Source organism: Amblyraja radiata, chromosome 3 (assembly GCF_010909765.2).
Source record: "Amblyraja radiata isolate CabotCenter1 chromosome 3, sAmbRad1.1.pri, whole genome shotgun sequence".
NCBI lineage: Eukaryota > Metazoa > Chordata > Chondrichthyes > Rajiformes > Rajidae > Amblyraja > Amblyraja radiata.
In genome coordinates, this window is record NC_045958.1 from 112,121,192 (window position 1) to 112,265,370 (window position 144,179).

Below are 144,179 nucleotides of genomic sequence, written 5' to 3' on the forward strand. Positions count from 1 at the left end.
TTACAATGTGTTCTTTCAGTGAATGTGTCTTTAATACTGTAGAAAGTTTACTCACTAGCCAATTGTACCGATTTATAAGAATAACTAACAAGGTGGTGGAGGAACACAGTGGGTCAGGCAGCACCCGAGGAGAGAATAGTTCAAGTTCAAGTGAATTTATTGTCATGTGTCCCTGTATAGGACAATGAAATTCTTGCTTTGCTTCAGCACACAGAACATAGAGGCATTTACTACAAAACAGATAAGTGTGTCCATATACCATAATATAAATATATACACACATGAATAAATAAACTGATAAAGTGCAAATAACAGAAAATGGGTTATTAATAATCAGAGTTTTGTCCGAGTCAGATTTAATAGCCTGATGGCTGTGGGAAAGTAGCTATTCCTGAACCTGATTGTTGCAGTCTTCAGGCTCCTGTACCTTCTACCTGAAGGTCACAGGGAGATGAGTGTGTGGCCAGGATGGTGTGGGTCTTTGATGATACTGCCAGCCTTTTTGAGGCAGCGACTGCGATAAATCCCCTCAATGGAAGGAAGGTCAGAGCCGATGATGGACTGGGCAGTGTTTACTACTTTTTGTAGTCTTTTCCTCTCCAGGGCGCTCAAATTGCCGAACCAAGCCATGATGCAACCGGTCAGCATGCTCTCTGGTTAGACAGTTAGCAATAGACAGACAACGATATGGATTGGGACCCTAATTCAGACGGGTTACAGACGGATACATATATTTGAAATTAGTGGTATTGCTGTGAATGATTTGTTAGAATAGAAGGAATAATGGGGCTAAGAAATCTTAATTTATAATTCAATGATTAAAATGTGAACTAATCATTATTATCATTAAGCGGAATATTACTTGCCTTAACCTGTAGTATTATGCAATTTGATTGTAAAAATAAGTATTCATTGCAAATAAAATGGATTTATTGAAATCTCTTTGGTTTTCTGTTTCTTTTTAACGAATGGGATTCTTATCATGTTGAATTTATACTTGTCTTTTATTTCCAGTTCGAGCATATAACAAGAGGTAGTTGTATGAGGTGAAATGTTTGTTGGATAATTGGTCTTCCTTTGCTTGTCCATGTTTCCCTGTAAAATGCTTAATTGAGAAGTTATTTAGTTTTCATTTCGTCTCCACTCATACTAGCTCTCCTTGGCTAATTATAACTGTTCAAGTGACCTTAACTTTACACGCGTGGAAATGCAGATTGCTTAATCTTTCTATATTTGATCCAATCTGCGAAAATAATATAAATTAGACCATGTTATATCTTGCACTGAAGTTATCCTTTACTTGTGCACTAGACGGCTTGTGTGTATTCATGTATAGTCTTTTCGCTGACTGGATAGCACGCAAACAAACACTTTTCACTGTGGCAAGGAACTGCAGATGCTGCTTTATAGCGAAGATAGATCCAGAATGGTGGAGCATCTCAGTGGGACAGGCAGCATCTCTGGAGAGAATGAAAGGGTGACGTTTCGAGTCGAGACCCTTCTTCAGACTGAGAGTCAAGAGAAAGGGAGACTAGAGATATGAAAGGGTAAGCTGTGAAAACAGCAGCTCAAAGCAAACGATGATCAAGGAAATGTAGAATGGTTCATTGTTAGCTGAGGGGAAGGTGACAATGAGGCATATAATCAGTAAAATTAATCTGGTGTACAGTGAAACTAGTTGGAGAACTAGGGTGGGGGAGGGATGTGGAGAGGGAAAGCAAGGGTTACTTGGAGTTACAGAAATCAATATTTTTTACCACTGGGTTGTAAGCTGCCCAAGCAAAATATAAGGAGAGGCCCAACGCAGTTTGTAGGGAACAGCACCTCACATTTCACCAACATGTCCCATCTACATCAGTCCCACCTGCCCGCTCTTGGCTCATATCCCTCTAAACGTGTCCTATCCATGTACCTGGCTAAAACATTGCAATGGTACCTGCCTCAACTACCTCCTCCGGCAGCTCATTCCATACACCCACCACCTTTTGTGTAAAAATATACCCTCAGGTTCCTATTAAATCTTTCCCCCCTCACCTTAGACCTATAACCTCTGGTTCTCGACTCCCCTACTCTGGGCAAGAGACCGTGTATTTACCTGATCTACTCCTCTCATGATTTTATACACCTCTGTAAGATTACTCCGTATCTCCCTGCACCCTGAGGAATAGAGTCCTAGCCTGCTCAACCTCTCCCAATAGCTCAGCCCTCGAATCCTGGCAACATCCTCAAATCTTCTCTTTACTCTTTCCAGCTTGACAACATCTTTCCTGTAACAAGGTGCCCACAACTGAACACAATATTCTATTGATACTGCTCTTTTTCCACCTTAGTCCAAATGTTCAGAACATACACTCTGGTCCCCACTGAGTTTTCCTGGAGGAGAATCTTAACTACACTGATCTGATTCAGACGATATAGTCATTCTGTCCAAAGAGACACTTACTGCTGCATGTGAACTGAATATTTACAGACAATTTAATCGCCATCATATTGGTGCCATCAAAAAATCTTTACCTCTCACTATTAAGTCAGGTCGGCACAGTGGCCCAACGGTAGAGTTGTTGCCTTGCAGCGCCAGAAAACCAAGTTTAATCCTGACTACAGGTGCTTGTCTGTACGTTCTCCCTGCGGCCTGCATGGGTTTTCTCCGGAAGCTGCGGTTTCTTCCCACACTCCAAAGACGTACAGGTTTGTCGGCTAATTGACTTGGTAAAACTGTCCCCAATGTGTGTAGGATAGTGTTAGTGTGCTGGTTGGCGCAGACTCAGTGGGCTGAAGGGCCTGTTTCCGCACTGTATCTCTAAACTAAACTAAACTAAACAGAGACTAACTCACATGTTATGAGTTCAGATGATAGAAAACTGCTTTTAATCTGAAACTTGTGACTTTCTTAACAGCAGACTTCATACCACTTCCACCATAGAAACCGTTAGCCCATGGCAGTATTGTGTAATACAAACAGATAACAGTGCAAACCACATTATTGCGAACATTCTCTATCATAACTTTCCACATTCCTGTTTGTTTGGTGTTTATTTCCGATTGAACTATCTGAGACTTGAGTACTCCTTCCCAGACTGATTTCGCTGGTATTATCCAGAATTAAGTATACAGCTGGCAGCACCACAATCTCTCATACAGCCTGTAGATGACATGTGCATGTACCTTTAATATAGTGACCTCACCACTACTAACCACTCCCCATATCAGAAGTATAATTGCAACCTCCCCACCCATTGATCGCTCTCTAGCTCCTGTGACAGACCACGTACAGCTAGGGCAGCAACGTTTGTGTATTATCAATAAATAGTAGTAAAGACACAGTGTGTTTATGACTCCTCTTTACATGGTGTCACAATCGTACCTCTGCGCCTCCTGTTTGTCGGGTTTTATTTACTTTTGACCCAGTTCCCTATCCCTTGTTCTATCTCCCGTGCCATGGCTACCTCTTGCCGCAAGCCCGATGTGCTTGTCTTCGACTCAGACATTGCCCATCGGTGGGGTGTCTTTAGACGCGATTTCCAGCACTACATGACGATCACCCATCCTGCTGCCACCGCTGAAATGCGGGCTTCTCTGCTCCTCAACCTGGCTGATCCCGATGCCCTGGAACGATCTGAGTCGTTTGTCTATGGTGCCGATGAAGATGCTCGAGACCCGGTATGTCTTATGGCTAAGTTTACCGCGATGTGCGACATCCCCGACTGCGGAAGTTCATCCCCGACCTCAGCGAGCTGAGTGCGCCCCTGAGGGAGCTAATCAAGAAGGACACTGCCTGGGCCTGGTTCCCGCATCACCAAAAAGCTTTTGACGTCCTGAAGTCTAGACTGGTCAGTACCCCCACTCTTAAATTCTTCGATCTACAGCGTCCCATCGTTCTCACCTGCGACGCTTCCAAATTCGGTCTTGGTGCCGCCTGCCTGCAAGCTCCACGATGGCCTGCAGCTGCCCATTTCCTATGCGTCCCGCACCATGACCCCTGCCGAGCAGCGCTACGCTCAGATTGAGAAGGAACTGCTTGCCGTGGTATTTGCTTGCTCCAAGTTCAAGGACTACATTCTGGGCAACAACTTCACGATCGAGACCGACCACCAGCCGTTGGTCACCATCCTAAACAAGCCAATCCACGTTGCCTCTTCCCGGTTGCAGCGCATGATGCTGCAGCTCCAGCGCTTCACTTTTTAAATTGTGTATCGCAAGGGCAAGGACATGTTCGTGGCCGACACGCTGTCCCACGCGCCACTATCGTCCACTGATCGCCACCCATACGAATCGTCTGACCTGATGGTGCTTAACGTTAACATTGTGCCTTCACAGCAGATGCAGTCCCTGGTCAAGCACACTGCCAAGGATCCTGCCCTGCAGCAGCTTGCCAACGTCATCCGGCAGGGCTGGCCAGACCGACGTTCATCCTTGCCGGCCGGTGCCGTGCCCTACTTCCTGGTCCGTGACGAGCTCGTGCTGCACGACGGCGTGATGGTGAAAGGACACAAGGTGGTTGTGCCCACTGCGCTGCGGGACCACTATTTTCAGTCCGCCCACCGCGGTCATCCTGGGGCCGAGGCCACTCTGTCCCACGCCCAGAGTCAGTTCTACTGGCCCGGCATGGCCCAAGACATCCGGGAGAGGGTCTCCGCCTGCTCTACCCGCTCCCCATCAGCAACGCCAGCTGCTTCTGCAACAGCCTGCCCCTGAACTGCCCTGGATGGCGGTCGCCACTGACATTTTCGAGTGGCGTGGCAAGCACTTCCTGGTCCTCGTTGACTCTTATTCTAGCTGGTTCGAGGTCGACCAGCTGCACTCCCTCACCTCTTCGGCCGTCATCGGGAAGCTGCGCCACCACTTCGCCACTTTCGGCTCCCCGGCGAGCCTCCAATCTGACAACGGCAACCAGTTCACCAGTGCCGAGTTTCGGGGTTCGCTGCCAGCTGGAACGTCCGACACTACACCAGCAGTCCAGAGTACCCGCAGAGCAACGGCCTGGCGGAGCGCGCTGTCCGCAGTGCTAAGGACTTGCTGGAGCATTGCAGACTGTCCAACTCCGACTTTTACCTGGCCCTCGTCAATCTTCGAAACATCTCCCGCGACCCTGCCTTGGGCTCGCCAGCACAGCGGCTGATGGCTCGCACTACGAGACCTCCACTCCCTGTGACCCAGCGGTCCCTCGTGCCCTCTGTTCTCCAGCCCGCTGCTGTCCAGGAGCGCTTTGCCCTCAAGCACGAAGTGCAAAAGCGCTCCCATGACAAGTCCTGCCGTCCCCTACCGCGTCTGTTCCCCGGTCAAGTCGTCCGGATGCAGTCCCCCTCCGGTCACTCCAAGCTTGCCACCGTCGTCGGTAATGCTGGTTCGCCGCGGTCCTACCTGGTCGACCACGACGGTACCATCTACCGCCGGTCCCGCCAACATCTGCGGCTTGTCAACGAGCCCCCACCACCGTCTGCCGACCCTTTCTCCCCTCCATTGTCCGCCACACTGCCTGCCGCCCCACGCATGCCTCGGACCCTGCCATCTCAACTCTTCCAGCCCCGCTCTCCACCAGCCAGCCCTCGTTCGCCTGCCCGTCCACCCGCTGCTGCGCCTGGATCCCCTCCTCGGCCTCTGCCTCTTCTTTCTCCTCCAGGGTCCCCGGTTCGGTCACCCGCTCCCGCTCCGGCCCCTGCTCTTCCTGCAGAGGGGAGAGATGGCGAGCTGCGTACCCGGTCCGGGCGGCTGGTTAAGCCGCCTGTCCGCTATGGTGAATTTGCTTAGCTGCTTGCTCAACTGTTTGTTTAACTGTTTGCTTACCTGCTCGTAGCGTATGAGACGTGGTCGCCCCATCACTACTGTATTGCTTTTCGTTTCCAAGGGGAAGGATGTAGATGACATGTGCATGTACCTTTAATATAGTGATCTCACCACTACTAACCACTCCCCATATCAGAAGTATAATTGCAACCTCCCCACCCATTGATCTCTCTCTAGCTCCTGTGACAGACCACGTACAGCTAGGGCAACAACGTTTGTGTATTATCAATAAATAGTAGTAAAGACACAGTGTGTTTATGACTCCTCTTTACACAGCCTATGATAGAACTTTATTTATCCCAGGAGGGAAATGTTCACATAAACTAGGAGAAGGGGCTGCATTTCCTGGCCATACTAAATTGTTCTGAGAATGTGGCCAGCTTTCTTTCCTCCAAACACCATTTTCTTCCAAATACTTTTCCACTGCAGTCTTCACAGCTTACTTCCGAGAACACTCCTGACTGGTCTGGGCTTTCAATAATAAAAAAATAATAATAATAAACTTAATTTCGGACTCAAGGTCCAGACAAGGGGCAACATTACATAAAATTACACTGCATATAAAAACACCATAAAATACATATAAAATCTTAGTTTATCACTTATAAAAGCATCATAAATCATGTATTAAAAAAAACACAATGCATGATTTAAAATCCAGAAAGAAAGATCAGTGTCCTACAATGAGACAGTGATACCAGAGTCTACACAACTGGGATTCGTAGCATTTAGTGCTAAACCTTATGTTTGACAAAGCCACGATAATTAAATTTTTAGAGTAATTTATCCTGCAAATGAATTTATACATATGATTTCTTTGGATAGCTTCTAAAGTACTGACTCCTGCAGCCACAAACATGTTACTAACACTACACCATCTAGGTCATGGCATCATCATAGGCCACCTTTAGTCTCTCCAAACTTGTCTTTCCGTAGTTCGACCAGAGGCGCGCAGTATAGAGTGGTGTGCAATATGCTCTAAACAATGACATCTTCACCACATCTGTACACACACCAAACTTACGCAAGAGAATATTCGCCTGTACATACGTCGTTGCCTTTATTCAATTTTGGAAAACGCTTCTGATATCTCTCATAGGCAAATAAATGCCATAAAGATGATCTTCCTTCCACAAATCCTGTACTTATTTCAATCAATACCGATTTATCTTCCTAAATAATTTGTTAACGACTCTATGATCACAAACTTTATTTGGGATTATAAAACACACAGAATCCATAAACGACATCTATGTAAACCCAAAGAAATTGGCGGATTGGCTCTCCCCAATTTTTTGTATTATTACTGGGCAACGAATATTAAAAACGTAATCTATTGGATGGACAACACATGCCAACAGGTAAACTGGTTATTAATGGAGAGAGAGGACCTTTCGTCTTTTAATATAGGCGCGATTCTTCTCTCTCCAATAAATTTGAAGAAAACACTATATGAGAAAAATCCGATTATCCACAGTACCCTACGAATCTGGAAACAAGTGGTCAGCCCTTAAACTGAGAAATCTATCTCTTCTCTCACCAATTGCCAGCAACCCTTCGTTAAAGCCGTTTATTCTAGACAAGACGTTCACACACTGGGAAAGATTAGGAATTAAAAAACAGGGAGATCTTTACGAGATGGGAACTCTTCTCTCATTTCAAGAATTACAGTTGAAATATCATCTGAAAGGTAGCCAATACTTTAGATACCTTCAAATACGAGACTATCTGAAATCATATATCCAAGTCTATCAATATATGTTTCCAGACACACCAGACGAATGTATGAATAGAAACTCGGATTCAACCAAGTTAATATCATACCTGTATAATACCCTTTTTGGCAAATGTACAAGAGTAGAACAACCGGCATATAAAATTATACAGTTATTGTACAGCTTCAATTTTGACTTTTTAGCTTTGACTTAGAAGAAAAGAAAAAGAACAAGAAAGAGAAAAAGTGAGATGTGCAAAGATAGGTCCCCTAGACTAGCAAAGTCGTGTAGCCAAAGAGTGGGTAAAATAATTCAATGTTTATGCCACTAGGGTGCAGACTGCCCAAGCGGAATATGAGGTGCTATTCCTCCACTTTCCGGTGGTGCTCACTCTGGCCATGGAGGAGGTCCAACATTGAATTCACCAATTTCCGGTAGCCCTTGCTATCTCCTCCCCTTCTCAGATCTCCCTCAGCCCTCGGCTCTTCCTCTTCCTTTTTCCTTTCTTCTCCCCATCCCCCCCCATCCTACATCAGTCTGCAGTAAAGATCCTATAGCATTATAGGTAGGTATGTTACAAAACTTACCTTCAGCGGCGCTGCAGATCTGTCGCTGCCCGTGTGCGCGACTTTGGCGCCTTTGAGAGGCGGGGCAGGTTTAAAATGCCTTGTTTCTCCAGCCTATTCAAATCGATGTCTGTCAGGCTGTTTAGCTGCTAAAGAATAATCGCTTCGACTGCTGTTTTATTAAATTTCTTTTAAACTGCACTGGATATTTTATGAACAGGAGTAAATTAAAAATAATCTTCTAAAGCCGTCAACGCCGACAACGGGGACGGATTTCATGTACGGGACAGGTAAAGGAAAGCCGTATATTTTATATATAAACTTGCTTCTAAGGAAGCCTTTAATCAAAATTTCACGTTGCGAAAATGTCATTATGTCAATATACGAACCGGCAGTATTTTTCCTGCCGATATGAGGTATAAATTCACAGCAAACCGCAACGTTCCAAACCAGCGCGTTCCACAAAAACCCACTCGCAAGATGATTTAAATGGCCATTAATTTACGGGAATTAAACACTAAATTCCTTCCATTTGGCCTATAAATTAATGACAATGAGATTTTAAAATGTTATTGTGAATTATTGTGTGAACACAAGCTATTTAAAAATGTTAACTTTTTCTTAAGAAATGCATAGATGTTTAGATCTAGTAATTGAATTTTGTAATTAGTTATAATTAGGTAACTAACTAATTATATGCTTTAATTTCAGGTCATCCAAGTAAGATTGTTTCATATTGGTTTCAGAATGCTTCAATCTATAATAACTGAAAATGTCATTCAGTTCTCTTAATTTTTAAGAAAGTTATGGGCTTTTGACTGTCGTTGATCACAGCTTTTGAGTTAAGTCAATGGAAAAGCAATAGGGAACAAGGTGCAATTTCAGAGAATGAAAATGGCCATAACATTTTTAATACTGAAGATATGAAAATGTGAATTAGGTGTCAAATTAAACTTCTTTTTTTGCTTTATCTGATGGGATAAATTGCAGACTTGATTTTTAAAATCTCAAAATTTTGTAACATTGCTACATATATCCAAGACTATCAATCTATGTTGCCAGACACACTAGACATATGTATGAATAGAAACTCAGATTCAAACAAGTTAATATCATACCTGTATAATACCCTTTTAAATATACAAACCCCATCATCAGAAGTAATTAGAAGAGCTTGGGAAGATGAACTTGGCCTAACAATTTTAAAAGACAGATGGGAGGAAAGCCTTCTATACATTCACAACTGTGCGCGCTTGTGTGTGTGTGTGTGTGTGTGTGAGAGCCCGCCCACGTGACCGCTCCCACATGATCATCCTCTTCTTCTTCTATGTAGTTTTTTTTAGCGGTTGGCAAACAACCTTTTAGTGCATTACCGCCACCAACTGGTATGGAGTGTGGATCAAAAAACATTATAACTTATATACTAATAACCTATATCTTTCCGAACAAATTGGTTACCCTGAGAAAAAGCAATAGGATTTGATAGCACTTATATGAATTATTTTGTAAAATATCTATTAAATCAAATTGTACTTTCTTTTCTGAATCGTTCACTAATTTGTCTTCTTTCTTCCTCATACCTCTCACAATGTATAATGACATGCTCTATTGTCTCTTCTTGCCCACAGTATTCACATCTGCCTGTATTATGCTTGCCTATTATAAAAAGTGTATTGCTCAGACCAGTGTGTCCAAATCTGATTCTTGAAATTACTGTCTCCTCTTTTCTGTTTTTTCCTGCACATCTCATTTCTCCCACTTTCCTCTGGACTCTGTAGAACCACCGTCCTTTCCGCTCTTCCTCCCATTGCTTTTGCCGTCTTTCCTTCAGTCTTTGCTTAATAATGTCTTTGATTTCAGTTTTACCTATGTTAATACTTAAATCAATCTTATTTCTTTTTGTTACCTCTTTTGCCACCTTATCTGCCATTTTGTTTCCTCTAATGCCAATGTGTGCTGGTACCCATAAAAATATGACTGTAAGCCCCATCATTTGTTTGTTGTATTTCAATCAAAATGTCTGGTCTACTGTCTGAATGGTTGTGCTGTAAACTCTTTATTGCTAAACTTGAATCTGAACAAATAACTGTCCTTAAAGGCCTGGTATCCTCGACCCACTGTACCGCTAACAATATTGCAATCATTTTACCTGTGTATACTGAGACCTCATTATTGATCCTCTTCCCCACATGATCATCTTTGCACGTGAATGAACGGCCGTTATCGGGGGCGCGTGGCCGCTCCCACGTGACCGCGGCTCGAGGCTAAACTGCCGTTATCCCGGGCCCGGCCGGGCCGAGCGTTCATTCACGTGGGAGCGGTCACGTGCAAAGATCTTATAGCAATGTCAATTACCCTGCAAGTCAGGTCGGTTCCGGTTACTACAAAAATCAACTCAAACACTGCTTGTGAGCCATTTAAAAATAAATGATTTAAAAAACATTAAAACAGACAATTACCAGAGTCAAATTTTATTCTTGACAAGAAGTATGAACTGACAGATTTATGAATCTAACCCACACAAACTGTTGCCCCGCAACGTTGATTACACTGCGAGTCGGGTCGGGTCAGGTAGGCTCAGGTTACTAAAATGGGCGGGGGAAAATGCCCAGGATCCCCTCCATAGCGTACTGCACGTCAGCCCATTGCATTTCGCAGGAGTAGCCCATCTTGCTCCGCTATAAGATCTTTGGTCACGTGTCCGAACGCCGGGGTCGCGCGCTGAGTTCCGGACGCTGTGCGCGGGCCCGCGCTCACTGACAGCCGGTGGCGATGATGAAGCGGCTGCAGCCGGCGATCCCGCTCCTTTGCTTTCATCTCCTGCTCTCCGCCGCCCGCGGCTCCCAGCCCCCCCACATCGTCTTCATTTTGGCCGATGACTACGGCTGGAACGACGTCGGCTACCACGGCTCGGTGATCCGGACCCCGGTGCTGGACAAGTTGTCGGCCCAGGGGGTCCGACTGGAGAACTACTATGTGCAGCCCCTGTGCACGCCGTCCCGCAGCCAACTCCTGACCGGCAGGTACCAGGTAGGGCCAGTGTTCACAGTACTAGAGTCACACTGTGTGCAAACCATCCCACTCTCTCCAACATACACTAATCCCACCTGCCGGCGTTTGGACCATATCCCTCTAAACCTGTCCTATCCATGTACCTGGACGCAAAACGCTGGAGTAACTCAGCGGAACGGGCAGCATCTATTCCAGCATTTTGTGTCTACTTTCGATTTAAACCAGCATCTGCAGTTCTTTCCTATACATTTCTATCCATGTACCTGTCTGATCGTTTCTTAAACGTTGCGATAGTCCCTGCCTCAACTACGTCCTCCGGCAGCTCGTTCCATGCACCCGCCACCCGGCAGCCACTGACACAGTACTTGCACTTAAACGCATAGGCTGCAGCAAAATGACCTGTTGCTTCAGGTGTGCTAAGAGTTAGGGATAATGTTGCAGCTGCATAGATTTATTTGGGGTTATTGTGCGCAGTTCTGGTCGTCCCATTGCATGAAAGATGTGGCTTAGGAGAGGGTGTAGAGGAGGTTTATCAGAATGCTTAGGAAAGAACTGCAGATGCTGGTTCAAGTCGAAGGTAGACACAAAATGCTGGAGTAACTCAGCGGGACAGGCAGCATCTCTGGAGAGAAGGAATGGGTGACGTTTCGGGTCGAGACCCTTGAGAATCAGTCTGAAGAAGGGTCTCGACCCGAAATGTCACCATTCCTTCTCTCCAGAGATGTTGCCTGTCCTGCTGAGTTTCTCCAGCATTTTGTGTCTACCTTTATCAGAATGTTGCTTGGATTACAGGGTTTAGCTACAGGGGGAGATTGGATGAACTTGGATTGTTTTCCCTGGTACATTAGAGGTCGAGGGGAGACTTGATAGAAGTATATAAAACTACGAGAGGCACAAAATAGGGTAGACAGTCAGAACCTTCTTCCCACAGTGGAACTGTTCAACCTTAACAGACAAAGCTGTACAGTGAGAGGGGCAAAGTTTAAAGGAGATGTGTGGGGCAAGGGTTTTACACAGAGCGTGGTGGGTGCCTGGAATGCATTGCCAGGGCTAGTGGTGATTAGGAGGCTTTTAGATGGGCACATGGAAACTCCATAGGAGCAGAATTAGGCCATTTGGCCCAGGACGGCACGGTGGCGCAGTGGTAGAGTTGCTGCCTTGCAGTCCTTGCAACGCCAGAGACCCGGGTTCGATCCCGACTACGGGTGCTGTCTGTACGGAGATTGCACGTTCTCCCCATGACCGTGTAGGTTTTCTCAGAGATCTTTGGTTTCCTCCCACGCTCCAAATGTGTACAGGTTTGTAGGTTAATTGGCTTGGTATATAAGTGTAAATTGTCCCTAGTGTGTGTAGGATAGTGTTAATGTGCGGGGATCGCTGGCCAGTTGTTTCCGCGCTCTATCCCTAAACTAAACTAAGTCTACTCTGCTGTTCAATCATGGTTGATCTATCTTTCCCTCTTAACCCCATTCTCCTGCCTTCTCCCCATAACCCTTGACACTTGTACTAATCAAGAAACTATCTATCTCTTCTTTGAGATATCCACTGTCTTGGCCTCCACAGCCTTCTGTGGTACTGAATTCCACAGATTTGCAACCCTGAAGTGCAGGGAATTGAGGGATATGGATGAAGTACAGTTGCGGTCAGTTTCATTTGGCATCATGTTCAGCACAAACAATGTGGGCTGATAGGCCTGTTCATGTGCTGTTATGTTCTACGTCAGGGAACGATGACCCAATTCTGTCTCAATTTTCTTGAAAAGGCTGAGGATTTTAACATTATGAAGGTTTTGATACAGTGGATACAGAGAAAATACTTCTGCCTGGAGTTGTGTATCATTTGAATATGTATATATTAATATAATTGTATATTAATGATTTGGACAAGGGGATTGAAGGCTTTGTGGCCAAGTTTGTGGATGATACGAAAATAGGTGGAACGGCAGGTATTGTAGAGAAAGCAGGGACTCTGCAGAAGGACTCAGACAGGTAGGGAGAGTGGGCAGCGAAGTGGCAGATGGAATATAGTGTAGCAAAGTTTGGAGTCATGCATTTTGTTAGTTGGAATAAAGGCATAGACTATTTTCTAAATGGCGAGTGAATCCAGAAATCGGATGTGCAAAGGGACTTGGGAGTGTTGGTGCAGGATTTCCAAAAAGTTGGGAATCTAGGTGCCAGCGTTCGTTGGTGGGTCGGTGGTGAAGAGAGATAGCAGCCTCAAATTAACGGCCGTTAGTATCTTAGCTGACGTGTCCTGGGCCCAATACATGGATGGAATCATAAAGACCAGCATCTCTACTTTCTTGGACATTATAAAGAGATTTGACATGCCACCAAATACTCTTTAAAAATAAACTTGTGCAAATGCATTGTTGAATGCATCCTGACTACATGCATCATGTCCTTGTATAGCACCTCCAACCCAAGAGGTTGCAGAAAGTGGTGGATTCCGACCGGTCCATCACAGGTAAAGTTCTCCCCACCATTAAAAATATCAACATGAGTTGCTTCCTCAAGGATATGGCATCTTTCATCAAGGGTCCCCACCATCCAGACAATGCCATCTTCTTGCTGCTACCATCTCAGAAGCATCCACCATGTCACACTCCATCTGGTTCAGGAACAGCTACTTTCCTACAACCTTCCGATCCTGTCACTGACCTGCACAACCCTAGTCCTACCTCAGCTACAGAACACTGTGAACCATATCTTGCACTAACATGGACTTGCTTTTTTCTAATTGTTTTGCACTAATGTCTTTTTTTTTTGGACAGTTTTTATTATTTTTATTTTGCAGCAATAATACTTTTTTTGTGTGTTGTCTGGGTCTAATGGCCTGAGATGCTGCTGCAAGCAAGATTTAATTATACCTGTACCTACCTGTACTTGTCCACATGACAATAACCTTGACTTGAGGTGATTATGTATTTAAGGCCCTACTATTATTCTGGAGGAGAGGAAAATGCAACCTGCATCCTCATTAGGGTAAAGTTCAAATGTTGAAAGTGAGAAAATTAAAAGGAATAATGGGTTCATAAATTAGAGGAACAGAATTAGACCATTCGGTCCATCAGGTCTCCGCCATTCAAACATGGCTGATCTATCTCTCCCTCTCAACTCCATTCTCCTGCCTTCTCCCCATAACCCCTGACATCGTACTAATGACTAATCTGCCAATCTCTGTCTTGACGTGGCCTTCATAGCCATCTGTGGCAATGAGTTCCACGATACACCACCCTCTGGCAAGATAAATTCTTCCTCATCTCCTTTCTAAAGGTACATCCTTACTCTGAGACTATGGCCTCTGGTCCTAAAGTCCCACTAGTGGAAACATCCTCTCCACATCCACTTTTTCCAGGCGTATACAGGTATCCTGGAGATAGAAGGCAATTGAATGTTGATGACATAATGATGTGGTGTAGGATTTCGTTATTTTGAAATACTTATTGTGTAGCAGTTTGTGCAATATTTTGCAGAAGTTAATGCAAAGAGTTTCAGATTTGGGGACTGACCGGTTAAAGGAACATTAAGTTGGGGGGGGGGGGTAATTCTCAAAGTTGCAGTTGTAGGACTGAGAATTCTGTAGCATGGCATGGCAAAGAAGCTAGAGAAGGAAAAACAAGGCTTCAGCCTACAAACAGCTTCCAATGGCCTGTTTCCTTTATTGTCGTTACTTTTTTGCATATCTTTCATTCATTGTTCTTTATCTCTCCACATCACCATCTATAGCTCTCGTTTCCCTTATCCCTAACCAGTCTGAAGAAGGGTCTCGACTCGAAACGTCACCCATTCCATCTCTCCAGAGATGCTGCCTGTCCCGCTGAGTTACTCCAGCTTTTTGTGTCTTATCTTCGGTTTAAGCCAGTATCTGCAGTTCCTTCTTGCACAAATATATTTTAACGTTGTGCTGACAAATTTTACAAGTTGAGTACTTAAAGGACTGGAAGCTGTTGGGAGACAGTACAGTGGCGCAACGGTAGAGTGCTTTACTGCGCCAGAAACCCAGATTTGATCCTGATAAACAGATGGTGTCTGTACAGAGATTGTGACTGCTAGGGTTTTCTCCGGGTGCTCTGGTTTCCTCCCACACTCCAAAGGACTACAGTTTAATTGGGTTAATTGACTTTGGTTAAATTGTCCCTAATGTGTGTAGGATTGTGTTAGTTTGTGGGGATCACTGATCGGCACTGACTCGGTGGGCCAAAGGGCCGGTGTCTGTGCTGTATCTCTAAAACAAAAAACTAAAACTAAATTGTGGGTGACTGGGTCTTTAGAATGTAGACTTGCAACAAGCTGCAGTTTGTAGGGAGGAAGCAATTTATTTAATTGAAAAATACAACATGGAAACATGCCCTTCAGCCCACCGAGTCCATGCTGACCATCGATCACTGTTCACACTAGTTCTGTGTTAGCCCATTTACTCATCCACTCCCTACACACTAGGGTCAATGTCCAATTAACCTGCAAACCCGCACATCTTTAGGATGTGAGAGGGAGCGATGGGCCGCACGGCCTGAAGACAGGAATGGCCAAGCCGAGAACCAGAGATGTGGATGGCGGGAGCCAGCTATGATGGACGTAAGAGCCAGGACGTAAAGGGCTGGTCAGAGAATGAACCGGGGTCTTTCTCAGGTTGGCTGCGGGAATTGGGTGGCACTCCAGAAGACCGAGCACGTAGACTGACTAGACTGAAAATGGCACTCAAACTTGGTGACTTTTGCGGGTGGTCTCAGTAGACTATTTCTGTACTCTTTGTACTAATCGGGGATTGTGCTTGGCAATACTTTACTACTTCTCATGATTTTATAAACCTCTAAAGTCGCCTTCAGCCTCCAATGCTTCAGAAAAAGAGACCCTGACTATCCAGCCTCTGGCTATAATTCAAGCCCTCCAGACCTGGAGGGCTTGAATTATAGTAAATCTCTTTTGGACCTTGGATTTAGATTTGGGTTTATTATTGTCACGTGTACCAAGGTACAGTGAAAAATACAATCAAGTTAAATTCGAGCACAATTGGTAGAGAAAAGTGCAAGATACAGAGTGCAGAATATAGTTCTCAGCATTGAAGTGCAACAATTCCGTAGATCAATGTCCGTCATGAGTGAGAGGTGAATTAAACAGCATCCTAGATTATTTAAGGACTGTTCAGAATACTGATAATAGAGTTTGATAAATTTGAAGTGAAAATTGTGCTGGATAAAAATATTGTCTTCAGTCTTGAGTGAGACAGGATAACTGTTCAGAGGGCTTCACATCAGTTTCAGTTTAGTTTATTGTCACATGTACCAAGGTACAGTGAAAAGCTGCTGTTGTGTGCCAATCCGTCAGCAGAAAGACAATACAATACAATCGATCAATTTACAGTGTGTAGATACATTGAAAACATAGAAAATAGGTGCAGGAGGAGGCCATTTGGCCTTTCGAGCCAGCATTCATTGTGATCATGGCTGATCATCCATAACCCGATAAGGGAATAACGTTTAGTGCAAGGTAACGCCAGCAAAATCAGATCAAGGATAATCCGAGGGTCATCAAAGAGGTAGATGGTAGTTCAGCACTGCTCCCTGGTTGTGGTAGGATGTTTCAGTGGCCTGTGACAGCTGGGAGAAACTGTCCCTGAATCTGGTGGTGTGCATTTTCTCACTTCTGTACCTTTTACCTGATGGGAGAGGGGAAAAGAGGGAGCGACCAGGGTGCGACTCATCCTTGATCATGCTGCTGGCCTGGCCCAGGGAACGTGATGTATAAATGGAGTTAAAATAAGGGGGGTTTGGATTTGTGTGATGGCCTTGGCTACGTCCACCACAATACGCTGCAATTTCTTGTGGTTTATGGATGGAGCTGTTCCCAATTCAAGCTGTGATGCATCCTGATAAAATGGTTTCTATGGTGCATCTGGTGAGAGTTGTAGGGGACATGCTAAACTTCCTAAGCCTTTTAAGGAAGTAGAGGAGCTGGTGTGCTTTCTTGATCAATATGAGTGGTGCAGGAGAAGTTGGTGGCGATATCGACACCTAGGAATTTGAGGTTGTCAACCATCTCTATTTCAGCACCGTCAATGCAAACTGGGGTACATGTACCGCTTTGCTTCCTGAAGTCGATCACTATTTCCTTTGTCTATAATATCATTCTCTATAATATCATTCTCAATAACATAGTAAAGACAAATGCTGGAGTAAATCTGCAGGTCATGCAGCATTCCAGGAGAATATGGTAGGGGACGTTTCAGGTTTGGATGCTTCTCCAGTCTGAAGAAGGGTCTTGACCTGAAACATCACCTTTCCTTGTTCTCTGGGGATGCTGCCTGACCTGCTGAGAACTCCAGCATTTTGTGTCATTCACTGGTAAACCAGCATCTGCAGTCCCTTGATTCTACTTCTCTATTATATTTCTGCACTATCAACCCCATTTCTCTTTATCAAGTGACCAAGAAAATCCCCGTGCTACATTAATAGCACGTGGTGGTGTAATTAATTCCAGATGGGGCGATCTAACTTTTCTTTCTGTAACAATGGCAGGATTAACAAAAAAATACTTCCCACTAGATGGTGCTGCTACTCCACAGTTCAACAGTGCATTGGATGTATTTTTGTGTGCTTTTCTGAGGTTAGCTGTAGCATGAAGTAAAGGCCACAAAAAATGTATTGTACTTCAAGTAGGCACCACGTTCTCAAATTACAGCCATAGCTCCAGGAGCTCAGACACCGTGACCGAGGAACCAAATGGTGCAAACATTATTGATGTTGGATTTAGCATGGCACAGTGGCGCAGCTGGTAGTGCTGCTCTCTCACAGCACTAGAGCCATGGGTTCAATCCTGACTTCTGCTGCCCGCATAGAGTTTGAATGTTTTCCCTTTTACGTTATAGGTTTCCTCCATATCCCAGAGATATGCAAGATTGTAGGTTAATTTAACTATAAAAATGGCCTCTAATGTGTAGTAGAGAATGTGGGAAAACATAGAACTAGTGTGAATGAGTGATCAATGGTTTAGACTCAGTGGATTGAAGAGTCTGTTTCTATGCTGTAAGTTTTGGTTTATTATTTCCATATGTACCAAGGTACAGTGGAAAGCTTTGTTTTGCATGCTATCTAAACATAGTGTTTTGAATCTAAACTAGATTGGAGTTGATGACAAATGAAAAGACAACAATGGTACCTATGTGACAGTTAATACCATTGCCTCACTGCTCCAGGGCTGCTCACGCTGCTCCTGACCTCAGTGCTGTCCATGTGGAGTATACACATAATTCCTTTGGTTTCCTCTGGGTGCTCTGGTTCCTTCCCACAACCATAAGTCATGCTGGCAGATAAATTAGCGACTAGAAATGACCCTGTTGTGAAGGTAGGTGGCAAAAGAATCAAAGAGGAGTTGCTGGGGATGTGAGAGAGAGTAAGAGTGGGAATGGAGTTGGTGGGAATGAGCGAGAGAATAAGAGTAGGAAGAATGGGTGCGATGAAATTCTTTATTCATGGGAAGCTTGCAGAGTAATCCGTATACATACCGTAATGATAAATACAATGTCAAGGAGAGCAGAATGGTGCAACAGAGTCATGAATTTGGATGAATATTGCAAAAATATTAAGGTGTAATAATGGAATGGGATAAAGTTAAGAGTAAGAGTACATGGCTGCATCTGCAGGGTATGAAAAGTGGTTGGTGCAGGAGTCTGACATAACTGGGAAAACTTTGTACACTGTGGATGGCTTGATTGTACTTTTGACTGAATAGAATGCAAACAAAAAGCTTTTCGCTGTATCTCGGTACATGTGACAATAATAAACCAGACTGGAAAGGGTTCCGAGAAGATTTACGAGGATGTTGCCAGGACTCGAGGGTCTGAGCTGTAGGGAGAGGTTGAGCAGGCTGGGTCGCTATTCCTTGGAGCGCAGGAAGATGAGGACTGATCTTATAGAGGTGTACAAAATCATGAGAGGAATAGATCGGGTAGATGCAGTCTCTTGCCCAGAGTTGGGGAATCGAGAACCAGAAGAGATGGGTTTAAGGTGAAGGGGGAAAGATTTAATAGGAATCTAAGGGGTAACATTTTCACACAAAGGGTGGTGGGTGTATGGAACAAGCTGCAAGAGGAGGTTGTTGTGGCAGGTAGTATTCAAATGTTTAAGAAACGGTTAGACAAATACATGGATAGGACATGTTTGGAGGGATATGAGCCAAACATTGGCAGGTGGAACTAGTGTAGCTGGGACATGTTGGTCTGTGTGGGCAAGTTGAGCCGAAGGGCCTGTTTCCACCCTGTAGGCTGTTCATAAATCTGGATGTCTTGGCTTTCAAGCTCCTGTATCATCTTCCAGAAGAAAGGAGAGAGAAAAGGGAATGGACAGGGTGGCAGACATCCTTGATGACACTTCCACTCTCCCAGATGCAAATCGAGTGAAGATGCACTCGCTTACTTAGGTCAACAACCAACTCTTTCAACTTGCTGATGTTAAGGGCTGGGTTTAGAGATACAGCAGGAAGACGGGCCCTTCAGCCCACCGAGCCCATGCTGACCATCAATCTCCAGATCACACTAGTTCTATATTATCCCACTTTCACACTCTCTATGGATTTGGGGAAATTTACAGGAGCCATTTAACATACAAACTCGCACGTCTTTGGGTTGTGGGAGGAAACGGGAGCACCCGGAATGCTGTCTCAGTGAGAACGTACAAACTTTGCACAGACAGCACCCAGGGTCAGGATTGAACACGGTTCTCTGGTGCTGTTAGGAAGCATCTCTACCAATTGCCATCCTGACACCATCACACAAGCAGAAGAAGGTCATTGCCATTGTGAATCTGTCTGCCCTTGTTCCCATTCTTTATCATGAGCACCTTAAAATAAATTAGTAATATGATAATTGTTTTTTAAGTCTCAACAAATTCAAATTTCATAAAATTATTTTCTTTTGATAAGGTACAAAGATGTGGCACGGTGGCGCAGCTGTAGAGTTGCTGCTTTACCATGCCTGTGACTCTGGTTCGATCCCAACTACGGGTGCTGTCTACAGAGTTGATCTCCCCGTGACCTGCATGGGTTTTCTCCAGGTGCTCCGGTTTCCTCCTATGCTCCAAAGACGTACAGGTTTGTCGGCTAATTGGCTTAGTAAAATTGTAAATTGTCCCTGGTTGTCCCTGGTTTGTTAGGATAGTGTTAGTGTGTGGGGATCGCTGATTGGTACAGTGGACCTCTAAACTAAACTAAGGTAAAAAGATGTTGAAGGTAAAAAAATGTAAACGTAGTCTCAATTTCAAACTGAGATAATATAGTTGCTCCTATCAAAGCAAAGATAAGGATTGTTGTTAGATGCAGGCTGCCAACTGAAGAAACCAGCATCCTTTTGAAATCGACAAAAGATAGGGGGGCATACTTGTAAGTTCCATGGGGGCAAGTGTGTATGTCACGTTACTTGGCTTTTTTAATTCCAAATTCTACGGTAGAAAGAGTTTTTTTAAATGATTGGGAACAAAAGCAACATTGAGCTTTTGGGAGAGCAAGATCTCGACCATGCTTATTTCCCGCAGGATCAACAAAAGTCCTGGCTGGTGTAGGGCACGATACACTTGCTGAACTCAAACCAGGTAAACATTGCTGCTGGCTTGTAATGAAGAGGCTTTATAAGGCACTGATGAGACCATACTTGGAATATTGTGTACAGTTTTGGGCCCCACATCTGAGGAAGGATGTGCTGGCGTTGGAGAGGGTCCAGGGGAGGTTTATGAGAATGATCTTGGGTATGATGGGGTCAACAAATGAGCATTTGACGGCACTGGGCCTGTACTCGCTGGAGTTTAGAAGGATGAGGGGGGTGATCCGAATATTGAAAGACCTTGATAGAGTGAATGTGGAGAGGATGTTTAATGGTAGTGTTGCAAACCAGAGGGTGCAGCCTCAGAATAAACGGACTAACCTTTCGAATGGGGATGAGGAGGAATTTCTTTAGCCAGAGGGAGGTGAATCTGTGGAATTCATTGCTACAGCAGGCTGTGGAGACCAAGACACTGGGTATTTTTAAAGCGGAGATTGATAGATTTTTGATTAAGGGTGTCAAAAGTGTCAGGGAGAAGGCAGGAGATTGGCGTTGAGGGGGCAAAAGCAGATCAGCAATGATCGAATGACAGCGTATACTTGAGGGACTGAGTGGCCTAATTCTGCTCCTATATCTCAAGGTCTGTGAATGCTCTCATTGTTGTGATGGATAATGTAACTTAATATTTGTTTCAGTGCCGTAAGTTTTGTTTTTAATTGTATTAAATTTATGGGTAAATAAAACTCTATTCTTGTAACCATATTCGTGTCAGATTAAGTCACTGAATGCATTAAAACGCAGCCAGCATCATCAGAGGCCCACACCACCCTGGCCACACACTTGTATCACTCCTGTCCTCTTGATGATGCTATAGGAGCCTGAAATTGTAACATCCAGGTTCAGGAACAGCTTCTTCCCTACAGCCTTCAGGCAATTAAACACTACGACCTCCAAATAAGCTCAAAGCTACATAGACTAGGGTGCATTGGTTTTGTCGTTTTTGTAATATTATTGTTTGTTTGTTTCATGTGCATGTTTAGTTTAGAGATACAGCGTGGAAACAGGCCCTTCAGCCCACGGACCAGTATTCCTTACACACTAACACGATCCTATATACTTGGGACATTTTACAATTATACCAAGCCAATTAGCCTACACGTCTATGGTGTGTGGGAAAAATACAGATATCCCGGAGAATACCCACGCAGGTCATGAGGAGAACGTAAAAACTTTGTACAGATAAGCATCATTGTCAGAGTCAAACCCGGGTCTCTGGCACTGTAAGGCAGCAACTCTATCGCTATGTCGCCCATGTATGTATGTATATGCGCGCGCGTGTGTGTGTATATATATACATACATTTTATGTGTGTATTTACTGAACTTTTTTATTAATTATATAATTTACAGAGTACTGTACTATGTCTACATATTCAGTTGTGCTGTTGCAAGTAAGAATTTCAGTGTTCCGTTTGGGACATATGACAATAAAACACTCTTGACTCTCGATCTTATCAGAAATCTCTTGCGGTGTGTTCTACAGTACCTTACCCTGCTGAGCTCTAGGTATTTGACACGGTAAATTGAGTAAATAGGTAAAATTTGGAAAAGATAGCTGCAGGAATGATATTGCCAGGAAGTAAACTGCTGCTTACTTGTAGTTCTGGTCTGCTTATCGGAGCGGTTTATCAAGGGGCACTGTTGGATCATCCTTATCAGTCTCAAGGGGCCTCTTGTAATGTTTACAACAATTCCTTTGTGTGGTGATAGTCAACACATTTTTGTGCCTGTTCTGAGTTATGTCTAACGAGTTTATGGTTTGCACAGGCTTTTAATAATTTAAGGGAAGTGCAAGAGGTCTGGATGGTCAAAGGATAGTCAGCCATATTGAAGTCAGAGGAGGCCTGTGGGAATGCTATACTTTTTAAGGTGTCCCATAAGCTATGTTTGAAAGTGTGATGGGTCCATCACTTAATTACTGTGTGCTGCTTCCAAAGAAGTATTAAAACATTTGCAGTAACTTGATAGAACAGAAAGAAACCAGTTTGCACGGTAGAAGGCACTCAATTGCAACCTTTCCCAACTCTTCAGAGGTTTTCAGGTTTCAGAACAGTCAATTCCAACCAGCCAGAAACTGTACCTAATTCAGTACACCTTTAACACCATTTACTATGCCAGCAGCATTGTTTGTTTTGTTTCCTTCACCCCCAACAGCTAATGCAGTCTCCTGTGGATTGCATGAGAGGTTACTGAAAGTACGATGTACAGAAATGCTCTCTAGGAACGCACAATATTGTAGGATCAAGACCTTCGTACTGCAAGATATGTTAGATAACAAAAAAAGTAAATTGCCAGGGACCTGACTCGTTAACTTTAATGTAAAATAATTCACCAAAAGAAAATAGTCTTGAGGCAGACAGGCAAGGCAAAATATTTAAATGGGATACAAAGCATCAACACGACCTGCAAAAAGGTAATATGATTAACAAGAAACTGCCGATGCTGGTTTATGCCAAAGAAAGACACAAAATGGAGTAACTCAACGGGTCAAGCAACATCCCTGGAGAACATGGATAGGCGACCTTTCGAGTCTGAATCCGTCTTCAGATTCAACAAGGAAAAAGTACCTTTTAAAAGGAACTTGGTTAAAAAATAAATTGTGAAAATACTGCCATTTTTTAATTTCGTTGGAGTGTTACACATTTTGAGCAGCTCATTTCTGAGGCATTTAAATAGTCTCAAAACACGTTAATGTAGACTCTTTAATGTAGACTCGAGTGTTTGATAACAGCAGTGGGAGAGATGTTGACGAACACTAACGATGCAGAACATTTATTCGTAGTTATCGGGGGAGGGGTGGTGGTGGTGGTGTGTGCGGGGAGAGAAACTGGCTGGGATGTGGTATTAAATCAGAGATTTTTCAACAAGCTAGAACTGTGTGCCAAACGGTACCTCTGTGCTTCGGATCACACATTGGGGAAAGTTTACCAAGAATTACAGGGTGTAGCCTAGACATACAGTGCCCTCCATCATGTTTGGGACAAAGAACCATCATTTATTTATTTGCCTCTGTACTCCACAATTTGAGATTTGTAATAGAAAAAAATCACATGTGGTTAAAGTGCACATTATCAGATTTTAATAAAGGCCATTTTTATACATTTTGGTTTCAGCATGTAGAAATTACAGCAGTGTTTATACATAGTTCCCCCATTTCAGGGCACCATACTGTTTGGGACACAGCAAAGTTATGTAAATGAAAGTAGTCATGTTTAGTATTTTGTTGCATATTCTTTGCATGCAATGACTGCTTGAAGTCTGCGATTCATGGACATCATCAGTTGCTGGGTGTCTTCTCTGATGACGCTCTGCCAGGCCTGTATTGCAGCTATCTTCAGCTTATGCTTGTTTTGGCAGCTAGTCTCCTTTAGTTTTCTCTTCAGCATGTAAAAAGCATGCTCAATTGAGTTCAGATCAGGTGATTGACTTGGCCACTCAAGAATTGACTATTTTTTAGCTTTGAAAAACTCCTTTGTTGCTTTAGCAGTATGTTTGGAATCATTGTCTTGCTGTAGAATGAACCGCCGGCCAATGTTTTGAGGCATTTGTTTGAACTTGAGCAGATACGATGTGTCTATACACTTCAAAATTAATTCCGCTACTACCATCAGCAGTTGTATCATCAATCAAGATAAGTGAGCCAGTACTTTCAGCAGCCATACATGCCCAGGCCATAACACCCCCACCACTGTGTTTCACAGATGAGGTGGTATGCTTTGGATCTTGGGCAGTTCCTTCTCTCCTCCATACTTTCCTCTTGCCATCACTCTGATATAAGTTAATCTGCGTCTCATCTGTCCACAAGACCTTTTTCCAGAACTGTGATTGCTCAGTCTCTTTGCTATTAGTAAGCTCACCAGTGCCCTCTTTCTTCTTAATGATGTTCCAAACAGTTGATTTTAGTAAGCCTAAGGCTTGGCTGATGTCTCTAACAGTTTTATTCTTGTTTCTCAGTCTCATAATGGCTTCTTTGACTTTCAGTGGCACAACTTTGGTCCTCACGTTGATAAACAGCAATAAATGTTTCCAAAGATGATGGAAAGACTGGTGGAATGACTAGGTGCTGAGAGCTCTCTTATACCTGCATTAAAAAGGCAATTAAACACATCTGAGCAATTACAGACTCCTGTGAAGCCATGTGTCCCAAACATTATGGTGCCCTGAAATGTGGGGACTATGTATAAACACAGTTGTAATTTCTACATGGTGAAACCAAAATGTATGAAATAAAATCTGACAATGTGACAATGACAATGTAATAAAATCTGACAATGTGCACTTTAAGCATTTTTTTCTATTATAAATCTCAAATTGTGGAGTACAGAGGCAAATAAATAAATGATGGGTCTTTGTCCCAAACATTAGGGAGGGCACTATAAATATATACATTTTCTTTTAAATGGGCCACAAAGATCTGTAGATGCTGGAATTTATTTATTGAGGGAAAGATACAACATGGAAACGGGCCCTTTAGTCCACTGATTCCACGCTGAATGTAATACTATTTCTGTTGTTCCGCTTTCTCATCCACTCCATACACACTGGGGGCAATTTACAGTGGCCAATTGACCTGTAAACCCACACGTCATTGGGGAAACGAGAGTACCCAGAAGAAATCCACACGGTCACAGGGAGAAGGTGCAAACTCCACACAGATATCACCCAACATCAGGATCAAGCTCGGGTCTCTGGTGCGATGAGGCAACAGCGCTATCAGCTGCGCCACGGTGCCACTCTTAAGCAAAACACAAAGTGCTAGAGTAACTCAGCAGGTCAGTCAGCATCTCTGGAGAAGGGGAATAAATGACGTTTCGGATCGTGGCTTCTTCAGACATGGAGTGATTGAATAGGTGACGTTCTTGGTTGGGACTCATCTTCAGATCCTTCCCATCTTTTTAATATTTATATATACTTGTATATATATACACAACTCAGAAAATTGAAGGATAATGAAGGTCCAAGAAGGTTCTGAAATGGGTATATCAAATTATTTTCTGCTGGAGCCACCGAGTCAAAGGAGTTTGGCATTGGCAAGAATAATGGATGAGCTAGACAAATATATATATATGGTGGAGTTCAGAGCAGGTCAGAGCTTTACGAAGCACAGTTTAGGTGACAGGAGACGGGCACCCAGCAGAGTCATCTATAGAGATGACTCCAGCAGATGAAATACGACAAGCGATTCTGGAGTATTGGGCACATAATATGATTTGGGCTTGGTGATGACTAGACCATGGGGTTGGAAGCTTGTTCTTGGCTCATTCGGAGGAAGACAGAACTATGGTATAGTTTTTGCTTAAGTAACTGAGTAACGGTTTGGAAGAAACTGAATAATATATTTTTACTTTTTATTGTCCAAACAGTATCTTTGTGATTCCCTAGATTTTGGTCTTCATGAGTTGTATCTAAGTCACGTTGCCTTTCTTATCTTTGTTTGTACATTTGCCTAAAACTTCAATTATTATTCTCGGATTTAAGATGTTCCATCCTAGTCATACAGCACAGAAACTAGCCCTTCGGCCCAACTCGTCCATGCCGACCAAGATGGTCCATATGCACTGATTCCATATGCACTGATCCCACCTGCCGCGTTTGGCCCATATCCCTCTAAACCAGTGGTTCTTAACCTGGGGGTCAGGAAGTTGTTTGGGGCTTTACCGGGGGACATGAAGTGGTCATAAATAACATATCCATTTGTTGAGCCCATTTTTAGGAACCCAACAAAGGTACATACCACATACAGTATTTTGTTCGCGTATGCATGTACTTATGCCAAAAAGGTTAAGAACCACTGCTCTAAACTTTTCCTATCCATGTAAACCTTTCCTATCCATGCTGTTTAAATGTATGATTGAGAGTATAAAACCCTAGTGGACCAGTCCCACCAGGCGATTTTTTTCGGCGACTGCTGCCGCCTGTCTTAGTTGTAGCAGTCTACCTCCTAGTTGACGTCCAGCTACGGTAAGCTACCGACAACTGGTGACCCATTAGGAAGTCCACCTATGACCACACCTATGACAACCTACGTCCACCCGTGACAAGCTACAACAAGGTAAGACAATTCAGCCAGTTGACGTAGGTATTCGGCAATGGAATTCACCGGTGAGCCCCTGGCGACAACCTACGACAGCACCTACGTCAGGAGAAGTCAAGCTACGCTCATTGGCCTCAAGCCAACTCGCCGACTGTCTCCGAAAAGTTTTAAACATTTCAAAATCCAGCAGTGACCAGAAAAACACTACGATTCTTTGGGCGACTGAGGAGACTACTCACGACCATACAGGCGACACCCCGGCGACCATGTGGCGGCAGCCTAGTCGCCTGCAGTCGCCTAAAAAATCGCCTAAGTGGGACAAGGGCATAAGGCATGATATGTCCATGCCTCTGAGCCCGTGTAACTGTCCAGGTGTCTTTTAAATGTTGCGATTGTACCTGCCTCACCTACCATCTCTGGCAGCTCGTTCCTTATACCCACCACCATCTGTGTGGAAAAAGTTGCTCCTCGGTTCCCATTAAATCTTTCCCCTCCCACATTAAACCTGTGTCCTCTGGTTCTTGATTATCCCCTACTCTGGATGAATCGGTGAAGCTTGGAGCAGGAATCCCCATGGATGCAGATCGCATGCCAACAAATACTTCCAAAGTGTTAATAATGGTTTATTACTGTCATTTGTTGCATGGCAACTGTTTCTGCAGAAAGCCACCGACTGCTTGGTTATTCTTGATTTCTCTTCAGATTCACACAGGTTTCCAGCATGAGATCATCTGGCCCTGTCAACCACACTGTCTCCCGCTGGATGAAAAGCTGCTGCCTCAGCTGCTCAAGGAGGCTGGTTACAGCACTCACATGGTGGGCAAATGGCACCTTGGCATGTACAAGAAAGAATGCCTCCCGACACGAAGAGGATTTGATTCCTACTTTGGTAACTACCTTCTTTTGGTTCATTGCCATTTAATTGAATTTACACTCTTTAAGCTTAAATTAGAGGTACACTATGTTAACAGCTCCATCGGCCCACTGACCAGTCATCAGCTGTACACTAGTTCTATCCTAAACACCAGGCTTTAATTTACACAACTCAATTAACCTACAAATCTGCACGTCTTTGCAGTATGGGAGGAATCCGGAGCATCCGGGAAAAAACCAACGCAGTCACAGGGAGAACAAAGAAACTGTACCCACAGCACCCATAGACGGGATCGAACCCGGGTCTATGGCGTAATGAGGCAGCAAATCTACCATTCATTACTGCCGCTTTCATTACTTTATGAGTGAAATTGGTTCAGTTTTATATCATTGCAAATGCATCTTTTGCCATGATGTGGCTATCAAGAAGTGACATGAAACATAAAGGCAGTACAGCACAAGAAAAGGCCTTTCAGCCCACAATGTTTGTGCTGAACATGATGTCCTCCACTGCCTGCATGTGATCCAGATCCCTCCATTCACTGCACAGTGGCGCAGCCGTAGAGTTGCTACCTTGCAGTCCCAGAGACCTGAGTTCAATCCTGACATTTTGTCTGTTTGGAGTTTGCACATTCTTCCTGTGACCATGTGGGTTTCCTCCGGGTGCTCTAGTTTTCTCCCACATCCCAAAGGTGTGCAGGGTTGTAAGTTAATTAGCCTCTGCAATTGCATCTAGGGCATGGGAAGCAAAACTGGGATAACAGAACTAGTGTGAACGGGTGATCGAAGGTCAGCATGAGCTCAGTGTTGCAAACGGTCTGTTTCCATGCTATATCTCTACATATATCCATATGTTTATCCAAAAGCCTCTTAAATACCACTATCTTGCTTGCATTATATGCCTCAAAGGCCCCATCTGATGTCATCTATATTACTAAAAGTAAAATCTTGAACACTTCCTGTTTTCTGTTTCATGATTTTTGAAAAAACGCTGCCACTTTCGGGTGTGATTTTTGGCCATCTTACTCAGAGTCCCCCTCGGCTGCGCAGGACAAGAGGATTTTTCCCATCGATGAAAAATCAAAGAGTTATTAATGTTTTAAAAATGTTGAGATTCTCTCTGTTGCCCCTGCAGGGGGGAGGGACTATAAAACCTGGAAGTGTTGCGTCTCACTCAGTCTCTGCAAGATGGAGGGAACGAGAGGGTCACGTCTCTCTGAGCTGTGAATAACACTGAACACATGTCAACTCAACTGTGAGTGCCCTTAATGTGGTTTGAAAATGAAAATGTGGTTGCTTTGAAATGCTGTTGTTTGTTGGTGGTGGTAACTGCTTTGAAATGCTGCACTGCAAAAATGGTTGTTGTTGTTGTTGGTGGTAACTGCTTTGAAATGCTGCACTGCAAAAATGGTTGTTGGTGGAAACTTGACAACTTCCTGTTTGTACTGTATATTGATTTTAGATAAATCGCTACCACTTACGGTTGTGATTTTTGGCCATCTTACTCAGTCCCCCGACGCTCATCAGGTGCAGAGGATTCTTCCCATCAATGAAAAATAAAAGTGTTATTAGTGTGTAAAAAAATGTTGAGAATCTCTCTCCTGTCAATCACGCCATGAAGGCCACGCCCCTTCTGGTTGGAGGAGGATGGATTATAAAACCTGGAAGCGTGGGTGTGGCTCAGTCTCTGCAAGATGGGGGAGGGAGAGGTCACGACTGTCTGAGCTGTGAATCAACTGAACACACTGAATGTTTACTGAACTGTGAGTGTGGTGTTGATGTGGTGTTTTGTGTGGTTTTATAGTGGTTTTAGGGTGGTTTCACCCTGCTTGAAATGGTATGAAACTGCATTTGAATGTAGTGGCCTGGCACCCTGCGTGAAATGGTATGAAACTGCACTTGAATTTGGTGGCCTTGCACCCTGCTTGAAATGCTATGAAACTGCACTTCAATTTGGTTGTCTTGCACCCTGCTTGAAGTGGTATGAAATTGCACTTGAATTAGGTGGCCTTGCACCCTGCTTGAAATGGCATGAAACAGCACTAGCATTTGGTGGCCTTGCAACCTGCTTGGTGGCATGAAACTGCACTTGAATTTGGTGGGCCTTGCACCCTGCTTGAAGTGGCATGAAAATGCACGTGAATTTGGTGGCATTGCATCCTGCTTGAAGTGGCATGAAACTGCACTTGAGTTTGGTGGCCTTGCACCCTGCTTGAAGTGGTAGGAAACCGCACTTAAATTCGGTGGCCTTGCACCCTGCTTGAAGTGGTCGGAAACTGCACTTGAATTTGGTTGCCTTGCACCCTGCTTGAAATGGAATTTCAAGGAATAGCCGTGAGTCAACTGCTAGCCCACCAGCCGTGAGTGAGCTGCCAGCACATCAGGCTTGAGTGACTGAGCTGCCACCCCAAGAATCCATTTGGCCCACAATGTCCATACTTGCCCTCTGGAAACCAGTCCCTTTAGCCCACAATACCCATGATCAAGAGACAATAGGTGCAGGAATAGGCCATTAAGCCCTTTGAGCCAGCACCGCCATTCAATGTGATCATGGCTGATCATCCCCAATCAGTACCCCGTTCCTGCCTTCTCCCCATATCCCCTGACTCTGCTATTTTTAAGAGCCCTATCTAGCTCTCTCTTGAAAGCATCCAGAGAACCTGCCTCCACTGCCCTCTGAGGCAGAGAATTCCACAGACTTACCACTCTCTGTGAGAAAAAGTGTTTCCTCGTCTCCGTTCTAAATGGCTTACTCCTTATTCTTAAACTGTGGCCCCTGGTTCTGGACTCCCCAACATCGGGACCATGTTTCCTGCCTCTAGCGTGTCCAAGCCCTTAACAATCTTATATGTTTCAATGAGATATCCTCTCATCCTTCTAAACTCCAGGGTGTACAAGCCCAGCTGCTCCATTCTCTCAGCATATGACAGTCCCGCCATCCCGGGAATTAACCTTGTAAACCTACGCTGCACTCCCTCAATAGCAAGAATGTCCTTCCTCAAATTAGGGGACCAAAACTGCACACAATACTCCAGGTGTGGTCTCACTAGGGCTCTGTACAACACATTGAATGGTGGTGCTGGCTCGAAGGGCCGAATGGCCTACTCCTGCACCTATTGTCTATTGTCTGTTGTCTAAAGCCCATGTTAGAAATCTAATTCTCAAAATTTATCAGGAATCTTGCTTTAGTTTTTCCTCAAAGAAACAGGCTCTTCTGACTTGGCTAACAAGTCTCTACCCATTTACCTTTGGATAGCAGGTTCAGTGTGCTGTTGTGAGTTTTTAAACATTTTGTTTACCCTTCATGCAGGTCTGAAATATGATCTCAACTCGAATCATCCCCTATTCCCTTTTCTCCAGAGATGCTGCCTGACCCGCTGAGTTACTCCAGCATTTTGTGTCTATCTTCGATGTTACCCAGCATCTGCAGTTCCTACCTATACATAGAATATCTACATGTTACATTTGGTGTAACCAAGGCAACGGTTCGGTTTCACTCAGTCTTGCTATCATCAGTTACCCACATTCATGAATTCTTTCGTAGACAGTGGGGCAATTTGTGAATGTTATCTTTCCACCCTCGTTTTTCTATCCCCCACCCCTTTCCCGCGCTATCACCTGAACTTTCTGCCTTTCACCTTGGGTGTCATGGAAGTCCCTGTGGCTAAGATTAGCGGACATGACACAGGGCAGGGACTGCAACTAATGTTTTTCCTCTTGTACTGCGGTTTATGCTAGTTATTCTTTCAGCCCTTGTACATTGCTGGAGGCAGCACACTGTAGAAATGGGTGGTGTATTCACTGGACCATATAGTGCACAATGAGGTCTTTCAGCCTGGTGAGCTTCAAAAGGGTTACCCACTTTACTGCCCCTTTCTTCTCTATAACTCACACATGAATCCTCTAATGATTTAATTAACTCGGATGCCACCAAACCTCCACCTGGCTCTCTGCAGATTTTTATTTTTTTCCTAAATTTTCTGGCCAGTTACTGCAAAAATTGTAGTGTCGTTTAGAGTTACAATGCGGAAACGGGCCCTTCAGACCACCGACCAGCGAACCTTGTGCACTAGCACTATCCTATATACTAGAGGCAATTTACAATTTTCCCCAAAGCCAGCTAACCTACAAATCTGTACGTCTTTGGAGTGTGAGAGGAGACCGAAGCACCCAGAGAAAACTCACGTGGTCACAGGGAGAACATACAAACTCTGTACAGACAGCACCCGTAGTCAGGATTGAACCCGGGTCTCTGGAGTTGTAAGGCAGCAACTCTACCGCTGCGTCACTGTGCCACGTTTGTAATCTTTCATTCTATCGATGTAAAATCTGTTTATCTTTGATGGAACTGTCAAATATAGTGTGTTATCCTTTTTGGAACTTTTGATAAATCAAAGACATTTTGATCAATTAAATATCTTCAGAGACCCACACCACAGTAACCACTCTCTTATTTCACCCCTTCCATCGGGAAGAAGGCATAGGAGTCCAAAAACTGGCCAAAAGATTCATAAAGAGTTTCTTCCCAACACCTCTTGAACACTGCACAACATTTTCCTCAACTGTGAACTTCTATGGACTGTTTTTGGTTGCACCAAGGACCTTTTTTTTGTTGCACTTGTATTGTGGTCATTAATTTATTTAATTTTGTTATATATTATCTACGTGTACTGTGTTTTTAGGCATGATATGCTGCTGCAAGTAAGAATATCATGGTCCTGCAGTTGGTGCATCTGACAATTAAACACTCGACACAGGAATCTAATGTGCTGTCATTTTCTTTGTTACTTCTTTAACATTTCAGGTTACCTGTTGGGCAGTGAGAATTATTATACACACGAGCGGTGTTATCACATTGCACCATTAAACATCACTCGCTGTGCACTGGACTTACGAGATGGAGAGGAAGTTGCCACTGGGTTCACCGGCATATATTCGGGCCATTTGTTTCCACAGAGAGCCGTCGACCTTCTATCCAAGCATAACCCAGCACGGGTAGGTACACAACATAGAACACTAAATAAGCCTTTTTTGTCAAAGCATAGATACAAAACGCTGGAGTAACTCAGTGGGTCAGGCAGCATTTCTGGAGAAAAGGAATAGGTGACATTTCGGGTCGAGGCCTTCATTAGGCCCTGACTTCAAACCCAGACCCTGAAATCAAGACTTCATCAGCTGTCTTGCCAAAGCATAGTAGACACAAAATGTTGGAGTAACTCAGCGGGCCAGACAGCATCTCTGGAGAGAAGGAATGGGTGACGTTTTGGGTCGAAAACCCTTCTTCAGACTGATGTCGGGGTGGGCGGTTCAGAGATAGAATGTAGTCGGAGATTGTAAGACTGGTGGAAGAACAGGGATTATTATTTTAAGTATGTCTTAAATGTATGTTTTAATGTTTCTTGTATGTTTTATGTTGGGGGGGGGTGAACGACCGGGGGAAAAACATTTTCAGTCACTTACCTCGACGGAGAAGCGATTTTTCTCCGTGTCTCCATCTCCACCCCCCTCCCCCCGTTGCGGTCTACAACGTGGACTGGTGCGGCCTTTCCTGGAGACCGGCCCGGAGCTTCAAGCTGCGGGTGCGGCGCGGACTTACCATTGCGGAGCGGGCGATCCTTTGCCGAGGAACGCCAGCGAAAGTGCTCCGACCGCTGGGCCTGTGGACTTTAACACCATGAAGCTGCGGTCTCTGGTAAGAAGAGGCCGACTCGGGAGCTCCATGCCATGGAGTGTTCCGATCAGTCCCGACACCGGAGTTTCTGTGTGTATTGTTGCTTTTCACGTAGTATGGTAACTCAAATTTCACTGTACCTTAATTGGTTAAGTGACAATAAACGCGGACTTGAACTTGATGTGAAGAAAGTGGTAATCAAAGAAAATGATATGCCCAGTGATCAAAGGTGCCATTTAGCAATTTGACAGGAGGAAGCTCTGTTATAAAAATGGAGAAGGAAGGATCGGAAACAAGTGTGGCGGGCTAGATCTAAGATGATGACGGTGCAGAAAGGAATGATACTGATGATCAGTCTGAAGAAGGGTCTTGACCGGAAACGTCGCCCATTCCTTCTCTCCAGAGATGCTGCCTGTCCTGCTGAGTTACTCCAGCATTTTGTGTCTATCTAATGATCCTGGTGAGTTGATATTGAAGTTGGGGAAACTGAATGGAACAATGAAACAAATGACTTCATAGGCGAGCTCAACGACAACCATTAGCTGTTTGGTTTTTTTTCTCTCTTTTTTAAATTTGTGGATTCAAAGCTGCAACATGGAAACTGGCCCTTTGGCCCACCATGTCCATGCTGACCATCGATCACCCAGTCACACTGGTTCTATGTTATCCCACTTTCACATCCAATTCCCAACACACTAAGGGTAATCACAGAGACCAATTAACCTACAAACCTGCACATCTTTGGGATGTGGGAGGAAATCTGAGTACCTGGAGGAAACCCTCGTGGACACAGGGAGAACGTGCAAACTCCAAGCAGAGACCACCCAAAGTCAGAATTGAACCATGGTGTCTGTTGCAACAACTCTGCCATCTACGCCATTGTGCCGCCTTCTAAATAAACATGACACAGACAAATGTGATCTCTACAAACTCTGAAATTGTAATGGGTTCATGAGCCAAATTTCTACAGTAGGTGAACATGAACATTGTTCATTTGGGTGCATCTGTATAATATGTGCCCATGGTGCTGTTAATAAAGTAATGCTGACCTAGAATGTTTTTAACTAAAAGTGCCAAAATGACCTGATTTAATAGCCCAAGAAAGAATCCAATTATCTGCACACTGTATACTAATTTGCATTTCTTTAATGAGCATTATTGGAAGCTAAAAAACCGAGACTAATTATATTTATTATATTACTAGAGCAAGTGCGGACCCGTTGGGTCCTGTTCCCGCAACGCAATCTATTATAGCAAAAAACTAATCTTGGATCTTTACTTGTGGGTTTGCTTGCTTGCCTGCTTGAACTTTTTCTTTGATTCACATCTCCTCGAAAACCCGACGTGGTAATGGTGACATTTTTACATATTATGGTAGAGATTGACCTCGAGATCTCAAAAATCCCCTCGTCTAAAAATTGGATTTATTATTTCCTGAGTTTTTAACTAAAATTGTTCACCAATCTGACATTTTTAACGAGCTGGATGACGTCACAATGACTCCTCTCGCACACAGTCGACCGGCCTGCCGTCCGCAGCGCTCCGCCCAGCCCGAGGCCCAGCTGTTTCTAAATCAGGCTGTAATGCATCCTGATATCCAGACAGTCAAAAATAAAACAAGCTTGATAAAAGATAAAGGGTATAACATTTAGTATGAGATTTAATATTGAAGTCTGATTAAAAACGGAAAAGGAACGAGACAGTCTGTTGGCGAGGCCGCCATTACACCTGTCCCTTTACCTCCCTCCTCGACTCCTTAGATGAAGGACCCCGACAGTCTTTTCAGGTGAGGCAGAGGTTCATTTGCACCTCCTCAAACCTCACCTACTGTATTCGCTATTCCAAGTGTCAACTTCTGTGCATCGACAAGATCAAGCGCAGGCTCGGCAATCGTTTCGCTGAACACCTCAGCTCAGTCGTACCTGATCTCCCGGTTGCTCAGTACTTTAACTCCCCCTCCCATTCCCAATCTGACCTTTCTGTCCTGGGCCTCCTCCGTTGTCAGAGTGAGGCCCAGCGCAAATTGGAGGAACAGCACCTCATATTTCATTTGGGTATTTCACATAACAGCACCCCAGCAGTATGATCATTGACTTCTCCAACTTCAAATAGCCCTTGCTTTCCCTCACTCTCCATCCCCTCCCCCTTCCCAGTTCTCCCACCAGTCTGACTGACCCCTTGGTTTTATCTCTTATTTGCTTTGTTGTCACCCTCTCTTAATGATCTATTTTGCACTTTCCTTGAGCCACATCTCTTTTGATGTCTCGTTTTCACACCTTACCCTTCCTTATCTCCGTCTCTCCCTCTTCCCTGACTCTCAGTCTGAAGATGGGCCCCGATCCAAAACGTCATCCATTCCTTCTATCCAGAGATGCTGCCTGTCCCGCTGAGTTACTCCAGCATTTTGTGTCTATCCTAAATCTGGAGCTGTGTGTTTTCAAACTTTTTGTACCTCTTTCCAGATGGGAGAGGGGAGAAGAGGTAGTGACAGGAGTGAGACTGGTCCTTGATTATGCTGGTGATCTTGCCGAGGCAAAGTGAAATATCGATGGAGTCAGTGGAAGGGAGGTTGTTTTGCCTGATGGTCTGGGCGACGTCGACAACTCTGCAATTTCTCGCGGTATTAGATGCTGTTCCCAAACAGGCTGTGATGCATCCTGATAACCAGACATTCAAAAATAAAACAAGGTTTCCAATGTGTGCCCTCTTTGCAGCCTCTGTTTCTCTACTTGGCTCTTCAGTCAGTTCATGAGCCCCTTCAGGTGCCCGAGGAATACATGGAGCCATACAATTTTATCCATGATGTGGATCGGCGCCACTATGCGGGAATGGTGTCAGTGATGGATGAGGCTGTCGGGAACATCACTGATGCCCTGCAAAGATATGGATTCTGGAACAATACTGTCCTGATCTTCTCCACAGGTAGGCCAAGAGATGAGGGTAACTTTATTATTTTCTGTGGAAGGCAGAAAGAGTTGGGAATGGGAAGATATGATTGGAGGTGGGATCACTTCAAAAGTAGTGATGGAATAGAAGCTTTGTTTTATTTTCGGGGCAGCACGATGGCGCAGCGATAGAGTTACTGCCTTACAGCGCCAGATACCCAGGCTCAACCTTGACTACGGGTGCTGTCTGTACGGAGTTTGGACGTTCTCCCCGTGACCGCGTAGATTTTCTCCAGGTGCTCCGGTTTCCTCCCAAACTCCAAAGACGTACAGGTTTGTAAGTTAATTTGGCTTCGGTAAAAATTGTAAATTGTCCCAGTGTGTAGGATAGTGTACGGGGATTGCTGATCGGCACGGACTCAGTGAGCCGAAGGGACTGTTTCTGCGCTGTAACGCTAAACTCTAAATTAAACTCTAGTGGAAATGTTGGAGAATGATGTGTTGAATGCTGTGGTTGGTGGGGTGAAAGGTGAGGAGCAAGAAAACTCTATGCTTGTTCCATCTGGCGAGAAGGGGATTGAGAGCAGACATGAGTTAGAGATCCATCTATGACCTTAGGCATGTCAGACATCTATGACAAAAACCACATTTGCTAATGAAAGAGAACGTTGCGAATGTCTTAGAATGGAAAGCCTTATCTTGGGTCAAGATGCTACAGAGACAGAGAAATTGAGGGTAGGGGATAGCGTCTTTACAGGAGGCATGGTGGGAGGAGTCTAGATAACTGTGGGAGTCCATGAGTTTGCAGTTACATCAGTTGGTGGTCTTTCTACGATGGAGAAATAAAGATCAAGTAATGGGTTAGAGATAGTCTAATTTGAGAGAAGGGTGGAAGTCACTGGTAAAGATAATGAAATTAATGAGTTCTGTCAGGTGCAGAAGCTGCCTCGATGTAGTCATCGATGTGGCAGAGAAAGAGTTAGTGGATGGTGTCAGTATACGTTTGGAACAAAGACTGGTTGACGTATCCACCAAAATGGCAGGCATAGCTACATGGCTACACCTTTAACTTGAAGAAAGTGAGAGTTGCCAAAAGAGAAGTTGTTACCCAAACCACCCCCTCCCCTGGTACTTTCACTTGCAACCGCAGGAAATGCTACACTTGTCGTCTTACCTCCCCCCTTGACTCCATCCAAGGACCCAAGCAGTCTTTCCAGGTGAGGCAGAGGTTCACCTGCACCTCCTCCAAACTCATCTATTGCATCCGCTGCTCTAGGTGTCAGCTGCTCTACATCGGTGAGAGCAAGAGTAGGCTTGGCGATCGCTTCGCCCAACACCTCCGCTCAGTTCGCATTAACCAACCTGATCTCCCCATGGCTCAGCACTTCAGCTCCCCCTCCCATTCTGAATCCGACCTTTCTGTCCTGGGCCTCCTCCATGGCCAGAGTGAGTCCCATCGCAAATCGGAGGAGCAGCACCTCATATTTCGACTGGGTAGTTTACACCCCAGCGAACATTGACCTCCAATTTCAGGTAGTCCTGGCTTTCTCCCTCCTTCCCCTCCCCTTCCCAGCTCTCCCACTGCCTACTGTATTCGCTTCCTTATCTTCTTCTTCCTGCCTCCCCACCCCACCCCCACATCATTCTGAAGAAGGGTCTCGACTCGAAACGTCACCCATTCCTTCGCTCCATAGATGCTGCCTCACCCGCTGAGTTTCTCCAGCATTTTTGTCTACGTTCGATTTTTCCAGCATCTGCAGTTCCTTCTTAAACATTTTGTCTACCTTGTTATGGGTGAGGATAAGTTCCACCGGACTGTGAGTGGAGGGATGATCTGGACAGACTCTTGGTAATGTTAATGCCAAGGATGATTCAACGATACTTTATTGTCACATGTATCTAGGTACAGTGAAATGCTTTGTTTTGCAAACAACCCAGTAGAATCATACATCAGATCTCACCTGGGCGGTACACATGAGTTGCCATGTTACTGGCACCGACAAAGTTTCATAAAGTTAATCGGTTTTACCTTCTTATCGGAGGCCTGCTGCTGCACGTCCCCCCCCCCCCCCCCCCCCCCCCCCCCTCTGGGTCCCCCTTTGTTCCCGGCGGCACTGCTCGCTCTGGGCAGCCCACTTGCTCTCAGAAGTGCTCTCGACCCTCTCAACCATTTTGTAAATGCTGCAGCCATCACTCCAGCCGTTGAGTTCTGTGGTTTGTGTGCATGGGGAAGGCCTATAGCTTCTGGTGTACATAACTGCAGCACCATGGTCTGTAATCTATTATGTAACCCTGGCTGCAGACAATTATAGCAACAATGGTGTACAGTGCTCTTAAATGGCTGGTGTAAACCACTCAAACAATTGCTATTTTCCTAACTGCATAATAAGTGCACAGTTGAAAGTTAATTGAAAAAAAGTATAAGTGATGGAGCATTATATCTTTTCATGGCAGTGAGCTGTTATGCACTTCACATTAACTCGAGAAGGAGAATTGCCTGTGCAATTGGCAAAAAGAAAATGTTCTGAGCTGTGAGGAAATATTGGGAAATGGATCGGTGTTGATGCTGGTGCAGTTATCTTAGTGACTGCCTTCTCTGCCTTGTAAATCTATGATCGAGAGTATAAAATCTTCTCATGTAATGTCCATGCCGACCAAAATGTCCCATCTAAGCTAGTCTCATTTGGCCCATGTCCCTCTGAACCCATGTACCTGTCCAAGTGTTTTTTTAAGTGGCCGAATGACCTAATTCTGCTCATAGAAATTATAATAATAATAAATACTATTATTGTACTTGCCTCAACTACCTCCTCTGGCAGCTTGTTCCATATACCCACAGCCTCTTAATAAAAATCACCCTTCAGGTTTCTATTAAATCTTTCCTCTCCCACCTTAAACCTATGTCCTCTGGTTGTTGATTCCCCTACCCCGGGTAAAAGACTGTGCATTCACCCTATCTTCGGTGGGCGGCGCGACTTTCGTCAGCAGCGGCCTCTGCAGTCCGTCTGCGTTTTTATTATTTTATGTCTTATGTTTTTATGTAGTTTTTGTTATTTTTGTTGGGGTATGTGTGTGGGGGGGTGGGGGTGGTGTGGGGGGGAGGGGGTAACTTTTAAATCTCTCCCTGCACGGGAGACCCGACCTTTTCTTTGTCGGGTCTCCGTTGTCGTTGGGGCTGCAACGAGGAGCGGCCTCCAACAGGAAGACCGGGGGCTGTGGTGCCGACTACTCACCTCACCGTCGCGGAGCTGGCCGAGTCCAGAGCGGGTGGAGCTGTGGTGGACGCTGCTGCGACCCGACCCCCGGAGATTCGGTGGCTGCAACTGCGGGTTTGGCGGGCGGCACCGGGAGCCCGCGGGTCCCTGGAGGGAGACCGCTTTTCAGGGCTTCCACAACGGCGACTTCTCCCGCCCGAGTTGCGGGGTTGAAGAGCACCTGAGCGGGGCCTTACAGCACCGCCCCGCGCGGCTTGGAATGGCTGCGGGACTGCGAGCGCGCGCCGGGGGCTCTAACACCAAGACCTGGTGTGCGACCTTGCATCACCCGGCGTGGCTTTAATGGCCGCGGGACAATTCGCCATCGCCAGCCGGGGGCTTTGACTTTGACTCTGACATCGGGGGGGAGAGTGCAGTGGAGAGATAAGTTTTTTTGGCCTTCCATCACAGCAATGTGATGGATGTTTATGTAAATTATGTTGTGTCTTGGGTCTATTTGTTTGTAATGTATGGCTGCAGAAACGACATTTTGTTTGGACCTCAAGGGGTCCAAATGACAATAAATTGAATTGTATTGTATTTGTATTGTATTGTATCAATTCCCCTTATGATATTATACACATACGACTATTGATGGGTGGCGCTGTGGGCCGGCAGCCTCGCCAGCAGCTGTATGTCCTTTCCAATATAGTTTTTGTTTTTAATATGTCTAGAAGTGTATTTTAGTGTGTGTGTGTGGGTGGGGGGGGGGAATGGGGGGTGGGGCGGGAATTGGGGGAAACTTTTTTTAGTCACTTACCTCGGTGGAATGCGACTTTTCTCCTAGTCGTATTTTCGCCCTCCCTCGCGGCCTCACAGCTTGGATTGATGCAGCCTCTCTTGGAGTCAGGGCCTAGAGCTTCAGCAATGGGCGCAGCGCAGACTTTCCATCGTGGAGCCGGGCGATCCCTTGCTGGGGGTCGCCAGAAGAAGTGCTCCGATCGCTGGCCTGCGGACTACCACATCCTGAAGCCGCGGTCTGCGGAGCTTCTAGCCGCGGGTGCGGCATGGACTTTCCATCGCGGAGTCTGGGATCCTTTGCCGGGGATCGCCGCAGAAGAGCTCCGACCGCCGGCCTGCGGCCTATAACATCGTGAAGCCCTGGTCTACGGTAGGAAGTGGCCGATTCGGGACCTCCAGGCCACGGAGTGTCCATCCGTCCCGACGTCGGAGTTTCGAGCATCCCGACGTGAGGGCCTGTACATCGGGCCGTCCCTAGCACATCTTCAGGGTCGCAGGGGGAAAGCGTAAGGAAGATATGCAGGTAGGTTTAATTCCCACAGAGTGGTTGGTGCCTGGAACACACTGCTAGGGATGCTGGAAGAAGCAGATACAATAGTGGATTTTAAGAGGCTTTTAGATAGGCACATAATAATAAGGGAATAGAGATTAAGATCAAGTGCGGGCAGAGGAGACTAATTCTAGAGACTAATTTGCCATTGTGTTCGACATGGACATTGTTAGTTGAAGGGCCCGTTCCTGTGCTGTCCTGTTCGATGTTCTATTTAAATACAAAGTGGGATGACAATAGATGTCTAAAATACAGCAGTAGAATTTTTTTTCCAACAATCTTCCTGTTTAAGGAATCCTGAACTTTTAATCCCCTGTTTATATAGTTAGCATTCCCACATTGGCAGGAGTCCTAGACAGCAGAGGGTTTTTATTGGGTAAACACTTTGTTATTCTAGAGACCAGAAGCTGTCTGCCATTCTGTCTGTGCACTCTTCCTGTACTCTGTGCTGTTTTTCTGCTGAAGCTATTGTTCGTATGTCCTTTCTTAAAATCTTTCCCATCTGCATCCTGAGCTGAAAGTTGCCTGTTGGCTTTTTTTGTGTGCACGTACTTTTCACTCAAGGGAAGCCTTGACCAGTGTCTATGTTGCATAGTGTCATTGCATAGCTACCAAGATTGAGTTAGATGGACAACATTTACCTGATGAACACTCAAGAGGTTTCACTGCATTGTGACACAGATGTATTAAGCAGGTTCTTGCATAGCACAGGGCAGTGGGTCACAATCCTGGGTACAGTACAAGAACAGAAGGCTAAATCCACCAGAATACAAAAATGGACACAAAATGCTGGAGTAACTCAGCAGGTCAGGCAACGTCTCTGGAGATCATGGATAGGTGACATTTCGGGTCAGGACCCACCATCGGTCTGAAGAAGGGCCCCGATCCAAATTGTCACCTATTCCGGTTTTCCAGAGATGCTGCCTGACCTGCTGGGTTACTCCAGCACTGTGTTTTTTTTTGTAAGCCACCACATGCAGTTCTTTGTTTCCACTAGAATGCAGCTTGTTTTATTGAAACTTCACCTGGTCCTCGCCATCTTTGCTGACGTATGGTGGCTAAGATTGAAAACAATACCCCAGCTGAGTCTTGACCAAACCTTGATAAAGTTTTAATCCAATTTCATTGCTTTTATACTCTCTTCCTCCATTAATAATATCAAGGATTCAATGTTTAAAAAACAAACAAACCTTGTAATCTTGTCCTGCTATTGTCAAACACATGCACGTGCACACACACACAGCTGGTGTAGTGACTCGGTCATTGCTTCTCCCCAATCTCCCTACTAATATGTATTCATTCACATTTTAATTTTATTTATAAAATGCTACCCAATTAATCAATTAATGCACAATATAAATTGACACATTTCACAAATAAATGCCTGATTTCTAATCATTTATTTGGCTTAGCAAATGTCTAACAAGTTTTTTATCAATCAACAGTGATTGTTTGTTGACAGTAACTACTTTTCTACTTTCTGCAGTCGGTGTTTAAAATCTTAGCTATATCAAATGATTTTTTTTAAATGGGGTGGTGGTGAAATGTGATATCAGATGCATGAGAGAGATGGATTGTAGGGCAATGTGTGGGAATGGAACTGATGAGATTGCTCTCAGTGGGCTGAATGGAAAGAGATACTGCTAAGTGATTTTTATTTAACATTTACATTTCATCTAATAGAGAACTTCATGTACACTAACAATGTCCAGCTCTTTCTTACAAGAAGGCATAACTTTAAGGTGAGAGGGGAAAAGTTTAAAGGAAATGTGTGCGTAAGTATTTTTATACAGTAGTAGGTGCCTGGAACACACTGCCAGGGGTGGTGGTGGAGACAGATACCATAGCGACATTTCAGAGGCTTTTAGATGGGCACCAGACTAAGTGTGACCTGTTGGGTCCCAGTCACACGGGAGGCCTGGTCCCCCAACTCAACCTATTCCCCAACGCAATATTCCACCACTCATCCGTTCCCCAACGCAACCTGTTCCCCAAAGCAATATTCCACCACTCACCCATAGCCCCTAACTGCGCAGGCGTGGGCGGGAGGGTGTGGGCGAGGGGGGTTGTGGGGGGAGAGGGGTGTGAGAGGGAGGAGAGGGGGGAGAGAATTCGGAGAAAAGACGGGGGAAGAGCCATGGGGGAGAGGGGGGTATTACTGGGGAGGGGGGCAGGAGCCAGCGAGGGGGACCAGAGGGGAAGGGGTTGGAGTTGGCGGTGCGATGTGGACTCACAGCGGGTGCGGATCGCTGGTCATTCTCCTCCGCCGGGATCAGTCTCCACTTTCCGTATGGCGACATCTCCGACTCCGCGGTGGGCTGGGCCGCTTCCGGCTCCTCCGAAATTGTGTCCGGTTCGAGACCTCCACCGGCCATCCAGAGCGTCCCTTAGCTCCAGTAAAGACGCGATGGTGCAGGAAGGGGCGGACCGTCCCGGGGAGTGACAGGAGAAGAGACTAATCTGACTGTGGCTCTGACTGGCAGGAGAGGAGGTCGATCTGCGCACACGCAGTTTTTAAGATTTTTAAACCTTGCTAACTTTTGCAATAGACCATTGACCGGCACAAAACTTTGTGCACTCGCAGCACAGGAAAACGGTGAGTGAGTTGGCGAAAAATAGCGCTATCGCGTACCGTTTTTGCGCAAATAGAAAAAACGCGCAAACCGGAAGATAACAGATCAGAGTTTTAGTTATGTATAGATAGAAGATAGATGTGGATATGCAGGGAATAGAAGGATATGGATCATATGCACGGAGGCAAGATCAGTTTAACTTGACATCATGTTAGGCACAGATATTGTAGGCCGATGTGACTGTTGCCGAGCTTTACTGTTCTATGTTAATATTAATGATCTGGATGAGGGAATTGAAGGCAATATCTCCAAGTTTGCGGATGACACTAAGCTGGGGGGCAGTGTTAGCTGTGAGGAGGATGCTAGGAGACTGCAAGGTGACTTGGATAGGCTGGGTGAGTGGGCAAATGTTTGGCAGATGCAGTATAATGTGGATAAATGTGAGGTTATCCATTTTGGTGGAAAGCAGACTATTATCTAAATGGTGGCCGACTAGGAAAAGGGGAGATGCAGCGAGACCTGGGTGTCATGGTACACCAGTCAGTGAAAGTAGGCATGCAGGTGCAGCAGGCAGTGAAGAAAGCGAATGGTATGTTAGCTTTCATAGCAAAAGGATTTGAGTATAGGAGCAGGTTGGTACACCAGTCATTGAAAGTAGGCATGCAGGTGCAGCAGGCAGTGAAGAAAGCGAATGGTATGTTAGCTTTCATAGCAAAAGGATTTGAGTATAGGAGCAGGGAGGTTCTACTGCAGTTGTACAGGGTCTTTGTGAGACCACACCTGGAGTATTGCGTACAGTTTTGGTCTCCAAATCTGAGGAAGGACATTATTGCCATAGAGGGAGTGCAGAGAAGGTTCACCAGACTGATTCCTGGGATGTCAGGACTGTCTTATGAAGAAAGACTGGATAGACTTGGTTTATACTCTCTAGAATTTAGGAGATTGAGAGGGGATCTTATAGAAACTTACAAAATTCTTAAGGGGTTGGACAGGCTAGATGCAGGAAGATTGCTCCCTATGTTGGGGAAGTCCAGGACAAGGGGTCACAGCTTAAGGATAAGGGGGAAATCCTTTAAAACCGAGATGAGAAGAACTTTTTTCACACAGAGAGTGGTGATTCTCTGGAACTTTCTGCCACAGAGGGTAGTCGAGGCCAGTTCATTGGCTATATTTAAGAGGGTTAGATGTGGCCCTTGTGGCTAAGGGGATCAGAGGGTATGGAGAGAAGGCAGGTACGGGATACTGAGTTTGATGATCAGCCATGATCATATTGAATGGCGGTGCAGGCTCGAAAGGTCGAATGGCCTACTCCTGCACCTAATTTCTATGTTTCTATGTTCTTGGACATTTCAGAGTTGGCCACATTGCTAAGAATTTAGAATCAAAGTCAGTAGATTTCCTACCATGTGGACATTGTTGAATCAGATGGGGTTTTATGATTGTTCTGTAGTTTTGTGGCCACCATTACTAACCACAGATTTAGTTTGGTTTAATTTAGAGATACAGTGCGGAAACAGGCCCTTCGGTCCACCGAGTCCGCGCCGACCACCAACCCTGCACATTAACACTATCCTGCACACACGATGAACAATTTATGAATTTACCAAGCAAGTTAACCTTTAAACCTGTAGGTCTTGGTCGGTGGGAGGAGACCGGACATCCCAGGGAAAACCCTCGCAGTCACTGGGAGAACGTACAAACTCTGTACAGACAGCACCCGTAGTCGGGATCGAACCCGGGACTATGGCACTCTAAGGCAGCAACTCTACCGCTGTGCTAACATGCCACCCGTATCTTGAAAGGTTTAATCATGCAGATTATTCACCTTAATTTCTTTCCAGAGATGCTGCCTGCCCCGTTGAGTTACTCCAGCATTTAGTGTCGATTTTTGGTGTAAACCAGCATCTGCAGATCGTTCCTACACATTCACTCCTCTTATGGTTTCTCTCGGGTAGCATTGCTTGATCATGCCACTGATGTTTTCAAGGTGGAAAGTAACAATGGAAAATATTACCGCACCAAACCCCAAAGATTTTTATCATCCTGTGCGTAAAGGGCCCTAATTACACTTCAGTGAGGGCAGTTTATATCTTGAGACTTTTAATCCAGTTTGTTCTTCCTGTGCAGTAATTTTTAATTCATAAAATGGAACTTGCTTGCGTTAATCATTATGAAATAATTTGCTGATAACTAATAGCAGACCTGAAGCATGAATGGTGATGAAACTTGTGCTTATAGTACAAGGAGTGTTCAGTAATTAGTACACCTGAATTATGAAGCATCGTCTAGACTTTTGCCATGGAATGTAAAAGAAGTCCTTTAGCCCTGAAGAAATGAATCAAAAATATTTTTCTTCATGTTGATCTCATTTTTTTTTTTTGAACCTCACCCTATAAAATTTGTTCAAACAAAGTACCTAAAATACCTTGATGAGTCATTTCTTCTTGTTCACAGCATTCAAAGTATTGGGATAAATATATTTGTGAAATAGAATTGGTACTGTCGCAACATTTTAAAGGTATATAGACAGGTTCATGGATACGAAAGGTTTAGAGGGATATGGGCCAAACACAGGCAGGTAGGACATCTTGGTCAGCATGGGCTAGTGATTGAAAATTGGATGATTTATATGGTTTGGTTGGTCACAAGAAAATCTATTCAATAGAGAATCATAGTCATACAGCGCATAGTCATCCCGAGTGGTGGCGCCATTGAGTGTGGCAGCCTCGTCTGCAGCTGTTTGTTCTTCACCCTTTTTTTATTTTTAGTTTGTCAAAATGTTTTGTTCTGGAGGCCTTTTAGTCTTTTTATGGGGGGGAAGGGGGAAGCCGTTTTTACCAGACACTACCTGATCAAGATTGCGTCCTTCCTCCGAGCCGCATTTTCGCCCCCCTCCTCACGGCCTACCATCTGGATTGGCGTGGCCTTTCCTGTCGGAGACCGGCCAGAGCCTCGAGCTGCAGCTTCAGCGGCTGCGCAGCACTGAGGTACCATCGCGGAGCGGGCGATACCTTGCCTGGGTCGCTGTGTGGAGCTCCGGAGTGCTGCGACTGCCAACTTCAACATCGTGGAGGTGTGGTCTGCGGATCTTCCAGCCGCGGCGGCGCTGACTTTATCATTGTGGAGCCTGGGATCTTTCGCCGAGGTCGCCAGTGTTGGAGCTCCGCCCAGCGCAGCCTGTGGACTTCGGGAGCCGCGGTCTCCGGGAGGAAGCGCCCGTTTCGGAACTCCCAGCCGCTGAGAGCTTTCTACCGACGCCGGAGTTCCATCATTCCGGCGAGAGGGCCTGAAACATCGGGCCACCGTAGCGGCGACAGCGAAGGCCTCAATAGGCCCCAACCCCGGGTGAACATAGAGGAAGTGGACTGAACTTTGCTGCCTTCCCTCACAGTGGGAAACATTGATCACGCTGTAGGGGGATGTTTTTTATGTGTAATGTTAAATTCTACAATGTTGTGTTTATCTTATTTGTGTGCTGCAATGGCAACTCAAATTTCACTGCACCAATTGGTGTGTGTGACAATAAATGTCCTTTGGAAATAGGCCCTTCGCCCCAACTTTTGCCCATGCTGACCAACATGCACCATCTATACTGGTCCCACCTGCCTGCATTTGGCGCATATCCCTCCGATCCCGTCCTAAGCATGTACCTGTCGAAATGTTTCTTAAGCATTGCAATAAAACCTGCCTTCTCTGGCATCTCGTTCCATACACCCACCGCCCTTTGTGTAAAAATAAAGTTACTCATCAGGTTCCGATCAAATCTTTCTCCCCTTCTCTTAAACGCATGTCCTCGGGTTCTCGATTCTTCTACTATGGGCAAAAGACTCCGTATGTTTACCTGATCTATTCCTCTCGGGTTTCCTCTCAATGTTTAACCATCAGCCCTTATTTCATTTTGGAATTAAGTTTAATTTTTTTAATTATAAGAAGAGGTGAGTATCAATGTAGCTATATCACTCCCATTACTTTTGTCACCAATGTTAGCAAAATACAACCTTAACAATTTTAATGATACATTCCTGGCACAGTACCCATTAAATACCAGGAAATGTCCTGAGCGTGCTACGAAGGTGTTTGACTGTACAAATAACAATTGTCCGTGTGCACGCATAACGTCTGGTGCCATAGAGTGGTATTCTGCAACATCTCCATTGTTAGTCTGTGCACATTCTTCAAGAAACTGTGGATGTTGGAAGCTTGAGTAAAACACAAAGTGCTGGAGTAACTCAACAGGTCAGGCAGCAAACGTGAAAGCAATGAAGAGCTGACGTCAGACTGAAGAGTTCCCAACCAAAAACATTGCATATCAATTCCTTCCGCAGATAATGCGTGATGCACAGGGTTACTCCAACACTTTGTAAGAAGTGAAATGCGTTGAGTTACTCCAGCAAATTTTGCCAGGACGAGGGTCTGAGCTATAATAGGGAGAGGTTGGACAGGCTAGGACTCTATTCCTTGGAGGCCGAGGGGTGATCTTAGAGGTGTATAAAATCATGAGAGGAATTGATAAGGTGAATGAGCAATGTCTTTTACCCAGAGTAAGGTAATCAAAAAACAGAGGACATTAGTTTAAGGTGAGAGTGGAAATATTTAATAGGAACCTGAGGGGTAACTTTTTCCATACAAAGGGTGGTGGTATATGGATTGTGTTACCAAAGGAGGTATTTGAGGCAGGTACTATAACAACATTTAAAAAACATTTGGAGAGGTACATGAATAAGAAAGGTTGAAAGGAATATTAGCCATGTGCGAGCAGGTGGGACTAGCATAGATGGGGCATCTTTGTCGGCATGGGCAAGTTGGGCAGAACGGCCTGTTTCCTTGATCTACAACTGTATGGTTCTGAGTCCCAACTGGAAACGTCGCCTCTCTATTCCCTCCACAGATGCTGCCTGACCCACTGAGTTACTCCAGCACTTTGTGATTTGCTCAAATCAGTCAGATCAGTGTTCCTGTTTTTGGACACCAAGGGCTTTTGCATGGGTTGCAAAATGCTCCTGGGATTTAGTTTTGGCCAGCACTGATATAATTTTATGGTTACTGGCCCATTGCTAAGCTTTATGACACAACAATTATAGCCGCATCATTTTACTAACTGGCAAGTCATGATAGATCGGGGGCCTGGGGGTTTCTCTGTGGTTTCTGTGCAATTGCAGATTGTAATGCTGCTTCTACAAAAGCTGTACTGTACTTGTTCAAACTCTCTGCACCGCACTGTCTGCATCTGTTGCCAGCAGCGAGTTGGTGGCTAAACACAAATGCATTGTGTGGTGAGAGGATGGCAATGTCTTCAAAGATCCTGCAACAAAAGTCGAATATCACAAGACATTCAAGCCCTCTGCACTTACTCATACTGCTTCAATTATAACATTTAGAGTCATAGAGTCTTACAGCGTGGAAACAGGCCCTTCAGCCCATTTGCCCACATGGCCCAGCATGTAAATACACTGTAAATACACTGTAAATGGCTCGATTGTAATCATGTATTGTCTTTCCGCTGACTGGATAGCACGCAACAAAATCTTTTCACTGTACCTCAGTACAAGTGACAGTAAACTAAACTGAACTGATAATAATAATAATAATAATAAATTTTATTTATGGGCGCCTTTCAAGAGTCTCAAGGACACCTTACAAATATTTAGCAGGTAGAGGAAAAACATGTAAGGGGAATGAAATAAATAGTAGAGACATGACTAGAACACAAAGTAAAGACAGAATTCAATACAAAACACAATATGAGGCAATTAATGCACAGATGAAAAGGGAGGGGGACGTGGGGCTAAGGATAGGCAGAGGTGAAGAGATGGGTCTTGAGGCGGGACTGGAAGATGGTGAGGGACACGGAATTGCGGATCAGTTGGGGGAGGGAGTTCCAGAGCCTGGGAGCTGCCCTGGAGAAGGCTCTGTCCCCAAAACTGCGGAGGTTGGATGTGGATGGAGAGGAGACCGGCTGATGTGGATCTGAGGGACCGTGAGGGTTGGTAGGGGGAGAGGAGGTCAGTGAGATATGGGGGGGGCCAGATGGTGGAGGGCTTTGTAGGTGAGGATCAGGATTTTGTAGTTGATCCGGTGGGAGATGGGAAGCCAGTGAAGTTGTTTGAGGACTGGAGTGATGTGATGCCAGGATTTGGTGTGGGTGATGAGTCGGGCGGCTGCGTTCTGGACCAGTTGGAGTCGGTTGATGTAGGTGGAGCTGATGCCAAGGAGAAGTGAGTTGCAGTAGTCCAGTCGGGAGGAGATGAAGGCATGGATGAGTCTTTCAGCAGCGGGAGGTGTGAGAGAGGGTCTGAGTTTGGCGATGTTGCGGAGATGAAAGAAGGAGGTTTTAATGACATGGCGGATGTGAGGCTCAAGGGAGAGGGTGGAATCAAAGATCACGCCAAGGTTGCGGGCCTGGGGAGATGCGGAGACAGTGGTGCCGTCGATGGTGAGAGTGGGGTTATTGATTTTGCTGAGTGTGGCTTTGGAGCCTATGAGGAGGAATTCTGTCTTATCGCTGTTGAGTTTGGGAAAATTATGTTGCATCCAGGTTTTTATAGCTGACAAACAGGAGTTAATATGGGAGAGGGGGGGGGGGGGGGGGTTGGGGGGGGATTTGGTGCCGAGGTAGATCTGGGTGTCATCAGCGTAACAGTGGAAGTCCAGGTTGAAGTGGTGGAGTATCTGACCAAGGGGGAGGATGTAGATGATAAAGAGGAGGGGGCCGAGTACGGAGCCTTGGGGAACGCCTTGAGTGACTGTGGCTGTAGCAGAGGTGTGGTTGTGGAGAGAGATGAAGTGGGATCTGTTGGAAAGGTAGGAACGGAGCCAGCTGAGTGCAGAGCCTTCAATGCCGAGGTCTTTGAGTCTGGTGAGCAGGATGTTATGGTTCACTGTATCGAAGGCTGCGCTCAGGTCGAGGAGGATGAGGATGTTGAGGGAACCAGTGTCAGCAGAGGTGAGGAGGTCGTTGAGGACTTTGAGGAGAGCAGTTTCTGTGCTATGGAGGGGGCGAAAGCCAGATTGGAGGGGTTCAAGTAGGTTATACGCAAGGAGGTGGGAATGAAGTTGTGACGCAACGATACGCTCCAGGGTTTTTGAAAGAAAGGGGAGGTTTGAGATTGGGCGGTAGTTAATGAGAGAGGAGGGATCAAGACCAGGTTTCTTTAAGATTGGTGTAACAGCAGCAGTTTTGAAAGTGGAGGGGACAATTCCTTGGGACAATGAGGAGTTGAAGAGATTAGTGAGGTAGGGGCAGAGAACGGGGAGGCAGGACTTCAGCAGGGGAGTGGGGAGAGGGTCGAGGGAGCAGGTAGTGGGTTTGGAAGAGCTGATGAGTTTGGAGATTTCAATAGGGGTGACCAGGTCAAACTAGGAGAGGAAGCAGTGCGGAGGAGGGGTAAGGATGTCAGTGGAGATGTTGAAAGGAGGGGCCTTGGTAGGTGGTGGAGTAGGTCCTTAGTTTGACAGACATCATGCTTCTCTTCTTGAAAGAGATTCCTCGTCTCCTTGCAGCCTTTGGGTTAAGAGAGAGTGTTAATTTTTGAGGGACTTATAAGGAAGAATTGTAGTGTGAGAGATCGAGGGAAAATAGGGTGAATGCATTGTGTCTTTTACCCAGACTAGGGGAATCAGGGCACAGGTTTAAGGTGAGAGGGGAACATTTTGAGTTTAGTTTTTGAGTTTGAGTTGTGTTTAAGTTTAGTTTAATTTAATAGGAACCTGAGGGGCTATTATTTCCACACCGGGTTGTAGATATATGCAAAGTGATGCCAGAGGAGGTAGTCGGGGCAGGTACAATAACAACATTTAAAAGATATTTGGACAGGTACATGGATAGAAAAGGTTTAAGAGGATATGGGCCAATTACGGGCGGATGGGACAAGTGGCGGGGACATCTTGGTTGGTGTGGGCAAGTTGGGCTGAAGGGCATGTTTCCTTGCTGTAGGACACTAATAGTTTTGGTTAGTATTAATAAACTGAACTAAACTATTAGAGTCACAGAGTCATACAGCAACGAAACAGGCCCTTCGGCCCAACTTGTCCACGCATAATCATAATATCGCAGAATTTTATGTAAAGATTGAAAGTAACGTAGTTCAATCTAAACAAAAATAAACAAGGAAGGCATGAGTTATCCACGGTGAATCGGGAAACAACATAAATGGATAAGATAGAATTTTGAGAATTATTTAAGATTTATGGCAAATATATATTCCTTTTAAGATATAAAACTAAACATGACAAGTGGTCCAGCTGAACCTGAAGAGACATTAAAGATAATATTGGATCCAAGGAAAAGACTTGTAATGTTTGCAACAAGAGTAGTTAGGCTGAGGATATGGAAAATTTCAAATTTCAACTTAGCACGACAAGAATAATCTAGTGAGAAAAGTGAAAACAGACTGCAAATGACTGTAACAGACTGAATATTGAATTCTCCAATTTTCAGTAATCTTCCCCCCCACCTCTGCTGTGTCATCACCTTAGTGAGCACACATTCTCCCACCACCATGTCCCTCACTTTCCACCCCCCTTTCCCCCAGCGCGCCCCTCCCCCTCCCCCTCCCCCTCCCAATGTCTCCTTCCACCTAACTCCCTCCCTCTGGTTTTACTTTTCATTCCTCCTCAATCATTATCTAACATACTTATTTTGTCTCCATTTCACCTCTAGCCTTAGTCACTCACTCCACCCATCTGCCAATCAACCTCCTCCTCGCCTGTATCCACCTATCACTCGCCAGGCTTTGACCTGTCCCTCCTCTTTTCCAGCTGGTCTCTTCCCTACTACAATCAGTCTGAGGAAGGGTCCTGATCCGAAATGTTAACTGTCCATATCCGTCACAAATACTGCTGACCCGCTGAGTTGCTCCATCACTTTGTGTTTTGCTCAAGATTCCAGTCTCTGCAATTGCTTGCCTCTGAACGATTCTACAAGTTTGAACAAACCTTAACGATTGATAGAGTGGGACAGGAATTGTAGTGAAATTAAACAAATATTTTGTGCTCGAGGGCATGAGCTAGAGAGAGAGGTTGAGCAGGCTAGTACTCTATTCCTTGGAATTCAGGAGGATGAGGGGTGTTCTTATAGAGCTGTACAAAATCATGAGAGGCATCGACCGGGTAGACACACAGTCTCGTGCCCAGAGTAGGGGAATCAAAAGCCAGAGGACATAGGTTTAAGGCGAGGGGGAAAAAGTTTTAATAGGAATGTGAGGGATAACTTTTTCACACAAAGAGTGGTGTGTGTATGGAATGAGCTGCCGGAGGAGGTCGTTGAGACAGGTACTATTGCAACGTTTAAGAAACATTTAGACAGGTACATGGATAGGTTTAGAGGGATATGGCCCAAACATAGCCAGGTGGAATTGGTGTAGATGGGGCATGTTGGTCAAGTTACTCCACCATTTTGTGTCTATCTAATTTTGTAAGTGAGTGAGTTTAGTTTTTGTTGCACACTAACCAGTCACCGGAAAGATAATACAGGATTACAATTGAACATTCCCACATTCCCAGTTCACATGAAGGGCCTTTGACCTGAAGTATTAACACCTGACCTACTGGGTGTTTCCATCATATTCTGTTAATATTTTAAGGGATTTGACTGGGTAGGTGTGGGGATCATGCTTCCTTGCCTGCAGTTAGCCAGGGATCAACTATTTAACACCAAGATGAGGTTCAGTTTATTTTAGTTCCCACCAGCCAGTGATCCCCATACAGTAGCACTACCCTACTCACTAGGGATAATTTATAATTTTTACCAAAGCCAAATTAACCTACTTTGGAGCGTGGGAGAAACTGCAGCATCCGTGGAAAACCCACGCGGTCACGGGGAGAACGTACAAACTCCGTACAGAAAGCACCCATACCCACAGTTAGGATTCTGACTAGGTCTCTGGTCTGTAAGGCAGCAACTCTTCTGCTGCACCACTGTGCCACCACACTGAATCTTTGGAATTCTCCCAAGCAGGCTGTGGAGGTTCAGTTGCTGGGTATGCTCAAGGTAGTGACTGACAGATTTTAAGATATTAAAATATCCATTGACGGTAATGAATTCCACAAATTCACCACCCACTGACTGAAGATATTCCTCCTCATCTCCTTTCTAAAGGTACGTATTTTTATTCCAAGGCTATGGCCTCTGGTCTTAGAATCTCCCACTAGTGGAAACGTCCTCTCCACATCCATTCTATCCAGGCCTTTCACTAGTTGGTAAATTTCAATGAGGTCACCCCCCCTAGATAATCTTCAATATCTTTAGTATTTCTCCCTGCTCATGAACAACAATGGTGCTCTTTCTGTGCTTATCTCCATCCCTCCCATACAAGAGGAACAAAACGCCCTTTAAATCATGGCCACACACTTGAACAATGAAATACTGCATTCAAGGTCTCCGAGTCATGCATCTCTGCCGGCTCCGCACTTGCCCTCTGTCTGCAATCAAGCAAAATGTCCAAACGTTTCTCAAAAATAATCCTGGAACAAAGGATATTAAAAGCACACATTTGTCCAACTCAGCTGCCAATCTAAACACAATCCTTTGAAAGGATCCCTTGGGATGTCAATCATGGAAGACTGTGAATTGATGGAGTGACTAGACTCATTAATCCTTCTGAGCACTCTGAGAGGTCTGTGGTTACAGGGCCGTTCACCTCTCTGGTTAGTGGTGTGAGACTGTCACATAGGCCAGAATAGAACCAAAGCCCTGCACTTAACAGGTAGTTCCATGTTAATCCCCTTTTTCCCCGAACGGGAACCGAGTTCAATCACATTAATGCATCTGACAAATCAGACCATTGATACTTTGACAAATTGGCTCGCCGTGTTAGATAAATACTTCACTCTAACCCATAGGCTGTGACCAGCGAGCAGAATAAATCTTTTTATGGCCAAGATTGCTTCAATTTTCACGCGATTCTCATGGTACTGACTGTAACTCAATCCATTGTAACGGTGTTAGTAAGCCCAGACCTGCAATTACTCTGGCAGGCCAATTTTATGATCTGCAGTAGGTTGTAACAGACGGTCTTGAAACCAGAGAAGGGGCACAGCATGGGAAAGCTATAGAATCTCACAAAAGGAATATAATTAGCAATTGTTTTGTTCTGCAAAATGAAGCAAGTCCTAGTTCTCGTCGCTCGGGTAAGTGTCAAGTGGTATTTAGCCACACGGGTGGGCGGTTCTCTGTTTGTCTCGAGCTTCTGCTGTCAACCCAAACCACAGGGGACACACTAGCATAGCAATTAAGTTACTGTGCCAGGCTGCTCTCAGGGCTGAGGATGGTTAGCTTCCACTGAGGAGTGGAAGGTGCCTATGTACCACTTCTATTTATGTGGGATAGCCTTTGCATACCCGTTACCACACAGGCCTGATGGAGCAAAGTACTAATCCAGTGGCTTCTTCTTCTTCTTGCAAATGGCGTGCACAGCCTAAAGTTGTCAGACAACTTGTTCTGTTTGATCTTCTATTTGTGCACGCCAGGTTGATTGCATTCATCGAAACAAGGTGGACCAAGTGAGGGTTGCAATCTACCACCCCATCCAGTGGCAAGGAGGTCCAAATCAGTTAGACATACGTGCACGCACATGCATGCATGCAAATCTCACTCACCCGCCCAATGCCGCTCCCTCTCCCCACCCCACTTACTCACCCTGCCCAGTCCTATCAACAACGAGAGAGCAGTCCTCATCTTTCTTATTGGAGATTCTCGGACTATCTTTAATTGGACTTACTGAAGTTTATTTTGCAATAAACGTTATTCCCTTCATCCGGTATCTGTACACTGTGGATGACTGTAATCGTGTATGGTCTTTCTACTGACTAGTTAGCGTGCAACAAAAGCTTTTCAATGTACCTCGGTACACATGACAATAAACCACACTAAGCCTTTCCTTTCACTTTTTAGACAATGGCGGGCAGACCTTAGGGGGCGGAAACAACTGGCCCCTGCGAGGAAGGAAATGGACGCTGTGGGAAGGTGGTGTCCGAGGTGTGGGCTTTGTCACCAGCCCACTGCTCAAGCAAAAGGGCAGAGTTAATCGAGAATTCATTCACATCTCCGACTGGCTCCCGACTTTAGTGCATTTGGCCGAAGGATCCACTAAAGGCACCAAACCACTGGATGGCTTTGACGTGTGGAAGACTATCAGGTACTGTGCATCTAGTATCACTGCAAATAAACTGTTTGGTTGAAACATTGTGCACCACTTTGAAGTAAGATTGTAGAAGCACATTCTGCACCTTGCTGGGTCAGGCAACAGCCCTGGAGAACATGGATAGGTGACGTTTCCTAGCTATGTTCTCCAAAGATGCTGCATGACCCACCAAGTTATTCCAGCACCTTGTGTCCATCGTTGTAAGCCTGAATCTGCTGTTCCTTGTTTCTACATTCTACACTTTGCTATTGTGCATTGACGTACAGGTATAGCAGCCTTGATAGTAGGTTTCCAGTTGAGGGGATCCTTCAGAATTTATTTCTACTGACGCTGTGGTCTACTCCTAGTGTAGGGATAGTATTTGGGATGGTATACAATACAATATTTATTCAATGTCATTTGAACCTCAGTGAGGCTCAAACAAAACTCTGTTTCTACAGCCATACAAACAAAACAAATCCTACAAGACACACAAACAATTCAATTCACACAAACATACATCACAGTGAATCTCCTCCTCACTGTGATGGAAGGCAAAGTCTTTCCTCTCCCCTGTGCACCATTTTTCTCCCGATGTTGAAGCCCCAGGCGGGCGATGGTAAGTCCCACGGCCATTAAGGCCGCGCCGGGCAATGTACAGCCCCGCTCCAGGGCTAAATGTCGCAAAGTTGGAGTCCCCGGCGGGCGTTGGAATGTCCCGCGGCCATTAAAGCCGCGCCGGGCGATGTACAGCCCCGCTCCGGGTCGTTCCAGCCCTGCGACACGGGCTGGAGAAGTTGTGTTGCGGGAGCTCCGGAAAGCGGTCTCCCACCAGGGACCCGCGAGCTCCCGATGTCCCGTCCACCGGACCTGCGGCTGGGGCCTCCGAGCTCCGGAGTCGGGCCGCAGCAGCGAGCTACCACTGCTCCCCACGCTCCGAGGCCGGCCAGCCCCACGAAGGTAAGTCCGCAGCTCCGCAGGCTCCGCGACTGGAGCCCCCAGGACAACGGAGACCCGACAGGGAAAAGGTCGGGTCTCCCGTGCAGGGAAGAGATTTTAAAAGTTCCCACCCCGCCCCCCACATATACACAGCCAAAAACAGTATAAAAAAACACAACAACTACATTTAACTAGACAAACAAAATATAAAAAATACAGGCAGGCTGCAGGGGCCACTGCAACGTGAGTCGCGCCATCAACCGGGAACAACCGATGGTATTGAGAACTTTGACATGTATTAGCAGCACAAGAGCGTAAATGGTTGAAGGTGTGCAGCACCTCACAAACTACTGACTCTTTAGACTTTACTTTGGACTTTAGAGATACAGCGTGGAAACAGGCCCTTCAGCTCACAGTCCGCGCCGACCAGCGATCACAACACTATCCTACATTCGAGGCACAATTTACAATTTTTATCGAAGCCAATTAATCTACAAACCTGTATGTCTTTGGAGTGTGTGAGGAAACCGGAACACCCGGAGAAAACCCACGCGGTCACAAGGAGAACGTACAAATTCCATACAGCCAACAGCCGTAGTCTGGATAGAACCTGGGTCTCTGGTGCTGTAAGGCAGCAACTCTACTGCAGCCCCACTGTACAGCCCACCTACCCTGTGTCAACCAGAAAATTGTTGCCAATTTTATTATAATCTGAGCCTTTTAAGTTGAGAAATTGTCAAAAAACACTTCTGATCTAGTTTATTCAAAAGCAATGCCGGCCTTGGATATGTAGAAGGATTTTAAATATGGGTTGAAGTCGACAAACTTCATTTTAGATAGTTAGTGATGTAATCTAGAGTCAGGTGCTAACATCTGTCTTTCAGATGTGGACCACCTACAGTGCAACAACTCACCAGGGTTCTCCAATAGCATCTCCCAAACCTATGACCTCTATAATAAAATGGTCTAAGACATCACCCAAAGATTTCTTGTCCAAGGTCAGTAATAGGGATGTTCGCTGAATATTTGTGACTCCTCAGACAATGAAGTAGTCCACACAATCAGCAATATCTGGACAATTAAAGCCGCGCCGGGCGATGTAGGGCCCCGCTCCAGGTCGTTCCAACCCTGCGACACGGGCTGGAGAAGTTGTGTTGCGGGAGCTCCGGAAAGCGGTCTCCCACCAGGGACCCGCGAGCTCCCGATGTCCCGTCCACCGGACCTGCGGCTGGGGCCTCCGAGCTCCGGAGTCGGGCCGCAGCAGCGAGCTACCACCGCTCCCCACGCTCCGAGGCCGGCCAGCCCCACGAAGGTAAGTCCGCAGCTCCGCAGGCTCCGCGACTGGAGCCCCCAGGACAACGGAGACCCGACAGGGAAAAGGTCGGGTCTCCCGTGCAGGGAAGAGATTTTAAAAGTTCCCACCCCGCCCCCCACATATACACAGCCAAAAACAGTATAAAAAAACACAACAACTACATTTAACTAGACAAACAAAATATAAAAAAGACAGACAGGCTGCAGGGGCCGCTGCAACGTGAGTCGCGCCATCAACCGGGAACAACCGATGGTATTGAGAACTTTGACATGTATTAGCAGCACAAGAGTGTAAATGGTTGAAGGTGTGCAGCACCTCACAAACTACTGACTCTTTAGACTTTACTTTGGACTTTAGAGATACAGCGTGGAAACAGGCCCTTCAGCTCACTGAGTCCGCGCCGACCAGCGATCACAACACTATCCTACATTCGAGGCACAATTTACAATTTTTATCGAAGCCAATTAATCTACAAACCTGTATGTCTTTGGAGTGTGTGAGGAAATCGGAACACCCGGAGAAAACCCACGCGGTCACAAGGAGAACGTACAAATTCCATACAGCCATCAGCCGTAGTCTGGATAGAACCTGGGTCTCTGGTGCTGTAAGGCAGCAACTCTACTGCAGCCCCACTGTACAGCCCACCTATCCTGCGTCAACCAGAAAATTGTTGCCAATTTTATTATAATCTGAGCCTTTTAAGTTGAGAAATTGTCAAAAAACACTTCTGATCTAGTTTATTCAAAAGCAATGCCGGCCTTGGATATGTAGAAGGATTTTAAATATGGGTTGAAGTCGACAAACTTCATTTTAGATAGTTAGTGATGTAATCTAGAGTCAGGTGCTAACATCTGTCTTTCAGATGTGGACCACCTACAGTGCAACAACTCACCAGGGTTCTCCAATAGCATCTCCCAAACCTATGACCTCTATTATAAAATGGTCTAAGACATCACCCAAAGATTTCTTGTCCAAGGTCAGTAATAGGGATGTTCGCTGAATATTTGTGACTCCTCAGACAATGAAGTAGTCCACATCCACAATCAGCAATATCTGGACAATATCCAGAATTGGAGTGAAATGTGGCAAATACAGTGCCCTCCATAATGTTTGGGCCAAAGATCCATCATTTATGTATTTGCCTCTGTACTCCACAATTTTAGATTTGTAATATAAAAAAATCACATGTGGTTAAAGTGCACATTGTCAACTTTTAATAAAGGCCTTTTTTTAAATACATTTTGGTTTCACCATGTAGAAATTACAGCAGTGTTTATACATAGTCCCACCTCTCCCATTTCTTGGCACCATAATGTTTGGGACACAGCAATGTGACAGTGCATTCAGAGAGTATTCAGACCCCTTCACTTTCCACATTTTGTTACGTTACAGCCGTATTTTTAAATTGATTAAATTCTTTTTTTTTCTATCATCAATCTACAAACAATACCCCAGCATGAAGATGTGAAAAGAGGTGTTTAGAAATTTTTGCAAAGTAATTAAAAAGAAATAACTGAAATATCACATTTACATAAGTAGTCAGACCCTTTGCTATGACACTCAAAATTGGGCTTAGGTTCATCCTGTTTCCATTGATTATCCTTGAGATGTTTCTACAATTTGATTGTAGTCCGCCAGTGCTAAATTAAATTGATTGGACATGATTTGGAAAGGCACACACCTGTCTATATAACATCCCACAGTTGAAATTGCATGTCAGAGCAAAAACCAAGCCACGAAGACGAAGGAATTGGTCGTCGACTTCCGAGACAGGATTGTGTCGAGACACAGATCTGGGTAAGGGTATAAAACAATTTCTGCAGCATTGCAGTTCCCGAAGAGCACAGTGGCCTCCGTCATGCTTAGATGGAAGAACCTTGGAACCACCAGGATTCTTTATAGAACTGGCCGCCCAGCCAAACTGAGCAATCGGGGGAGAAGGACCTTGGTCAGAGAGGTGACCAAGAACTCGATGGTCACTCTGACAGAGCTCCAGAGTTCCTCTGTGGAGATGGGAGAACCTGCCAGAAGGACAACTATATCTGCAGCACTCCACCAATCAGGCCTTTATGGTAGAGTGGCCAGACGGAAGCCACGCCTCAGTAAAAGACACATGACGGCCCGCTTGGTTTGCCAAAAGGCACCTGAAGGACTCTCAGACCATGAGAAACAAGATTCTCTGGTCTGATGAAAGCAAGATTGAACTCTTAGACCTGAATGCCAAGCATCACGTCTGGAGGAAACCAGGCTCCGCTCATCACAGTGAAGCATGGTGGTGGCAGCATCATTTTTTTCAGCGGCAGGAACTGGAAAACTAGTCAAGATCGAGGGAAAGATGAACAGAGCAAAGTACAGAGAGATCCTTGATGAAAACCTGCTCCAGAGCGTTCTGGGCCTCAGACTGGGGCAGAGGTTCACCTTCCAACAGGACAACGACCCCAAGCACATAGCCAAGACAACGCAGGAGTGACTTCGTGACAAGTCTGTGAATGCCCTTGAGTGGCCCAGCCAGAGCTCTAACTTGAACCCGATCGAGCATCTCTGGAGGGACCTGAAAATAGCTGTGAATCGACGCTCTCCATCCAACCTAACAGAGCTTGAGAGGATCTGCAGAGAAGAATGGGAGAAATTACCCAAATACAGGTGTGCCAAGCTTGTAGCGTCATACCCAAGAAGACTTGAGGTAGTAATTGCTGCCAAAGGTGCCTCAACAAAGTATTGAGTAAAGGGTCTGAATACTTATGTAAATGTGATATTTCAGTCATTTCTTTTTAATTACTTTGCAAAAATTTCTAAACACCTGTTTTCGCTTTTTTATTATGGGGTATTGTGTGTAGATTGATGATAAAAAAAATGAATTTCATCCATTTTAGAATGCTGCAACGTAACAAAATGTGGAAAAAGTGAAGGAGGCTGAATACTTTCTGAATGCACTGTAAATGAAAGTAGTCATGTTTAGTATTTTGTTACATATCCTTTGCATGCAATGACAGCTTGAAGTCTGTGATTCATGGACATCACCAGTTGCTGGGTGTCTTCTCTGGTCATGCAATGCGAGGCTTATATTGCAGCCATCTTTAGCTTATGCTTGTTTTGGGGGCTAGTCCCCTTCAGCATATAAAAGGCCTGATCAATTGGGTTCAGATCGGGTGATTGACTTGGACACTCAAGAATTGACCATTTTTTAGCTTTGAAAAACTCCTTTGTTGCTTTAGCAGTATGTTTGGGATCATTGTCTTGCTTTAGATTGAACTGCCGGCCAATGAGTTTTGAGGCATTTGTTTGAACAGGATGTGTCTATACACTTCAGAATTCATTATGCTAATACCATCAGCAGTTGTATTATTAATGAAGATAAGTGAGCCAGTACTTTCAGCAGCCATACATGCCCAGGACATAACACCCCGAGCACTGTGTTTCACAGATGAGGTGGTATGCTTTGGATCTTGGGCAGTTTCTTCTCTCCTCCATACTTTGCTCTTCACTCTGATACGTTAATATTTGTCTCATCTGTCCACAAGACCTTTTTCCAGAACTGTGGTTGCTCTTTTAAGTATTTCTTGGCAAACTGTAACCTGGCCATCCTATTTTTGTGGCTAACCAGTGGTTGCATCTTGCAGTGTAGCCTCTGTATTTCTGTTCGTGAAGTCTTCTGCGGACAGTAGTCATTGACAAATCCACACCTGTCTCCTGAAGAGTGTTTCTGATCTATCAGACAGGTGTTTGGGGATTTATCTTTATTATACAGAGAATTCTTCTGTCATCATCTGTGGAGGTCTTCCTTGGCCTGCCAGTCCCTTTGCGATTAGTAAGCTCACCAGTGCTCTCTTTCTTCTTAATGATGTTCCAAACAGTTGATTTTGGTAAGCCTAAGGCTTGGCTGATGTCTCTAACAGTTTTATTCTTGTTTCTCAGTCCAATAATGACATTTGACTTTCATTGGCACAACTTTGGTCCTCATGTTGATAAACAGCAATAAAAGTTTCCAAACATGATGGAAAGTCTGGAGGAAAGACTAGGTGCTGAGAGCTCTCTTGTACCTGCATTAAGGAGGCAATTAAACACCCTGAGCAATTACAAATGCCTGTGAAGCCATGTGTCCCAAACATTATGGTGCCCTCAAATTGGGGGACTATGTATAAACACAGCTGTAATTTCTACATGATGAAACCAAAATGTATAAAAATGGCCATGAATAAAATCTGACAATGTGCACTTTAACCACATGTGATTTTTTTTTCTATTACAAATCTTGAATTGTTCCGGTGGCGCCATGGAGTAGGAAGCAGGTGTCCGCTTTAGCTCCGCTCTTGAAATGTGCAAAAAAGCCTGAAAGAAAAACGGGACCGATTTTAAAACATTATGGGGGGCGCTGTAAAGGGCCTGTTCCACTTGGTGATTTTTCCGGTGTCATCTCAGTGTCGCCAAAAGATTCTGAACATTTCAAAATACAGCAGCGACAAAAAAAATGTTGCGACACTTGAAAAAACACCGCTCGTCATACGTCATCACGCCGCGTCACCACCGCATCATACGTCATCACGCCACGTATTGTTCGGTGACCGGATACGTCAGTCAATGATACCGGCAGTCGCTGAAAAAATCGCCAAGTGGGACAGGCCCTTAACATTCGCACTACCAAAGTGGCGGACAATGATTATAACCAAAGAGAAAATCCAGCTATCACCTAACATTCAACGACATTACCATCATGGGATCCCTGGGGAGGGTTCCCATTGACTAGAAATTGAGCTGGAGCAGCCATTAGTGAGACCACACCTGGAACATTGTGAGCATTCTGGTCAAGGATGTGATTAAGCTGAAAAGAGTCATAAGGTTTTTGCCAGGACTGGAGCGCTTGAGTTATAAGGACAATATGGAGAGGATATTTCAATTTGTGGGAGAGTCCAGGACCGGAGGCCATGGCCTTAGAATAAAAGGACATACCTTTAGAAAGGAGATGAGGTGGAATTTCTTTATTCAGAGGGTGGCTAATCTGTGGAATTCATTGCCACAGACTGTTGTGGAGGCTCAGCCAATTGATATTTTTAAGGCAGTGATTGACAGATTCGCGATGAGTAAAAGCTGAGTCTCACGTTGCGAGTTGACACAAGAGGTACCCCGAGTGAAAGACTCGTGGTTGTGTACGAGATTGCAAGTGTATGATCAAGAGTTTAACCGAGTTTCCACGGGTATGACAAGTTTGCCGTTTACTTGTCATTTCTGCGATGTTCCAAGTTCGTCTCACGAGTTACTCTTGAGCCAATCCTGATTGAAGGTTTGTTTTAATAAGCAACAGTGTTATGTTTTAATAAGCAACAGTGTTAAAGAAGACCTCTCCATCCTCTGGCTTTGTTTTAAAGATAGAATTCAGCACGGCCGTATCTATTGATGTGACCTACAAAGGGAAAATGTGCACCATCCAGTGCCAGAGCAGTTATACTTATGATTTGTTTGAAACACACAGGTTTGATGTGTTTTAATTGAACATTGGGAGGGGGGGGGGGTGTGATGGGAGTCAGTGGGCACGCCGGCTCTTGACTATTTTCTGCATTTCATCGTAAAATGTTCCTGTTATTAAAAAATAGTAATGTCTATCCTGTCATGAGTAATGTGTGAGCCCTTCACCCCGTAGGGGCAGAAGCTGATGGTGTGCAAGGTACGTCTTGTTCTTGGGGTGGCGGATGAGGGGGTACAGCTCGGGCTGTGGGCGAACTGCCACTTGTCGCCGTAGCGGCCCATCGGGGAGCGGGTTCCTCTGGAGTTGGAGCGGGGCTGGGCTGGGCTGGAGTTACTGCTGGCTGTGGGTCTCTGGGTTCTCCGTGCTTGCAGTAGGCCTGGTGGGCCTGGGGGTCGGTGTCCCATTGGTCCTGACGTCTCCGGCCACCCCCCTGGACAAGAGCTGAGAGTGGGAACTGTACCACCCATTACCCCCCCACCTTTCCCTCCCAACTCCAGCCCGTCCCGACCCCCTGGGAAACTGAAGGGAGCGACTGTCCCGGGGCGACTGGCACTGACCTGCTGGCATCGCCGACGTGAAGACAGTGCAAAGCCCCCGCGCCCGGTGCAATGGAGAGGGGAGGGAAGGGGTCACACACGTGGCCGGGAAGCAGAGGGGTGTAGGTGGGGGTGGTGACAGATAGGGCCAACAATGAGTGGAGAAAGACAGAAACACCGACGTGCAAAGGAGACCTACAACAGTGCATGATCTCTCTCGCGTTATGGCAGGTGATTGTCGCTGGGAAACTGAACGGAGCGACAATCTGCTGCTGCCTGCCCGCTGAGTTAAAGAGTTCCCACGGTAGACTCACGATACACTAAGGTAAATGCACGGGCCACTACGTTCTTACAACGAGTTAAAATGTTTCAATTCTTAACCACAAGAGTAAAATTGACTTGTGGAAAATTTTAAACATGTTTGATTTTTTGCAAGAGTTGACAAGTTTCACAAGTACCTGCCGTTAGCGGCACGAGTCTCTAAGTTGCGTCCACGAGTTCCGTACGTTAATCGTACGTTATTACCACGAGTTTTAACTCTGGGTACCTCTTGTGCCAACTCGCAACGTGAGACTCAGCTATCAGGGTGTCGGGTTATGTGATATGATAGAACTTTATTTATCCCAGGAGGGAAATTAGTTTGCCAACAGTCATAAAAAACACAAAATACATGAAACATGAAAATAAAGTGACGAGTGGTAAGGCTTTGGGGATGTGCAAAGATTGAGGATGTGGGTGGGGGGTGGCGGGTCAGTCTCAGTCTCAGTCTACCCCACGATAGAAGGGGGAGGAGTTGTACAGTTTGATAGCCACAGGGAAGAAAGATCTCCTGTGGCGTCCTGTCCTGCATCTTGGTGGAACCAGTCTGTTGCTGAACTCCTCAGGTTGACCAGTGTGTCATGGAGGGGGTGAGCTGCATTGTCCAGGATGGGGACAGTTTTAGTTATCAGCAAATGATGACATAGGAATTAGAGGCAAAGCCACAAGTCAGGTAGAAGGGAAAAGTGGGCAAGGAATTAGAAGCAGACTTGCTCCCTTACAGCGCCAGGGACCCAGGTTTGATCCTGATCGGGGTGCTGTCCGTATGGAGTTTGTACGTTTTCCCCGTGACCTGCGTGGTTTATTCCCGGGAGCTCCGGTTTCTTCCCGCACTCCAAAGCCATACAGGTCTGTAGGTTAATTGTCTGTGGTAAAATTGTAAATTGTCCTTAGTGTGTGTAGGTTAGTGTTAATGTGTGGGGATCGCTGGTCGGCACGGACTCGGTGGGCCGAAGAGCCCGTTTCCTCGCTGTATCTCGAAACTAAACTAGAGAGTAACTCAACTAGACGGTGAGGAGCTGGAAATAAATTTATAAAGAAAAAATACTTATGAAATGGGGAAAAAAATAAAGGCTGACATCCCCTCAATATGTTATTGTAGCAGATTAGAATTTGGAGGCTGTAGAGATAGGGGAGGCAGTGTCTTTGATCTTGTCCAATTCCCTAATTTCCAGAAAAGCTCTCTCCAATGAAAGGTAGCAAATGTAATGAGCTGTTCATGTAAGGAGAGAGAGGGACAAAAGACATTTAGCTTAATATTTAGCCCTAGGGAAATACTAGAGTATCATTAAGGATATGACAATAGTGCACTTGGGAACATAATTAATTGGACAACGTTAGGTGAATTTTATGAAAGAAAGATTGTGTTTGACAAATTGTAATCTCTGGAGAATGCATTTGGTGTTGGATCAGAGAAACCAGCGGATGTATTATATTTGTGTTTCCAAAGACCTTCAATAAGATTATTCTACATGGTTAAAAGTGGAATTGAGGGCAATACTTTGCAAGGCTTGAGGATTGATTGAAAGGCAACACCAAGGAGAGGAACAATAGGATCATTTTCAGGTAGCCATGGTGAAACTAGCAGATGGTGCACGGATAACTGCTTGTGCTCCTCTGCCAACCTATGTTCATGGCTCGCATTCAGGGACGGTTTGAAGTGCATGTGATTATAAACCTAGAATTGAAACCATGGTGCAGGTTTCAAAAGGGAGTGGTTTCAGAGTTTGGGCAAGAAGACAGCAGAGGAAGTTTGAAATTTTCCATTTAAAACCAATAGAGAGTTGATTTTATAAAGAAGGGCAGGGAATTGGTAAATATTGTAATTCAAAAGGAGTTTAATGTAGAGATACAGTACGGAAAAAAGCCCTTCCGCCCAACAAGTCCCCATCGATCATCCTTACACTTACACATCCTTATACCATCCTACTTCCACAGCCTACCTACTAGGGGCAATTTACAGAAGCCAATAAACCTACACACCTGCACATCTTTGGAGTGGGGGAGGAAACCGGAGCACCCGTAGAAAACCCATGCGGTTACAGGAAGAACGTACAAACTCTGCACAGACATCCCCCATAGTCAGGGTTGGACCCGTTCTCTGGTGCTGGAAGGCAGCAACTCTACCATTGCGCCACTGTGCCGCCGCCTTCAGACGTTGCGGGGGGGGGGGGGGGGAGTGGGTGGGAAGCGAAATCTGGGAGAGAGTAGAGGCAGGACTGTGCGCGGCTGGTAATAGATGACACCGGGGGGGGGGGGGGGGGGGGGGGGGGGGGGGGGGGAGATTTTGAAAGGCAGATGGTTGGAACAAAGGCCAGAGATAAAAGCAGAGGGTGTGAGCCAGACTGATGGAAGAGCTGCAAATTGTGAAGCCAGAGGAAGTAATACAGGGGGGGAGCGGAGGGTAGGAGGGAATGAGGGGGGGAGTGAGTGGGGAGGGGGGGAGGGTGGGAGAGGGGCGAAATAGGTGTGAATCCAGGTGGACAACAGTGGAGGGGAGGGAGAAGAAAAGGGTGGTGGGAGGGTTGGGGGGAAGGTTGTTAGAGGTTACCAAAAAGTGGAGAATTCAATGTTCTTACCATTGGGTTGTAAGCTACCTACAATAAATTCCTATAAAGCTGCATCCTGACTTCCTGACTCTTATACTCAATGCCCCAACCAAATAAAGCATGCATACCACTTGCCCTCTTTACCACTGTATCACCCCGTGTTATCACTTTTAGGGAGTTATGGATTTGCAACATCTTGACAGTCGCTAGCAGTCGCCTGAAAAATCGCCTAAGTGGGACATGAACATTAAGGTTGTCTAGATCTTTAATCTCACTTTAAAAATTAAACTGCAAAACAGAGATAGGAAGCAGGAAATGTAAGATCTTCCAATTCCCGTGCTTTGGAAAACCTTCCATTGTGCTATAAATATAATTATCGATTAGGTGAAATCTTGAGAGGAGGACCATATCTGGTCACATGGTGCACCAAGCACAGTATAAAAAGAACAGAAGAAAAAAACCAAGATACTTATCCTTTACAATATTCCATAGCAACGTTCTCAAGCTTAGCACTTCCCAATGTAATTTTATAACTAAAGTGAAGTGTTTTTAAAGTGGAGATATTAATTTGATATAGGAGACATTTTATACAAATTTTGCAGAGTAAGTTTTAGTTTTAGAGATACCTGTAGAAACAGGCTCTTCGGCCCATTGAGTCCACCCCAACCATCGACCATGCGTTCACACTAGTTACATATTATCCCATTTTTGCATCCATTCCCTACACATTAAGGGCAATTTTACAGGGGCCAATTAATCTTCAAACCGGCTTGTCACAGGGAGAACAGCCAAGGTCAGGATTGAACTTGGATCTGTGGCGCTGTGATGCAACAGCTCTACCAGCTGCGCCACCCTTATATTTAACAAACAGCCTCAGTTGAAATGCTATCTCCAAAAATATAGCACTTCCTGCATTGAATACTTGATTAGCTATTTAAAAAAGTCATTGTCAATGAATTGCACAAAACGCAAAGGGTGGTTGGTGTATGGAACGAGATGCCAGAGGAGATAGTTGAGGCGGGTACTATCACAACGTTTAAGAAACATTTGGACACATACAAGGATAGGACAGATTTATTGGGATATGGGCCAAATGCAGGCAGGTTGGACTAGTGTAGATGTGGCACGTTGGTAGGCGTGGGCAAGTTGGGCCGAATGGACTTTCTGTGCTGAATGATTCGATTACTCTATGACAACGCTCCACTCAGACATCTGCCTGACTGAGAGTAGTCAATGATACAACATGCTCTGAATTCACCTCAAGAAATTAAGCCTCCATTCATTTAAGCTCCAAGGACTAATTGGTGCAACTGCCTGAAGTGAATTAGAAATACCCTTTGGAAAAATCTTGTCTTCAGCTCGGTTAAAACATATTTAATTTTCTCGGACTGCTTCTATTGAAGGAAAACTTAGATACATGGATAGGACAAGTTTAGATGGATATGGGCCAAATGCAGACGGGTGGGACTACTGTAGATGGGACATTTTGGCTGGTGTGGGCACATTGGGCCTGTTTCCACACTGGAAGACTCTGACTCTATGAAGGGAAGGAGAATTCAAATTTCTTAGAAAGTCAATAACCACATGCTTTTACGTAGTCAGCAAATTGTTTTTGAAAGAATTCTGCACTTCAAACTGTAGATTAACTATATTTAATCCATGCCTATATAATCTCCACTAGACATGCATGCCACACATTCCACCTAGTAATCCAGTCCTGGTTTTGGGCATCATGAGCCCTTGGCAGCCTCTCGGTTTTGGTTACTGAATGTAGCTGATTGGAAATGTACAGCTGTGTATGATTCTCTCCTTTAAATCGTAATAAAAGACTGATGGTTCACTCTTGACTTTGTAATGCATCGCATACAAACATGGTGTCAGATGTGGGATACGAACCCACGCCTCCATAACCAATATTACATAGACACATTTTAATTACTTCTATGAACAATAAGGAAATAACTCTCACTACAAATTAACTGATGGAAAAATCGAAGCAAGCATACATATTAATCTCAGCATGAGACAAATGCAGCATTGTACACAAAGTAAATGATTAGTAACACAACAGTCATCACTCCAGTAACAAGGCTCATTCACACATTCCAAAGACGGCTAACGGATAACGCCGGAGGGAAGGCCTTAAAAATTCAAACTTGCACGTTATCACGCTTCGATTTAGATTCTAATTTTGCAAGGGCAAGCACTTAATTGATGGATCACAAGTTGCAAGTGTAATCTTGACCAAACATTCACTCATGTAAGATGGGACAACAGCGAAAGTAGTCCGACGATAGGGTGGGGGAGGGACGGGGTGCAAGGGTTTCTTTAAGTTAGAAAAATCAATATTCGTACCACTGGGTTATAAGCTGCCCAAGCGAAATATGAAGTGCTATTCCTCCAATTTACACTTGGCATCACTCTGACAATGGAAAGCAAAAACAGTTAAGGGCCTGTCCCACTGTACGAGGTATTTCTCCCGAGTTTCCCCTGATTCGAACTCGGAGAATTACGGTAATAGCCGTTCGTAGGTACTCAGGGCTCTCGTGGACATTTTTCACAGTGCTGAAAAAACTTCACGAGTTACTACGTTTCCCGAGTACCTGCCGTTAGTATTACGAGCCGCTACGAGACATCCACGAGCTGCGACATAGCCGCTACGTACATTCTACGTACTTACCATGAGTTTGATTTTTTTTAAACTTGGGAGAGCTCTTGAATTACCTCGTACAGTGGGACAGGCCCTTTACACTGTTTGTACAACTCATTATCACCTACTCCCACGGCCAACAATGGACCATTGTGCGATTCATCTTTCCTTGATCATTGTTGCTTTTACCATATCTTTCATTCATTTGTTCTATGTACCTTCTATATCACTTGTTTCACTCTCTCCTTGTCTCTCAGACTGAAGAAGGGTCTCGACCCGAAACATCACCTATTTGTTTTCTCCAGAGATGCTGCCTGACCTGCCGTTACTCAAGCTTTTTGTGTCTATCTTTTGTGTAAACCAGCATCTACAGTTCCTTCCTCTCCATCTATCACTTGCCAGCATTGTCCTGCCCGACCTCTCTTCCAGCGTTGACCACCCCCCCCCCCCCTCACCCCTACTACAATCTGTTTGAGGAAGGACCTGAAACGTCACCAGTCCGTTCCCTTCACAAAAGCTGCCTGACCTGCTGAGTTCCTCCATCACTTTCTGTTTTGCTTAGGACTCCAGCATCTACAGATCAATGTGCCTCCATGACAAGGCTGGCCTTCTACCATACAGTGTTCCCCTGCACTATCCTTATATTCACGATTTGCCTTATTATCCAGTAATCTATCAGTGTCAGCTTTGTATGAGGTGACAAGAATTCCAAAGATTCAATAACCACCAAGTGATAGAATTTCTCTTCACCTTGGTTCAAAATTGTTCCATGTAATTTTGAGACTATGGCTCCAGACTCTTCATCAGGACCAAAATCTTCCCAGGCTATCCAGCCCTGTAAAAATGTTGCAAGTTTGAATGAGATCTTCTCTCGTTCTTCTAAATTCTCGAGAACACAGGTCTGGTCCAATGAATCTCTCCTTGCACGGTAAACATGCCAATGATAGTGATACAGCACGGACGCAGGCCCTTCGGCCCAACTTGCCCATGCTGACCAAGATGCTCCATCTAAACTAATCCCACCTGCCTGCATTTGGCCCATATCCCTCTAAACCTTTCCTATCCATGTATAACATATATATAACATATAACAATTACAGCATGGAAACAGGCCATCTCGGCCCTTCTAGTCCGTGCCGAACACTTACTCTCACCTAGTCCCTTCTACCTGCACTCAGACCATAACCCTCCATTCCTTTCCCGTCCATATACCTATCCAATTTTTTTTAAATGATAAAAACGAACCTGCCTTCACCACTTCCACTGGAAGCTCATTCCACACAGCTACCACTCTCTGAGTAAAGAAGTTCCCCTCATGTTGCCCCTAAACTTTTGACCCTTCATTCTCAAATCATGTCCTCTTGTGTGAATCTTCCCTACTCAATGAAAACGCTTATCCACGTCAACTCTGTCTATCCCTCTCATAATTTTAAAGACCTCTATCAAGTCCCCCCTGAACCTTCTGCACTCCAAAGAATAAAGACCTATCTTGTTCAACCTTTCTCTGTAACTTAGGTGCTGAAACCCAGCCAACATTCTAGTAAATCTCCTCTGTACTCTCTCTATTTTGTTGACATCTTTCCTATAATTTGCCGACCAGAATTGTACACCATACGCTGGAATTAGCCTCACCAATGCCTTGTACAATTCTAACATTACATCCCAACTTCTATACTCAATGCTCTGATTAAATGTACCTGTCCAAATGTCTTTTAAATGTTGTTACAGTACACCTGGAACTTTAGTGATAAATAGGGTATTGAGTACCAGTTGAAATTAATGTATTAATTTAGAGGAACAGTGCAGAAACAGGCCCTTCGAACCACTGAGTCCCATACACTAGGACTATCCTACACACTAGGGACAATTTACAATCTTTACCAAAGCCAAGTAACCTACAAACCTGGAGTGTGGGAGGAAACCGGAGTACCCAGGGAAAACCCACACAGTCACAGGGAGAACGTACAAACTCTGTACAGATCGAACCCAGGTCTCTGCCGTTGTCAGACAGCAACTCTTCCGCCACCATGTCACCCAAATATTTCAATAAATTGTAACTCCTCGGTGAGCTAAAATTATTTTCCTTTTATTCCCAAAACCAGATGTTCCAGATGCTCACAATGTGAATTAAAACAAAAATGCTGGATATCCTCAGCCAGTCAAGCAGCATCTTTGGCACGAGAAATGGTTAACATTTATTTGATGACCTGATGAAAGTTCGTCGAACTGAAGCGTTTATTCTGTTGGCAGCCCATTATTTCCATTTTCTATTTTGTCTCTTAATTCTTTCTCTACCTCACCACGGTTGAGAAAGAGTATAATTATCTCCTTGCTCCAAAAGCTCTGAAAATACAGTAACCCAATATCAACTGTGTGTGGTGAACACAGTAACAGACCTCACTGTTGTAGTTACCAAGCGAGACTATAGAATCTTGCACTTCATTAAGGATTGACTTGACTCTTGAAATGTGACTCGTGCCGTTCAGTGCCTGCACCAAACACTACAGTGAAATCATAGAACTGTACGCCATAGGAACAGACCCTTCGGCCCACGATATCCATGCGGACATGATGCCAAGTTAAACCAATCTCCTCTGCCTGCATGTGATCCATATCCCTCCATGACCTTCAGATACAAGTGTTATTGCAATGCGCCGATTTTATGCCAATCTTTTCTATTTGTCAAACAGGACACTTTTTTTCCAAACTTTGCTGGAAACACCTTCGGTGTTTTCTAAATGATTATTACGTTTAGTCTTTTAATATTTGTTGAACTGAATCAATTGGATCCTGACTCCTTTTTCACTTTTTCCAACTTGCAAATATTTTAAGTGACTTGTGACTAGTGGGGTACAGCAAGGCTCGGTGCTAGGACTGCATCTATTTACAATATATATCAATGATTTAGAAGAAGGCATTCAAAGTAAAATTAGCAAATTTGCAGATGACACAAAGCTGGGTGGCAGTGTCAACGGTGAGGAGGTTGCTATGAGAACGCAGGGTGACTTGGACAGGTTGGGTGAGTGGGCAGATGCATGGCAGATGCAGTTTAATGTGGATAAATGTGAGCTTATCCACTTTGGTAGCAAAAACAGGAAGGCAGATTACTATCTAAATGGTGGCAAGTTGGGAAAAGGGGGAGTACGAAGGGATCTGGGGGTCCTTGTTCATCAGTCAATGAAAGTATGCATGCAGGTACAGCAGGCAGTGAAGAAAGCAAATGGCATGTTGGCCTTTATAACAGGAGGAGTCGAGTATAGGAGCAAAGAGGTCCTTCTGCAGTTGTATCGGGCCCTAGTGAGACCACACCTGGAGTAGTGTGTGCAGTTTTGGTCCCCTAATTTGAGGAAGGACATTCTCGCTATTGAGGGAGTGCAGGGTAGGTTTATGTTGCACGGTGAGCCAGACGCAAAGAAATTTTGTTCAGACTTGCATTTGTTGGTGTATTTTTGAATGACAATAAAGTATTTGATTGATTGATTGATTGATTGATTGATTGATTGATACATACAAGGTTAATTCCCAGGATGGCAGGACTGTCATATGCTGAGAGAATGGAGTGGCTGGGCTTGTACACTCTGGAGTTTAGAAGGATGGGAGGGAATCTTATTGAAACATATAAGTTTATTAAGGGTTTGGACACGCTAGAGGCAGGAAACATGTTCCCGATGTTGGGGGAGTCCAGAACCAGGGGCCACAGTTTGAGAAGAAGGAGTAAACCATTTAGAACAGAGACGAGGAAACACTTTTTCTCACAGAGAGTTGAGAGTCTGTGGAATTCTCTGCCTCAGAAGGCGGTGGAGGCTGGTTCTCTGGATACTTTCAAAAGAGAGCTAGATAGGGGTCTTAAAGATAGCGGAGTCAGGAGATATGGGGAAAAGGCAGGAATGGGGTACTGATTGTGGATGATCTGCCATGATCACATTGAATGGCGGTGCTGGCTCGAAGGGCTGAATGGCTTACTCCTGCACCTATTGTCTATTGCCTATTCACAGTATCAGCAGTAAATGTAAACATATCTGTCCCAGGAAATTACCCATCGTGTAAGTGGGGACTAGGAGAATCAAGGAGAATTGATGGGCATGTTATAGGCAACAGGTTAGACCAGACTTTAGAGATACAATGTGGAAACAGACCCTTCGTCCCACTGAGTCTGCGCCAACCAGCGTTATCCCTGTACACTAGCACTACCTGCACACTGGGGACAATTTGCAATTTACAGAAGCCAATTAATCTACAAACCTGCATGTCTTTGGAATGAGGGAGGAAACTGGAGCCCTACGGAGAAAACCCAAGTGATCATGGGGAGAATGTAGAAACTCCGTACAGAGTCAGGATGGAACCCGGGTCTCTGGCGTTGTAAGGCAGAAACTCTACCGCTGCGCCACTGTGCCCACCATCAATGCTGCTGACGGCTGAATAGCTGCGGAACCGTGGTTCAGCTGATAGAGCTGCTGCCTCACAGCGCCAGAGTCCTGGGTTCAATCCTGACCATGGGTGCTATCTGTTAGATGTTTATATGCTCTCCACCTGTGATTGGTTGGGTTTGATCCAACCTCACAAGTACTTGCTGGCTTGTAACTTAATTGGCCTGTGTAAATTGCTCCTAGTGTGTGGGGAGTGGATGCGAAAGTGGAATAATATATAATATATAATATAATATATCTTTTATTGTCATTGCACGTCAGTGCAACGAGATTTAGTGTGCAGCTCCACTGATGTACAAGAAAGGTAAATAAATACAATACATAAATAAGCAAGCTGAATTGATTGACGTGACCATCTGAGGGAGACTGTCCAAAGGGGGTGGGTCGGGGGGCACTCATTAGGGCCGGTTCAGAGCCGCTATAGCTCTTGGGATGAAACTGTTCCTGAGTCTGGAGGTTCGGGCGTAGAAGGCCTTGTAACGTCTGCCGGAGGGAAGTAGTTGAAACAGACCGTGGCAGGGGTGTGATGAGTCCTTATGGATGCTGAGGGCCTTCCTGAGGCACCGCGTGTGGTAGATGCCCTCCAAGGCTGGTAGCTCTGTCCCGATGATCCTCTGCGCTCTGTTGACGACGCGCTGAAGAGCTCTCCTCTCCGCCTCCGTGCAGCTGAGATACCACACAGAGATGCCATACGTTAGTATGCTCTCTGTGGTGCAGCGGTAGAACGTTGTCAGCAGCTGTTGGGGCAGACCAGTCTTTTTTAATGTCCTCAGGAAGAACAGTCGTTGCTGTGCCTTCTTGACCAGCGCGGCGGTGTTTGTGGACCATGTGAGGTCTTCTGAAATGTGAGTGCCCAGAAACTTAAAGCTGGACACTCTCTCCACACTTTCCCCATAAATGGAGATTGGGGCGTATTCTCCAGAATGGGACCTCCTGAAGTCAATAATCAGCTCCTTGGTCTTGGAGGTGTTAAGTGCCAAGTTGTTATTGGCGCACCAGTCCGCCAGGTTCTGCACCTCCGCTCTGTATTTTGTTTCATCACCGTTGGTGATCAGCCCAATCACTGTTGTGTCGTCTGCAAACTTCACGATGGTATTGGTGTCGAATGCAGGGACACAGTCGTGAGTGAAGAGGGAGTAGAGCATGGGGCTTAGTACACAACCCTGTGGTGTGCCGGTGCTCAGGGTGATGGTGGAGGACAGGTGCGGGCCCAGTCTCACTGCCTGCGGTCGCTCCGTGAGAAAGTTCAGGATCCAAGCGCATATCGATGAGCTGAGGCCTAGCTGGTGGAAAATTGAAGAATAACTTAGAACTACTGTGATTTTGGTGGTCAATGGATACATAGCTTCCATGCTAGGTAGACAAAAATGCTGGAGAAACTCAGCGGGTGAGGCAGCATCTATGGAGTGAAGGAGCCTATTTCCTTCGCTCCATAGATGCTGCCTCACCCGCTGAGTTTCTCCAGCAATTTTGTCTACCTTCGATTTTCCAGCATCTGCAGATTCTTCGTAAACATAGTTTCCATGCTCTATCTTTCAATCAATCAATCAATCATTCATTAAGACAGCAATAGCAATCCATGAGATTGGAATATAGCTAACCGTCTCCTTTACCAGAGAATTGAGGTAGAAAGTAAAGGCAGTGATTAACTTGGAAGGAACTTTAAACAGTGCTAGAGTACTGGCTGGTACTGTTTTCTAAAGATTTGACCTCCTTGTACAAAGTCTGGTCAGGGGTCAGTAACCACATTTATTTAAATTTCAATTCAACATTAATGGAGTAAAATTCTCAGAAAAAATATTCCACCTCCCACCCTGCCGCAACCACTTTGCTTAATTTAAATTGTGAATAAACAGTTGGTAGTTGGAAAAGCGATTGCATTTTGAAGTATATGTCTTTGCGATATTAAGTTGTACACAGTGGGTTTTAAAAGTAAACTTCAATCCTCTTTCTTCAGTGAAGGACAATCCTCGCCCAGAAATGAACTGCTTCACAACATCGATCCGCTGTTTGTTGATAATTCTCCATGTAAGTGTGACTTTCTAAAATACTTGTTCGGTAATGTGATGAATGAGCCTGTCAATTGTCAGCTTCCTTCGCCGCAGGAGATCTTCACCCAACGCCCACCCCCTCCCTTCCTCCTTTTCCCCCCTCTCTTCCCAATGTCCCACACGGATGCACACCCATTTTCTCCTACTCTCCCGCCTCCTTCCCCCTCCCCATCCAGTCCCCTTCCACCCTGTACCCCTTTCTCTGGCTGCACGTTTCACTCCCCTCGTCTCTCCTTTATCTGACACGCTTTTGTCTTTTCATCTTTGACCTTTGTCCACTCTTCTGCCAGTCACAACCCCTCCTCACCTATCACTTGCCAGGCTTTGTCCCACCTCTTGTCCAGCTTTCTCTCATTCCATCTCCCACTACAATTAAACTGAAGAAGGGTCCAGAGATGCTGCTTGACTCCAACACCTTGTGTTTGTGTTTCTTCTTTCAATGGTGTATACCTTCCTGTTGTTGGTGTTCACACTGAATCCATCCAACTGCAAATAATGGGGCAGCCATTACAAAATATAAGAACATAAGAAACATAAACCAAAGTAGGCCAGTTGTTCTCCTGTTCCTGCTCTTTGAGTTTAGTTTATTGTCTCGTGTAACGAGGTACAGTGAAAAGCTTTTGTTACGTGCTAACCAGTCAGCGGAAAGACAATACCTGATTATAATTGAGCCATCCACAGTGTACAGAAACAGGATAAATGGAATAGCGTGAATATTTATTGCAAGATCAAGTCCATTCAAATCTGATCAAAGATAGTAGGAGGGTCTCCAACGAGGTGGATAGTAGTGTGTAGGAAGACACAAAATCTTGTTGTAACTCAGCATCTCGGTTAGAGTCGAGACCCTTCTTCAGGAGGGGGAGACTAGAGATATGGTAGGGCAAGGAGTCAGATCAAAGCAGACAATGAAATGTAGAATGGTACTTTGTTAGCTGAGGGGAAGGTGACGAAGAGACAATCAAATAGTCAAATATCAGTCAAATTAATCAGGTGGACAGTGAACCAAGTCGGAAGAACTTGGATGGGGGAGGGACGGAGAGAGAGGGAAATCAGGGCTTAGAGAAATCAATATTCATACCGCTGGGTTGTAATCTGCCCAAGCGAAATATGAGGTGGTGTTCCTCCAATTTGCACTGGGCCTCACTCTGACAGTGGAGGAGACCCAGAACAGAAGGGTTAGTATGGGAATGGAAGGCAACTGGGAGATCGCTTAGGCCAAGGTGGACTGCGCAGAGGTGTTCAGCGAAACGATCGCCGTGCCTGCCCTTGCTCTCGCAGGATAGTAACTCAGGACTGCTCTTTAGTTGTTGGTTGGATGGTCCAGTTGCCTGGCAACAGCTGGGAAGTAACCATCCCTGAATATGGAAGAATAGATTTTCACACTTCTGTACCACTTGCCTGATGGGGAGAGGGGAGAAGAGGGAGCGATTGGTCCTTGATTATGCTGGTGGCCTTGCCGAGGCAGTGTGTGGTGTAAATGGAGTCAATGGAAGGGAGGTTGGTTTATGTTTGTGCTCTATAATTCAATAACATCATAGGTGGTCTTTCACGTCAGCTCCACTCTCTTGCTTGGATCCCACATCCATTAGTTCCATTGATTTCTGTTTTGATCCACTTTGCAATTGAACCTACCTCTTGGCTACAGAATCCCAAAAACTAACTTGCTGTTTGGAGCAATATTTCTTATTGTCACAGTCTCCACATTTTGAGGCTATGTCTCCTGGTTCTGACGACCTCGGCCAGGAGAATAGTCAGCCAAGCAGCCATTCTTTTAACGCTCTTAAGAGCTTTTTGTGTTTCATTGAGATTGCCACTTATTCTTCTAAACTCGTGAGTGTAGCTTGGTTTCATTAATCTCTCCATGTGTGACAAGCACAAAATGTATGCAGGTACTATAGCAACGTTTAAGAGACATTTTGAGAGGTACATGGATAGGACGGGTTTAGAGGGGTATGGGCCAAATGCAGGCAGATGGGACTAGTGTAGATGGGACATGTTGTTCGGTGTAGGCAAGTTAGAAACATAGAAAATAGGTGCAGGAGTAGGCCATTCGGCCCTTCGAGCCTGCACCGCCATTCGATATGATCATGGCTGATCATCCAACTCAGTATCCCATCCCTGCCCTCTCCATACCCCCTGATCCCTTTAGCCACAAGGGCCACATCTAACTCCCTCTTAAATATAGCCAATGAACTGGCCTCAACTACCTTCTGTGGCAGAGAATTCCACAGATTCACCACTCTCTGTGTAAAAAATGATTTTCTCATCTCGGTCCTAAAAGACTTCCCTCTTATCCTTAAACTATGACCCCTAGTTCTGGACTTCCCCAACATGGGGAATAATCTTCCTGCATCAAGTTGGGCTGAAGGACCTGTTTCCACGTTATATGACTCTATGACTAAGCCTGCCGATCCAGGAATCAACATTCAAAGATTTCACGGTAGGTAGTCACCCCTTAAAAAGCATTGTTCAGGATAACCACTTGGCCATCTTTCCAACACAGCGCATTCCCAGAACTCCATTAGTCATCTGCTCATGGTCCCATCCTCAACACTGCATGTCTTTATTTCCCCCAACAAATACTCTTGTGCGCTCTTAGCCCTCCTTAGCTCATGAACCCACGTTAGCTCATCAACCTTTAGAAAGGGGATGAGAAGGAATGTCTTATGTCAAAGAGGGTGAATCTGTGGAATTCACGGCTGAGGAGGCCATTCGATTCATTTTTTGAAGAGGTCATCAAGCGGATTGATGAAGGCAAGGCAGTGGACGTTATCTATATGGACTTTAGCAAGACCCCTCTCAAGATCTCTCATGCTAGGCTAGCCTGGGCAAGACTTGCACAATAAATGGAAGAGCCCTGGAGATTGTTGTGGATCTGGGAGATCTAGAAGTGCACATGAGTGGTTCCCTAAAAGTGGCGAGGCAGGTGGACAGTGTGGTGAAGAAGGCGTTTTACATGTTGCATGATAACAACTGTCCCTGAATCTTGAGGTAAGCGTAGTATGCAGAACAGGTATATAATGCTCATCCAGTACCACTTTTAAAGTAACATATTGTATAATTATTGCAGTAAAGGTGGTCATTTTTGGGTGAGAGCTTTCAGGAGTGTGTACATATGCTTCTTTAAATGGCACAACACCTCTAATCCTCATTTTCTTTGAAACTGAGTAAGTAATAAATTTTTCCAAGTGTTTAATCGTGTTCGCGTCAGCACTAGGCTAATAGAATGTGAGACTTTGTCTTGAAGGTGTGGGAGTAAGGAAATCCTGCTGCTATAGAACTCCACTGAAATTACATCTGGAGTGCTGGAGGCAGTTTTAGTCTCCTTATCCAAGAAAAATATACTTGCTATTATAATAAAGTTAGTTGGGTCTTGAGAAAGGCAGCTTACGAACGATCGAGTAACATGGGTCCATATCCCTTCAGAAGGCTGATCTCATTATAATGACTGAGGTAAGTTAACGCAGACTAGGGACCGAACAAAAACCAGAATGCACATTGCTGAGAGAAATAGTCTTTGGGGAGGAAAGTAGATGCACCTGCTTGCTGTCTAGACAGCTTACAGCTGCTGTAGCAAATGGGTTGTTCTCCCAGTTCCCAGGGTAGGCCTGAGTTTCCCACATCTCCGACAAGAAAGTCAAGTAAAGTCTTGGCAAATTTTAAAACTAAAAGCATCTGAAAACATTTTTCTTTTGTGCCTTTGGGTTGGTACTTTCCGCATACTTGTTGATTTGTTGCATTTCCTGTTGTAGTTCCACCTTTTATCTAAAGGTCACAACTTAAGCAATGGTTGTAGCAGGATTGTCACACTTTTTATTAAAAATGCCAAATAGTTCAGTTTATAAAAGGACACTCTGAAATGTTGAGTTCCTTTGTTTCTGCTTTAGATAAGTAACCTTAATAACAGAAAACCAGGCACAATGTAAGTGATCAAAAAGGAACTGCAGATGCTGGAAGATCGAAGGTACACAAAATTGCTGGAGAAACTCAGCGGGTGCAGCAGTGTGTAAGTGAAATTGATTGACACTGCTGAACATAGCTTAGGGCTCTTTTGTTTAAAATATAGAACCTTTCTGTCCGAAACAAAATGATGGATTTTCTAACTTAAGATTTCTTTTCATTCAGTGTGGTGGTATCTTTAATAGTACATTTGAAATGGCATCTGCCACAACCTTCATTCGGTTATGGTCGCATCACTATTCCCACACAAAGTGGAAGATGATTTGGTAATCTTCGGTAAATCGGAGGCTGTACTGACTTCTGTTACTGGAATTCATTTAAAACAATTGAAACATAGAAACATAGAAAATAGGTGCAGGAGGAGGCAATTCGGCCCTTCGATCCAGCACCGCCATTCATTGTGATCATGGCTGATCGTCCCCTATCAATAACCCGTGCCTGCCTTCTCCCCATATCCCCTGACTCCACTAGCCCCTAGAGCTCTATCTAACTCTCTCTTAAATCCATCCAGTGACTTGGCCTCCACTGCCCTCTGTGGCATGGAATTCCTTAAATTCACAACTCTTTTTTCTCAAAATGTTTTTTCTCACCTCAGTCTTAAATGACCTCCCCTTTATTCGAAGACTGTGGCCCCTGGTCCTGGACTCGCCCAACATTGGGCACATTTTTCCTGCATCTAGCTTGTCCAGTCCTTTTATAATGTTATATGTTTCTATAAGATATCCCCTCATCCTTCTAAACTCCAGTGAATACAAGCCTAGTCTTTTCAATCTTTCCTCATATGACAGTCCCGCCATCCCAGGGATCAATCTCGTGAACGTACACTGCACTGCCTCAATCACAAGGATGTCCTTCCTCAAATTAGGAGACCAAAACTGTACCACCAGAGCCCTATACAACTGCAGAAGAACCTCTTTACTCCTATACTGAAATCCTCTTGTTATGAAGGCCAACATTCCATTAGCTTTCTTCATTGCCTGCTGTACCTGTAAGCCAACTTTCAGTGATCGGTGTACAAGGACGCCCAGGTCTCGCTGCACCCCCCCCCCCTTACCTAACCTAACCCCATTGAGATCATAATCTGCCCCCTTGTTTTTGCCGCCATAGTGGATAACCTCACATTTATCTATATTATACTGCATCTGCCACGCATCTGCCCACTCACTCAACCTGTCCAGGTCGCCCTGTAACCTCCTAACATCCTCTGCACAGTTCACACTGCCACCCAGCTTTGTGTCATCCGCAAACTTGCTAGTGTTGCTCCTAATTCCCTCTTCCAAATCATTAATATATATGGTAAACAGTTTCGGCCCCAACACCAAGCCTTGAGGCACTCCACTCGCCACTGCCTGCCATTCTGAAAAGGACCCGTTCACTCCTACTCTTTGCTTCCGGTCTGCCAACCAATTTTCTATCCATGACAACACCCTGCCCCCAATACCATGTGCTCTAATTTTAGTCACCAGTCTCCCGTGCGGGACCTTATCAAAGGCTTTCTGAAAGTCTAGATACACTACATCCACTGGCACCCCTTCATCCATTTTACTCATCCATTGCTTTGTATCTAACCATCCTCCACTGACTGGAGAAAGTACCCCACTTATTTTAAGAGATGCAACAAAGCTGCTTCGGGAATGACTTTTGTTAGTTGCAGTCTTTAGCTTAATTTAGAGATACAGCATGGAAACAGGCCCTTCTGCCCACTGAACACTACACTAACACAATCCTACACACAGGGACAATTTACAATTTTACCAAGCCAATTAACCTACAAACCGGTGCATCCTTGGAGTGTGGGAGACCGGAGCACCCGGAGAAAACCCACGCAGGAGAACGTACAAATTCCATACAGACAGCACCCGTAGTCAGGATTGAACCCAGGTCTCTGGCAGGATTGAACCCGGGTCTCTGGCACGATTGAACCCGAGTAAGGCAGCAACTCCACCATTGCGCCACTGTAATGAATTCCATTACAGAAATGATCTGTAAATGGGGACACAAGGAATTACAAATGCTTGAATCTTGCTTAGATGCTGGATGAACTCGGCGGGTGAAACGGCATCTGTGGAGGACATGTTAGGGTACTTTTTGATTGAAGGGTCCTGACCCGAAACGTTGACTATCCATGTCCTTCAGAGATGTTGCCTGAACTACTGAGTTACTCCTGACTTGGTAAGTGGTACACAGTCTATTTGCTGTGTGAATGCACTTTGCTGATTAAAAGGCTCTCAGTTTTAATCCTGCCATACTGTCAACTCATTGATTATCACAACAATGTGAATGGACTGGTCACAGCTGAAACGTGTCATTTTTGACTAACTTTCGAGGATGGCGGCGCAGTGCTGGAGTTGCTGCCCTACAGTGTCGAACACCCAGGTTCGATCCTGACTACGGATACTGTCTGTACGGAGTGCTCCGTACAGACAGTTCCGGTGCTCCGGTTTCCTCCCACACTACAAAGACATACCGGTTTGTAGTTTAATTGGCTTCTGTAAATTGTCCCTAGTATATAGGATAAAACTAATGTACAGGGTGATCGCTGATCAGCGCAGCCTCAATGGGCCGAAGGGCCTGTTTCTGTGCTGTATCTCCAAATCTAAATTCAGGAGTGAAGGGAACTACCCAATGCCGAATTATGTTCCATGAATAGAAATTTTTGTTCGTAGTGGTAAAACATCAGTTCACACCAGAACATAGTAAGCACGAATACAGAATAGATCAGTGTGTCCATATACCATTGTATAAATATATACACACATGAATAAATAAACTGATAAAGTGCAAATAAACAGATAATGGGCTATTAATGTTCAGTGTTTTGTCCGAGCCGAGTTTAATAGCCTGATGGCTGTGGGGAAGTAGCTATTCCTGAACCTGGTCGTTGCAGTCTTTAGGCTCCTGTACCTTCTACCTGAAGGTAGTGGGGAGATGAGTGTGTGGCCAGGATGATGTGGGTCCTTGATGATGCTGCCAGCCTTTTTGAAGCAGCGACTGTAATAGATCCCCTCGATAGAAGGGAGGTCAGAGCCGATGACGGATTGGGCAGTGTTTACTACTTTTTGTAGTCTTTTCTGCTCCAGGGCGCTCAAGTTTCCGAACCAAGCCACGATGCAACCAGTCAGCATGCTCTCTACTGTGCACCTGTAGAAGTTAGAGAGAGTTCTCCTTGACATACCGATTCTCCGTAATCTTCTCAGGATGTAGAGGCGCTGATGTGCTTTCTTTATAATTGCATCAGTGCTCTCGGACCAGGAAAGATCTTCAGAGATATACACGCTCAAGAATTTGAAACTCTTGACCCTTTCCACCATCAACCCGTTGATATAAACGGGATTGTGGGTCCCCATCCTACCCCTTCCAAAGTCCACAATCAGTTCCTTGGTTTTGCTGGTGTTGAGGGCCAGGTTATTGTACTGGCACCATTTGGTCAGTTGGTCGAACTCACTTCTGTACCCTGACTCGTCCCCATCAGTGATACGTTCCACAACAGTGGTATCGTCAGTGAACTTGATGATGGAGTTTGCACTATGACTGGTTATGCAGTCATGAGTATTGAGTGAGTACAGCAGTGGGCTAAGCACGCAGCCTTGAGATGCTCCCGTGCTGTTTGTTATCGAGGATGACACATTTCCACCAATACGAACTGACTGTGGTCTGTGAATGAGGAAGTCAAGGATCCAATTGCAGAGACCGAGTTCTGCAAGTTTGGTAACCAGCTTGGAGGGGATGATTATATTAAATGCTGAGCTGTAATCAATGAATAACAGCCTGACATATGAGTTTTTGTTGTACAAGTGGTCCAGAGCGGAGTGGAGAGCCAGCGAGATCGCATCCACCGTTGATCTGTTGTGGCGGTAAGCGTACTGCAGAGGGGAGGGAACTTTGGTGGTGGAAATAAAAAGCTTGATGTGAAGAAAACCTCACGCTTCAGGAATCAAAGTTATAAGCTTACCATTTTAATGTAATATAGAACTGCAAATAATGTCGTTATCTCAGTTCCAATTACCCAGATACAATCCTAAATTCTGATGTTATCTATAAATAAAGTCTGCACATCCTAGTAGGTTAACCTATGATGAGCGTTTGTCGGCACTGGGCCTGTACTCACTGGAGTTTAGATGAATGAGGGGGGACCTAATTGAAACATACAGAAGAGTGAAAGACTTGGATAGAGTGGACATGGAGAGCATTTTTCCACTAGTGGGAGAGTCTAGGACTAAAGGTTCTAACCTCAGAATTAAAGGACGTTCTTTTAGGAAGGAGATGAGGAAATGTTTCTTTAATCAGAGGGTGGTGAATCTGTGGAATTCTTTATCACAGAAGGCTGTGGAGGCCAAGTCAGTGGATATTTTTAAGGCAGAGATAGATAGATTCTTGATTAGTACTGTCAGAAGTTATGGGGAGGAGTAGCAATGTTACAAAATGTTGAGATTTAAAAAATCAAGTCTGCAATTTATCCCATCAGATAAAGCATAAACAGAAGTTTAATTTGACACCTAATTCACTTTCATATCTTCAGTATTAAAAAGGTTATGGCCATTTTCATACTCGGAAATTAGCATCTTGTTCCCTATTGCTTTTCCATTGACTTAACACAAAAGCTGTGATCGAGGACAGTCAAAAGCCCATAACTTTCTTAAAAATTAAGAGAACTGAAAGAAATTTTCAGTTATTATAGATTGAAGCATTCTGAAACAAATTCTGAATTAAACAATCTTACTTGGATTGACATGCAATTAAAGCATATAATTCATTAGTTACCCAATTGTAGCTAATTCCAAAATTCAATTACTAGATCTAAACATCTATCCATTTCTTAAGAAAAGATTAACATTTTTAAATAGCCTAAGTGTCCAAAGAACATTCACACAAGAATTCACAATAAAACATGATTTTTAAATCTCAGTGACATTAATTTATAGGCCAAATGGAAGGAATTTAGTGTTTAATTGCTGTAAATTAATGACCATTTAAATCAACTTGAGAGTGGGTTTTTGTGGAATGCGCTGGTTTGGAACGTTGCCATTGCAGTGGATTTGAAGTCCATATGGCATGAAAAACACTGCGGGATTGAATGGGCCCCCAAGTCAGCTACTCTCAACATAAAATTTTGTATAAAGGGATCTTAAGAAGTACTTTTTAATGTAAAAATAAACAACCTACCTTGCCTTGTCCCCTACATAAGATCCGTCCCGTTGTCGGCGGTCGCGGCTATAGAGGATGATTTTTAATCTACTATAGTAATTAAATAATCCAATTTAGTTTAAAAATACCTGCAGCGAACGAACCTCGCAGCGATTTTTCATCAGCTACTAAGCAGGCTGAACAACATCGATTTCAATAGCCTAGAGAAAATTGCGTTTTAAACCCGCCCCCCTCTCAAAGGCGCCAAAGTCGCGCACACGGGCAGCGATAGAACTGCAGCGCTGCTGAAGGTAAGTTTTGCAACATACCTAGGAGAAGGCAGGAGAATGGGGTTAAGAGAGAAAGATAGATCAGCCATGATTGAAAAGCGGAGTAGACTTGATGGGCCGAATAGCCTAATTCTACTCTTAGTCCTTATGACCTTATGACCCTCCCTATGGCCACATGGGTTTCCCCTGGGTGCTCTGGTTTCCTCCCACATCCCCAAATCATGCTGGTTATTAGTTGGTTAGTGGGGTCAAGGAAAGAGCATTCACATCGCTTCCCTAGACTGTATCCACCACCATGCACAAGAAGCGCAAGACGCCATTGTATGCAGATGCCGAGAGGCGTGTTCAGCTCTGGCTGAATAATTTCTAATCTTGTGATGTGCACTCGATAAGAAGAAGAGTTGGTTAGTGTAGATTACTCCCAATGTAGGCTTGTGGTTGGACAATCAGACGGCTATTAATGGGTAAGTCAGAGAATAAGCTATAGGAGAATACGAGAGAATGGTATTCATCAAAGAACCAATTGCATTATTTATAAATAAATATTCTAAATAAATATTTGCATAGCTTTGAGTTTATCCAGCATGGACTCAAAGCAATGTGAAATATATAATGCAAATATTTTAAACAGTTGCAGTATTAAAATGGGCAGAAATTGTAGGTTTTATATGGAAATGTTATAATGAGTGATGGAGCTGGCTGTACAGACTGGTCTTGTTTTTTAACGTCTTACGATAGAGAAATTGGACACTTACCATTTTATTCTCCAAACTAATGCATTATTTTAAGATGTTTGAAATATTTCCATAACATTTTTTTAAATTGAGGTTTAATCTGTTTAATCCAAAATTACTGTGGTTGCAGAGATTGAAGTATTTGTTTCTGTTGCAGTCCTACAATACATAAGATTTACAATACATCTTTCCAGATGTTATTAAAAAACTTGTAAAATGTGGGGGGATAAAATCCAGATCTTGATGGGAAGCGGATAAGTACTGGAAAGTCAAAATAAATGCCTATGTGTAGGAAAGAACTGCCAGTGCTGGTTTGTACAGAAGACAGCACACAATGCTGGAGTAACTCAGCTGGTCAGGCAGCATCTCTGGAGAAAAGGAATAGGTTACGTTTGGGTAGGAATTTTCTTTCTCTGACTGAAAGGTCGAGGTGGGAGGGGGGTGGTCAGGTGACTGGCGGTGAAAGCAGGCCAGAACAAAACCATGGACTTAGACCTTTACCATAATGCTGGGATGTCCAGGAGTTAAGTTTAGTTTATTGGCACTTGTACCGAGGCACAGTGAAAAGCTTTTGTTGCATGCTAACCAGTCAGCAGAAAGACAATACATTATTACAATCAAGCAATCCACAGCGTTCAAGATAAAGGGAATATTGTGAACATTGTTTAGTGCATGAGTCCAGTAAAGTCCGATCAAAGATAGTCCGAGGGTATCCAATGAGGTAGATAGTAGTTCAGGACTTCTTTATTATTGTTTGAAGGTTGGTTCAGTTGCCTGGTCACAGCTGAGAAGAAACTATCCCTGAATCTGGAGGTGTGCATTTCCACGCTTCTATACCTTTTATCCGAGAAGAGGGAGTGGCTAGGGTGTAACTCATCCTTGATTATGCTGCTGGCCTTGCCGAGGCAGCGTGGGGTGTAGATGGAGACAGTGGAAGGAAGGTTGGTTTGTGTGACAGTCTGGGCTGCATCCTCAATTCTCTGCAATTTCATGCGGTCTTGGATGGAGCTGTTCCTAAAATCAAGCTGTGATGCATCCCGATAAAATGCTTTCCTTCCTTTCAGTGAGAAAGAAAGAAGTCCTTCCTTTCAGTGAATTACTTTTGAAGTGTGGATTCCGAGTTTGTGACCTTTTATTGAATAAACCAGTGATTAAAATGTAATCTGAGTGGGAAATTCTGCTCTTCAGTCTATTGTTAATAGCGATTGTGTTGCTCAGATCTAATTCAACTTAAAAGTGTAGAAGTGAACGAAAAATGTACTTCAGGTGCTTTTGGCAATGTTCCACATAGTAGGCTGCTCCAGAAGGTTAGATTGCATGGGATCCAAGGAGTGATAGCTGAATGGATAGAAAATCGGCTTCATGAAAGGAAGCAGAGGGTGGTGATGGAAGGTTGTTTTCCGACTGGAAGCCTTTGACTAGTGGAGTGCCTTGGGGTTCGGTGCTGGGCCAATTGCTGTCATTCATCTATATCAATGATCGGGATGGGAACGTACAAGACATGATTAGCAAGTTTGCAGATGACACTAAAGTGGGTGGTATTGTAGATAGTGAAGATGGTTGTCAAAAGTTGCAGCAGGATCTTGATCGATTGGCCAGGTGGGCTGAGGAATGGTTGATGGAATTTGATAGAGAAATAGGAGATGTTACATTTTATGTAGTCTAACAAGGCAGGATCTACACATTGAATAGTAGGGATCTGGGGAGTGTAGTAGAGCAGAGGGATCTAGGAGTGCAGGTACACAGTTCTTTGAAAGTAGCATCACAGATAGGTCTGAAGAAGGATCTCGACCGGAAACGTCACGCATTCCTTCTCCCCAGAATCTGCAGGGCCCGCTGAGTGACTCCAGAATTTTTTGTCTATCACAGATAGATAGGGTGGTCAAAAAGGTTTTTGGCTCATTGGCCTTCATCAGTCAGAGTACTGAGTATAGTTGGGATGTCATGTTACAGTTGTATAAGACATTGGTGAGACCACATTTAAAGTAATATGTTCAGTTTTGGTCACCGTGTTACAAGAAACATGTTGTCAAGCTGAGAAGGATGCAGAGAAGACTAATGGGGATGTTGCAAGGACTCGAGGGCCTGAGCCACAGGGAGAGGTTGAGTAGGCTAGGACTTTATTTATTGGAGTGTAAGAGGATGAGGGGTGATCTTATAGAGATGTACAAAATCATAAGAGGAATGGATTGGGTAAATGCACAGTCTTTTGACAGGGTAGGGGAATTGAGAACCAGAGGACATAAGTTTAATGTGAGGAGGGAAATATTTAATAGGAACCTGAGGGGTAATTTTTTTGCACAAAGGTTGGTGGGTATATGGAATGAGCTGCTGAAGGCGGTAGTTTAGGCAGATACTGTCATAACATTTAAGAGACATTTGGACAGGTACATGATGGGATATGTTTAGAAGGTTATGGTTCAAGCGCGAGCAGATGGGATTAGTGTAGATGGGACATGTTGTTCGGCTTGGGCCAGTTGGGCCAAAGAGCCATGCGATATAACTCTAGGTAGAATTTGGGAACTTTGTTTCCAAAGTAGGAAATGATTACTTGGATATTCCCTGATAATATTGTTGAACTGCTAAACGTATCCTAACAATAAAGATTGCATTGCTCCCCCGTTACTGAGCACCTACCTCTCATGTAGGAGATGCCAGTTTCTGCAACCCACTGTCCAATCTGGCTAATATTATTTAATAACCCATCGTTGAAACACGCAATTGATGGTTAATACTTCCAAACTGATTATTCCTTCTAACCCAATGCACACCGCTGTGTTTTTTTGGCTAGTAACACAGGGTTCCAGCTGAGATTAAATTTGTTGCCAGGCTGTTTTATATCACTATACTTTAAACGGAAAGAATGCTACTGTATTAAACAATACGGTACTGCCAATATATTTCTGAAACCAGTATTTTCTTTGTGAAGATCAGGGCAGTTCTTGTGAGGTGTTGAACTGAATTTGCAACTTCCTTTATCTTATGGCAATAACACTTTTGGGGCGGCACGGTGGCTCAGCGGTAGAGTTGCTGCCTTACAGCACCAGGGTTTGATCCTCATTACGGGTGCTGTCTGTATGGAGTTTGTACATTCTCCCTGTGACTGCGTAGGTTTTCCCTGGATGTTCCAGCACTCCAAAGACGTACAGGTTTGTAGGTTAATTGGCTTCGGTAAAGATTGTAAATTGTCCTTGATGTGTTTAATAGTGCTGATGTACAAGGATCGCTGATTTGCATGGACTTGGTGGAATAAGGACCTGTTTCAGCGCTGTATCTCTGAACTAAACTAAACTAAATGCCTCCGCTCAATCTGTCTTAGCTTACCTGATCTCCCAGTTGCTCAACACTTCAACTCCCCCTCCCATTCCCATGTGAGGCCCAGCGCAAATTGGAAGAACAGCACCTCATATTTCGCTTGGGTAGTTTGCACCCCAGCGGTATGAACATTGACTTCTCTAACTTCAGATAGTCCTCTCTCTCCATCCCCTCCCCCTTCCCAGTTCTCCCACCTGTCTTAAGGGCCTGTCCCTCCAGCTTGCGATAGCATGCGTCTAGCGCGACCAAACATGGTAGCTTGAGGCGTACGGCCTCGCGGGGTCGGTCCCACTTCGATCGCCGGAGGCGTATGAGTTGTGCGGGGCTGGTCCCGGCATCACGCGGGGCTCCAAAAATCTTGCACTGTCCGAAAATCCCGCGCGACAACGGCCTGTCGGCCCGCAGCCGCATTGAGGCCGTACGCAGCGCCTCAATTCAGTCGGCCCGCCTCCTGCCCAGCTGATTGGTGAGTTTGATGTCGGGACCAGCCCCGCACAACTCCAGACGCCTCCGCGGTTGGAAGTGGGACCGACCCCGCGAGGCCGTATGCCTCAAGCCACCACGTTTGGTCGCGCTAGACGCATGCAATCGCATGCTGGTGGGACAGGCCCTTTACTGTCTCCGACTACATTCTATCTTTGTCCCGCCCACTCCCCTGACATCAGTCTGAAGAAAGGTCTCGACCCGAAATGTATTCCTTCTCGCCAGAGATGCTGCCTGTCCTGCTGAGTTACTCTAGCATTTTGTGTCTACCTGTGAACTAAACTAAATGCGAGTCTAACTTTAGAGAAGATTTGTTTTGATTACATTGTTTGGAGTTCAGAAATCTTTTCCATATCAAAAAACTTTTAGTATTTAAAAGCAGCAACAGCATTTTGTAAGTGCTTCTTGCCCTTGGAACACTCTTCTAGTGTCAGGGAACCAGATTGTTTTCCTGGAACCATTAAGCTGCAGAAATGACCATCACATCAAGATCTAGAATATGAACTGGTATCTAGAACATCTAATCATAGGATCAGATATCTCAAGCCCAATTCATATTCCAGCAACCCTAGATCACAACAAATATAATGTAGGTCAAGAGTGTTTTGTTGTCATACAGTATGTCCCAAACAGAGCAATGACATTCATACTTAACGCAGCACAATATGTAAACAATATAATAAACCAAAATTTAGTTTTAGTATATATACACACACGCAGACAGATATATATGTCTATATGTGTGTGTATATATATATATATATATATATCACATACACATTAAAAGAAAACAAACAAAAATAGTGCAAAAAGACAAAGCCCCTCAAGTCTTAGTTTAGAGCTTATTTTCAGGTTGTCGTGTTTAATAGCCTGCTGGCTGTAGGGAAGAAGCTGTTCCTGAACCTGGACGTTACAGTTTTCAGGCTCCTGTATCTTCTTCCCGATGGCAGGAGTGAAATGAATGTGTGGCCAGTGTGGTGTGGGTCTCTGATGATGCTGGCTGCCTTTTTGAGGCAGCGACTCCTGTAAATCCCATCCATGATGATGGGGAGGTCAGGACCTGTGATGGACTGGGTCGTGTTCACTCCTCATGCAAGGCAACATGCTCAGTTGCTACATGCAACTCTTGTTACCTTTTAAATTATATCCAGCATCTACAGTAGGAAAGAAGTTCTGCTAGGACCAATGAACCTAGCGTATCTTACAGACAGTTTTAACCCAGCCCATTCAAGGGAATGGAGCATGTTGGTTGCATTAATCAGCAGAATATGTTTTGTGAATGCATGTTATGGGCACATGATCTCCCAGCACTTTGGCTATTTGTATCCCATTTATGGAAATCTTGCTAGGGATATATTGAATCATATTCCTTTATTGCATTGATCATTTTGACCTAAAGCATTATTTTTGTTGGATGCCACCACCAGAACATTGCATAATAGAATACAGTGTTGTAACTGGTAGAGCTGCCGCCAGTGAGCCGGGTTCGATCCCGACCTCGGCTGCCGTCTGTGTGAAGTTTGCACATTCTGACGGTGACCACGCGCGTTTTCTCCAGGTGCTCCGTTTCCTGCCCACATCCAAAAGACATACAAATTTGTAGATTAATGGTCCTTTAAGTTGTCCCTAATGTGTAGGGACTGGATGAGAAAATAGGATAAGGTAGAACTAGTTTGAGCAGAAGATCGATGGTTGGCGTGGACTTGATGGGACAAAGGGCCTGTTTCCATTCTGTATCTCTAAACTAATCAAACTAATTTGGATTTCCAGAGGTTTCCAGCTTTAAGGTCACTTGGCTATTCTGCTGTTGCACCACTCAAAATCTTGTGTCAACAGCGATATCAAGTGATATTTACAGCTATTGAGTTTCAGTTGGAGTTAGGGAAGCAGTTTTGACAGTCGTTGGCCCTATTAAAATAATGTTGCTCACTACTTAGCATTAACAGCACAGTGGCGATAGAGTTGCTGGCTTACAGCACCAGAGACCAGGGTTTGATCCTGACTACGGGTGCTATATGTACGGAGTTTTTACCTTCTCCCTGTGACCATGTTGATTTTCCACGGGTGCTCCGGTTTCATCACACTCCAATGACATACAGGTTTTTAGGTTAATTGGCTTTGGTAAAGAATGTAAATTGTCCCTAGTGTGTAGGATAGTGCTTGTGTGTGGAGATCATTGATCGGTGTGGGCTTGGTGGGCCGAAGGACCCGTTTCCACGCTGTATCTCTAAACTAAACAAAGCTAAATATGTTAGGTTGGATCAAACCTGGATTTCAGGAGTTAGAAGACACAAGCCCTAATGGCTGTGCACCATGATGCTTCCACTTCCATTCCTGTGGGGATGGGATTAGATGTGCAAGATGGGAGGTTCTTTGAGAGGGAGTTGACTGGCAGTTCTTGAAGGAAAGATTGGGCAGGCCATATGGCTTTGGGAACTTAACAGTTAAACCTGTTTTAATTTGATACACTTCACAACCTGGATCAATGGAAAACCACTGGCAGGTATTGTCCCCTTCCTAAACCACAGGTTCTAAGGCCAGTTATACAGCTGTCCAGGGTAAGATCAGCAAACTTGGCACAGAGCTGGGCTTTAATTTAGCCCGTAGCTGCCAGTATTCCATGTTGCAAAGAAATTAATTTAAAACAGATTTGTGGAGTTCACATGAATTTTATGGTTGTGGAGTGCTAAATAACTTGTGATGCAAATTTGAGAAAGACATATAGCATTTTCCAGAATATACTATCTGTTTGCACAGTGAACACCAGAAAGAAATGTCGAGGATATTGCTTTTATTAATCATTAATCTTCCTGCATAATAAGGCAAGTTCTGTTTAGTGATGTACTATGTGATTGAAATCTTCATACTCCTTTTTGTGCAAGCTGCCAAAACACTTATTGTAAGATGACTCTTGCAGCAGCCACAGACGGGATAAAATGTTCCATAATGTAACTTTCCTTATCCCAAGGTAATGACCTCACAGCTTTCAACAACTAATATCTTAAACAGATTGGTTTGAAAATACCTGGGGGAGCACTTCTGGTGAAGGAAAGTCCTGGGCTGTCTGAAATGTGTGGAAACAATAAAATGTAGACACGGTCAGCATTTTTTCTCAAGACCCGGTCCAGTTGTATGTGTGTGTTTGTTTCAAACAGTAAAACTTTCCACATTCTATAGAAACTCAGTCACGAGTTGTTTCAGTTTGACAGAAAATCAATTGGTTATTTCTGTTTTTTTCCATTTCTCCTTTTCTAGTTGTCTTTCTTATGGCACAGTGGCACAGCTTCTGCCTCACGGCACTGGAGACCCGGGTTCCATCCTGACCTCGGGCGCTGTCCATGTGAAGTTTGCCCGTTCTCCCAGCGACCACATTCATCCTTTGCTCCAGTTTCTTTCCATATCCCAAGCACATGCGGGTTTGAGGGTTAATCGGCCTCTGTAAAATTGCCTCTGGAGTGTTGGTAGTGAATGTGAAAGTAGGGATAACATGGAACTAGTATGAACAAGTGATCGATGGCTGGTGTGATCTACGTGGGCTGATATACCCGATTCCATGCTGTATCTTTCAACCAACCCACCACCCACTCTCCCTTTCTACGCCTTTGTAGAAACAAAGAACTGCAGATGTTGGTTTCTACCAGAGATTGACACAAAGTGCTGGAATCAGTGGGTCAGCGACTGAAGAAGGGTCCCAACCTGAAACGTCGCCCATCTTTTTCCTCCAGAGATGATAACTGACCCGTTGAGTTATTCCAACACTTTGTATCTATCTTTCTACTTCTTTCCTGCTTTTTCAAATTTCACCTCTTTTGTGCGTTTTTCCCAGAAACTACTTGCATAACTCCAGTGTTTTCTAAGGGATTGTTATTTTTGGCTTGCCATTATACGATTTGTCTAACTGAATAATTTGGCATCAAACTCCTTTTACTCTTTTCCAGGGTTACTCATGTTTCCCTACGTTTGGTGGTAAATCTGGCCATATCTATCCTCAGGAATGACCCTCGTGTAGATGGGCGGTAAGGGAATCAAGGGGGAGAAGATGGTCAAATGAAAGAGAATCATGGCGTCATACAGCATGGAAACAGACCCTTCGTCCCTACTTCCCACACTGACCAACATGCCCCAGCTACATCAGTCCCACCTGCCTGCTTTTGGCACATATCCCTCTAAACCTGCCTATCCACGTACCTGTCTAAACGGATGGAATGAATAACAGGGAATTAAATGGGATCACTCTGAACCAGCATAAACTGGAGAGGCCAAATTGTCATGAAAATATGAAGTACGACCCTTTCCTGCACATTGACACAAAGTGCTGGAATAACTCAGCGGGTCAGGCAGCATCTCTGGAGAAAAAGTCGAGACATCACCTATTCCTTTTCTCAGAGATGCTGCCTGACCCGCAGAGTTACTCCAGCATTTTGTGGCTGTCTTCAGTGTATACCAGCAGCTGCAGTTCCTTCTTACACATATTTCCATTATATCATCTTTTGGATCGGTCATTAATCGCCATTAATATGAAATTGCCTTTGCTTTTTTCTGAATACTCTAGTCTTTCCATTTTTATTTGTTCTTAGCTTGTGGTAGACTTGCGCCCACAATGGCCCCTGAGGCATTTTGGTTCTTCAGATTTGGCCATCTATGGCAGTTTGCACATAGTTATCCAGTGATCATACCTCTTGATGTTTTATTCCTATTTAGCTCCTAGTTCCTAATATTGTTTCCATTGGATATCCTACCCCGTTCCATGTGTTCCTGCACGGATCACAGCAACTGACATCTTTCTCTCTGACCTCTCATTCCTCAACTGCCAAAATATATCTAATGTCTGGTGAGGCTACACACCATTTCGAGCTCTTTCTCATGGTTTCAGAGATGCTCTCTGTCACCATTATTGTAGACACAGCCCAGACCATCAAACAAACCAACCTCCCTTCCATTGACTCCATTTACACTTCACGCTGCCTCGGCAAATGCCACCAACACAATCGAGGACGGGTCTCACCATGGCCTCTCCCTCTTTTCCCCTCTCCCATCAGGCAAGAGATACTAGTATGAGAATGCACAGATTCAGGGACAGTTTTTTCCCAGCTGTTCTTAGGCAATTGAACCATCCTATCAACAACTCTGGTAGATGCAGAGTCTCTTGCTCAGAGGAGGTGAATCGAGGACCAGAGGACATAGGTTTCAGGTGAAGGGGAAAAGTTTTAATAGGAATCTGAGGGGTAACTTTTTCACACAAAGGGTGGTGGGCGTATGGAACAAGCTGCCGAGGAGGCAGTTGAGGCAGGGACTATCCCAACGTTTAAGAAACAGTTAGACGGGTGCATGGATATGAAAGGTTTGGAGGGATATGGGCCAAACACAAGCAGGTGGGACTAATGTAACTGTTGGTCGCTGCGGGCAAGTTGGGCTGAAGTGCCTATTTCCATGTTGTATCACTCTATGGCTCTATAACTAGAGAGCGGCCCTGAACAACCATCTACCTCATTGAGGCCCTCGGACTATCTTGAATCGGACTTTACTGGATTTTATCTTGCACTAACCATTATTCCCTTTATCATATATCCATTCACTGTGGACAGCTTGATTGTAATCATGTATTGTCTTTCCGCTGACTGGTTAGCAAGCAACAAAAGCTTTTCACTATCTCGGTACACGTGACAATAAACTAAATTCCCCTCTTCAACTATAGATGAGGCTCTCACGGGGGTCTCCTCTACATCCCGTAGCTCCGCTCTCACTACCCATCCCCCCCACTCGTAACAAGGACAGAGTCCCCCTTGTCCTCACCTTCCACCCTACCAGCCGTCACATACAACAGATAATCCTCCGACATTTTCGCCACCTCCAATGCGATCCCACCACTGGCCACATCTTCCCATTTCCTCCCCTTTCGGCTTTCCGCAGAGACCGCCCTCTCCATAACTCCCTGGTCAATTCGTCCGTTCCCACCCAAACAACCCCCTCCCCTGGCACTTTCCCTTGCAACCGCAGGAAATGCTACACTTGTTGCTTTACCTCCCCCCTCGACTCCATCCAAGGACCCAAGCAGTCTTTCCAGGTGAGGCAGAGGTTCACCTGCACCTCCTCCAACCTCATCTATTGCATCCGCTGTTCTAGGTGTCAGCTGCTCTACATCGGTGAGACCAAGCGCAGGCTTTGCGATCGCTTCGCCCAACACCTCCGCTCAGTTCGCATTAACCAACCTGATCTCCCGGTAGCTCAGCACTTCAACTCCCCCTCCCATTCCGAATCCAACCTTTCTGTCATGGGCCTCCTCCATGGCCAGAGTGAGTCCCACTGCAAATTGGAGGAGCAGCACCTCATATTTCGCTTGGGTAGTTTACACCCCAGCAGTATGAACATTGACTTCTCCAATTTCAGGTCGTCCTTGCTTTCTCCCTCCTTCCCCTCACCTTCCCAGCTCTCCCACAGCCCACTGTCTCCGCCTCTTCCTTTCTTCTTCCCGCCCACCCCCCACCCCCACATCAGTCCGAACAAGGGTCTCGACCCGAAACGTCACCTATTCCTTCGCTCCATAGATGCTGCCTCACCCGCTGAGTTTCTCCAGCATTTTTGTCAAACTTCATGTAATGGTACGATTCACAGCAGGGATACTTTTAACTATCAATTATCCCTCAATTTTGAAAATTGCTACACTCTCAAGGAATTAAACAAAATAGAAATGTATGCAGAAAAGTATTATGAAGTAATTTGTTGTTTTTTTTAACCCTTTGTTGGCTTGGTCATTTATGAATTAGGTGATCTACTGGCCACTTTAATTTTGTCATCTATATCATTGTGTTATTATCGTAGATTAGATTAGATTAGATTATTTAATGACCACACAGTCAAGATGGTGGAATTCAGGTTCAGTACAGGATGTTACAAGGTAGGCTGATTCCCGTCAAACATAACATAAAACACAACATCATACAATATACAGTACATGCATGGGGAGGATATGTGCTGTTGTCATAGTGTGTTCAGAATTTGGATTGCGTGTGGGTAAGAACTGTTTTTAAATCGTGGTATTGATAAGATTGTGGTAGGCCTTCAAGCATCAGTCTAAATGTTGCCAACAGATGTTTCAGGTTCCATTCTATCTGATCTGCGTGACCTACCTGTTCATAACCTCTTCTCTTGCTCCTGCAGGTCCCGTTTCACTCAATGAAAATGAAACATCCAGTGTACAACTGAACAAATGGCAGTATTCTCTCTTTAATGTGTCCATCCATGCAGCGATCCGTTCTGGGGACTGGAAATTATTAACTGGATATCCTGGTATGTACAAAAAACATAAGCTCACATAAGTGAACCATAGGGACAACCAGCACGGAAACAGACACTTCGGCCCAACCTGTGCATGCCGACCAAGATGCCCCATCTAAGCTAGTCCCATTTCCCTGCGTTTGACCCTTCTCCCTCGAAACATTTCTTATCCGTGTACCAGTCCATGTATTAGCTTTTTTACTATTCTAGTATAGAAGGTGAGAGGTCATGTGGCAATTATATAAGACGTTGGTGAGGCCGAGTATTGTGTTCAGTTCTGGGCACCAAGTTATAGGAAAGATGTCAAGATGGAAAGGGTGCAGAGAAGATTTACGAGGATGTTGCCAGGACCTGAGCTGCAGGGAGAGATTGAGCAGGCTGGGACTCTATTCATTGCAGCACGGGACAATGAGGGGTGATCTTATAGAGGTATACAAAATCATGAGAGCAATAAATTGGGTAGATACACAGAGTCTCTTGCCCAGAGTAGCGGAATCGAGAACCAGAGGACATAGGTTTAAGTTGACGAGGGAAAGATTTAATAGGAACCTGAGGGATAACTTGTTCACACAAACAACAGTGTTGGGGGTACGGAACGAGCTGCCTGAGGAGATATTCAAGGCAAGTAGCATTGCAACGTTTAAGAAACATTTGGACAGGTACATGGATAGGGCAGGTTTAGAGGGATATGGGCCAAAAGCAGGCAGGTAATAATAATAATAATAATAAATTTTATTTTCGGGCGCCTTTCAAATCTCAAGGTCACCTTACAAAGATTAAACAGAAGAGAAAAAAAACATATAGTCGGAGAAAAATAAATAATAAGGACATCAGCAATACACAAATTAAAGATAGAAATAGCTTCAAAGACAAAAAATCAAAAAAAACACAATGTGAAGAGAGAGCAGCGGCAGCTAAAGCGCGCCAGCGTCCACTCTCTCTTCCGACAGCCATCTTGGACACAGACTAACAAAGTACCTTACACACAGGAAAATCATCCCCCCACAGTGGTTACCACTGTGGGGGAAGGCACAAAAGTCCAGTCCCCAACCCCAGTTCTCCCAGAAGTCAGGCCTATTAAGGTAGGACTAATGTAGATGGGGTATGCTGGTCAATGTGGGAAGTTGGGACGAAAGTCCTGTTTCCACACTCTATGACTCATTATGGTTACTACTTACTTACTGCATATTATGCCTCCTGGCATGTAGGGCAGCAACGAAGGTCCTCCACTCAGTAGTGTTGATTCCTTCAGTTACTGTTTCCGTAACATATTTGTTTTACGAGACAGGGTTGTTCGCCCTGCGCTCAACCTCCAACCTGGAGGACCAGTGGATCGCTCTTCGTCTCGCCTCTACCCTTTGACCTGTGCAGCATGGGAGACCCTAACAGGAGACGAATCTCCCGCTGGCATAGCTCTAGAGGTCACTGAGACACACACAAGCTCCCCGACCACGACAAGGTTGCAATCCAACTGGGAGATCAATATGGTTAGAGAACAGTGAAACTCTATAGTTAAAGAAACTAGCTACAATCTATTTTCTCTTCAAAAATCATCTAGCAGAAAAATGGGCAATTAGTTTTTAAATATACCCTTTAAGGAAGTTAACAAACAATAAACATATCCTCTCCATCCACAAGTCCAACCTCCGCAGTTTTGGGGACAGAGCCTTCTCCAGGGCAGCTCCCAGGCTCTGGAACTCCCTCCCCCAACTGATCCGCAATTCCGTGTCCCTCACCATCTTCCAGTCCCGCCTCAAGACCCATCTCTTCACCTCTGCCTATCCTTAGCCCCACGTCCCCCTCCCTTTTCATCTGTGCATTAATTGCCTCATATTGTGTTTTGAATTGAATTCTGTCTTTACTTTGTGTACTAGTCATGTCTCTACTATTTATTTCATTCCCCTTACATGTTTTTCCTCTACCTGCTAAATTTTTGTAAGGTGTCCATGAGACTCTTGAAAGGCGCCAATAAATAAAATTTATTATTATTATTATTAGAATAAATCTCTGGATAGCTACTACTGTTTAAATGAATGGCATGTAGTACTTTTGCTTTAGGGTAGGTGTATCCCAACTGTGCTTTGCTTAATATGGAGGCATTGAGATGCCCTGTTAAAGTGCCGCATGGATTAGAGGGTATTATTTATACGGCGAGGTTGAACAAACTTAGATTGCTTTCTCTGGAACATCGGAGGCTGAGGGGAAACCTGCTAAAAGTATATAAAATTATAAGAGGCATAGATTTGCAGAACCGTTTTCCCAGGATGGAAATGTCAAAGACTAGAGGGTATAGCTTTCAGGTGAGACAGGAAAGGTCTAAAGGAGATGTGTGGGGCAATTTTTATTTACAAAGGGTATGGGTGCCTGTAGTGTGCTGCCGGAGTTGGTGGTGGAAGCAGATACGACAGGGCAATACAAATGTTTTGGATAGGCACATGGATATGCAGGAAATGGAGGCATATGGATCACGTGGGGGTAGAGGATATTAGTACGTACTGGGCATTGTGTTCGACCTGGACATTGTGGGTGGAAGGGCCTGTTCTTGTGCTGTACTGTTCTTTGTCCTAAAGTGAGTGCTACATATGCATGTATCTGCATCTTCCCCCTTTAAATATGTGCTCTGGTTCAAATTTGGTTTAGAGATACGGCATAGAAACAGACCCTTCAGTCTACGGAGTTCAGTCAACCGACGATCACCTGTACACTAGCTCTATCCTGCATACTAGGGACAATTTACAGAAGTCATTTAACCTACACCCAGAGAAACCCCACAAGGTCATGGTGAATGTACAGACATCACCCTTGGTCAGGATCAAACCCGGGTCTCTGGTGCTATAAGGCAGCAACTCCACCGCTGCGCCACTGTGCTGCCCACTAGCATCAGTTCATTTATACTCAGTATTATTATTGTTATTTACAGTATTTAATATAATCCTTAGGCCCTTGAGACCATGACCAGTTTATAAGTCAATGCATTTTATCTTGAGGCTTTCAGAGTTGAGACAAAAATCTGCATTTGATTAGTGGAAATTCTGGGTCCAGTACACATTGCAACAAATTAGTTTACGCGGTCCTTAACATCTGGGTAACAGGTTTTCTTTTATCTGCTGCCCTTGTTTGCATAACGCATATCATCGATGCTTTGAATTGTCTTCTCACCGACAATGATTATTGGTGAATTGTGGTGGAATATATAAAAGTCTTGACAAATCTAATAGGAAATGCTCTATTTCCAACAGGCTGCAGTTACTGGTTCCCACCTCCGTCGTCATCAAAACAATCGCAGCCAGCGCCACCAGACTCGCCAAAGAAGAACCTTTGGCTTTTTAATATTGCAAATGATCCGGATGAGATAGTTGATCTTTCTGACCGTTACCCTGTCATTGTTGAGAAGCTGCTGTCTAGACTTCAGTACTATCAGGATGGTGCAGTGCCAATTGTTTACCCAGACGATGACCCAAAGTGTGATCCTGGCAAAGTTGGAGCGTGGGGACCATGGGCTTAGAAACCAAGTCACGCATTCGCGCAGCATGGCCCAACTTGCCGCAGAGTCATCCAGCGCAGAAACAGACCTTCGGCCCAATTCGTCCATACTGACCCAGATGCCCCAGCTAAGCTAGTCCCGCATTTGGCCCATATTTCTCTTAACCTTTCCTATCCATGGACCTGTGCAAGTTTCTTTTAAATGCTTTTATAGTATCTGCCTCAACTACCTCCTTAGGCAGCTCGTTCCATATCCCATCAACCGATGAGGGTGCCATCAAGGTTTTTAACCGAGCAGTCTGAAGAAGTGTCCCGACCCGAAACGTCACCTATCCATTTTCTCCAGAGACGCTGTCTCACCCGCTGGGTTACTCCAGCATTTTGTGTCTATCGTTATAACTGAGTTAGTTTCATTTGCTCACGTTTGGCCCATATCCCTCTCAATCTCTCCTATCCATATACCTACGTAAATGTCTTTTAAACGTTGTCTCTGTGCCCACCTCTACAACTTCCTCTGGCAGCTTATTCCATCTATATGCCACTCTGCATGAAAAAATTGCCCCACAGCTCTCTTTTAAATCTTTTCCTTCTTACCTTAAGTTCTATGCCTTCCAGTTCTGGTTATCTCTACGAGGGAAAAGGACTGTGACCATTCACTATATCCATGCCCTTCATGATTTTCGATACCTCTGCAAGGTCACCCCTCAACCGCCTGCACTCCATGGAAAATCGTCCCAGCCCATCCAGCATCTCATATTTCTAGCCCTCGAGTCCTGGTAATATCCTGATGAATTTTCTCTGCACCCTGTCCAAATCAATGGCATAAAGGATATAATGTATAATTAATCATTCTCATGTGCCACACAATAATAGATAGTGGTATTTGTACAGAAATGCTAGATTTTTATATCCTGATCTGAGAGTGACTTTTGATACTTGTCTCAACCCAGCCCTGTAGCTCCAAAGATAGACACAAAGTGCTGGAGTAACTCAGCAGGACAGGCAGCATCTTTGGAGAAAAAGGATGAATGACGTTTCGGGTCGGAGCCTTGCTTCAGACTGTGAAATAGACTGTAGATGGGATCTGACCCGAAACGTCACCCATCCTTTTTCTCCAGAGATGCTGTCTGACCCATACTCTAGCACTTTGTGTCATTCTTTGGTATAAGCCAGCATCAGCAGTTCCTTTCTACACATCTGAAACACCAAATATGTGTATCTTTGTATATATATATATTGTTTAGAATTAACATTTGATGCAATGGTATGATAGCAGTTTTTATGGTCAGAGTTGGGTCTAACATTGTAGATATAACAGCAAAATGCCACAAATACTGAGCATCTGGCAGCATCTGTGGAGAGAGAAACAGAGTTAACATTTCAGGTCAATCACCCTTCATCAATTGTGACCTGACGTCAACTCTGTTTTTCTCTCCACGGAAGCTGCCTGACCCGTGGAGTATTCTGAGCACTTTGTTTTTATTTCAGATTTCTAGCATCTGCTTTAGTTTACTTTAGTTTTAGAGATACGGAGTGGAACAGGCCCTTTGATCCACGAGCCCGTGCCGACCAGCGATCACCCCGTTCACTAGAACTATCTACAGGGACAATTTTACAATTTACTGAAGCCAATTAACCTACAAATCTGTACGTCGTTGGAGTGTGGGAGAAAACCGGAGCACCCGGAGAAAACCCGCGCAGTCACAGGGAGAAAGTACAAACTCCTTACAACCAGCATCCGTAGTCAGGATTGAACCCGGGTCTCTGGCGCTGTAGGGCAGCAACTCTACCGCTCTGCCACCGTGCTGCCACTCTGCTGTTGTTTTTGATTTGGAAATATTGCATATTCAGCAGGTCAGGCAGCATCTGGGGGGAGAGACTGAGTCAATGCATTGGGTTGCTGACTTCTCAGAAAGGTTAGATGAAATCTGAGGTAGAAACAAGGAACTGCAAATACTGGTTAATACACAAAAGGAAACAAAGTGCTAGAATAATTGAGGTCAGGCAGCATCTCTGGAAAACATGGAAAGGTGACATTTCGGGGCATGACCCTTCTTCAAACCGAGTCTGGAGTAGGGTCCTGTCCCAAAACATCACCAATCCAGTTTTCCCAGAGTTGCCAGAGTGAGCAACAGCGGAAATTGGAGGAACAGCACCTCATATTCCGTCTGGGGACCTTGCGTCCGGATGGCATTAACATTGAATTCTCCCAAGTTTGCTAGCCCTTGCTGTCTCCTCCCCTTCCTTAACCCTCTAGCTGTCTCCTCCCACCCTCCCATCCGCCCGCCCTCGGGCTCCTCCTCCTCCTCCCCTTTTCATTCCTTCTCCCCCCCCCCCCCCCCCCCCCCCCCCCACCCCCCATCAGTCTGAAGAAGGGTTTCGGCCCGAAACGTCGCCTATTTCCTTCGCTCCATAGATGCTGCTGCACCCGCTGAGTTTCCCCAGCAATTTTGTGTACCTTCCCAGAGTTGAAGCCTGACGTGCAGGAGTTACTCCTGCACTTTGTGTCCTTTTGTGCATGAAATCTGAAATGTTAACTGTTTCTACCTTCCTTGATTTTGCCTGATGTCAGTGTTTGCAGCATAATAAAATTTTCAATATTGATTTTGTGCTGTTTCAAATTGCCCTCACTGGGGACTCCGCAGTGCTTAAGTACTCTCTGGTTGTGCCTGTTGTTAAACTGTCCTAAATGCCAGTGGAAGAATACCAGTTAATAATGTTATCGCTGCCTTTGAGTCGTAGCACAGCTGAATTCTAAGGGAAGGGGGATACGGCAGGATACAGTTGAGCATTCAGCTGTGAGAGTGGTTGTTTGCGCTGCATTCAAACAGCTGACTCTCATTGTGAGAAGAAATACTGCCAGCTCGTGGATTCAGTGAACAATGGAGTTGTCTAATGCAACTGCCTGACTGTCTCAACAACTCAAGAATCTCACAGTTTTTCTCACAACTGTAAAACTTGCTCTAGATCCCAACAGAGCAGGGTATAATGATATTTTATTTGCTTGGAAAAGCTCTAGCTGGTCACTCGATTAGTTTTAGTTTGGTTTAGAGATGCAGCATGGAAACTGGCCTTTCGGCCTACCGGGTCACCCGCATACTGCCCACGCAGTCACAGGGAGAATGCACACATCGGTAGTCAGAATCAAACCTGGGTCTCTGATGCTGTAAGACAGTAGCTCTACCACTACGCCACTGTGCCACCCATCGTATATTTTTCACCACACATCATGTCAGCCTCGAGGCACGTTGTCATTTGTGAGACTGACCTCCTTTTGGACAGTGGCAACCAAGCATGTACCCACAACCGAATGAAAAGTCAGCTGTTCACCATGCCGGTGACTTGCATGATACTTAAGGTCATAGCACGGTAATGGGCACTTCCGCTCAACACGTCTGTGCAGACCAAGATACTCCATCTAAACTAGTCCCTTTTGCCTGTGCTTTCCCATATCCCTCTAAACCTTTCTTATCCATGTACTTGTCCAAATATCTTTTAAATGCTGTTATAGTATCTGCCTCAACGACTACCTTTAGCAGCTCGCTTCATATACCTACTATCTTTTGAATGAAAAAGTAGACACTCAGGTTCGTCATAAATCTTGCCCCTCTCACCTTAAATATATGTCCTCTTAATTTTGATTCCTCTACCCTGGGTAAAATAATTTGAATCCACCCTATCTATTACCCTCATGATTTTATGTACCCCTGCAAGATCACCCCTGAGCCTCCTGCACTCTAATGAACAAAGTCGTAGCATGCCCAACCTCCCCCTCACCCTCATGTCTTGGCAACATCCTCGTAAATCTTCTCTGCACTCTTTCCAGCTTAATTACAGTGCATCCTTCTTATAGCAATATGACCAAAACTGAACATAGTGCTCCAATTGTGGCCTCACCAAAGTCTTGTACCACTGTAACATTGCATCCCAACTTTTAAACTCAGTACCCTGACTGATCGTTCGCTAGTGTGTCAGACGACGCATAGCTCGCTATTGGCTTCTGTCGACGTCCAACATGTTGACAGAATTGGTCACCCGACGCATCACAGAGTGTATCGTGTCGTCGTTTCTGGGGATCGCCTCAAGGAGGTTTCTGTCATGATCCCCCCCCCCCTTGACTGATGAAGGAAAATGTACCAATGTTGCATTAGGCAACAACTGAGTTGGAAAGGGAGCCCTATGGTGAGATTTAATGCTTGTTTCTTCCAGGGTGAAAAGCAATAGCTGAGTGTCTTTCCAAACTGAAAAACACAAACCATGATGAGCAAGTGGAGGATTTCGAAAAGGCATCGTTCACTTCATAAAGTAGGGAATAAAGCAGCTCACAACTCGTGAGCAGAAACGTCCTCCATTCAAATGAAGACCGCTTGAACTCATTAAGAAAATTACAATAGTCCAAAATGAGAATGGCTAGCTTCAAAGCTCTAAGAGTACAGGCTACACGTAGGTGAAAAGTTCAGAGCTAGAAAAAGATCTTAAGAACATAGAAACAATTCTTGGACGCCAAGCTCCTAGATTAAAGAAATTACAGATCTTGAGATAATGGCAGTATTTGAAAAGACTGAAGGCTTGCAGAGAAACAAAATATGGGCGCAGGAGGTTAATTGTTCTCTGTGAACAAGATGCATTCAGACGTACAGGGCCAACTGGGTGATGTTGAATGAAACAAAAATCCAAGCACAACTGGTTATTGACACATGAAAGGAATATTGGTACATGAATCAACCAAGTATGTTGCACAAAAAGCAATAAATGTCTGTTTTAGAACATGGAACAGTACAGGACTGCAACAGGTCCTTTGGCCCACAATGTACGTGTAGAACATGATGCCAAGACTCTTATCTTCCTGCACATAATAAATATCTCTCCATTCTTTACATATCCATGTGCTCATCATAAAGTCTCGTAAATATCGCTATTGCATTGTGTTCCAGGCCCCAACCACTCTATTAGTAAAAACATTTTCCTCGCATATCACTATTAAACTTCCCCCCCCCCCTCATACCTTATAGCTATGCTCTAGTGTTGGACATTTATATCCTGGAAAAAAGGTTCTGATTGTCTACCCTATCTATGCCTCATAATTTTATATACTTCCCTGAAGCTCTGGCATTCCAGATAAAGCAATCCAAGTTTCTTCTTGTAGCCAATTCAGGCATCATTTTCGTAAACTATAGGAATGAACGGCACATGCTGGTTTACACCGAACATAGACACAAAATGCTGGAGTAACTCAGCGGGACAGGCACCATCTCTGTATAGAAGGAATGGATGACATTTCGGGTCAAGACCCTTCTTCAAGCTGAGCCTGAAACTCAGCTTGAAGAAGGGTCTCAACCCGAAACGTCACCCATTCCTTCTAACCAGAGATGCTGCTTGTCCCACTGCAGCATTTTTTGCTTATCATTCTGGTGTAACTCCTCTGCAAAGCCTCCACATCCTTCCCGTAATGGGGCAGCCAGAACTGCACACAATGCTACAAATGCAGCCTAACCAAAGTCCTATAAAGCTGCGTCATGACTTCCTGTCTCCTGAACTCAATGGCCTCACCAATGAAGCCAAGCATGCCATATGTATTATGAAATGAAGACCAAAATTACCCACATATGATCCTTGGGAAAGGAATCTAAATTTGCTAAAGCCTTATTCTGGTCTTGTTTTCCAAGCTGACCAAGCCTGGCTCCAGTCCTGCTTTTTTTTTTGGCAAGTTTGAACAATAATGTTAGAAATTGGTTGTGTTGCAGCACCTCCCAGAACTATTGGCAGCATTGCATGTTACTGCTGTATTGGCCAAGACTTTGGGTAAGACCAATGTATTAGAGTGCAGGTGATGAGAACTATCTCTCAAAGGAAAATTGTTCTCTAATAAACGATGTGTAAGATTGTACATTGGCTCACACCCTTTCACTGACTGCTCTTCGAGTAATAATACCTAACATTTAGGAGAGTTATGGAGTTGAGAGGATAAAGGGGTGGTCCCTTTATAGCCATGCTATTTCTATGTTTCTGTTTTAGCCTGACTGGGTTCACTATGCACACAATGCTGGAGTAACTCAGCGGGTCAGGCAGCATCTCTGGAGAAAAGAAATACGTGACGTTTCGGGTCGAGACCCTTCTTCAGACAGACTCAGGGGAGAGGGAAACAAGAAATATGAAAAGGTACAAAGAACAAATGAATGAAAGGTATGAAGAAGGACAAATCAAAGCCAACAACGAGGATCAAGAAGAGGTGGAGCCCACAACGGTCCATTGTTGGCTGTGGAGAAGGTGGTAACGAGAGGATACAAGCAGTGAAACTAAGCAGGGCGACAGTGAAACTTGTAGGACGACTAGGGTGGGGGAGGGGCGAAGAGCAAATGCCTTCTCCTTTTGTTCTGAGATGCGGCCTGTCCCACTAAATTACTCCAGCATTTTGTGTCTATCTTCAGTGTAAACCAGCATCTGCAGTTCCTTCCTACACATGGGGCCATTTTATAGCAGGCCCCACCAGGATTTACACCACAGTCAAGGGGATGAGGGGGGTAGGGTGGAAAGCCTCAAGTACTGCCCCGCTGATCTTACGCCTGGGGTCTCATGAAAGGTCCCGACCCGAAACGTCACCTATCCATGTTCTCCAGAGATGCTACCTGACCTGCTGAGTTACTCCAGCACTTTGTGTCCAGTTGGATGGAGATTTGTTTCTAAGCCCTTGCTTGGCCAGCATTCTCAACCGAGCCATCCAGTTGAAGCTCTCCACCTTGTTTCATCCAGATAGTAAACCTGGATGGTTGATCTTGCAACGTGTAAAGGATGTCTTCTGCTTACGTATCGATGGTTTTGTCATTGTAATAACAAAAAGTTCGCTTTTGTTGAACTAGCAACAACTTTAAGGATATTATAGCGTGCAATTAAATGAAGAAACTGTCAGGCCGGGACAGAGTGGGTGTGGAGAGGATGTTTCCACTAGTGGGGGGAGTCTAGGACCAGAGGCCATAGCCTCAGATAAAAGGATGTACCTTTAGAAAGAAGATGATGAGGAATTTATTTTGTCAGAATTCTGTGGAATTCATTGCCCTAGAAGGCTGTGGAGGCCAAGTCAATGGATAGTGGATAGTCAGTGGAGCTTGATAGATTCTTGATTAGTAAAAGGTGTCAGGGGTTATGGGGAGAAGGCAGGAGAATGGGATTAAGAGGGAAAGATAGGTCAGCCATGATTGAATGACGGAGTAGACTTGATGGGCCAAATGGCCTCATTCTGCTCCTAGAACCTATGAACATTGTTTTATCCCGATAGTAAACCTGGATGCTTGATCTTGCAAACTGTAAAGGATGTCTTACGCTCATTTATTTTCCTCAAAACTAGCAACAACTTTAAGGAGATCAGCGTGCAATTAAAGGTTAAAATGAAGAAATCGTCAGAGATTCTACTTGGCAGCTAAATCTTCAATGTCTGTGAAGTTTTGGGAAATGAAGCCGTCTATATATTTTTTTGGTCATATAACACCATGTGTTTTGCATGGGAGTGCAATTGAGTTGAGTATAAAACCCGTTACGACTTGGCAAGTTTGTATAGTTTGGAACTCTCAACAGCAAAGTACAACAGATCGCAAAATATATTAGTTTTCATTTTTCATCGTCGACCTCAATCTTGTGTTTGTTCCAGCTGTAGTTTTATACTGTATAATGTTAATGTGGAAAACGTGGTTTTTACTTTGTCAGGGTGTTCTTCTGTGCGATTGGCTGCAAGGCAGGTTTGATGAGATCATTTATGCAGTTGCCAGAGACCTCAAATAGTGCTCAACAACACATGACTTCAGAAAATAGAAGAAACCTCTTCTCAGATCTCCAGAACTGTGCAGACAGCTCTCGTTGAGGCTTTCTAAACCCAAGCTATCACGTCACATTTGAGATGCCACATATACAAGCCTCTTGACTCTTCATTTTCATTTCCTGCCGTTCAATAGGAACAGTCCTAGTAAAATGAAATATGTTTTAACCGTGCTTAGTTTTAGTTTAGCTTAGTTTAGAGATACAGTGTCTAAACAGGCCCTTCAGCCCACGATGACCAGTGATCCCCACACACTAACACCAGTGGCGGACTGGGTCTAAAAATATTGGTTGCCAGGAGACAAAGGGGGCCCACTTCATCAGGGGCCCACTTGATATAGGGGGCCCCACTTCATCAGGGGCCCACTTGCCATCGGGCAAGCTGACACCCTGGCCAGTCCGCCACTGACTAACACTATCCTACACACACTCGGACAATTGACCATTTTTACCAAGCCAATTAGCCTACAAACCTGCAGTGATACAGAGTGGAACAGGCCCTTGGACGACCGCGTCTGCCCCGGCCAGCGATCGGTTGTACATTAGAACTATCCACAGACCAGGGACAATTTTGCAATTTACAGAAGCCAATTAACCTACAAACCTGCACGTCGTTGGAGTGTGGGAGGAAACCGGAGCACCCGGAGAAAACCCATGCATGTCACTGGGAGAACGTACAAACTCAAAATAGATAGCACCCGTGGTCAAGATAAAACCCGGGTCTCTGGCGCTGTAAGACAGCAACTCTATCGCTGGGCCACCTTGCCGCCCTGATGATGACAAGATTTTCCGAAGAGTATTTCTAATTCACTTTATTGTTGCAGTTGCACCGATTAGACTGGGGAGCTGAATTGAACAGACGTCGTTACACCTTCTTGTACGTTTACTTAGGGGTGGGGGGTAACACACTATCATGTTGCATAATGTTGTCATTCACCGCGAACAAATGGAACAATACATATTCTGGTGAATACATACGGTGCATAGTCAAGATCGAACCTGGGTCTCTGGTGCAGTAAGGCAGCAACTCTACCGCTGCACCACTGTGTCGCCCTGAGCTTGCTCAAAGCATGCGCACTTATATATTCAATAAGCTTGTCATTCTGCCCTTATCTATCAATCAATCACAATCACATTCACAATAATACTTTATTAGCCAAGTATGTTTTGCAACATACGAGGAATTTCATTCGGCAAGTCAGTCATACAAATAAAAAGCAACAGAACGCACAAAACACATTTTAACATAAACATCCACCACAGTGACTCCTCCACATTCCTCACTGTAATGGAAGGCGAAAAAAAATTCAATCTCTTCCCTTGTTTGCTCTCCCTCGGTCGAGTGTCTCGAGCCCTCTGTTGAAGGGACGATCTTGACTCCCGTAGCCGGCGGCGTTTGGGCCCTCCACGTCGGGGCGATCAGCTGGAAACAAAAATTAACTATTTTTTTTAGAAACTAACTGCTGTTCTCAGTCAAAATACAATTATGTATTAAATCACACACCAAGCTGGTCATGAAAGAAACGTCTTATCTGTGCTACCAGTGACCTTGCAGGTGGCCCCTTGATTAATCTGTATTTCTAATTGTGCCCGAGCATTTTCCCAAATATCTGACTACTTTTTTAAGCCAGCTTAAAAGGACGCAAAGTGCTGGAGTAACTCAGTGGGTCAGACAGCAACTCGAGAACAAGGATAGGTGACGTTTCGAGTCTGGACCTTACTGCAGACTTTTGCTTAACATCTCATGCTGTTAGCAACGACATTTTAACTGAAAAGCCTCTTCAACCATGACATTACATGACCTGCCCTTTGTAGCATCCCTGGTCTTCTTCCTGCATCTATTAGTCTAGTTCAGTTAGAGTTAAGGGGTGGGAGATTGCCAACTTCACGTGGTCCACCCTATTTCGACTAATGCAATCAACCCGACGTGCACAAACAAGATCAAATAGAACAAGTTGTCCTACAACTTTAGGCTGTGCACGCCATACGCAAGAGGAAGAAGTTAGAGTTGCAGCATGGAAACAGGCCCTTCTGCGCACCGAGTCCCCACTGACCATCAATCACCCATTCAAACTCCTTCAATCCTACACATTACGGACAATTAGGGACAAACAGAAGCCAATCCATCTACAAACATGCACGTCTTTGGAATGTGGGAGAAAACCGGAGCACCCGGAGAAAACCCGCAGGGAGAATGTGAAAACTTCGTAGACACAGCGCCTGTAGTCAGGATCGAACCCGGGCACTAACGTTTGCCCCTCTCACCATAAATGCCCTCTAGTCTTTGTCATTTCCACCCTAATAAAAGATTCTGACTGTCTACATTATCTATGCCTCTCATCAATTTATAATCTTCTATCAGGTCTTTCTTCAACATCTGATGCTGCATAGATACATAGAAAATAGATGCAGGAGTAGGCCATTCGGCCCTTTGAGCCAGCACTGCCATTCAATGTGACCATGGCTGATCATCCACAATCAGTATCCCATTCCTGCCTTCTTCCCATGTCCCATGATTCCGCTAGCCCTTAGAGCTCTAACATTTGAATGCATCCAGTGAATCGGCGTCCACTGCCTTCTGAGGCAGAGAATTCCACAAATTCACAACTCTCTGGCTACAGAGAAAACAATTCAAGTTTGCCCGATCTCTCCTTATAGGTAATTCAGGGAGAATACTCGCAGACATCTTCTGCACAATCTCCAAAGCCTCCACATCTTTCCTATCATGGGATTGACCAGAACTACACCGAATGCTCCATATACGGCCTATCCAAAGCAGCATGGAGCCGCAACCCGACTCTTGTACTCAATGCCCCAATCAATGAAGACAAACATGTTGCTTTACCACTCTATCTCCTCGTGTTACTATCTTCAAGGCCCTATGGATTTGAAACCAAGATCCCTCTGTGTATCTGTTTAAGGAAGAACTGCACCCAAGGTTTCCGTGCGGTTCCCGGAGGTTGCAGGTGGTTGCCGGAGGTTGCAGGTAGTGGAAGCAGGTAGGGAGACTGACAAAAACCGCCGGGAACCGCACGGAAACCTTGGGTAGGGCGCAAAGTCTCCAGAGGTTTCCGTTCAGGTTTCCTAAGTGGGACAGGGGCATAACTCTGCGGGTCAGGCAGTATCTCAAGAGTAAAAGGATGAGTGACGTTTCGGGTCGGGACCCTTCTTCAGACTCAATGGGCGACGTTTCTGGCCGGGACCCTTTTTTAGACTCAATGGGCGACGTTTCGGGTCGGGACCCTTTTTCAGACTGAAGGAGGGTCTGATGAAGGGTTCCAACCCGAAACATAGCCCATCCTTTTACTCCAGTGATGCTGCTTGACCCGCTGAGTTACCCCAGCACTTTGTGTCTCTCCATAAGATCATGACTGACGTGTTAGATTCATGACACTTTGCCTTTCCAACTCATACCCCTTTGGAGATAAATTAAATTTTTAGATATTGTCTTTAAAGTATTCAGCGATTAAGCTCCCATAGGTGGGGAAGTCCAAAGACTGGCCTATCCTGATGCAGAGGTTTGTCCCAAAACATCAACCATCTGTTCATCACCCATCCTTCCATACTCCCAGATCCCATTTTTCATTCATCCCTCCCTCTGATATCACGTTTCAATCCCCACTTTAAGAATACTCCATTTCCACCCGTTTGTCATCACCACTTATCGCCTCGAGCCTTAGTTTCCATCTCAAATTTTAAGTTTATTATTGTCACATGTAACGAGGTACAGTGAAAAGCTTTGTTTTGCTAAAGGTACGTCCTTTTTATTGTAAGGCTGTAGCCTCTGGTCCTAGACTCCCCCACGAGTGGAACCATGCAAAATGCTATCCAATCAGATCAGATAATAATGTACATACATTCCAGTCAAACTCAAGTACAAGAGCAAAGGAAAATACAGAGTTGCAGAATATAGTTCTCAGTACATCAGTTGCATTGGCAAAGTCCAATGTCCGCAATGGGGTAGAGGTGAATCTCTCCGTTTCTCTCACACCTGACACATCTTCCAATCAACCACTCCTTACCTGGATCCACCTATAGGTTACCGGTGGAAACAAGGAACGGCAGATTTTGCTTTACCAAGAAAAGACACAAAATGCTGGAGTAACTCAGCAGGTCAGGCAGCACCACTGGAGAACATGGACAAGTGACGTTTCGGGTCGGGACCCTTCTTCAGACTGATTGCTGGGTGGTGAGAAAAGAAACGTTGAAGTTACCTTACCCTTTCCCCTCACCAGGGTGGCGCCAGCAATGGCTGCCTTGCCAACAGTCTGTCTGTCCCTTTCTTTTGTGTTGTTTTTTAGTATGTATTAAATGTATTTTTTGTGTGTTCCTTAGCTTGTTTTATGTGGGTGGTGGGGGGAGGTGGTTGGGGGAAACTTTTTTAAATCTCTTACCTCGACGGAGATGGGATTTTTTTCTCGTATCCTATCTCCGTCCGCACTGCGGCCTAACGTCGAGGAGTTTGCGGGCCTTTGCTGGGCACCGACTTCGGGAGTTCCACCGCGGAGGCCTGCGGACTTTAACATCGCGGAGCCTGCGATCCCTTTGCCATGGATCGACCTCGGAGCACAACCGCGGGAGCCTCCGGACTTTAACATCATGGAGCTCGCGGCCTCTGGTCATCTCTGGTCTAGGCGGACTTTGGGAACTCCAAGCTGCAGGAGCTTTGATCGCCCGACGTGGGAGCTTCGATCGTCCTGACGCGGGGACTTCGACCGCTGGCTGCGGGAGCTTCGATCGCCCCGACGAATGGTTCGACTGCCCCGACCACGGGAGAAAAATGAGGGAAGAAGATTAGGCTTTATTGCCTTCCATCACAGTGAGGAATGTGGGGGAATCCGCTGTGGTGGATGTTTATGTGAACTTTTATGTAGTTGTGTGTCTTGTTGCTTTTTTAATATGGCTGTATGGTAAGTTGCATATCACTGTACCTTAATTGGTACATGTGACAATAAAAGACCTTTGAAACCTCTTTCTGCCAGCTATCTTCCCACGACTCCACAAGTCTGAAGAAGGGTCCAGACCTGAAACATCATCTGTCCAGTTCCCTCCACAGATGTTGTTTCAGCTTTAGCGATACAGCATAGAAACAGGCCCCTCAGCCCGACCAGCAATCACTGATCAGCACTATCCGACACACCAGGGGGAATTTACAATTTTTAACTGAAGCCAATTGAACTACAAACATGTGTATCTTTGGAGTGTGAGAGGAGACTGGAGCATCTGGGGAAAACCCATTCGGTCTCAGGGAGAATGCACAAACTCCATACAGACAGCACCGGTAGTCAGGATCGAGCCCGGGTCCCTGGCGCTGTAAGGTAGCAACTCTACCGCTGCGCCACCATGCCACCATTTTACCTGCTGAGTTCCTCCGGCAGTCTGTTTTTTTTACTTCACGGAAGAGTCCCAAACTCAAAATACTTTTCGTCAACTTGTTCCTCCTTATCTAATTGCAACTTCAAGACAGCACATAAAAAATATATCCATGTTGTCTCTTCCCTGTGCCATTATTAATTTCAAAGTGTCCCATAGCCACTGCCATAATAATAATGACCATGTTGCATTTTCAGTACTACTCGGTTTTCTCTTTGCCCTCTCTCTCCTCCCTTAAATAGTGAACTTATGCTTGCTGCCTTCTAATTAGTGGGATCTATTCTGGGACCTATGGATCTTTGGTCGATCGTAGCCCAGTGCATCTGCCGTCCCCATCGGCACCACTTCAAAACTTTGGGACATATGTTACGTGGTGTTGGGAACTTGCCAGCTTTCCACGCTATTCATTTCTCCAACCGTACTCATTTTAGAAACGCTGATTTCCTTCAGTTTCTTATGCATGGCACTGTGGCACGGTGGCGCAGAGGTAGAGTTGCTGCTTACAGCAGCGGAGGCACAGGTTCGGTCCTGACCCCGGGTGTTTGCCTGCATAGAATTTGTACATTCCCACCGTGACAGCGTGGGTTTTCTCCGGGCTGTCCTGTTTCCTCACACACTTCATTGATGTACAGATTTGTAGGTTAATTTGCTTATGTAAAACTTGTAAATTGTTCATAGTGTGTGGGATAGTGCTAGTGTATGGGGTGATCGCTGGTCGGCACGGACTCGGTCGGCAGAAGGGCCTGATTCGGTGCTGTATTTCTAAAGTCTAAAGTCATTTTAAGCTCTGTTATCTACTTTCTGGAGGCCCTTGTTCATCAGTCAGCAGGTACAGCAGGCAGTGAAGAAAGCGAATGGCATGTTAGCCTTCATAACGAGAGGAGTTGAGTATACAGGCACGGAAGTCGCTATCAAAACATGCGGGAGACACAATTTCTTGGCGGCCATGTGCGCACAAGCACACACACGTGAGGCTTCGGCCGTGCCCTGTGGACGGTAGCATGGGGAGCTGACCTGGTTGGTGACCGACTCCGAACTCCAGCATCAGTAGCTTCGTCCGCCCCGAATCGTGGGGCTTGAATCGGCCGGCGGGGGCTTCAACATCGGGAGCCCCGATCGCCTCGATGCAGCAGTTTGATTTTAAGCCGCGCCGGGCGTTGAAAGGCCCCGCGAACGGGCCGATTCAGCCCTTAGAAAGTGTCTGATAAAGTCCGGATTACAAAACATGGGGGGGGGGGATTGTCCCCCACCGCTCAAAGCATGGGGGGACGTGTCCCATCCGTCCCCCTAGGATTTCCGTCCCTGTGAGGATTACATCCGGTGGCGCTGGTGCTAGCTGCCTCCGCCTTCATTCCGGTATCTTTTTGTTTTTTTTGTTATGTTGAAGTGCATTTTCTGTGTTTTTTTAAATGTCTTTATGTGGGGGAAGAGGGTACGGTATAGGGGATACCGTCCTTCAGTCGCTTCCTGGAGAAGATGCGACTATTATTCGAGTCGCGTCCTCGCCCCCACCTCCCCGCCCCTTCCTCAGCGGCCTACCTACTGGATTGGCTCGGCCTTTCCTGCCGGGACCGACCAAAGCTCCAGCAGCGGTGGCGCAGCGCTGGATACATCGTGGGGCGGGCGATGCCTTATCAGGGATTGCCATTTGGAGCCCTGGAGTGCTGGGCCTGCTGCACCGACATCGCGGAGCGGTGGTTCGCGGAGCTCCCAACGCGGGCGGCGCTGACCAACATCGCGGAGTCCTGTGGACTTCGGGAGCCGCGGACTCCGGTGGGAGGTGGCTGATCTGGAGGTCCAGGCCGCTGAGGATGTTCTCCGTCGGTGTTCAGCATCGGGGTACGGCGTCGGTGTTCCATCATCCCGGCGTGTGGGCCTGAGCATCGGGAGGTCCGGGCCTCGACCACGGGTGAACATCTGGGAAGATCGGCGGGGAGGCTGGCTGGACTATGGTACCTTCCTCAACTTTGGTGCCACTGTGGGGTTGTATTGTGTCGTGGACTTCTGTGTTTGTGCTTTAAAAAAATATATGTTTTACTTATTTATTATTTACTTTTATGTTACTTGACTGTAAGGAAAATCGAGCCAGCACCACCATTCAATATGATCATGGCTGATCATCCCCAATCTGTACCCAATCAGAAACATAAGATTATTAATAAGGGTCTGGACACGCTAGAGGCAGTAAACATGTTCCCGATGTTGTGGGAGTCCAGAACCAGGGGCCACAGTTTAAGAATAAAAGTAAGCCATTTAGAACGGAGATGAGGAAACACTTTTTCACACAGAGAATTGTGAGTCTGTGGAATTCGCTGCCACAGAGGGCGGTGGAGACCAGTTCTCTGGAGGCTTTCAAGAGAGAGTTTGATAAAGCTCTTAAAGATAACGGAGTCAAGTGATATGGGGAGAAGGCAGGAACAGGTTACTGATTGTGGATGATCAGCCATTGAATGGCGGTACTGGCTCGAAGGGCCGAATGGCCTCCTCCTGCACCCATTGTCTGTTGTCTATGACAATTTCCGGGCAAGTGATTTGGGTTTTAGTCCATGAAGGCAGGCACAAAATATTTGTTACGTTTTTCTGCCATTTTCTTTTCCCCATTATAATCCTGCCTCGATATGCAAGACACACATCAACTTTGGCTGAAGTTTTTTTTTTCTTCTATAGTATTCTTACATGAAGTCAAATCGTGCAGAACCGTGTCATTTGGCCCACCACCCTCTGTAAAAAACACATCTCCGTTAAACTTTGCCCATCCCACATTAAATCTGTACCCTGTAATATTTGATTTTCCTGTCCTGAGTATAAGGTTCTGACTGTCTACCCTCTCTATGCCTCTCATAATTGTATATACTTCCATTGGGCCCCACTGCAATCCCCTGTCCAACCTCTCCCTGTAGCTAATACTCCTTATTTCTGGTAAACATCATCTGCACCCTTTCCAAAGCCTCCACTTCCTTCCTGCAACAGGGCGACCAGAAAACGGTGACATGGTGGAGTGTGTATTTAAACCTAGTCAGAAGCCATCTCCCAGAGAAAGTGCAGTGCTTGGCTTGACATGATTCAGACATGGTAGCAGCCAGCGAAAATCGACTTTGAAAGTGAGATGTGAAAGTGTCAGAAGTCAAAAATCTGTGTCCTATTAGGGAAGCACATGCAATGCTTATGGATAATCCAGATAAGACACTTCATCAGAGCAAACACAGAGAAACTGGAGCAAGGTTTAATTTCTGTTGAAATAGGCAATGTGGAAATGCATGTGATTGCTTTTGATGAAAAGTAGGCCCAAGCCCTGAATGCAGCGGGTTATAATGTGGATGAATTTGTAGTTCAGGGTACAGGCAAGGTGTTTGGACGTAACGTGTTGCTTGACATGTTCACTCAGCTTGCGCATTTGCTCCAGTGAATGTTGAGATGATAAGCGGAGTGAATATAGAGTGAAAACTCGTTATTAGTCGTAACTCAGGGGGCGGCAGGCACGGTGGCGCAGCTGGTGGGAGCTGCTGCTTCACAACGTCAGAATCCACGGTACAATCCTGACGTCGGGTGCTGTCTGTGCGGAGTTTGCACGTTCACCCTGTGACTGTGTGGGTGCAACGGTTTCCTCCAACATCACAAAGGCGTGCGGGTTTGGAGATTAATTCCTCTGCAAATACAAAAAATGCCCCTAGTGTGTAGGGAGTGAGTGAGAAATGAGTGGGCTAACATAGAACCAGTGAGAACGGGTGATCGATGGTCGACGTTAACTTGGTGGGCCGAATGACTTGTTGCCATGCTAGATCACTAAACTAAACTAAACTAAACTAAAATAAACTAAACTAAACATAACATTTTGAATGTGTTGAGAAGCTATTTCAAATCTACCAACTCACCTGAGGGGTTTGACTTGGTGGAAATAAGGGGTTCCCCTTATAAAGGACCACCTACATAAAGGACCACCCAACCTCTCACTGGAGGCATTGATGATTTAGTTAAGACATTCAGCGTGGAAACAGGCCCTTCGGCCCACCAGGCCCACGCCGACCATCGCTCACATGTTCACACTAGTTCTATGTTATCCCACCTGTTTGCCCACTTGGGACAAATAACCTACAAACCCTCACCTCTTTGGGACGCAGGAGGAAACCGGAGCACCTGGAGGAAACCCGCGTGGTCAAAGGGAGAACGTGCAAACTCCACACAGACAGCACCTGAGGTCAGGATCGATCCCTTTACTGGATTGGTGTGGGAGTCAAGCTTCTCGACACCAGGCTGATGTAGAAACATGTTGAACAAAACGCTTAGAGGAAAAGAATATGACCTCCCCCATCCAATACACCTTGGTACTCATGACAGTAATAAACCAAAACCTGAAACTAATGGCCGGAGCTAAAGTTCCACCTGAAAAGGAAAATAATTTTAACAGGATACAGGAGAACTAGGGAGTGGATGAGAAAGTGGTATGACATGGAGCTGGTGTGAATGGGTGATCGATGATCAGCATGGATTTGGTGGGCTGAAGGGCCTATTTCCATGCACTATCTCGAAACTAAAATAAAAACTACCCTAAGGATTATAGTGTTATGGTCTATAGGTGTGGTATGGGATTAAGGTTGCCTTTATGTTTAAAGGTGGCACGGTGGCATAGCGGTAGAGTTGCTACGACTACGGGTGCTGTCTGTACGGAGTTTGTACGTTCTCCTCGTGGCCTGCGTGGGTTTTCCCTGGGATCTACGCTTTTCCCCCACACTCCAAAGATGTTCAGGTTTGCAGGTTAATTGGCTTGGTATAAATGGTTTAAAAAATGTCCCTAGTGTGTGCGGGGATTGCTGGTCGGTGCAGACTCTGTGGGCCAAAGGGCAAGTTTCCACGCTGTATCTCTAAACTAAACTAAACTAGTGCAAATATGACGGGCCAAATGGCCTCCTCCTGTGCCGTGCATCCACGATCCCCATGAAGAACGATGGAAGAAAATTAATCTCTAATAGCTGTTCAAACAGTAAGACAGAAAAATAAATAAACCTTAGTGCCAGCACTAATTACATCCCCATTTGTGCATGAAACAGTATTGCCACACACTACAGATGAAATATGATCTAATTTATGCAAGAGGACATGCCTGCTCAACGAGATGTCAGCAGAGAGTAGGGATGGAGCTAGAGGGAATATCGATAGAAGCTGTTTGGGAGGAGAATTATTAAAACCTTTCTCAGAAGTCATTCAATCTTTTCCAGCTATTCGGGTGATAGATTAGTTTTGGCTGAGTTTCAGTGAATGGAAATCAAGAGACTACAGCACTGTGGCCAAAAGTGGATATTACCAATGATGCGAAATTAGTGTGACAACTTAATGAGATTTATAACTCCGCGTTCAAGATGATTTCCGCGTAACGGTTTCGGAGAAGTATTGGAAGATTAAAGGCCGATACACTGAAGCAGAATAACTGACTGACCTACAGGGAGACGTTGAGCAGGCTAGGACTCTATTCCTTGGAGCGCAGTAGGATGAGGGGTGATCTTATAGAGGTGGACAAAATCATGAGAGGAATCGATCGGGTTGACGCACAGAGTCTCTTGCCCAGAGTAGGGGAATCGAGGACCAGAGGACATACGTTTGTGGGGGGAGAAGGATTTAATAGGAAACTTTTTCACACAAAGGGTGGTGGGTGTATGGAACCAGCTGCCGGAGGAGGTAGTTGAGGCAGGTACTATTGCAACGTTTGGACAGGTACATGGATAGGACAGGTTTAGAATGATATGGGCCAAATGCAGGCAGGTGGGACTAGTGTAGATGGGACATGTTGGCCAGTGTGGGCAAGTTGGGCCGAAGGGCCTGTTTCCATGCTGTATCACTCTATGACTATAACTGTTGCTTTCGCAAAATGCAAAGTGCTGGAGGAATCGAACAGGTCGGGCATCTGTGGATGGACTGGATCGACAACATTTCAGGTCGGGGGTCTTTCTTCAGACTGATGGGGGGGGGGGGGGGGGAGGGGAGAAAGCTGGAAAAGAGAGTGGGGGAGGGGACAAAGTCTGGCAAATGATGGGTGGATAAAAGTGAATAGGGTTTGAATGGGTGCCAGTCCAGAAGATCAAGAGCACAGACTGTGTTTTGGAAATGGTGCCAAAACCTGGCGACTCCTGCATGCAGCCTCAGTGGATTATTTCTGTACACTTTGCTACTCTGGGACTTTGTACTTTAGTGAACTGTATGCAAAAAAGGAATTTTACCGTAGGTTTGTACATGAGATAATAAAGCACAATTGACCATTTACCACTGACCATTGAGATGGATGGAATAAGTGACAAAGGTACTTCATGTTACTTCAAGTGTCAAGAATGTTTAGCTTCAAGAGTTGGTCTCCATTCGTCGTTTTTTTGGAATCATATGGTGCAACACAATTGTAAAAAATAACTTTCAGGACTGGACAAGGGTTGGTCAAGATTATAAATAATGATCTCCTTTTCTTTTTTATTTTATTTTATTTTCTCTATTTTCTCTCTCAACTTTCTTCATTTACTCGTTTTCTTTTTTCACACACTATATATTTCACATCTTTCTATCCTTTACTATCTAACTTCTTTTTCTTATTCTAATCTTTTTTCAATGTAAAAAAAAAAAAAAAAAGAAGTTGTACATAAAATGTATTATGAAAATATATATTAGGCACTTTGGTGCCATATGACTGTACTTACTTCTAATAAAATAAAATATAAAAAAAAAAAAATAAAAGAAAAAGAATGTTTAGCTGTCATATGTACAATAACAAAATAATGAAATTCTTGCAGCATCGTAACAGGCCGGTGAGTACAATACTCATAGATAATATATAATAGACAATAATTCAACAAATGCGTACCCACGATACTAATACATAAAAGCCTGACATCCTTATTGCAACAAAAAGACAGTCCATAGTTTGTTTTTATCGGGATGCATCACAGCACGGTTTGGGAACAGCTCCATCCAAGACCGTAAGAAAATTGCAGAGAATTGTGGACGCAGCCCAGACCATCGCACAAACCAACCTCCCTTCCATTGACTCCATTTACACTTCACGCTGCCCTGGCTGGGCCGGCAACATAGTCAAGGTCGAGTCGCACCCTGGCCACTCCCTCTTCTCTCCTCTCCCATCAGGCAAAAGGTAAAGAAGTGTGAAAACGCACACCTCCAGATTCAGGGACAGTTTCTGCCCAGCAGTTATCAGATAACGGAGCCATCCTACCACATCTAGAGAGCAGTCGTGTACTACTATCTACCTCATTGGAGACCCTCAGACTATCTTTGGTCGGACTGGTTTTATCTTGCACTGAACGTTATTCAAGTTATTCCATTTATCATGTATCTGTACACTGTGGACAGCTCGATTGTAATCATGTATTGTCTTTCACTTACTGGTTAACACGCAACAAAAGTATTTCATTGTACCTTGGTACATGTGACAATAAACTGAACTCAACTCAAAGTTCATAGGTTAGTGTTGTGTAGTGTTCAAGAGCTTGATAGTTTTTGGGAAGGAGCTATTCCTGATCCTGGTGGTCACGTTCACTCAGTCTCCTGAACCTTTAGACTTTAGACATTAGAGATCCAGCGCAGAAATAGGCCCGTTTGCCCACCGAGTCCACGGCGACAACCGATCACCCCGTACACTAGCACTATCCTACACACGAGGGACAATTTACAATTCTACCGAAGCATCGGAGAAAACTCATGCGGCCACAGGGAGAACGTACAAACTCCATACAGACAGCACCCGTAGTCAGGATCGAAACCTGGGTCTCTGGCGCTGTAAGGCAGCAACTCTACCGCTGCTCCACTGTGCCGCACCTGCGGCCCAAAGTTAGGAGTGAACTGAGAATGTGGCCAGGGTGGTGTGGTGATGATAGTGGTAGGACAAAATGGTCAGGAGGTAAATAATGGGAACTAGAATTAATGGGCAGTATGTATATAAGGCCCCACATGAGAACTGGTAGATCCATTGGATGCAATGGAAGGTTGATAATAGAATAGAATAGAATAGAATAGAATGTCTTTTATTGTCATTCAAACAACTTGGTTTGAACGAAATTACATTTTCTACAGTTTTTACATTACAAAAAAACCCAAGACCCACACAAAGTCTTATCTCTTCCCTTTGTTCCTCTCCCGCGGTCCAGCAGTCCAACTGCAACGTCGAGGCGACTGGGGCTCCCGATGTTAAAGCCCCCGGCGGACGATGGTAAGTCCTGCGGCCATTAAGTCGCGCGGGGCGATGTTAGGCCCCCACTCCGTGTCCTTAAACTAAGTATCAGTTAACTAAGTGTAGGCATTTAACACGATCTTGTTTTGTTGAGACACCATCAAAAAGAGTTGTCTGCTTGACCACTACACACGTGGAGTGGCATGTGCACTACACACATAGATCAGCACGGGGGCGCAGCGGTAGAGTTGCTGCCTTACAGCGCCAGAGACCCGGGTTCCATCCTGACTATGGGTGCTGTCTGTATGGAGTTTGCACGTTCCCTGGGCTTTCTCTGGGTGCTTTGGTTTCCACCTGCACTCCAAAGACGTCCAGATTTGTGGATGAAATGGCTTTGGTGAAATTGTAGATTGTCCCTAGCGTGTGTAGGATAGTGTTAGTGGCGGCGCGGACTCGGTGGGCCAACGGGCCTATTTCCGCGCCGTATCTCGAAACTAAACTAAAATACTATAATGGGCTCTGTAATAACAGGGGAGGCACTAGAGTCAAGGACAGACAATGAGATCATCAAAGAGACAGGAATATGTATGTTTGAGGGTTTTCGCAATATCTGGCCTAAGATGGAGCAGGCGTAGTGTTTGATGGAGAAGATGACAAATGGCGGTGAATCACTTTGGGAACTCATCCAAAAAATTTAGTAGGAGGCAAAGATTGAAAATAATCTGGTCTACAATTCATGCAGCTTTTCAGGAACAATGAATGCCTTTCAGCTTTTACAAAGACCGCAAAATGAGAAGGATTATAAGCAAGCAAGAAAGGGCGGCACGTTAGCGCAGCTGGTAGACCTGATGTCTCACAGCGCCAGAGACTCCGCTCTCTCAGAGGCCTCCAGAGACCTCAGGTGTTGTCTATGTGGAGTTTGCACGTCCTCCCGGCGATTTTGTGGGTATCCTCTGAGATTGAAGTTTGAGGGAGGATCTTATAGAAACTTACAAAATTCTTAAGGGGTTGGACAGGCTAGATACAGGAAGATTGTTCCCGATGTTGGGGAAGTCCAGAACAAGGGGTCACAGTATAAGGATAAGGGGGAAATCTTTTAGGACCGAGATGTGGAAAACATTTTTCACACAGAGAGTGGTGAATCTGTGGAATTCTCTGCCAGAGAAGGTAGTTGAGGACAGTTCATTGGCTATATTTAAGTGGGAGTTAGATGTGGCCCTTGTGGCTAAAGGGATCAGGGGGTATGGAGAGAAGGCAGGTACAGGATACTGAGTTGGATGATCAGCCATGATCATATTGAATGGCGGTGCAGGCTCGAAGGGCCGAATGGCCTACTCCTGCACCTATTTTCTATGTTTCTATGTTTCTCAAGCTTCCACCCACATCACAAAGACGTGCAGCTCTTCAGATTAACTGGCCTCTGTAAAATTGCCTCTAGTATCTACAGAATGGATGTGAAAACAAGATAAGAATAGATGAGAGAAGATAGACACAAAATGCTGGAGTGACTCATCGGGACAGGCAGCGTCTCTTGAGGGAAGGGATGGGTGACGTTTCGGGTCAAGACCCTTCTGCAGATTAGTCAAGGGAAAGGGAAATAAAGGGAAACGAGAGATATAGATGGTGATGTAGAGAGATATAGAACAAATGAATTAAAGATATGCAAAAAATTGACGATGATAAAGGAAACAGGCCATTGATAGCAGTTTGCTCGTGACAACTGGAACCTGGCGCGACTTGGGTGGGGGAGGGATGGAGAGAGAGGGGGCGCAGGGGCTACTTGAAGTTAGAGAAATCAACATTCATATCCCTTGGCTGTCAGCTACCCAAGCAGAATATGAGATGCTGTTCCTCCAATTTGCGATTAGCCTCACTCTGACAATGCCTAGTACAGAAAGGGCCTAATTTGAGGAAGGACATTCTTGCTATTGAGGGAGTGCAGCCTAGGTTCACCAGGGATGGTGGGACTGACATATGAGGAAAGGTTCAAAGGTTCAAAGGTTATTTATTAGTCACATACACCTAGGTGTAGTGAAATGCTTCTTGCCAGTGCAGCACATAAAGAAAGAATACAGACATAACATTAATAAGAGATTAAACATAAAGAACATCCCCCCACAATGGCTCCCACCATGAGGGAAGGCACAAAGTCCAGTCCCCAACCCCAGTTCACCCATAGTCGGGCCCATTGAGGCCTCCACAGTTGCCTCTACGGAGGCCCGATGTTCCTGGCCGTTCTCGCCGGGTGATGTTGCTCCGGCGTCGGGAGAATCCTCGCAGCGGCCTGGGAACCCTGGAACGGCCGCTTCCGTACTGGAGGCCGCGGCTTCCGAAGCCGACAAGGCCGCGCCGGTTGGAGCTCCACAACTGGCGATCTCGTCGCGAGATCCCAGGCTCCCGGTGTAAAGTTCGGCGCCGCCGCCCGCAGCTGGCCGCTCCTCAAACCCGTAGCTCCGCGATGTTGTTCCCGGCGGTCCCAGCCCACCGGAGCTCCAGCGCGGCGACCCAGGCAAGGCATCGCCCGCTCCACGATAGCGCTCCAGCGCTGTGCCGCTGCCGAAGCCGTGGTTCTGGGCGGTCCCCGACAGGAAACAACGCTCCAGGCCCGCTGGTAGGCCGCGAGGACGGGTCGAAGCTGCAGCCCGGAGAAAAGCTGCCTCTCCGACCAGGTAGGGACCCTGAAAGGTAGTTTCCCCCTTCCCCCCCCCCCCCCACCCCCCACATAAAAAAGTCTAGACCTCCAGAAACAAAAACACTTTAACTAACTAAAAATAAAAAAAAGATGAAAAGACAGACAGCTGCAGGCTGGGCAGCCGCACACAGGTCAGCGCCCCCTGGTCATTGGGTAGGTCCAGGCGGACTGAGCGAAGGTGTTCAGCGAAACAATCACCCAGTATACGTTTGGTCTCGCCGATGTATAAGTGTTCACATCTTGAACAATGGAGACAATAGATGAGGTTGGAGGAGGTGCAAGCGAACCTCTGCCTGACCTGAAAGGACTGTTGGGGTTCCTGGACAGTCGAGGGAGGAGGTATAGGGTATAACAATAGATGAGAGAACTAGTGTGAAAAAGGACACAAAGTGCTGGAGTAACTCAGTGGGACAGGCAGCATCTCTGAAGAACATGGATGGGTGACGTTTTGAGTTGGCATCCTTCTTCCTACTGGGTCTCTAGAAATGCCGCCTGACCTGCTGAGTTAATCCAGCAAAGTGTGTCTTATAGAAACATAGAAACATAGAAAATAGGTGCAGGAGTAGGCCATTCGGCCCTTCGAGCCTGCACCGCCATTCAATATGATCATGGCTGATCAAGCAGGATTATTGGTGCTCCACTCCCTTTCTTGCTGGACATATACAGGAAGAGATGTATCAACAGCCATCTCCATCATCAAAGACCCCTACCACCCATCGCATCACATATTCTCCATCCTGCCATCTGGGAAGAGGTACAGGAGCATTAGCTGCAAAACCAGCAGGATGCTCCTCAGCTTCTTCCCGCAGGCTATAAGACTGTTAAACGGACTTTGCCCCCTGCCAAAGTATCGCGCACCAACCACCAACCTGGACAGAGCCACTGTCGTGCCGCTGCCGATCGGAACGCCTGTTGATGTTTAGTTGAGAGTAGCGTTAAACTTGTTCATGATATATGTATTTTTATTTCTATTTATTTTTTACTGCACACTGAATGGACACTGGTTTGAGTAACGTTTTTTTGTTTCCTCTGGGTATGTGAGTACTCAGGAAAATAACAATAAAGATATACAATACAATACAATACAATACAATCCAACTCAGTATCCTGTACCTGCCTTCTCTCCATATCCCCTGATCCCTTTAGCCACAAGGGCCACATCTAACTCCCTCTTAAATATAGCCAATGAACTGGCCTCAACTACCTTCTGTGGCAGAGAATTCCACAGATTCACCACTCTTTGTGTGAATTTTTTTTTTCTCATCTCAGTCATAAAAGCCCTTTATCCTTATACTGTGACCCCTTGTTCTGGACTTCCCCAACATCGAGAACAATCTTCCTGCATCTAGCCTGTCCAACCCCTTAATAATTTTGTAAGTTTCTATAAGATCCCCCCTCAATCTTCTAAATTCTAGCGAGTACAAGCCGAGTCTATCCAGTCTTTCTTCATATGAAAGTCCTGACATCCCAGGAATCAGTCTGGTGAACCTTCTCTGTACTCCCTCTATGGCAAGAATGTCCTTATGTTTTGTAAACCAGCATCTGCAGTACATGGAACTGGTGCAAATGGGTGATCGGTGTTCGGCATGGGCTAAGTGGGCCGAAGAGCCTGATTGCATGCTGTATCGCTAAATTCGAATGGGTGGTAGTCCCTGCTGCAAAGATTGAAATGAATAGGAAGGTAGCAATACACTCTGGTATTGTGGTTAGCTGTGCTGCTGTTTGCATTCTTCCCACAAGATGGCAGTGTACCATGCTTGAATGGAAGTGGTGGCCAGGTTCAATACTGCCCATGGTGCACACAGGACGTGACAATAGAGATAGGAAAAGCAGGACCTCAAGCAACTAGTTGCCAGTTGGATAACTTATGATTGAATGTCATAGTTTCACCTGCCCTCCTGCTACATGCAGAGTCATCGAGTCAAGGAGTCATGCAGCACAGCAACAGGGTCTCCGTCTCAACTTTGAGGGGGGCACAGTGGTAGAGTGCGGTTCCCGGAGGTTGCAGGTGGTTGCCGGAGGTTGCAGGTAGTGGAAGCAGGTAGGGAGACTGACAAAAACCTCTGGGAACCGCACGGAAACCTTGGGTGGGGCGCAAAGTCTCCAGAGGTTTCCGTTCAGGTTTCCTAAGTGGGACATGGGGCATTACAGCGCCAGAGGCCTGGGCTCGATCCTGACTACGGGTGCTGCCTGTATGGAGTTTGTTCGTACTCTCCGTGACCTTCGTGGGTTTTCCCGTGATCTCCAGTTTTCTCCAACAATAGACAATAGACAATAGGTGCCTTGGAGCATTAGGTGCATTCGGCCCTTCGAGCCAGCACTGCCATTCAATGTGATCATGGCTGATCATCCCCAATCAGTACCCCGTTCCCGCCTTCTCCCCATATCCCCTGACTCTGCTATCTTTAAGAGCCCTATCTAGCTCTCTCTTGAAAGTATCCAGAGAACCTGCCTCCACCGCCCTCTGAGGCAGAGAATTCCACAGACTCACAACTCTCTGTGTGAACACTCCAAAGACATACTGGTTTGTAGACTAACTAGTTTGGTAAAAGTGTAAATTGTTCATAGTATGTGTAGGATAGTGCTAGTGTGCAGGGATCGCTGGTCGGCATGGAGTAAGTGGGCTGGTAGGCCTGTTTCCGCGCTGTATCTCTAAATTAAACTGAAGAAGGGTCTTGACCCGAAACGTCACCCATTTCTTCTCTCCAGAGATGCTGCCCGTCCCGCTGAGTTACTCCAGCATTTTGTGTCTGTCTAAACTAAACTAAACTTGCCCAAGTTGAACACGAGGCCCTATCTACACTGGTCCCACCTGCCTGCATTTGGCTCATATCCCCTTAAACTTTTCCTATCCATGTACCTGAGCAACACATGGCAATCTCTTAGTATACTGGTCAGACCAGACCTTCTTAACCAACATGCTGGGGGAACGCAGCGGGTCAGGCAACATCTGTAAAGGAAGAGGGCCAAGTTTGCCCCTGCACTCAGTAAGAAGGGAAGGAGGGAAGGGGGGAACTGCCGATGTAACAATGGCTTTGTGGCTGTACAAAGAGCTTATCTGATCCTTGATGGTGATGGCTTGTTGGAGCAACCCCTCAATGGTCATGAACATAGACTGCACTGTTGGACATGCTCCTGACCGCACCGCGGGTATACACAACTGCACTTTTCTCCCGAAGATAGAAACATAGAAACATAGAAATTAGGTGCAGGAGGAGGCCATTCGGCCCTTCGAGCCTGCACCGCCATTCAATATGATCATGGCTGATCATCCAACTCAGTATCCCATACCTGCCTTCTCTCCATACCCCCTGATCCCTTTAGCCACAAGGGCCACATCTAACTCCCTCTTAAATATAGTCAATGAATTAGCCTCAACTACCTTCTATGGCAGAGAATTCCAGAGATTCACCACTCTCTGTGTGAAAAATGTTTTTCTCACCTCGGTCCTAAAAGACTTCTCCCTTATCCTTAAACTGTGACCCCTTGTTCTGGACTTCCCCAACATCGGGAACAATCTTCCTGCATCTAGCCTGTCCAACCCCTTAAGAATTTTGTACGTTTCTATAAGATCCCCCCTCAATCCTCTAAATTCTAGCGAGTACAAGCCGAGTCTATCCAGTCTTTCTTCATATGAAAGTCCTGACATCCCAGGAATGAGTCTGGTGAACCTTCTCTGTACTCCCTCAATGGCAAGAATGACCTTCCTCAGATTAGGAGACCAAAACTGTACGCAATACTCCAGGTGTGGGCTCACCAAGACCCCGTACAACTGCAGTAGAACCTCCCTGCTCCTATACTCAAATCCTTTTGCTATGAATGCTAACATACCATTCGCCTTCTCCACTGCCTGCTGCACCTGCATGCCCACTTTCAATGACTGGTGTACCATGACACCCAGGACTCGAAACTCAGCGAGTTATGGCGTTTTGGGTCGGGACCCTTCTTCAGACTGAAAGTAGGGGAGACTTTCAATCTGAAGAAGGGTCCCGACACGAATCGTCGCACCTCCTTTTTCTCCAGAGATGCTGCCTGACCCGCTGAGTTACTGCGGCACTTTGTATCTACCTTTGGTATAAGCCAGCATCTGCAGTCCCTTCCTACACACTATTCACTTTTCTTCACACCATCTTATCCATGAACTCATCGACAGTGAATAAAAAACACACAACTACACGTTTTCCTGCAGTCAGACCTATTTAGGAATCCTAATATTTAACTACAGCAACAAAAACATGTGGATGATTAAAGTCTAAATATCTATGTCTAAAAACTCTATATGACTCTATGCCCTGAGTTCTTACTATCTCCCAGGTTATCACAACAAATGGACTTACAGATCGACTTCCAATTAAGTTAAGTGTAGGTTTATTATCGTCACATGTACCGAGGTATATTTAAAAAGCTTTGTTTTGCATGCTATTCAATGAGAACACATAATACTATAAATAAATACAATCAAATCAAGTCAAGTCAAGTCAAGAGAGTTTATTGTCATGTGTCCCAGATAGGACAATTAAATTCTTGCTTGCTACAGCACGACAGAATATTGTAGGCATAAATACAGATTAGATCAGTGTGTCCATATACCATAGAATATACATATACACACATCAGTAAACAGATAAAGTGCAATAGGTTGTTACAGTTCAGAGATTTTAAGAAGGAACTGCAGATGCTGGAAAATCGAAGGTACACAAAAATGCTGGAGAAACTCAGCAGGTGCTGCAGCATCTATGGAGCGAAGGAGATAGGCAACGTTTCGGGCCGAAACCTTTCTTCAGTCTGAAGAAGGCTGCTGCACCCGCTGATTTTCTCCAGCATTTTTGTCTACCTGTTATAGTTCAGAGTTTGTTTGAAGTTGTGTTTAATAGTCTGATGGCTGCGGGGAAGTAGCTATTCCTGAACCTGGATGTTGCAGATTTCAGGCTCCTGTTCCTTCGACCTGATGGCAGCGGAGAGATGAGTGTGTGGCCAGGATGGTGTGGGTCCTTGGTGATGCTGGCAGCCTTTTTGAGACAGCGACTGCGATAGATCCCCTCGATGGTGGGGAGGTCAGAGCCGATGATGGACTGGGCAGCGTTTACTACTTTTTGCAGCCTTTTCCGCTCCTGGACGCTCGGGTTCCTGTACCAAGCCGCGATGCATCAAGCTCAAGAACAATAGATAGAGCAAAGTATACGATACAGAGGGCAGAATATAGTTCTCAGCATTGTAGCGCATCAGTTCCAGAGACAAAGTCCGATGTCTGTAAAGGATAGAGGTGAATCGGCCAGTACCCCGAACTTATGGAATTACCATTCAGAACCCTAATAGCAGAGGGGAAGAAGCTGTTCCTGAGTCTGGCGGTGCGCACACTTTCAAGCTTCTGTACCTTCTGCTGGGTGGGAGCAGGGAGAAGAATGGAATGGGACAAATCTTTGATTTTACTTCGGAGTCACGTAAGTGACTACGTGAAGAGCCCGCTCAGCACGCATGCGCGGCATTGCGTTCAGCAGTGCAACAGCGGCCGCATCGGGAGTCAGGCGCTCCCGCTACGGGGTGAAAGAACGGACCGTCAGGTAAGCTCTGAGGTCGGGTTTTTCTTTCACAGGGAGCCTTCTGCTTTATTTCAGTCAGAGAAGAAAGGCTCTTGGACAAACCTGTCCCCCGCTCGACTCCACGGAGGAGCGTTCCATCTGGGGGGGGGCAGCAACAAGGCGGTAGGACCGCTTACCCGGCGCTCCGCTATTCCCCGACACCGTGCCGAGCCCAGCCCGCTAGCGCCTGAGCAGCGGGCTGGAAGTAAAGCCACGGAAGAAGGGTCCGGCTGGTGGCTTCCGACCTGTCGGACGGGGACGTCTCTCCACCCGCACGGGGAGGGGAGACAGCCGCCTGAGCCGCTTGGAGCGAGACGCGCTTCGTGAGGGGCGCTCTCGCAGGGGGAGTTCAGGCACTCCCTCCACAGTGTCTTGTGCACTGTCCATTGCTTCCTCCTTACCCGAGGGTAGCTTTGGTGACCAGGACTGGGCTGGTCAAGAAGAGGGGACGCTGGCTGAAGATGTCAGGAGTATGCAAGGGGTGCAGGAACAGGAAGAGCTGCTAGGTGTGGTGAACCGCTACGTGGCAACCCCACGTGCAGGAGGCCGTTAAAGGCCAAACCAGCGGCCAGCATTAACCACCTCTCCAACAGGCCCCTACAGGAGAGGTAGTCAATGAGGCCTTAGAATCGTATACAGCTCCAGAGAACTGTGAGTCCCTTAAAGTGCCGGCTGTAAACAGCCAAAACTGGGGGCACGTTGGGGCAAATATTCGGAACCAGGAGCTAAAACTGCAGCGGATCCTCAGGCTCCTGACGTCAGCCATCACATCGTTTGCTCATTCCGTGGACAAATACGGAGATGACCACAACCTTCGTAAACAAATATTAAGACCTGCCATAAAATCCTAAATTTGCGGGGTTGTGCAAAACCCCAGCCACTGAGCCAGACCCACTGCTCTTTGGCAAAAACCTCACAAAGCATATGAAGGATATGGAAGAGGCCTTAAAAAACTTTTGGTCTCATGAGGGCAGGCCCCGGGACGAGCAAACCAAAAACAATAATTCCTAAGCAGCAGCACCCCATCGCGTCCATCAGTCGACGTCTACCATATGGGACTGGTGAAAGCTCGGGGTCCGCATTCTATCACCGGAAGTCTTCTTTAGACCAGGGTCCAGAGCGGACCCCGTGGAAAATGCGCCACCCCCCAACATCACCGCCACGTCAGACAACGTGCAAGACTCGTTGGACCGGCGGGAAACAGAAGAATACCCATAACCATGGAGGTAGGTGGGTCTGGTTCCTACCAGCATATAGAAAATAGAGGCTTAATACTAACAGGGGGGAGATTACACCTGTTTAAAGAAGCACGGGAGTCTATCACGAGTGATCAGTATATACTCAATGGCATTGGTGGATACAAAATACAATTCATACTAGAAAAATTGCCACCAGTTCAACATTCACCCCAGACGGTATTTTCCCTCTCAGTTAAAGAAAAACGAGAGGGACAAGCTGAACTGGTGAGACTAATTACAAAGGGTATCATTGGGAAAAACAAAACATGAACCCTTGGAATTCGTATCAAATATATTCACTAAACCCAAAAAAGATGGTGGATGTCGCATCATCATTGACTTAACTTCACTAAATATGTTTGTTAAGTATATACATTTCAAAATGGAACCGGTTGTTACTGCCAAACAACTAATTTCCAAAGGATACTTCATGGCAAGCATTGATCTTAAAGATGTTTACTATTCAGTACCATTCACAAGGATCATCGCAGATACCTGAAATTTACCTGGATGGGGCAGCTATGGCAGTTTAAAACGTTACCCAATGGGTTCACATCAGCCCAAGATTATTCACCAAGATACTAAAACCAGCTCTGGCAATATTAAGAAGACAAAAACATATTGTCATGGCATATCTTGATGATATCTTAATAGTAGGCAAGACCATGGAATTGACTATGTTAGCTGTATCAGCTACCAAACAGTTGTTCGAAACCCTGGGATTGTCTTACATCCAGATAAATCTAAGTTGAAGCCATCCACAATCATGGACTACTTGGGCTTCAGAATTAATTCAGTCTACGTGACTGTAACATTGCCAAGAGACAAAACAGTTGAATTGGCACAATCATGCAACAATTTAATGGTCAACGAACGACCAACTATTCGACAAGTAGCAGAGTAATTGGGAAAATGGTAGCAGCATTTCCGGCTACAAAATTCGGACCTTTGCACTGTCAAAACTTACAAAGAGCAAAGGTACAGGCACCAAAACGACATACAGGTCATTATGATCGTGTCATGAAGTTACCCACTGAAGCAATATCAGAACTACAGTGGTGGGCAAAAAACGTTTGGCATTGTTTTCAGCCCTATTATCATCACTAACCCAACGTTAGTTATCCAAACAGACGCCAGTGCTCAAGGCTGGGGAGCAACTAACTCCATATCCAGCACAGGTGGTAGATCGAGTACCTTTGCTCGATGGGAGTGGCTGCGCTGCCTTGCAGCTGCGGCTCGCCTGCAATCCGTTTGTCTTTTCTGTTTTTTGGTTTCTTTTGTCCTGTTTTTACAGTTTATTTTGGTTTATTTAGCTGTGTATGTGTGCGGGGTGGGTGTAATATGTTTTTTGACTCTTCCTTCGGGGGGATGCGACCTTTCCTGCCGTATCCCCCGTCTCCGTGTCCGTCTGCGCTGAGGCCTATCGCGGAGCTGGCGGCCTCCAACTGCGACCGACCTCGAGGCTGTGGAGGCTGTGGAGGCTGTGGAGCAGAGCCAGGACTTACCAACGTGAGCCTGGCCGACTTCGGGGCTGTGGTTGCGGTGCGGCACAACTTCCGACCCGACTTTGGAGCCTCGGAGGCTCGGCCGCGGGCCAGTGGGCCAGTGGACGACATCATCGGGAGCTCGAGTTCTGTTTTCCGGAGCTCCCGCAACTACAGCTGCGTCCGCTGGACTGGAGGACGACAGCTTCGGCAGCTTCGACCGCCCCGGGCCGCGGAGTTTGAACCGGCCCGTTTGCGGAGCTCGGATTCAGCCTGCGGGACTTACCTACCATCACCCGGCGGGGTCATAACATCGGAGGCTAGGATTGCCTCAGCGCAGAGGGAAAGCAAGGAGGGAAGAGACAATGACTTTGGGACTTTAAACTGTGTTGAATGTTTGTTATTTAGTCTATGTTATGACTGCAGGCTAAACCATATTGTTTGGTTTGTTTTTGTTTTTGTCTTTTGTTTTTACCTTGTTTGGGATGTGTTTACCTTGTGTGGGACTAAAGATGGAAATTAGCTACTGGCTACAATCTTGCATATTACATGCAAATGTTTATTAATATGCACTGTCCCTAATAAAATCAATTCAAATTCAAAATTCAGATGGACTAACCCAGAGTCATCATTACCACTTACACTGGGCATTAATTATCTAGAGATGTTGGGTGACTTTTATGGTTTAAAAGCATATGCATCAAATATGCATCACTTGCATGTACGGTTACAAATAGATAATACTACGGTGGTGGCCTACATTAACCATATGGGCGGCATAAAATCGGTATCATGCGACAAGTTGGTCAACACAATTTGGCAATGGTGTGTCGAAAGACATATTTGGCTATCAGCAACTTACCTGCCAGGTAAGCTAAATACAGTGGCAGACACCAGGTCACGTAAATTTAATGACAACATCGAATGGATGTTAAACCCAAAAAAATTTGCAAAAGTTATCAAGCAATATGGCACGCCAGAGATCGATTTATTTACATCAAGGCTAAATTACCAGGTACCTATGTATGTCGCTTGGGAACCAGACCCTGAGGCAGCAGCGGTAGATGCGTTCGCGCTGGATTGGGGAAATTCTTCTTCTATGCATTTCCTCCCTTCTGCCTCATCAGTCGGGGACTACGCACAATACAAATGGACTCTGCTTCAGGTATTTTGATAGTACCCGACTGGCCTACGCAGCCATGGTTCCCAATACTCCATGACATGGTTGTTGAAACTCCGATGGTATTCCCCAGTGATCCAGAGTTATTAACACCCAGCGTCGGGCACAAGCCACCCGTGCCATGAAAAAATCAAACTCCTGGGTTGCAGATTCTGCACAAACCACTTCTGGGACTGGGATTATCAGAACAAACCGTCGACACCATGTCAGCATCCCTCCGAACATCCACTAAAAAACAGCACTTGTCCAGCATCAAAAAATGGGAGAAGTACTGCTTGGATACAGGGACCACCTACTCAACCGCTACAGTTACCAACGTACTGGAATTCCTGGCGAACCTTCACCATGATGAAGGACTCAGCTACAGAGCCATCAACACAGCTAGAAGTGCCCTGTCTGTCTATTTAAAACCAGCTCCAGGACAACAGGCCATGGGGTCCCACCCACTGGTGGTCAAACTAATGAAGGGTATTTACAACTCTAACCCCCTAGACCAAGGTACACCCATATATGGGATGTCAGTGTGGTCCTGACATACCTCAGGGGATGGCCACCAGCCAGATCCCTCAACCTGGAACAATCTATGCTCAAAACACTCATGTTGATGGCACTTGTATCTGCACAGAGGGTCCAGTCACTACACCTATTGCGACTGGACAGCATGCTCACAGCTCCAGACCAGATCTCTGTCGTTATCCAGGGACTGATCAAACAGAGCAGACCAGGAACACCTAATCCAGTCGTGGAATTCCGGGCTTACCTGCAAGAACCACGGTTATGTGCCATGACCCACCTACTGTCCTACATAGACACAACCAAAAATATTCAAGCGAGATGTAAAGCCTTGTGGGTCAGTCATAAAAAACCTTATGGTCGGGTGACGAGCCAAACCATTTCGAGATGGCTCAAGCAGGTGCTAAAAGCTGCTGGGATAAACACTAACATGTACAAATCTCACTCCACCAGGGCAGCATCCACGTTGACGGCCAAAAGAATGGACGTGCCTATAGACCACATCCTGGCTACAGCAGGATGGTCGGAGGAAAGACCGTTCAGGAATTTTATAATAAGCCGTTGGCAAAACCTGCTTTATTTGCAGAATTTTTTTTTACAGACTGCAAATATTTAATTTAAGCCAGGGGAGCAATTTAATTTCTTTGTTGTTATTGTTAAAAAATACCATTGTGTTTTTCTACAAACAGATTCATTGGTTGATTACGATAACACACTTCCTCCCTCAAGGACTTCGGCAGTGCGTGAAGTAATAACTGTTACACGGTTTGAAATCACAGAGCTTTGAAGTCTTCACGTAGTCACTCACGTGACTCCGAAGTAAAATAGTAAGATTAAACGAGAACTTAACAGTTTGAAGTTTGATCTGTATTTTATGAGGAGTTACGATGAGGGATTACGTGCCCTCCGCTCCCACCCTCAATAATATGGGTCAAACTGATAAACTGATGTCTCCTTTTCTTTACTATGTTTATTTCAATAACTGTGTCTATCTGTGATTCCACACCGCTGCTTTGAAGTATGCCGCGCATGCGTGCTGAGCGGGCTCTTCACGTAATCCCTCATCGTAACTCCTCATAAAATACAGATCAAACTTCAAACTGGTAAGCTCTCGTTTAATCCTACTATTATGTTGGTTGCTTTTCAGAGGCAGGGTGAAAGTGTGGATGGTGGGCAGTCAGGTCTGTACGATGGACTGGGCTATGTCTACAACTAGGTTAGACTAGTAACATGGGAATGCCTCCGTGGGAAATACCAGCCCTGGTTGTTTATTAACACCTGGGTAGGGAGAGGTCAGGGGGGAGGTCGGAGCAGCTATGAAGGAGTCACTGTAACTTGCGGTGCAATGTGAGGAGAAGTCATGCCTTTCTGCAGGAAGAGGAGTTAAAGTTTAACCAGACTGAAGCATAATTCATGTCAGGTCCACTTAATGCAAAGCGCTTACAACTGATTGAACAAAAACCGACAACATGGTCATCTTTGTATTCCCCCATGAGCTTCTTCCCAACCGAGTCCAATAACAATAGTGTAATGAAAAATACAGAATATTGTGGTCATTTTAGGAGTCCCATCACCTTCAGCAGATGAAAACAGAGCACGGTAGCACAGCAGTGCAGAGGTAGAGTTGTTACCTTACAGTGCCAGAGACCCAGGTTCGATCCTGACTATGGGTGCTGTCTGTACGGAGTTTGTGCGTTCTCCCTGTGACCTGCGTGGGTTTTTCCCAGTTTCCTCCCACATTCCAAAGGCGTACAGATTTGTAGGTTAATTGGCTCTGGTAAGGATTGTAAATTGTTCTAAGTGTGTGTGTAGGGCAGTGCTAGTGTACAGGGATCGCTGGTCAACGCAGACTTGGTGGGCCTAATGCCTCTGTCCCACTTAGGAAACCTGAACGGAAACCTCTGGAGACTTTGCGCCCCACCCAAGGTTTCCGTGCGGTTCCCGGAGGGTGCAGGTGGTTGCCGGAGGTTGCAGGTAGTGGAAGCAGGTAGGGAGACTGACAAAAACCTCCGGGAACCGCACGGAAACCTTGGGTGGGGCGCAAAGTCTCCAGAGGTTTCCGTTCAGGTTTCCTAAGTGGGACAGGGGCATTAGGGTCTGTTTCCACACTGGATCTCTAAGCTAACCTAAACAGAGAGGGAGGAGTCAAATTGGAGGGTCAAAATATCTTGATTCAAGCCAAAACAATTAAACTTTGATCGCCATATAGGTTCAGGAGAACAGCTCTTCTTGAAACCACCGCACAGAATGGGATTGGAGAAAGTGCCCTTCTTTGTTTACTGACAGGTGTCCCTGCCACAGGAGGATGTCTCTCAGATGCATGGCTGTCTTACAAAGATGAAGAGATGGTCGAGGCTGCCTTCCTGTGGATGTGGCCCTGCTTCCTGGACAAATGGGAACATCTAAAACATGTTCAAAATGATGAATGAATGAATGAATGAATACGTTTATTGTCATTGCACAATACTGTGCAACGAAATTCCATTACATCTCCTCCGGTTAAAAACAATACAAACACGACAACCATTGACACATATGTACACTTATTAGTAAAAATAAATAGGTGTTTTAAAAGAATTTAAAAGAATTTAAAAGAATTTGGCGGCATTTCTTAGAATTACATTTTGCTTCCCCAGCATTCTCTGTTGGAATTTAGCTCTTTTATCGCACATGGGTAGAAACTATTCTTTAGTCTACCGGTGCGAGCCTTCAGAGTCCTGAATCGCCTCCCAGAGGGTAGCAGAGTAAAAAGGTGGTTGGCAGGGTGGGATGTGTCCTGCTTGATATTTGTGGCCCGGCGCAAGCATCGGGCCCTATATATGTCATCCAAGGAGGGCAGTTGGGCGTTTGTAATGTTCTGCGCAGTTTTTATAATTCCCTGCAACGCCCTCCTCTCAGCCACAGTACAGCTAGCAAACCACACCAGGATTCCATAGGAGAGGATACTCTCCACGGCGCATCGGTAGAAGGACAACAGCAGTGGCTGTGAGACGTTTGCTCTCCGCAGAGACCTCAGGAAATACAGCCGCTGATGTGACTTCTTCACGAGAGTGACGGTGTTCATTTGCCATTTAAGGTCCTGGGAGATGTTTATTCCCAGGAACTTAAAGCCAGTGACTCTCTCCACCATGTCTCCTTTGATGTATAGAGGAGCAGGTTCCTCTCTCCTCTTCCTCCTGAAGTCAACGACCAGCTCTTTCGTCTTCGATGGATTGAGTACCAGGTTGTTTTTGGTACACCAGACAGTCAGTTTTTGGACTTCATCCCTGTAGGCAAACTCATCGTTGTTGCCTATCAGTCCCACCACAGTCGTGTCGTCCGCAAACTTAATGATCCTATTTGTACTGTGTGTTGGTATACAATCATAAGTGTATATTGTGTACAAAATGGGACTCAGCACACAACCTTGTGGCGCTCCTGTGCTGAGCGTCAGGACCGGGGAGTAACTGGACCCCATCCTGACAGTCTGTGGGCGATCACCAAGAACCAGGAATAGATTGGGTAAAGATTTGGAATAGATAGGGTAGACACACAGAGTCTTTTACCCAAAGGGAATCAAGAACCAGGGGACATAGGTTTAAGGTGAGGGGAGCTGGTGAGAGGACGGTTCCATTGCCTGATAACAGCTGGGAAGAAACTGTCCCTGAATCTGGAGGCGTGCGTTTTCAAGCTCCTGTACCTCTTGCCTGATAGGAGATAGGAAAAGAGGGAGTGACCGGGGTGTGTCAGGTCCTTGATTATGCTGCTGGCCTTGCCGAGGCAGCATGAGGTGCAGGTGGAGTCAATGGAAGGGAGGTTGGTTTCTGTGCTGCATATGCTGGGAGAATGGAGCAGCTGGGCTTGTGCACTCTGGAGTTTAGAAGGATGAGAGGGTATCTCATTGAAACATATAAGATTGTTAAGGGGTTGGACACACTAGAGGCAGGAAACATGTCCCCGATGTTGGGGGAGTCCAGAACCAGGAGCCACAGTTTAAGAATAAGGAGTAAGCCATTTGGAACGGAGACGAGGAAACACTTTTTCTCACAGAGAGTGGTGAGTCTGTGGAATTCTCTGCCTCAGAAGGCGGTGGAGGCAGATTCTCTGGATGCTTTCAAGAGAGAGCTAGATGGGGCTCTTAAAAATAGCGGAGTCGGGGGATATGGGGAGAAGGCAGAAACGGGGTACTGATTGGGGATGATCTGCCATGATCATATTGAATGGCGGTGCTGGTTCGAAGGGCCAAATGACCTACTCCTGCACCTATTGTCTATTGTCCATTGTCTATCCACAACTCTCTGTAATTTCTTGCGGACTTGGATAGAGCTGTTCCCAAACTAGGCTGTGATGCATCCTGATAAAATCCTTTCAGCAGCCCGTCTATAGAAGTTGGTGAGGGTTGTTGGGGACGTCTCGACCCGAAACGTCACCCATTCCATCTCTCCAGAGATGCTGCCTGTTCCGCTGAGTTACTCCAGTATTTTCGGTCTACCTGCCGAACTTCCTAAGTCTTCTAAGGAAGTGGAGGCAATTATTTACTCCATCCATGTAAAATGGGGAAAATATACTTCAGCAATTAAAATGCACACTAACCAGGTATTACGAGTAAAGTTCTGCTGCACAGTGGTGCAGCTGGTGGAGCTGCTGCCTCACAGAGCCAGATACCCCGGTTTGACCCTGACCTTGGGTGCTGTCTATGTGGAGTTTGCACGGTCTCCCTGTAACTGCGTGGGTTTCCTCCGGGTGCTCCGGTTTCCTCCACATCCCAAAGATGTGCAGGTGAGCAGGTTAATTGCCCCTGGTGTGCAGGGAGAGGATGAGAAAGTGATGAGATGGCATGGAACTAGTGTGAGGAAAAAAAAATCGATGGTTGGCATGGGCTCAGTGGGCCGAAGGGCCTGGATCCATGCTGTATCTTTCACAATCAATCAATTCAATCTTGCTTGGGGTAGCATCTGCAGTCTCTAGTGTCTGCATCTTCTTCGATTGATCATTGTACAAGCTGTGTAATAAATCGCAAGCATTGTGCTAACAGTAAATCAAAACAATGCAGGCTAAATGAGTACGACAGGGCCTGTATTCTACGTGCATTCCCATTGACGGTTCTCTGCAGGCACCAGAGACCCTGCACAACTCTACACCCAGAGGCTGTTACATATCTCACTACTCAGACATTGTTTGACTCAAACTCCCCTTTTGTTCTTGATATGTGGATCTCAGTCATTGTCTAAGGGTTAATTAAGAACATTAAGTGCAAACAATGATTCTAGCAAATGTTAGCAGGCTGCCTGATTAGCCACTTGACACACACGGCCACAGCACTAACACCGAACGTCAATAACGTCAGCAAATTTGGTCGTTGCAAAGTGTACTGTCGCTAAGATTACAGATACATGTCACATAACACTACGGGCGGCACGGTGGAGCTTCCACTGGGAGCGGTAGAGTTGCTGCCTTACAGCGCCAGAGACTCTGGTTCGATCCTGACTACGGGCACTGTCTGTATGGAATTTGTACGTTCTCACCGTGACCTGTGTGGGGTTTTTTCTCCGAGAGCTCTGGTTTCCTCCCACACTCCAAAGACGTACAGCTTTGTAAGTTAATTGGCTTTGGTAAAATTGTAAATTGTCCCTAGTGAGTGTGGGATAGTGTTAGTGTGCGAGGATCGCTGTTTGGCGCAGACTTGATGGGCCGAAGGGCCTGTTTACGCGCCGTATCTCTAAATTAAAGAAGAAGGAGCTATTCAAAATGGTTTCACAATTACATCCATAGAGCTATTTCAACATTGTAGAACAGTGGCAATGTTGGTCTGTAACCCTCAACATTCCTCCCGGTTAAGAAAGGATGGTTATACTAATAATCACTAAACATTTAACTTGTAGCTATCTAATCAAAATTAAACTTCTTGAAAGTGAACGCTAAAGCTGAAGCTACTGAATGCAGAACTGTAAATATTGCTATTGGTATTGGTTTATTATTATAGAGTCATAGAGTCGTACAGCGTGGAAACAGGCCCTGCGGTCCAACTTGCCCTCACCAGCCAATATGTCCCATCTACACTAGTCACATCTTAGTAAAGCCCCTGTCCTGCTTTCACGACCTAATTGGCGACCTCTGCCGAGTTTGCCCTTGACTCATACTCGCAGCATGGTCTCCACAAAGTTGTAGGAGGTCTTCGTAACTCTTCCTCATGCTCGAGAGTGGTTTCCGCGTACTCGTGGCCTCAAGTAGGTCGCGGCGTTTTTTCCAACCTGATAAAAAATGTCCACGAGTAAAAAAAGGTCAGCATGGAAAAAATTGATACTTTTTTCTCGTAGGTAGGTCGTAGTAGGTCGTGATGGTAGTCGTAGGTCGGTAACTGGCCCGAGAAAAAAAATGCAGACATGACATTTTTTTATCATGTGATCATTTTCCACTCATAGCTAATCGTAGTTGGTCTTAGGGGGTCCCTCTACACAAGGATTCTCCCCCTCTACATTGGGGACCTGGGGTGGAGGGTATTACACCGAGGAGTGCCCTGCAAAGTGTTTCCTCACGGTTCACAGACTCGCCAGCCGCCTGCCACTGTTGCTGGCTGGAAGAGTCTGTGTGTACCACGTGTGTACATGGGGTGTGTGAGGCTGCAGCCCCTGTTCCATTATCTAAAGGGGCTGCTCCTTGCCTTCTGGCTGCATTTCTCACCCACCATCCTCATCTTTGGACACCCTGTGCGTAGGGGAGAGGGTAGTAGGGCCGAAGATGTCCTGGTTGTGTTGCTCCTGGGTCTCGAAGACTCTTGAACAGGTACATGGATCGGAAAGGTTTAGTGATATGGGCCAAACGCAGGTAAATGGGACTAGCATGGACAAGTTGGTCAACATGGACAAGTTGGGCCGAAGGGTCTGTCCATGGCTCTCTGATTCTAATAAACCAAGAAGCTGATGTTTCACATTGGGACTGCTCATCATAGCTTTGTGCAACCACTGTTCCTTTGCTTTTAATTTGGAAAGTTTAATTATCCAAATTATATTTAGTGTGTTACAATATGTTGGGTTAATATTCAGAACATAGAACTTTACACTGTGCTATATCCACCTGGCCCCTGTGTTCAAAAGGAAATCATACTGTATGCTCTAAAATAAATTTCACTGAGATACTATCAACATATCGGTTAACACCATCCACTTATGGACACCCCAGCTAGTGTTGGTGTGAAGGCATGCAGACCACAAACTGTTGGCGTTTCCTGAGAGCTTTATTTGATCATCCCCTCATGAGTCAAGTGTGTTTAATTGTCCCATGCACTGACAATGGAATAACAAAATTCCTATTTAATGCAGCTTATACAGGGCCGTAAATTCAATACAGAGAGTGTGGTGGGTGCCTAGAACATGATGTGAGGGGTGACACAAAATGACAATAGACAATAGGTGCAGGAGGAGGCCATTCAGCCCTTCGAGCCAGCGCCGCCATTCAATGTGATCATGGCTGATCATCCCCAATCAGTACCCCTTTCCTGCTTTCTCCCCATATTCCCCTGACTCCGCTATCTATAAGAGCTCCATCTAACTCTCTCTTGAAAGCATCCAGAGAACTGGCCTCCACCGCCTTCTGAGGCATAGAATTCCACAGCCTCACAACTCTCTGTGTGAAAAAGTTTTTCCTCATCCCCATTCTAAATGGCTTACCCCTTATTCTTAAACTGTGGCCCCTGGTTCTGGACTCCCCCAACATCGGGAACATGTTTCCTGCCTCTAGCGTGTCCAAACCCTGAATAATCTTATATGTTTCAATAACATGCCCTCTCATCCTTCTAAATTCCAGCCCCAGCCGCTCCATTCTATCAACATATGACAGTCCCGCCATCCCAGGAATTAACCTGGTTAAAATGCTGGGGTAACTCAGGCAGCATCTCTGAAGAGAAGGAATGGGTGATGTTTCGGGTCGAGACCCTTCTTCAGACTGAAGGGTTCTTCAGAATCTGCAGTCCTTTCCTACACATTAAGTGAGGGGAGGCAGTTATGATAGTGGCATTTAAGATGCTTTTAGTTAGCAGGGAATTGTTCAGAAGATCATAAAAATAGTAGGCCATTCTGCCAATCGAGTCTACTCCGCCATTCAATCATGTCTGATATATGTATCTGTACACTGAATGGCTGGAATTGTAATCATGTATTGTCTTTCCGCTGACTGGTTAGCACGCAACAAAAGCTTTTCAGTGTGCCTTGGTACACGTGACAATAAACTAGACTAAACTATTTTTCCCTTTCAGCATTCTCTCCGTTACCTTTGATGCCCTTTGCTAATCAAGAACCTATCAATCTCTACTTTAAAAGTATCCATTGGCAATGAATTACACAGATTCACCACCCTCTGGCTAAAAAAATTCCTCCTCAGGTATGTTCTTTTATTCTGAGGCTGTGCCCTCTGGTCCTAGACTCTCCCACTAGTGGAAACATCTTCTCCACGTCCACTCTATCTATGTGGAGGCAGATGAGATCAGTTTATTTTAGCATCATGTTCAGCACAGACATTGTAGGCCGAAGGGCCTGTTCCTGTTCTATGCTCCCATGTGTCTCATAAATAGAATCAGACTTCAGACATCAGACGGAGCCACAGCCCCGTGTTCGATCCCGACTATGGAGGCACGGAGTTTGTACGTTCTCTGCGTGACCTGCGTGGGTTTTCTCCGGGTGCTCCGGTTCCCCACCCCCCCCCCCCCCCCCACATCCCAAAGACCTACAGGTTTGTAGGTTAATAATTATCTTGGTAAAATGGTAAATGGTCCCGATTCTTAGAATAAAGGGGTCATTTAAGACTGAGGTGAGAAAAAACGTTTTCACCCAGAGAGTTGTGAATTTATGGAATTCCCTGGCACAGAGGGCAGTAGAAGCCAAATCACTGGATGAATTTAAGAGAGTTAGATAGAGCTCTAGGGGCTAGTGGAGTCAAGGGATATGGGGAGAAGGCAGGCACGGGTTATTGATTGGGGACGATCAGCCATGATCACAATGAATGGCGGTGCTGGCTCGAAGGGCCGAATGGCCTCCTCCTGCACCTATTTTCTATGTTTCTATGATTGTGTGCAGGATAGTGTTAGTGTGCGGGAATCACTGTGGTCATAGCAGACTGGGTGGGCTGAAGGGCCTGTTTCTGCCCTGTATCTCTAAACTATGGATTGGATATATTTATCTCTCGAATAAAGTATATTTTGAAATTTTATTTTAAAGTATCTCTAAACTAAACTAAACAGAGCTTTCTGTGGTCGTGCCCTCTGGTCTTTGACATTTCCACCCCGGGAAAAAAAAAGATTCTGTCTAGCCTCTCATAATTGAATATACTTCCATCAGGTCTCCCCTCAGTCTCTTCCAGAGCAAACAACCCGCGCTTCACTGTTGATTGTTGTTCAATCCCAGTTGAGTTTTGTTGTAGACCAGCCTCATCGGGAACTCCCCGCGTCCCGGGAGGGAGGGGGAGGGGGGAGACGGAGGGGGGAGAGGCGGAGCAATGACTTCATTGGATTTCAGTTCAGCCTGCATGTGTTTGAGAGGCGAGGGGAGAGAGTGAGAGAGTGTAAAGAAAGAAAGGAGGTGGGAAAGAAGGGGGCGGTCTGTTCTGTGGCAAAAAAAAACTGCTCATTCAAGCGCTTGGAGCAGCGAGGCGAGGAGAGGAGAGGAGAGGAGAGGAGGGGAGAGGAGCATCGAATCTGGGATCAGCTGGAAGAGACCTCCTTACCCCCCTACCCCGCGGGGCAAAAGGTAGGCGAGCTTCTGCAACTGGATACCGAGACAGGGAGATTTCTTTGAGCTCGGAAGTGTGGGAAAAGCGGGAGCGCCGCGGCTGGGACGCTCAGTGTCAGGAATTCGCTGGTCGAGTTTCTGCTGTCAGACAAACGCTGAGCTTGTAGCAACAGTAATTTCA

General features: G+C 45.4%; 2 protein-coding genes across 2 annotated transcripts in view; both read left to right on the forward strand.

Moving 5' to 3' along the window:
- Positions 1-10,782: 10,782 nt before the first annotated feature.
- arsb (arylsulfatase B) lies at positions 10,783-101,804 on the forward strand. The gene is made up of 8 exons (XM_033018600.1): positions 10,783-11,095; positions 27,404-27,590; positions 32,379-32,569; positions 35,960-36,167; positions 55,139-55,382; positions 75,520-75,590; positions 96,678-96,806; positions 100,034-101,804. The coding sequence occupies exons 1-8, from the start codon at positions 10,838-10,840 to the stop codon at positions 100,297-100,299; spliced, it is 1,554 nt and encodes a 517-aa protein (XP_032874491.1). The 5' UTR covers positions 10,783-10,837; the 3' UTR covers positions 100,300-101,804.
- Positions 101,805-143,763: 41,959 nt separating this feature from the next.
- lhfpl2 (LHFPL tetraspan subfamily member 2) overlaps positions 143,764-144,179 on the forward strand; it is a 202,189-nt gene continuing 201,773 nt past the window's right edge. The window contains exon 1 of the mRNA XM_033018602.1: positions 143,764-144,016. The gene's annotated coding sequence lies outside the window, so the exon portion shown is untranslated. The remainder of the gene's footprint in view (positions 144,017-144,179) is intronic.

Bases quoted from the DNA above. Each gene is read 5' to 3' on its own strand.
- arsb (XM_033018600.1), top strand. From the start codon at position 10,838: ATGATGAAGCGGCTGCAGCCGGCGATCCCGCTCCTTTGCTTTCATCTC. The intron at 36,168-55,138 runs GTAGGCCAAGAG...TTCACTTTTTAG, and splicing joins TGTCCTGATCTTCTCCACAG to ACAATGGCGGGCAGACCTTA. The intron at 96,807-100,033 runs GTATGTACAAAA...TATTTCCAACAG, and splicing joins ATTATTAACTGGATATCCTG to GCTGCAGTTACTGGTTCCCA.